The sequence below is a fragment of the Hevea brasiliensis genome, chromosome 17, assembly GCF_030052815.1.
Source record: "Hevea brasiliensis isolate MT/VB/25A 57/8 chromosome 17, ASM3005281v1, whole genome shotgun sequence".
NCBI lineage: Eukaryota > Viridiplantae > Streptophyta > Magnoliopsida > Malpighiales > Euphorbiaceae > Hevea > Hevea brasiliensis.
The window spans coordinates 4839264-4974276 of record NC_079509.1 but is presented as its reverse complement, the minus strand read 5'-3'; the positions used below and the strand labels follow the sequence as shown (position 1 = coordinate 4974276).

At 34.4% G+C, this 135013-nt stretch overlaps 15 protein-coding genes, 3 long non-coding RNA genes and 1 other non-coding gene across 33 annotated transcripts; 8 read left to right on the top strand and 11 right to left on the bottom strand.

Annotated features, from left to right (window-relative positions):
• The first annotated feature begins 3983 nt into the window (after window positions 1–3983).
• LOC110641576 (uncharacterized) lies at window positions 3984–7049 on the top strand. 4 transcript variants are annotated; one of them, XM_021793355.2, is made up of 5 exons: window positions 3984–4150; window positions 4259–4532; window positions 4621–4706; window positions 4848–5984; window positions 6150–7049. In XM_021793355.2, the coding sequence occupies exons 2-5, from the start codon at window positions 4292–4294 to the stop codon at window positions 6876–6878; spliced, it is 2193 nt and encodes a 730-aa protein (XP_021649047.2). In that variant the 5' UTR covers window positions 3984–4150; window positions 4259–4291; the 3' UTR covers window positions 6879–7049. The 4 variants fall into 4 exon arrangements, with proteins under 4 accessions (XP_021649047.2, XP_021649048.2, XP_057995932.1 ...); XM_021793356.2 differs by having other exon boundaries at window positions 3984–4532; window positions 6150–6385; window positions 6479–7049; XM_058139949.1 differs by having other exon boundaries at window positions 3984–4532.
• Window positions 7050–10140: 3091 nt separating this feature from the next.
• LOC110641605 (MADS-box protein AGL42) lies at window positions 10141–25086 on the bottom strand. 2 transcript variants are annotated; one of them, XM_058139454.1, is made up of 8 exons: window positions 24505–25086; window positions 24229–24413; window positions 20209–20293; window positions 11123–11184; window positions 10905–11004; window positions 10772–10813; window positions 10630–10671; window positions 10141–10452 (listed from the first exon to the last, which is right to left on the bottom strand). In XM_058139454.1, exons 2-8 carry the CDS (start codon window positions 24408–24410, stop codon window positions 10318–10320), a joined length of 648 nt encoding a protein of 215 aa, XP_057995437.1. In that variant the 5' UTR covers window positions 24411–24413; window positions 24505–25086; the 3' UTR covers window positions 10141–10317. The 2 variants fall into 2 exon arrangements, with proteins under 2 accessions (XP_057995437.1, XP_057995436.1); XM_058139453.1 differs by lacking the exon at window positions 24505–25086 and having other exon boundaries at window positions 24229–24425.
• On the bottom strand, window positions 13951–14057 carry LOC131175667 (small nucleolar RNA R71). Its single transcript, XR_009145859.1, has one exon. It is a non-coding gene; the product is annotated as a small nucleolar RNA R71 (small nucleolar RNA).
• Window positions 25087–27598: 2512 nt separating the features above from the next.
• On the top strand, window positions 27599–31353 carry LOC110641574 (uncharacterized). The gene is made up of 5 exons (XM_021793354.2): window positions 27599–27763; window positions 28196–28443; window positions 28800–29013; window positions 29154–29310; window positions 31090–31353. The coding sequence occupies exons 1-4, from the start codon at window positions 27620–27622 to the stop codon at window positions 29274–29276; spliced, it is 729 nt and encodes a 242-aa protein (XP_021649046.1). The 5' UTR covers window positions 27599–27619; the 3' UTR covers window positions 29277–29310; window positions 31090–31353.
• A 15805-nt stretch (window positions 31354–47158) lies between these two features.
• Window positions 47159–48188, bottom strand: LOC131175414 (uncharacterized). The gene is made up of 2 exons (XR_009145605.1): window positions 48075–48188; window positions 47159–47341 (listed from the first exon to the last, which is right to left on the bottom strand). It is a non-coding gene; the product is annotated as an uncharacterized LOC131175414 (long non-coding RNA).
• Window positions 48189–50217: 2029 nt separating this feature from the next.
• On the bottom strand, window positions 50218–52162 carry LOC110641580 (transcription factor TCP19). Of its 2 annotated transcripts, none has more exons than XM_021793362.2 (2): window positions 52112–52162; window positions 50218–51840 (listed from the first exon to the last, which is right to left on the bottom strand). In XM_021793362.2, exon 2 carries the CDS (start codon window positions 51822–51824, stop codon window positions 50706–50708), a length of 1119 nt encoding a protein of 372 aa, XP_021649054.2. In that variant the 5' UTR covers window positions 51825–51840; window positions 52112–52162; the 3' UTR covers window positions 50218–50705. The 2 variants fall into 2 exon arrangements, with proteins under 2 accessions (XP_021649054.2, XP_021649053.2); XM_021793361.2 differs by having other exon boundaries at window positions 52081–52143.
• A 2334-nt stretch (window positions 52163–54496) lies between these two features.
• Window positions 54497–75602, top strand: LOC110641579 (pentatricopeptide repeat-containing protein At4g38010-like). 6 transcript variants are annotated; one of them, XM_021793359.2, is made up of 5 exons: window positions 54497–56714; window positions 72052–72175; window positions 73646–74429; window positions 74540–74733; window positions 74847–75602. In XM_021793359.2, the coding sequence occupies exons 1-2, from the start codon at window positions 54811–54813 to the stop codon at window positions 72086–72088; spliced, it is 1941 nt and encodes a 646-aa protein (XP_021649051.2). In that variant the 5' UTR covers window positions 54497–54810; the 3' UTR covers window positions 72089–72175; window positions 73646–74429; window positions 74540–74733; window positions 74847–75602. The 6 variants fall into 6 exon arrangements, with proteins under 6 accessions (XP_021649051.2, XP_057996258.1, XP_057996257.1 ...); XM_058140275.1 differs by having other exon boundaries at window positions 74540–75037; window positions 75160–75602; XM_058140274.1 differs by having other exon boundaries at window positions 74540–75037; window positions 75156–75602.
• Window positions 66671–72811, bottom strand: LOC131175605 (uncharacterized). Its single transcript, XM_058140278.1, has 2 exons — window positions 72726–72811; window positions 66671–67754 (listed from the first exon to the last, which is right to left on the bottom strand). The coding sequence occupies exons 1-2, from the start codon at window positions 72787–72789 to the stop codon at window positions 67108–67110; spliced, it is 711 nt and encodes a 236-aa protein (XP_057996261.1). The 5' UTR covers window positions 72790–72811; the 3' UTR covers window positions 66671–67107.
• LOC110641578 (uncharacterized) lies at window positions 72605–75047 on the bottom strand. Its single transcript, XM_021793358.2, has 2 exons — window positions 72908–75047; window positions 72605–72818 (listed from the first exon to the last, which is right to left on the bottom strand). The coding sequence occupies exon 1, from the start codon at window positions 75045–75047 to the stop codon at window positions 72987–72989; it is 2061 nt and encodes a 686-aa protein (XP_021649050.2). The 3' UTR covers window positions 72605–72818; window positions 72908–72986.
• A 5666-nt stretch (window positions 75603–81268) lies between the features above and the next one.
• Window positions 81269–83783, bottom strand: LOC110641607 (protein HOTHEAD). The gene is made up of 5 exons (XM_058140226.1): window positions 83653–83783; window positions 82875–83522; window positions 82202–82605; window positions 81495–82045; window positions 81269–81413 (listed from the first exon to the last, which is right to left on the bottom strand). The coding sequence occupies exons 1-5, from the start codon at window positions 83738–83740 to the stop codon at window positions 81350–81352; spliced, it is 1755 nt and encodes a 584-aa protein (XP_057996209.1). The 5' UTR covers window positions 83741–83783; the 3' UTR covers window positions 81269–81349.
• Window positions 83784–87355: 3572 nt separating this feature from the next.
• Window positions 87356–88057, bottom strand: LOC110641587 (uncharacterized). Its single transcript, XM_021793371.2, has one exon. It carries the CDS (start codon window positions 87930–87932, stop codon window positions 87594–87596), a length of 339 nt encoding a protein of 112 aa, XP_021649063.1. The 5' UTR covers window positions 87933–88057; the 3' UTR covers window positions 87356–87593.
• A 5710-nt stretch (window positions 88058–93767) lies between these two features.
• LOC110641585 (zinc finger CCCH domain-containing protein 48) lies at window positions 93768–97919 on the bottom strand. 2 transcript variants are annotated; one of them, XM_021793368.2, is made up of 9 exons: window positions 97176–97919; window positions 96963–97061; window positions 96462–96551; window positions 96177–96278; window positions 95748–95894; window positions 95460–95579; window positions 95303–95362; window positions 94320–94417; window positions 93768–94185 (listed from the first exon to the last, which is right to left on the bottom strand). In XM_021793368.2, the coding sequence occupies exons 1-9, from the start codon at window positions 97605–97607 to the stop codon at window positions 94044–94046; spliced, it is 1290 nt and encodes a 429-aa protein (XP_021649060.2). In that variant the 5' UTR covers window positions 97608–97919; the 3' UTR covers window positions 93768–94043. The 2 variants fall into 2 exon arrangements, with proteins under 2 accessions (XP_021649060.2, XP_021649061.2); XM_021793369.2 differs by having other exon boundaries at window positions 96966–97061; window positions 97176–97918.
• Window positions 97920–98050: 131 nt separating this feature from the next.
• Window positions 98051–99513, top strand: LOC110641586 (uncharacterized). The gene is made up of 2 exons (XM_021793370.2): window positions 98051–98279; window positions 98765–99513. The coding sequence occupies exon 2, from the start codon at window positions 98807–98809 to the stop codon at window positions 99272–99274; it is 468 nt and encodes a 155-aa protein (XP_021649062.1). The 5' UTR covers window positions 98051–98279; window positions 98765–98806; the 3' UTR covers window positions 99275–99513.
• A 915-nt stretch (window positions 99514–100428) lies between these two features.
• Window positions 100429–103841, top strand: LOC110641596 (calcium-dependent protein kinase 26). Of its 2 annotated transcripts, none has more exons than XM_021793375.2 (5): window positions 100429–100589; window positions 101100–101962; window positions 102082–102378; window positions 102751–103158; window positions 103239–103841. In XM_021793375.2, the coding sequence occupies exons 2-5, from the start codon at window positions 101374–101376 to the stop codon at window positions 103511–103513; spliced, it is 1569 nt and encodes a 522-aa protein (XP_021649067.2). In that variant the 5' UTR covers window positions 100429–100589; window positions 101100–101373; the 3' UTR covers window positions 103514–103841. The 2 variants fall into 2 exon arrangements, with proteins under 2 accessions (XP_021649067.2, XP_021649068.2); XM_021793376.2 differs by lacking the exon at window positions 100429–100589 and adding an exon at window positions 100704–100757.
• A 5173-nt stretch (window positions 103842–109014) lies between these two features.
• On the top strand, window positions 109015–109793 carry LOC110641575 (uncharacterized). Its single transcript, XR_002492318.2, has 2 exons — window positions 109015–109318; window positions 109415–109793. It is a non-coding gene; the product is annotated as an uncharacterized LOC110641575 (long non-coding RNA).
• A 2523-nt stretch (window positions 109794–112316) lies between these two features.
• Window positions 112317–113623, top strand: LOC110641609 (uncharacterized). The gene is made up of 2 exons (XM_021793397.2): window positions 112317–112984; window positions 113223–113623. Exons 1-2 carry the CDS (start codon window positions 112550–112552, stop codon window positions 113493–113495), a joined length of 708 nt encoding a protein of 235 aa, XP_021649089.2. The 5' UTR covers window positions 112317–112549; the 3' UTR covers window positions 113496–113623.
• LOC110641610 (uncharacterized) lies at window positions 112737–116747 on the bottom strand. Its single transcript, XR_002492321.2, has 3 exons — window positions 116587–116747; window positions 114209–114383; window positions 112737–113521 (listed from the first exon to the last, which is right to left on the bottom strand). It is a non-coding gene; the product is annotated as an uncharacterized LOC110641610 (long non-coding RNA).
• A 4202-nt stretch (window positions 116748–120949) lies between these two features.
• Window positions 120950–125901, top strand: LOC110641582 (uncharacterized). 3 transcript variants are annotated; one of them, XM_021793365.2, is made up of 6 exons: window positions 120950–121484; window positions 122816–123077; window positions 123185–123381; window positions 124087–124274; window positions 124883–124948; window positions 125542–125901. In XM_021793365.2, exons 1-6 carry the CDS (start codon window positions 121381–121383, stop codon window positions 125625–125627), a joined length of 903 nt encoding a protein of 300 aa, XP_021649057.1. In that variant the 5' UTR covers window positions 120950–121380; the 3' UTR covers window positions 125628–125901. The 3 variants fall into 3 exon arrangements, with proteins under 3 accessions (XP_021649057.1, XP_021649056.1, XP_021649058.1); XM_021793364.2 differs by lacking the exon at window positions 125542–125901 and having other exon boundaries at window positions 120951–121484; window positions 124883–125451; XM_021793366.2 differs by lacking the exons at window positions 120950–121484; window positions 125542–125901 and adding an exon at window positions 121521–122737 and having other exon boundaries at window positions 124883–125451.
• Window positions 125902–126041: 140 nt separating this feature from the next.
• On the bottom strand, window positions 126042–127208 carry LOC110641584 (dehydration-responsive element-binding protein 1A). Its single transcript, XM_021793367.2, has one exon. The coding sequence runs from the start codon at window positions 127111–127113 to the stop codon at window positions 126418–126420; it is 696 nt and encodes a 231-aa protein (XP_021649059.2). The 5' UTR covers window positions 127114–127208; the 3' UTR covers window positions 126042–126417.
• Window positions 127209–135013: the final 7805 nt, after the last annotated feature.

Genomic DNA, 135013 nt, shown 5'->3' with positions numbered 1-135013 from the left:
CATTTTTAATCATGTGTCTGCATAGTGCTTTATTGATGTCTCGGATGCTCAAGTCTTTTAAAATATCATTGCATTTACTTCCGTACTTGCCCTCAGACCATCCAAAGGCAGTTGCAAATTGAAAATTTTGAGGAATTTTCCGGAGATATGGATGCAAATGTTTCACCAATGCACCGTATTGCCGTGTCCTTATTTGCTTTAGATAGGTACAGCCTTGCATATTTTGTACTCATTCATTTTCATTTGTTTGTCACGATCCGTGACCCCCCTGTTCTGCCTTTCTTGTTCCCCATTTTAGCATCTCTGCACTGATTCGATTGAAAGACTGAAGAAACTTTTTTTAACTGCTTCAAATTCAAATTTTCGAATGTTGCCCCTTTTTTCCTCTCGAGATTATGTAACGAAGAAAATTTAGGGGTAGTTTAAAAAATATTATCTACTAATTGTCTGCTATATCAGTCTCTCTATTTGGAAATTAAAATTTTATAAAAATTCATTTTAAATTCATTTTCAGTCAATTTTTGTATTTGAAATAAAAATTTAATTTTTAATTTAAAAAAATTTATTTTTAAAAAAATAAAAATTGAATATAATTATATAAAAATTTAATTAAATTCTTTTAATTACAAAAAATTTATTTCAAACGAAATCTATATGTTTCATCATTATTACTTGTGGATCTTCCAATTGCAAATAATTTATTTCAAGTGAAATCTATGTGTTTCATCATTATCACTTGTGAATCTTCTGTAGTTATTACACATACCAAATGTTAAGGTAAAAATTAGAAGGGGTATGGCTTGTTTCTAAATCCTTTATTAAGAGTATTTATTTAAACTGTGAAATGTCTATTTGACTATTATAACAAAGTATTACTTTAAATATATTGATTAAATGTTATTAAATATAATTTTTATATTAAATTTGATATATTTTAATTATAAAAATTTTAAAATAATTAAATGAATTTTTAAATAATTATTTTTTTTGCCTAACTTTACCAGATTTTGGGAGCTTAATGTATTTATTTTTTCAATTAAACTTACACCTTGTGCCTATAATGGCACCAAATAAGTTCTGGCTTGGCATCTGAGCAGTATTAATAGAGTTTTCGAATTTCTTGATCCATTGATCCAAATCCCAAAGCTATTCTTTATGTTTCGCAGCAACGCTTGTACAAGGCCGAAAGGAGGACCCCTTTCCTGACTCCTTGATCTTAGCCTGCAGGTAGTATTCCCCCGTTCAAATGCTAGACCAATATAGAATAGAATAGAAGTTGTTGGGTCACCGGACACTTGCCATTACATGTTTTTGGACTTGGAAGGAAGAGCGGGACAAAGATGTGTACAGAATTGTATTGGGATTATGTAGAAAAGTGGTGGGTCAATAAGAACTCAGGGCCATCATATTTTTTTTGTCTGTTTTCTATTATAAACCTGTCGGCAGCTAACTCCCGTTAAACATGTGTCAGCAATTAGGAAGGAAATTAGTCACTACGACCAACATGGGTGCCCTACCTATTAATCACTTTCTTGTCACAAAGGAAGGTCACAATCTATTACACAGATAGAGCACTAATTTAGTTAATAGTTTCATCTTGATCGAGAATTGGTATCTCACCAATGTGGCAAGTTATTACAAAAATTGTTAATTAATTATTATACTAATTACAGGCTCAATAGTTTAGAATATAGCTTGGACCATTAGTTATTAGTTTGCAACTTGCATGTTTGCTAGGAAGGAGTTCTTGGAGGGAATTAAGAGAAGAATTAAAATGCAAGGCCCTCAAAATGTATTAAAACCTATACATCAAGTAAAATGATAAGTAATAGTAAATTTCTTCTAGATGAATGCCATATGGTGAAAATGGTATACCCTTTTACTAGCAAATATTAAAAATAAATATAATTGTATTCACAGTTTTAATATGATAATAAATGTATTTTTTTTAAATTAAAATTACGGCTTAATTAAAATTATTCCCCTCTCTCATCTGTAAAATGGAAAAAAACAACAAACACTTATTTTTGGATGTAAATTCTGTATGTCAATATATTACTACCAAAAACATGCTTATTTCCTACTATTTATTTTTATAGCTAATAATCGAGCGTTGTTGCTAAATATTTTAGCAATGGATATTTAGTCATCTCACAATTAGTAGCAAAAAAAGGTAGAGAAAATAAATACGGTGGCATTAATTGTACTATGCCATTTAAGAAGACATGAGATGTCATAAAGTTTGTGCTAATGTGTTACATTTACCTCATCTAGCTCAGCCTCGATACGCAAGTTCCCTAGCTTTGCTCATCTACAGTAGTAGAAGTCTGGCTTTATAAATCTACATATTATCTATAGCTGCCTCCCCATCTTCACTTTTATGTATATATGGCAAGGTGTCACCCTTTTGAGCAATTGGAATCCCTTTTTTTACTCTCTTTTTTATTATGTATATCATGGACCGGACTTGATAAATATATATACACACACTTTAATTTAAAAAAAATATATTTGACAATAATATGCTTTGATATGCAAGTTTTCAATCATTTGATAAGAATATTTTTCATTAAGAATATTCTCTTTAAATGGTAAAAAAATATATATATATAAAGATTTATCTTAAAAAACACTCCTATAGTATGTTTCATTCTTGGCAGCTGTGTTTTATTTCTTCAGCATTTTTCTCTCTTTTATTGAAATTTTCCTTTTGATAATGGGTTAGTTCAGACTCATTCTCTCGGCCAACTAGTTATCCTCTATATTTTAGTAAAATGTGTTGTTTATATATATATATATATATAAAGAAAAAAATCTTACATAGAGGATTAATAAAAAGAAAAAGTGGGGATTTAGATTAATCCCTGATATATTAATAGGGCCACATATAACGTTTCAGTTTTCTTTAATGATCTAGCTGTAATCTGCCCCTTGATCCCATGGAAAGGGCACACTTGAAGCGAAGGAAACGCATCGCAATCAAGGGAGAAATCTAAGAAAGAAAAAATTTAATTAATTAAATCCAATTAAGGAATAGTTAATGGTCCTCCCTGTCAAGTGTCAACACTCAACAGTGGGATTGGTTGGAGCCTGAGGCCGTGTAAGCTGCAACAGTGAAGTGGGATTTTATAATAATAATAGAACACTACAATTTTTTTTTTTTTATTTCCATGACATTGTTTTCTTTGTCTTAACTTGTACACTGTCAGCCTTCCGGCGCATGATGCTCCAATATTTTTTTTCTAACAGTAATGGACAACTCCAATATGTTAATTAGATTGCGCGCCCTAACATTAATAATAATAATAATAATAATAATATATTTCACTCGTAAATTCTGTGTTGATCATTAGATTAGGTTCAAAATTAATTGTTATCATTTTAAATGTTGGTTTTATAATTAACTCTTCTCATAAAAAAGAGCTTACTTCGTTTAAAAAATGGGATCACATTATTAATTGGATATTGATATATTAAATAAAAAAAAATTAAATTTATAATCCACTTATCCTATTTTATTTATTATTTTAATTTTTAATTTATATCATATGATGTTTATATCAAGCTAATTCGAAAAAATTCATGTCACTTGAAGATTTTTTTTCTATAATTATGTAATTGCTTAATATATAGTCTGTTTAACATTGAATTTAAAAAATTGAAAGTGTTTTTTTAATTAAAAATATTATTTTAAAGACTATGAAAAAAATAATTTAAAAAAAATTATTTTATTATTTAATATTTTTATAATTAAAATTTATTAAATTTAATTTTTAATTATTTTTTAATACCCTCCATCTTAAAAAAGTGATTTTCTTTCTAAGTAATACCAAATGGCCTATAGTTTTGTTGGACTACTCGTTCTTCGCAGCGGTTCGTACTTGATGTATGACATGTAAGAGAAATTTTTATTTAGCTTGATTTATTATATAATTATAAATTATAAATATAAGATATTCATAAACAGACAATCAAACGAGAGAGAGAGAGAGAGAGAGAATAACATAATCTATATGTCAACCCACGAACACCCTTTTGTTGCACTTAATTCCTCAAATCAAATGTGGCTGATTTCTGCTTCATGGATCCTTTTTTCGGCTTCTTTTTTCAGCTTTCTTCCTCAAAAACACAATCCCTATCTCTTTAATATGTAAGACTAACTCCTGCTGCAACTGTTTTTACTTCCTCTTGTTATCACTCCGATTTTTTCTCATTTCTATAACCTTTCTTTTTCTTGACTCTCTTCTCCATTGAAAAGCTAAAGAAAAAGAGAAGATTTTTACTACTAGAGATGGGAAAGGAATGGTATTGGGTTGCTGGAAAATCCTCCAAGATAGGAGGAGTTGGAGGAGGAGGAAGACTAGATAAAGACAGGGCAACCAATTTTTCTGGTTGCATGTGTTCTGTCTTTCAGTTATTTGATTTCCATCAATTCCAGTTTCCTTCGCACCAGCAGCAGCCTTCATTAAAGCCCGAATCTTTCCTTTCTCAGCCAGAGCCTGAGCCTGAGCCTGAGCTCCCAATCTCCAAAGGTTTAATTTCTATCTACTCTCCCTCGTTTAGTTTTCTTTTTGAGAAATTATGAGCATCGGTTCTTTTTTTGTTTCCCTTTTAAGTCAGGTGCCGAAGCACCAAGGAATAGCTTGGAATCAGACGAACCTTCATCGCCAACGATTGAAGCAGAAGATAAAAGTTTAAATATCCCAGTAAGCATAATTGCTGTGCCATTTACCTTTTCTCAGTATTTTAGAATTGTGTTCTTTCTAAAGATTCTTGTTTTTGAAAAGTGAGCAATCATGATGATAATGATAATCTTGTTTTTTATTATCCTTTTTGAAAATATCCAGATGGGTATTCAAATTAAAACAAATGTAGATGGAAATTCAAGTGTACAAGGAGCTCCAAAAGATTCTTCTTCTTCAGAAATCAGCTCTTCCCCAAGTACCAAGACCCCAAATTTGGTTGCTAGACTCATGGGTCTTGATCTTCTTCCTGATCAAAGCTACTCTCCAACATTTTCTTCATCAACTCTTGGGACACCAAATCCTCGAGGGAAGTATCATTTACACCACCATTTTCGACATCGACAGTTTCTACAAAGCAAACCAAGTAGCCACAGAAGTGGTTTGGACAGTGATTTTTCCGGTGCTCTTTCTTTGCCGGAGACTCCGAGAATATCATCAGCTAGAAGATCAGATGTGGAACACCGTTTATCGCTTCAAATCAACAAAGAAAACCTGAGCCCTAACGAAGAACTGGTTCTCTCTCGTATCTCATCGTTGAAACGAAAAGAACTTAAAACTGAAGACGAGAATAGAAGTCCAGGCCACTATGCCAGACAAATTGTGAAGCAGGTCAAAGAAAGCGTTAGCAGGAAAGTTGGGTTGGAAATTACAAACACTGTAAAAAACAGAGAGCGAGCAAGCGGAGATGAGCTTGTTATCCAATTGAAGTCCAAGAAAATGAGCAAGGTTCTAACCAAAGTCAATGATGGTTCAAGTCCAGGCCAGCACTCAACAGCTTCTTGCTCACCAAGACTCAAATTCTTGGAACCGAGGAACAGGCCAATCTTTGGTGTACCGTCCGCCAAGGAATACAGTATTTCTCAATCTCTAAAACCATCAATTTCAGCACATTCACTGGTCAATACCAAAGCTCCAACAAAGCCTAAGTTGCGGCCGATGCAACAGCAAAAGTACCATCACCACCATCGACGGAGACCTATCAAGAAGTGTAAGAAAGTTGCTGAGGAGAGGTTTGGTCCACCACTTAGTCTCACGAAACCTCCGCAAAGTTCGGATGCTATACGAAAAAAGCGGGAAGAATCATTTGTGCGTCCAGCAGTAGCAACCGTAGAAAACATTCCTGACGAGAATTGCAAGAAAACCCCGTTATCAAATGACCTGCTCAACGCTACCTTCCCTACCCTCCTTCCAGTCAGGAATGATCCTACTCTTCCAGCCACAAAGATTCCTCAAAAACCGGTATATAACTGTATATGCACCCATTTCCTCGATTTTACTTATTTTCTGTAGAAGTTAATTAAGTTGAATATCTATTTCTAGTCCATTAACTTCACCATTCTCAGGTAATATTCCTTGCTTATTTTTGAAGTATACTGAAGTTTGTGACATGCCCTTGTGTTATAGGCACCAAATGCTCAAGAATCGAAACGTATCTCCCCCTTATCTAGTTGTTCGAGCCATTCGTACAAACAACAAGAAGCGCCCAATGCCCGAGGAAGCAACGAAAAGTGCAACAACGGGGACAGGTCTAACGGCGCAGCTGCCACCACCAAAGATAGAGCAGCAGCAGAATACGAGTACATCACTAGAATACTAAGACGTACTGGCATAGATAAGGATACCCCAGTGTCGTTTACTAGGTGGTTCTCTCCATCCCATCCTTTAGAACCTTCAATTTTTTACTATCTTGATCTTGATTACTTCACCGCTACTTCCCCTGCCTCCACCAGCAGTGAAAGGTACGCATATGGTCAACTCAGCCATAGGTGTAATAGAAAGTTACTGTTTGACCTTGTGGATGAAATATTGGCGGAGATTTTAAAGCCTTACAAGAACTTGAAGCCTTGGGCTACCTCATCATCAGGCAGTAGAGGTGGTAGAGAAGACGCGCAGGGCTCACATTTAATTGATATGTTATATTCTAAAGTTAGAAGCTTCCCCTGCGCTGATTGTCGCGTTCTTGAAGACATTGATGCATTAGTAGACAAAGACATGCCACTGTTGAAGCTGCAGACCGAGGTGGCCTTTGGTGACGAAGGAGAAGGGATTGTCACGGAGATAGAGAAGTATATATTGGACTCGATAATACATGAAACGGCTGCGTTTTTTTGTGATGATGAGCTGAGGGAGTAGTAGTATTAAAACGACATGGCGTTTTCTAGACTGAGACAGTTTAAAAGACACGGGAAACTCGCGTGAAGAGATGCTATTCGTTGGAGTAGCTAATAATATCTCCTTTGTAAAGAGGGTTTGAGTCCCACTTCTGAATATTATACAGTAATTTAATTCTTTTTAATCTTTAAAGTGGTTTAATTAGGATAATAACTGAATAGAATAAATTTGTAAAAATAAAAATTTTATGTAATGGGGATAATTTAAATAATTCAATTATAGAGAAAAATAATTGATTAGAGATTTTATAAAAACAAATTCTACATAAAATTTTTTAAAAATCAATGAATGAGTTATTCCATTGCTCTCATACTAAAAAAAGGTGAAATTTTCCATTAATTAATTGTTCAACAATGATGTATTACCAGCAGAATCGATATTTAATGGCACTTTCAGTTGTACTACAAATTCCTAACCCAATTGATTAATGGGTAAAACTTAGGAAAAGAAGGCATTTCTTCCCATAAAAAAAGCAACCCATGCACATGATAAAAAAATGTAGAAGGAAATTAACTGGAGCATTATTTTTTGAATACGAAAGGGTAATTTTTTTGGTAAGATATGGTTGATGATTCGTGGAAGTTTGAGCTGGTAATAAAAGTACCGAAACGTGACAAGCCGATACTTACAAAGATTGTTTTTGGCTTTTGCTTTGATTCGAGACTACACACATCTATACATATAAAGCCATCCTAAAGTTGCAATATTAAGAATATAAGTTTCTTTGATTTTCTTTAATGCAAGGAAGAAAGCGTTCATTCAGAGCTTCTGCAACCTTTCTAACTCAATTCCAAACAAATTCAACAAGATGTAAATGTAAAAACTTTGTGGGTATTCAGAAACAAAAGCAAAGTCTGAATCAGAAGCAGTGTTATAATCATATTGCTTTTTGGGATCACTCATTCTTTAGGGGAGCATCCATATCTTCTGGTCCCTTTGTCCATATAATTAAAGGACTTAAATAAGGTAGAAAGTGGACATAGAGTAGCTTAGAGGGCCTTCAGTGCGAAGATTCCTGTAAATGTGTGTTATGCATCTGAGGCCCATTCATATGGTGTCGGTATAGGAGAAGAAGAGAAGGGAATAACTTAAAGATAAGAGAGAGAGAGGCTTCCACCATTTCTCAGTATATAGGTTACTCTTCCATTGCACAATCATGAGATTCTTAAACCATTTTGAATTGGCTGAAAGGGTCAATTATGTTCTCAAATATTTTCATTTCACTTTCTTTCTTTGAATTATCTTTCTGGTAAGAGCTCATAAGTGATGTGTGAATCTTATATTAACTGAGTATATAATCAATTTAAACACCTGAATGTAGGTAAAAAATTTCTCTACTAAATAAGGGAAATGGTATACATGGAGACTGAAGCCGGGAAACTTCAAATGCCAATGGAGAGAAAAAAAAAATCAAATGAAATTGGAGTTGTGAGTTGGCTGCTGGCCCACATGTGATGCGAGGCTTAATTGTGGTTTTTAATAGTGATGATGGAGAATAATTTTTACGTACATCTGGTACATACACTCAATTAATTATTAATTATTATTTTAATTAAAATTATAGTAAGTCCTATATAATAATATATATGTAATTTTTTATTAGTAAGATATTTATACACCTCAATGTAAAAAAGAAATTTCCGATGATAGAACACAAGGATGAATATTAAATGGTTAGAACTATCTCCCATTAAATGATGTTGGAACTCTTCGGGGTAAACACTTGCAACTTTTGGATCTGTTGTTTACTTCGCATAGATCTTTTCAGTTTTTCCTTTTTTTCACTCTCCTTATACTGCTGATTGATGCTCACTGCTCACAAATGATTCATTTGCTATATATAGAGAGAGAAATTAACCTATTACTCAAGATTTAAATTTTGTAGCTAGCACTTATAAGGTAATTTTTAAATAATTGATAAAGATAAGAGTTATATAATAAATAAATTTATTGCAAGAAAAATCTATTGAAAAACTGCTCAATTTCATAATAATTTTTATTTTATTCTCTCTTTTTCTTAAAAGGTTGAAATTTTAGTATATTTCTCACTCATTTAATTCTATGTGGCTAATGGACTTTTAAAAGTATAGATTGTAAACTGGCTTACCCATCAATGGCTGTAAAAAGAACATGTGGTCGACACCTCCAAGGATGAAGCTTAATGTTATTGATCATTAATTAATATGTTGAGATCCAGTTTCGCGCAAAACTTGGCAGGTTCTCTCCTGCACCCTATTCCTGACTATTACACTAACTCCAAAATCTAAATTGAATCTATTAGAAAAAGAGAGAGTGAGAGAGTGTGTTTCAAATTCAAAGTGGTCCATCCGCTAGCAAGGGACCTAATAATATGCCAATTAAAAGACTGTGTATTATATGAGGGCATGGCATATGTACATTACGTACACATTGTATTATTAATTTAATAGAGAGGAGCGTTTTGTTGAATAACAATGGAGAGAGAGAGAGAGAGAGAGAGAGTAACGTCTGGTGCGTGGGAAGCAAGGTAGATAGAGAAGGGTTGGGGGTAGGGTAAGCAATGTTTCGTCTTCACATCAGAACATGGGCATTGTTATTATTGAAGATGGAAAAAATGGAAGGTGTAGGGCAGAGAGGACCCATTGCCCATGTCCCTAAATCATGGAAAGAACCATTATTCACACAGCTCCATTTCAAAAAACCCTAGTGCCTTTGACCATCTTGTCCTTGGATTCTAAGGAAAAGGACACAAGAAAACGAATAAAAAGATGGTATTTTATTCTTTCTCATTGCATTTCATTCTGCTAATATGTCAGCTTCTATGCGTGATTGAGAAGATTTGGAATTCCTTCTTGGAAAACAATGATTGCTGCTTTCACTTGCGTCTCTTTGAAATTCGAAATTGCACTTCAAATTCGACATCCTTAATTAGGGTTTGCATGAGCAGAAAATATCCTGTAATTTTCTGTCAACAAAACCATCTATGAAACCTAGGAAGTTGGGAACATTTGAGACACATCCAAGCCCGAACGCAGCCCACTTCAGATTCAAGCTATATTCTCGCTAGGCTTAAAGTTTCTGACTCGGTCTTTAATTGATTTTTTCAACCAAGCCCGAACGTAGCCCACTTCAGATTCAAGCTATATCCTCTCTAGGCCCAAAGTTTCTGACTCGGTCTTTAATTGATTTTTTCAACATTGTCACTGAAACAACAAATAAAGAATAATAGCAATAGAGGTACGTATAACTACTCTAAGTTCATCTTTATATAAGAACAAGTTTAGCAAATCTTATATAAAATTTTTATTGTTCATACAGATCAACATATTTATTATTTCAATTATATATACACTTTAATTGATCATGTTGATCTAAAGGATTATCAAATTTTTCTTATATAAGAACAAGCTTTTAATGACCACTACAAACAGTGCATTTTTGGTTCTGGAAGACCAATGGACAATTCAGTCTCCACCTCTGAATTCTTCCCATTTAAGCTTAAGTATGTCACAGCTTCTTTCTGTTGAGTTGGATGCGGCCATGGCTTCTCACCACACTATACACATCATGATGCCAAATTAATATCAACAAACTGTATCCAATTGGACACTTCGATGGAGGATAAATAAAAGATTCTTTTCCGAATAATAAGGCCTAAATCAATGCTCATAGGGTTAGGGTTTTCCACAACTATAAATTAAGCTAAATTTTAAAAACAAGCATAAATGTGCACCTTTACACGCAAACTTGCATTCTCTTCCAGCAAGAGCCTTTCCTGAAATAGGAATGAGAAGCAAATATTAGGAACTAATAAAACCTTTACTAAACTTGATCACTGAATGCATCTTTAATTTAGTCTCCATTGTACTAATTACCTGCGCTTTTAGTTGCTCTATCTTCTCCTTGAACAACTCAGCCTGTATCATAAGCCATTTTAAGTATTATATTGGCTTTGAATCAGTTAATTTAACATGCATCAGCCAAGCCAGAAGAAGAAGATTCAGATACCTTCCTTTCTTTGATATTGCTTAAGCCTTTCTCTAGCTGGTTGTGTATCTCTTGGAGCTCTTCCACAGAACAAGAAGTCAAACCTTGTCCCAAAAACTTCCTAATTAATACACGCCATTTTCAAATTTTAGTTCCTAAGGTCTATCATTCAGGCCAGGTCAAGTGTTATTCTACAAGCTCAAGACTGAGAGGATTAAGTCTCAAACCAAAATACACACCCCTGCGAAATTTTGAGTTGCTCGATCTTCTTCACCATCTCTGTGGATTCGCTAATTTGTTGCTGCATGTAGAAATAGGAAGTGTAAGAAAATCAGAATGGTGGTGGCGTCATAGCAATATCAGACATGATCCTTTAGACAAGTAGATTAGCCTCAAGTTTCTGCACATGTGACCATGTTTCATATAGAATTAGAAACAACGATCAACAATAGCAGCTACTGTTTTCTTTCCGTCTGATAAGTGCATAATTTATTAATTTTACTCCCATCACATTTAGTATTTTTAGTGTGTTTTTTTATGTTTAATTCAATTGATTAAAATATATTTATCATTTAGAAATATTTTTTGATAGTTGTGGAATAATTGTGTTAAATGGATAAATTTTCAGTGTTTGATCTTTGCTGTATTTTTTAGGTGTTTCTAAAGTTGTGAGTCTCCAAATTAATTGTTGTTTAATCCATTGAAAAGCTAAGATAGAGCACTTCAAATGATAAAGAGGGACCAAAGCCTAAATCAGTCTCCAAGGTTGACAAAATGAGCTATGGATCTATTGCAAAAGCCCAGACTCGATGGGTCATAACCAGTTTCAGTATTTATTTTGTATCTGGAGTTTCAGACGTCCAAATGAAGCAAGGCCAAGCCCAATTGAACCTTGAGAGCCACCTCTACAACTTCTATGAAGAGCTGGACGAAAGATGAGGCCATTTTAATTGTCAAAAATGGCAATGAAGTCGTCACAATGGATTGGACCATTTGACTGAACCAGTCCTGGTTTTTGAGCCATAAATTGGGCTGTAGACCTCGAATTTGGGTCCATGAGTACTCATTGGAAAGCTAAGAAATAGAGCTACAACTTTCCTGAAGAAGGCAGACGCAGATTCGGAAAGAAAGTTGTTGAAAATCTGCCTTGATTCCAGAAACGTGAATGCAAACTGAAAATCTGCATCTTGAATTTCAAAATCTTTCCTAGTTTGGTTTGGTTCCTATCTTTGGGATTAGGTTTTTTTTAGTATAAATACGTCTTTGGGCAGTAGCTAAGAGCATCCCATTCAGACCTTCATTCTCCATAGAAGACATTCATTCTCCATTTTCTTTTTAAATTTTTTCTTTATCTTTCTTTATTTTTTCTGTAAGCTCCATGAACATGAGTGGCTAAGTTTTTAATTCAGTTGAAGGGATTCAAGTTCTTATGTGTGATTTGTGAGATCAGATTCTTAATTTAATTTATGTCTTTTTGAATATCTATTGTTTTCTGATTTAATTGTTTTCGATCTGTTGAATGATTTGCTAAAAAGGCCTATTAGTTGATTGTTTAATTTGATCAATTGCTAGTTCATCTTCATAATCCGTAATTGTTGTGTAAGATTGAACATGAGTAGCAATTAAGTTTTATTGATTATGATCCAAGTTTTAATAATAACCTAAGGAAACAATAGGATGAATTAAATGATTTATGCTTCATAAATTGTTGTTCAGCTTAACTACTACCTTTTCTTAAAGCAATTATTAATTTGATGAGAATTGCTTAATACCAACTCAATTAATAATTAGAGTCAATAAGAGCGCTGAGCTCGAATTGATGAGTATAGGGAAGTCAGGGGTTTATCTCGCTGTTTGGTAAATTTACGTTAAGTATTCAATAAGAGATAATTGTATTTCTTTTGTTTATGATCAAATCAATGCATTGGAATGCGAATTACCTTGGACTAAAGTTTGTTTAAATTGAGATTTTCATATTTAGTTCTTGAATTTCTGATTTCTTCTGTGTGTTACAAACCCCCCCTCCCCCCAATCTTTGTTTTTTTCGTTTTCCATTACACACAAGTGCACAAAAATTAATAATTCAGTCTCTAGGGTTCGACTTGGATTTACCACTTGCTGCAGAAAATATTTCATTATTGGTAATTTTAGTTAATTTAATTTCTGGTGGATTCGACACCCATCAAGAATTTTGGCGCCATTGTCAGGGACCGAAGTTTATTTGATTTCATGTTTTTGGTGTTAGATATTTTGTTATTAATTTTGTTTGTGAGTTGTTGCTATTTTCAGGTTTTTTGAAAAGAAAAAAAAAATTACGGTGTTACTGTTCATTGTTACTGTTCATTAAGGATTTTGGTTGAATTTGGAGGGCGGCCCATACCTATTTTGAAGGAAACGACGCTCTGATCAAGACCAATCAATCCATAAAATTCCTTGGCCCCACCCTCTTGAGGCCAAATTCCATTGTTTTCTAGGGTTTTGAGGCATTTTTTTTTGTTTTTACTTTGATTTCTCTTTGTTTATGACAAGAATTTCTCAATCTGGTGAGTTGATCTTTAATCCAGAAGTAGAAAAAACAGCTAAACGGTTGAGAAAATTGGCTAAGCAAGCTAGGCAGATTCCAAGTACATCTGAAGGAGTCCAATCTTCAAAGGAGCTGAGTTCGGATTCGTATTCAGAGTCAAGTTTCGAAAACGAGACCATGGCTGCTGCTAGGACTTTGAAAGAGTTGGCTGCTCCTGATTTAATCCAACAGCCTTTGTGTATCCAATACCCTGCTTTAAATGTTGCTTTTGAATTGAAATCTGGACTAATCCATTTGTTGCCTAAGTTTTATAGTGTTGTAGGTGAGGATCCACATAAGCATCTAAAGGAATTTCATGTTGTGTGTTTCAGCATGAAACCTCAAGGAGTTTCAGAGGATCAAATCAAGCTTCTAGCTTTCCCTTTCTCACTGGAAGGCATAGCTAAGGATTGGTTGTATTACCTTCCTTCTGGATCTGTCAACTCATGGAATAGAATGAAGCAAATATTTCTAGAGAAGTATTTTTCTGCTTCCCGAGCTGCCAACATGAGAAAAGAAATTTATGACATTCGGCAATACAATGGAGAGAGCTTGTATGAGTATTGGAAACGATTTAAGAAACTGTGTGCAAGCTGTCCCCATCATCAAATAAGTGAGCAGCTTTTGATTCAGTATTTCTATGAGGGACTTCTACCAATGGACCGCAGTATGACAGATGCTGCTAGTGAAGGAGCTTTGGTTGACAAGACACCAGAAGAGACAAGGAGGCTGATTGCTAACATAGCAGCAAATTCTCAACAGTTTGGAATGAGAATGGATCACACACCTATGAAAGTTAATGAGGTAAGTACATCTAACCTTGAGAAACAAATTTCTGATTTAACTTCTTTGGTGAGGCAGTTGGTTGTAGGGAATATGCAACCTGTTAAGGCATGTGAAATTTGTTCGGGTTCGGGTCATGCTACTGATATGTGTCATGCGTTACAAGAGGATGAATCAATGCAACATGCTAATGCAGTAGGACATTATGGACAGCCACAACGCAGGTATGATCCCTATTCGATTACTTATAATCCAGGATGGCGAAATCCTCCTAATCTGAGTTATGGGAATCAATCGGTGTAAAACCGATACCATCAGTAGAGATCACAAGTGAATCAACCACCTCCACCTCCGCCTCCCTCAAATCAAGGTATGTCACTTAATGAAATTGTTAAGGCTTTGGCTGACAATACCCAACAGTTTCAACAGAAGACCAGAAATAGCATTCAAAACATAGAGAGATAGATTGGTCAGTTAGCTTCCTCTGTAAGCAAGCTTGAAGCTCAAGGTTCTGGAAAACTTCCATCACAAACAGTCATGAACCCAGAGAAAATGCGAGTGCGATACTGTTGCGGAGTGGAAAAGAAGTTGATAATCAAACTCCACATGAGTCAACAAAAAAGAAGCAAAGAGTAAAAGAGTCTGAAATTGAGGTAAATACTGAACCTAAACTGAATAAGGTTAATAATTCTGTTCTTCCTCCATTCCCATGCAGGTTGGCTAAAAATAAGAAAGAAGAACAAGAGAAAGAAATTTTGGAGACTTTCAAAAAGGTGGAGGTGAATATACCTTGATGCGATCAAACAAGTTCCCAAGTACGCTAAATTCCTTAAGGAATTATGCACTACAAAGCGCATGTTGAGGAATAATGAGAAGATCAGTGTGGAGAAAAATGTGTTGGCATTAATTCAATAAAAATTACCCCTAAGTGTAAGGATCCAGATTTATTTTCTATCCCCTGCAAAATAGGTAATTCTAAATTTGAACGTGCAATGGCAGATTTAGGAGCATTTATTAATGTTATGTCAAATTCAGTTTTTCAAACTTTAAATTTGAGTCCTTTGAAAAAAACCAGTGTCATTATTCAGTTAGCTGATCGTTCGAATGCTTACCCATTAGGAGTAGTTGAGGATGTGTTGGTGCAGGTTAGAGAATTGATTTTTCTTGCAGACTTTTACATTCTAGATATGGAGGATAGTGTTCCCACATCAAAGTCAGCTTTGATTTTGTTTGGAAGACTTTTCCTCAAAACTGCCAAGACAAAAATTGATGTGGATGATGATACCTTAATTATGGAATTTGATGGAGAGACTGTCAAATTTAATATCTTTGATGCCATGAAGTATCCTACTGATGATCATTCCGTCTTTTCTATTGATGTTGTTGATACAATTGTGCAAGATGTGTTTGAGTTAAGCATGGAGAATGAATTAGAAGTGGTGATTAGTCAAGGAATTCAAGAAATCAGTACCAATCCACCATTAAGTGTAGAGGTTCAAGAGGCAGTAATGGCAATGCAGTCATTACCTCCTGCTCAAAAAAGGTATAGAGTACCAAAGATCAACTTACCTGTATCTTACACAAAATTATTACCTTCTGTTGTGTAGGCACCAGTCCTTGAACTCAAGCCTTTACCTGAGCATTTGAAGTATGTTTACTTGGGAGATAATGAGACACTTCCATTTATCATCTCAAGTAATTTAACAAAAATTGAAGAAGACAGATTGACCAGGGTTCTGAGACTACACAAGGAAGCAATTGGATGGACAGTAGCTGACATCAAAGGTATAAGTCCATCAGTGTGCATGCACAGGATTTTACTGGAGGATGAGGCTAAACCAAGTAGAGAAGCTCAAAGGAGATTGAACCCACAGATGATGGAGGTTGTGAAGAAGGAGATTTTAAAGCTACTGGATGCAGGAGTTATTTACCTAACTTCAGACAGCAAATGGGTAAGTCCAGTCTAAGTAGTGCCAAAAAAATCAGGAGTCATTGTGGTAGCAAATCAAGATAATGAACTTGTTCCAATAAGAATTCAAAGTGGATAGCGAATGTGCATAGACTACCGCAAGCTGAATTCAACAACAAGGAAGGACCACTTCCCACTGCCATTCATTGATTAGATGCTTGAGCGGTTAGCAGGTAAGTCTTATTTCTGCTTTCTTGATAGCTTTTCTGGATATAATCAAATTGTTATTGCACCAGAGGATCAAGAGAAGACTATCTTCACTTGCCCTTTTGGAACTTTTGCTTTTAGAAGGATGCCCTTCAGGCTTTGTAATGCACCTGCCACATTTCAGAGATGCATGATGAGCATATTTTCATATTACATTGATACTTGCATTGAGGTATTCATGGATGATTTTACTGTATATGGTGATTCATTTGATGCATGTTTACATCATTTAAATTCTGTTCTTGAGAGATGCATTGAGAAAAATCTGGTTTTAAATTTTGAGAAGTGTCATTTATGGTGGAACAGGGAATTGTTTTGGGTCATGTTGTCTCTAATAGGGGTATTGAGGTGGATAAGTCTAAAATTAATTTAATTGTAAACTTACCCTACCCCACAATTGTGAGGGAAGTACGCTCTTTTCTTGGTCATGCAAGTCTCTATCGCAAGTTCATTAAGGATTTCTCAAAGATAGCATTGCCTTTGTCTAGACTCTTGCAAAAAGATGTTTCTTTTGAGTTCAGTGAAGAGTGCAAGGAAGCTTTTGACAAATTAAAATCTGCATTGACATCTCCCCCTATTATCCAGGCTCCTGATTGGACAATACCGTTTGAAATTACGTGTGATGCGAGTAATTATGCAGTGGGAGCAGTTTTAGGGCAATGTGTTGAAAAGCTCTTTCATGTGATTTATTATGCATCCAGAACACTCAATTCAGTGCAGCGCATTTATTCTACGACCGAAAAAAAGTTTTTTGCTATAGTTTTTACTTTAGATAAATTTCGATCATATTTGCTTGGTTCTAAAATAATTATCTTCTCTGATCATGCAGCGTTGAAGTATCTCTTGACGAAGAATAAAGCAAAACCAAGGTTGATTAGATGGATCCTTTTGCTGCAAGAATTTGATCTTCAAATCAAGGATAAGAAAGGAGCTGAGAACCTGGTTGCAGATCATTTGAGCAGGTTAGTGACACAAGAATATCCACTTCCTTTGCAGGAACTTTTTCCTGATGAGCAGTTATTTAAATTGCAAGGTATGATCACTTGGTATGCTGATTTGGTGAATTATTTGGTTACCAAGGTTGTGCCTTTTGATTTGAGTAGAGCTATGAAAAAGAAACTGAAAAAGCTAAGTATTATGTATGGGATAACCCATATTTGTGAAAATTTTATTCAGATCAAATTATTAAGAGATGTGTTCCTGATAATGAGATTAAATCTATTCTTACTTTTTGTCATGCCTATACATGTGGAGGTCATTTTGGACCCAAGAGAACAAGTCGAAAAATATTAGATTGTAGTTTTACTGGCCCACTATATTTCGTGATTCATATTTGATTTGCAAAAATTGTGAACAACGTTAATGAACAGGAAGTTTAACCCGTAAGAATGAGATGATTCAGAATCCAATACTTGTTTATGAGATTTTTTACGTATGGGGTATTGATTTTATGGGTCCATTTTCTTCTTCTTTTGGCTTTGTTTATATATTACTTGTTATTGATTATGTCTCGAAATTGGTGGAAGCCAAAGCCACCAGGACTGATGATTCTAAAGCTGTTGTACGTTTTATCAAGTCACACATTTTTAGCAGGTTTGGAGTTCCTAGAGTTTTAATCAGTGACCGGGGCACACATTTTTGTAATAGAACTATTGAGGCATTGTTGAGGAGATATGGTATTTACCATAGAATATCTACAGCTTATCACCCTCAAACAAGTGAACAAGCAGAGGTGTCTAACAGAGAAATCAAATCTATTTTGGAAAAAACAGTGAAGCCAAATAAAAAATATTGGAGCCTTAGACTTGATGATGCTTTGTGGGCTTACAAAACTGCTTATAAGACACCCATAGATATGTCCCCCCTACAAATTAGTATTTGGTAAGTTGTGTCACCTTCCTGTTGAGTTAGAACATAAGGCTTATTGGGCTGTTAGACAATATAATTTGGATTTGAATACTGCTAGTGGGAAGAAAATTATAATTGCAGGAATTAGAGGAAATTCAACTTAAGGCTTATGAAAACTCTAAGATCTATAAAGAAAAGACCAAGGCATTCCATGACAAACCAATTCTAAGGAAGCAGTTTGTGGTTAGACAAAAAGTTTTATTGTATAATTCCATATTGAAGCTGATGCCTGGTAAGTTGCGTTCTCGTTGGATTAGAGCCTTTGTTGTTACTAATGTGTTTCCTTATGGTGCAGTTAAAATTCAAAGTTTAGGAACTAATAAGGTGTTCAAGGTTAACAGTCATAGACTCAAGCCATTTTATGAAGGGTTTCAGAAGCATACAGTGGAGGAGCTCAAATTGAGTAACCCAATTTATGTGGATTAAGGAGCGAGCTAACGACGATAAACAAAAGCGCTTCTTGGGAGGCAACCCATGGGTGGCTTATTAGCCACAATCAAATTTGTTTTCTTTTCTTTACCTTATTTTATTTTTTAGCATTTTTTTTTTCTTTTGCATTTGAGCTTTACATTTGGGACAATGTAAGTTTTAAGTGTAGGGGAGGAGAAATTTGTTGCTGCAATCTTTTTGAATAAAAAAAAATTAAAAAATAATAATAAAATAAATAAATAAATTTGTTCCTATAAGCTTGATTCATGATTCTATATTAACTCTCGGAAAGAAGTGCTTTATCCTTGAAATGAATTTTCTATTTTAGATTGAATTTTTGAATTTTAGGCAAGGTAATAGTAACTTTAATGATGGATTTTCCCTCTTCTCCATACCATAGAGCAATTTTTTTTTTGCATAAATTATTTAGGCTTGATTTAATGGTGAAATGATTAGTTATGTGTGCTTTAGACTAGTATAATGCATATTTCAGAACTTTGTGTAATCTATCATGACACTTTATAATATGTAGATGCATATATTGGAGGAAATAAAAGGTTGAACTTAAAAATTGTTCTGCTATTTTAGTTAAGCAAACTAACCAAGAGTCTTCATAAACCCCATGTCGATTCTCAGGCCAAAAGCTAGCTAGGATATGAGCAAGGTACTTTTCTGAAGGTGATGGTTGAATTAAAAAAAAAAAAAAGAGTAACTGTGACAAGAGAAAAATACTAATTTTATATATATATATATATATATATATATATATATATGGCATTTTTATCTCCCCTAAGATTTGCAAAGAGCTATAATGGTTGTACCTTGATAAATTAGCCTTGTGTTTTGGTGTGTATTGACTTAAAATTTTATGGAACTTTAATTGTGTGAGCTTAATTGATTTCAAGTCTTTTATTTTGTGTTGAAAAATTGTTGATATATTGGTATAGTGTTGATGAAATTTGTTTTGATGGTTATTACCTTACTTGCCTCTTCTTTCAAACTTTTAATCTTTTGTTAGAGAATGTTGTAATAGGGTAAAGTTAAGGAACTTCTAACAAGCATGGAATAAGTGTGGGAGAATTTGATAAGTGCATAATTTATTAATTTTACTCCCATCACATTTAGTATTTTTAGTGTGTTTTTTATGTTTAATTCAGTTGGTTAAAATACATTTATCACCGTCTCACCAGCAATCTTTGTACGAGAATTACATAGAGAGGTTCAAAAATCTTGTATTGCATGTTGATAATCAGCCAGATAATCCTTTACACAATGGATAGCATAAACAAATAAATAACAAACTGTCAAATGATCATTTACTTTAGGCCTTGGCTGCAAAAAGAATAAAATAGACTATGGCGGATTAAATTTGACCCAACAAGGAGGTTTTAGCAATTCCATTAAATTTATATTTTTAAAACTAACCATTAACAAAGGATAAAAGCACACAAAATGAAAGATCATACCTGAATGCGTTGTTCTGTATCAACGCTGTCAGCTTGCACCTTATCTTTTGCATTTCTACGGTACCGTTCTATGGTCTTTTCCATGCTGAAGCATCGAACCACAAGATGTAATCGTTACGTAGTAAAAGAACAAGAAAAAGACAACAGAAGATAACCACAGCGCAAAATAGCTTTTGTATCATTATAAACATTAAGGCTTAGGTTTCATTTCTCAAATACGAGCGAGAGCCAGTGAAAGTGTTTCTGCGATATTCATAATTAGCATTTCAATCTTTGCATAAAAGAACTATCTAGACTTGTCAGTATAGATATCTAACATGAAAACAAATTATGTACAAACCCAATTATTCTAACTCAACTCAACTCAACTCAACTCAATTTTTATCCCAAAAATTTGAGGTCGGCTATATAGATTCGTGAACGATTTTGGATTAAATCCTCAGAAATGTGTAATGCTTCTAGGTCATGTTGTACTACTCTCCTCCAAGTCAATTTAGGTCTACCCCTTTTTTTCTTTTTATCCTCTAACCTAATGTGCTCTGAGCCTCCGTATGTCTACGCTTCACGTGACCAAACTCAATTATTCTAACAATAAACTGAATTTATAAAGATAAGAACTTTATAGTAATCAAAACCCGATAGTTGAATATAAAATAAAATAAAATAAAAAGGCTAAGAAAAGTTAATATTCCTTTCATGTTAAAAGTAAAAGAGAAATTCAATAATATATACAAAAGAAATAAAATTTGAGTAAATTTAAAAATTTAGTTAATTAAAAGGAAAATGTTGCAGTATATAAAAAAATCAAAATTAAATCTTGAAGAAAGAAGAATATTCAAATTGGGAGCTATGCACATAAAACAAAAACATTATGGGGGAAGGGGAAAAAAATTATGGAGTGTGGTGTGGAATGTAAAAAGGGGAAGGAAGAGAGCTAAATTTAATAATTAGCCTAACATATATGCCTCCCTAGCTATAATGTGATTCTGTCACTGATTGGATTCAACAACTTTTATCTATGACTTACAATTGGAAAAAAAAAAAAAAAAATATATATATATATATATATATATATATATATATATATAATTTAAATAAAAAGATTTTAAAGAAATGGATATGAAATTAGTTGTTCCCAAAATGACAAAGATATGAAAAACGGTTATTTAAAAGTTGAGAAAAATGCAAGTGATTAGGGTGAGAGGATATCGAGCAACCAGCAAACTTCTTAATTTAACAGATATACCACAATCAATGAAAAAAAATTATCCTACGAATGCAAATGAAAGATGATAAGCATACAACTTCAAAAAAACTTGGACACCATAAACAAAATAAGCTTAAAGCATCAAGTTTTGAAGTCTTGATCATGAATATGAAAAATATGTATCTCTTCTAAATTTCCTACTCATGATTGGTATCTGCATCTTCTGAGGAAGCGAAAATGTAGAAATCAGATTTGTGGGTTCTCAAAGCAATGTGCATCACCAACCTAGCGGCAAAAATTTCTTCATTTCTATACTTATTTCAATATATTCATGTGATTTAGTGATTCCATTGTTTGTGCCTGGTGGATATGATTTCACACATAGCATGTTTTTTCCGCAACAACAGAAATATGAAGCATTAAAAGAAGGAAATTATACGAAGTTAATTGCTTATAATTTAATTTAGTTCTTAATTTTTTTTATTCTAATATAAATTATAAAAAAGAACCCTACTATACGCTATTGAAAATCAAGGATGGGATAAAAAAAGTGTTCAACTAATTCTCTCTCTCTCTCTCTCTCTCTCTCTCTCTCTCTCTCTCTCTCTCTCTCTCTCTCTCTATATATATATATATATATATATATATATATATATATATATATATATATATATATATCTTTCTAGTTCCTTCTTTCTCTCTCTAGTCTATGTCTTTCTATTTTTCTACACTTTTTTTTAAAATTATTATATTAATATTGAATTTAGGAAAAACTTAACATAAGCGTATCCATTCTAACCATATTCAATAGAATGCTTAGTAAATTTGATTCATTTTGAGTTTCTAATATAAATTTTCTTGTGCGTCATAATAGATTTACAAATTTATATTATTATTATTATTATTATTATTTTGAAACGAATTTGACAAAAATCTTCTATTCTGAAATTACTAGTTCTAATGGAAAAAGAACAAGATGTTCTACTTCTCACGTCTAAAATGTAGAGGTGTCAATTTTAGATATGACTTATGAACACGACACGAAAATATAGAATTTGATTAGACTTATTAGCGTTTGTGTTGAATTCTTGTCGACCCATTTATGATACGATTATAATCTTATCGTGTCGCGGATTAACCCACTAATCCGACTTGACACGTTTATGACACGATTTAATATTCGTGTCACGTGTTGACCCATTTTAAATGGGTTAAGTCGTGTCAAACCGTGTTAAATAGATTATTTCGTGTTAAATGGATCATATCGTGTTGAATACACCTAATACAATTTAATATTAATCTTATCGTGTCATGTAACTCGTATAATAGAATGATTGTATTCGTGTTTAAATTTTTGACACGATTTGTTAATCGTGTCGTGTTCGTATCGACCTTAATCGTATTCATATCACGTGTTGACATAACACGAACACGACCCATCAACTCGAATTGACACCCCTACTGCTTAAATTTTACTAATTAATATTCTCTGAAGAAGCATATATATATATATAAAGTACATTGAACTCTTAAACCCATCACTTCGTTAAACTAAAAAAGCCCCCAATTTTCACTTACTTTTCCTGCCCTTTTCTGTTAACGAAACCTCTCAATCAGACTTGAGAGCAGTTTCTGAAGTATCTGCCCTTGAAACTAAACTGAACTTGTTTCTCCAATCACCAAATAACCTATTTAACCTCAACTTTTACCAACACTAGATCAAAGGTTTGCGCATCATAAAAGAGTTGGTTGGCAGATTTCGCAACTAGTCAGAGATAACAAACATATTTTAGTATCTCTCAGACACAAATCAGTCATGTATACCTATTCACAATTGTTTTTTAATATTCGCATACAAATATTCCCAAATTATCCATTTAAACGGCATAAAATCCACAAGATGTGAAGCCTATTCCCGAAGGAAGCAAGAAAATTTTATCAAAGAAATGGAGAAATAGAGGACAATCCAAAACACCAGACAAAAACCATAAGCAAAGAAATAAGAAGCCTTACTACAAAAGACAATTCACTATCTTATGCAATGAAGTGACTGCTATCATAAATTGCTCCAGTTCAATAAGCACCACATACATTTCCGTTTAAAAATGAGTCAATAATGGGAAAGAGGGGAAAAAAAATAAAGGAGATAAATTAATAAAGAAAAGAAAACAATAAAAAATAATGGGCAAGAACCAGAAGAAGAATCGAAGAAGGTATAATTTTTGCTGGATATTCTGCTTTAAGTAAATACAACGGTTTTAACGTAAAATCCAGTGACTAAGGCCCTAGTGGTTGCTGGTTCCTAGTGTGACAAAATCAACCAAATGGCAGGGGCCATGATCCAAGTAGCTATTGCAACCCTAGATGGCATGGTTCTATCAATAGAATTTGAGCAGAGCTGAAGGGATTAATTCAAGCTGGATAAGACTCGAAGGAGAAAGAACAGACAATTAGAGAGAGAGCGAAGGAAAAAACAGATTTCAAAAAGGGAGACACTCCAAAATATCAAAAAATTCCCCTCTAATTTTCGTGAAGAGAAGTAAATCAAATGCAAAGTAGTACACCAACAATTAATAAGCAAATCAAAGTACTGTTTGTGAAATCTAAAAGGTACAAATGAAATGGATTGTAGTCACCACTTCTAGACGCTAACACTGACCAGAAGAGACCTAGAGAGGAAGTGCATCAAACAATTGCAAGCCAACAAAACCGTCGCCTGCAGCTAATCCATTGCAGGTGGCAATATTGTGATGACGTACATAAACTAAATATTTAAAACAACTAAGGATTGATTTCATTCTTTAAAAACGTACTCATTGCTTGAGAACTCAAAGAGCCTTCCTCTCTGTGAAAAGATTAGCACTGCAACTTCTGCATCGCATAGAACGGATAGCTCATAAGCTTTCTTCAAAAGTCCATTTCTCCGCTTCGAGAAGGTCACTTGTCGGCTTGCGGCATTTTCGATCCTCTTCATCTGAATCTTTCCTCTCACCATTTCCTAGTTGATCATGGAAACAGACCAGTTACACAAATTTGGATTTTCAGTAAAACCCCGTAAGTGAAAGTAATTGTCAGATACAAAATCTCACCAAAGATTAAGGCAGAAACCCCAGAAATCCTGCGATTGCTCTAAAGAAATCTAGCTCTACCCTTCTTTTACAAGACCAGCAGAACGGCTAAAAATGCTTTAGCGAGCTCAAAATATCAAAATTTGACAAGAATAGTACACACCCAGAAATGATCTACAGAACTAACTACAATACAAAAATCACCCACCCGGATATGGAAAATTCCGTTACAGTAAAAAAAAGATGACGAAGCAAAGAAAATATATCAAGTATTTAAACAGCAAATGGCAACCAGTGATTAGGAAAGGAACTAAATACAAAGGAGGTACAGTAGAAAAGAAAAGAAGTTGCAAACAGAAAACCCTAGAAAGATTCACTCAACAAAACCACCCCAGAGTTGTTTACACAGAGATTGACATATCAGGGTGTTTATTTTCATAGCATAAAACCCTAGATAATCAAGATCTCTTCGCGGAAAAGAGCATATATTATTTGCAAAATTTAGAAAAAGCAAAAGGGGAAGAGACCATATTAATAAGAATGACATCAAGAAACTGGAAAGCTCATTGTTTAGTCTGTTTTGGTAAATTTAAGAAAAAAAATTGAAAATAAAAAGATAAAAAGGAAAAGCGATCATATAAAAAATTGGAAAGTCATAATAAGATGTCAATATCATCGTACAATAACGTGAACAATAACCAATGGTTTTCTGACACCGTATCGCCGACAGTCGCATTCCACCAAAGTGAGTAGACTGTCGCACGTGCCTCACATTGTATGGTGAGTTAGCTCATATAATTTTTAGCCTCAGTTAATTACAAAAAGAGCCCCAGATCTTTTTCATATTATACTTCAATCTCAAAATAATGGGAATTTTACTACACTTGATAAATGATTAAGAATTGTAAATGGGATAATGATTAAGAATTGTAAACGGGTCCGGGGCGTTTGGCTGGAGACACTAAAGGGGTGAATAGTTCACTCATATCGGATACAGTTAATAATTAATAAATATTTAAATAAATTAATTAAAATATTTAATAAATTTAAAAAAATTAAAATAATAAAATATTTATTAATAATAATTTATATCAACTTTATTTTTAGAGTTATTTTTTATTAATTGATAATTAATTTAATTTGATTTTATTTTTTATTTTGATCATATTACCCTTTTTTATTTAACTCGAAATTTAATATTATTAATATTTTTATATTTTTTATTTATAATTTTAATACATTTTAATTTTATTGAAATATTTTTTATTAATAATATAAATATAAAATATTTATTTATATTTAAAATTTAAAATTAATTATAAATTTTTTATTTATTGATAATAATAATTACTTTATTATTTTATTTATAATTTTAAAATTATTTAATTATTTTTTAAAGAAAATAATTATTTTCTCATTTCAATAATAAAATGAGTGGTATAATATAATAGATTAATAATTATATATTTATTTTATTATTATAATAAATGATATAACATATTAATTTAATAATTATATATTTAATTTAATAATAAAAGAAATAATATAATATAATAAATTTATAATTTTATATTTATTTTAATAATAAAATAAATTATATAATATATACCTTATTAGTAATTTCGCATATCAATAATAATAGTTAAATATAGTTTTATCAAACATTTAACATAAAATCAGCTATCATCAGCTATCAGCCATCAGCTAATAATAATAGCCGTCAATTAACAGTTATCAGTTGTATTCAACAGTTAAACCAAACAGATCTTTAACAATTTACAATATGCATATAAAGGGAAAGAAACAAAAATAAAAAATAAAAGCGTAAATTATCATTTTGTCTTGGTTTATGATAAAATATATAGTTTAATTTTTATATTTTTAGAATTAAGTAATTTAATTATTAAAATTAGGTAAATTTGATAACTTAATCTATTTGTCTAATCTATCTAAATAATCAATAATTATATAAAAAAATAATTAAAGTGCTCTTAACTTTATATTTTTTAATTGAAACAATTTAACTTTTAAAATTTTACACCGTAAACAAAATAATATCTTGATTTAAATTTTACAAACAAAATAGTCACTTGACTTAAATTATTATATTTATAATATAAAACACCAGAGATTAAATTGTTTAATTTATATAGAAAGAGTTAAGGGTATTTTGACTATTTTTGTTATAATTAATGATAAATTAGAAAAAAAATTAAAAGTAGAGATTAAATTTTAAATTTTATTATATTTTAAGAATTAAATTATTTAATTTTAAAATTATAAAGACTAAAGTATGATTTATCAAAAATAAAAATAATTTTTTTCTATTTATTTGAATATCAGAGAGAAAATTAAGAGAGAAAGTACCTTTTTAATAATAAAATATCTCAATCCCCATAAAAAATTAATAATTACATAATTACAAATATAATTTCATTCATTTTCCACCTACTTTCTCTTATGGAGAGAAAATTACTTGTGATTCCTACATTCTATTTCTCAATCTTATTTTTCCTTTCTTTTTATTTTTTCTCTTTTTAAATAAATTTATGATCAAATTTTCTTTTATTTTCTCTGATTATTTCAGATATAGTGATAGGATTAAAAATAAAAATTTTAAATCAAATATAGGCCCCTCGTTGATCAGGTCCAGTGATCAATGATTGGGTGAGGCGAGTAGGGCCTAAGCAGTTGCGATTTAGAGCCTGATTGGGCAAAACTTCTCAGTTGCTTAATAATTGGATTATATATATAATTATTAAACGTTTTCATCATTTTTTTTTAAGGACAAAATCCAATTTTAGAACATGAGAGAGTAATTTAAGCAAAATAATTTTTATATATGTCATTGGAAAGAATGAAATCGAAAATTGCAATACAAATAAAAAGAAATTACTTTAGGCCATTTTATCAAACACAATTTTAAAAATTAAATAATTTCTCTAATTTGTATTTGACTTGTACATTGCAATAATTATTCAACCACAGGTTCAATGTTTGGGAATTCGGAGAGGCCCAAAGTAAGCCCATAAAATAGACAATATTCTGTAACAACTGGGCCTCATTTGTAGCCCAAAACATGGAAGGAGGAGGAGAAGAAAAACATCTAAAAAAGAAAGGGAAGGTAAGCGAGGCTATGGCGGAGGAAGGAACAAATACCAAGAAGAGAAAGATGGGAGAGAGAAGAGAGGCAGATAGTGGCAAATCTAAGAAGTGGCCTCTTATCAAACCCAAGAAAAATCTCCAGATTAATCATCTCAAAGATACCGATCTTTTCACTGTACGTTTCCCATTTTTAATTTATGTTCTTCCGCATTGCTTTTTTATGTAATTCTATTGATTTCTTTAGCTGTGATTGCTTATCGGTACTTGCATTGCATGCACACTAGAATGGATTGGGGATTCTGTATAGATATGATAATGGATGCTGTTGAGCTTGAGCAGTCTTGAGGCATTTAAACCTGATTCTAAAATTTAACCTTTCTTAGTTCTTTTTATTCTTTTCATTTGTGAATTGAGTTGAGGGCCGTTTGAGAATTTAAGCTTATTGAATGATTGCCTAGTTAATATAATCCCGGTTTGAACTTAATGTTGTGCTTGCCTTCATTTGAGCTTGCCAATAATCAGACTGTTTACTTTTCGTCTATTATCGCTCTTAAGATTAACAAATTTGTTCTGGCTGTAATAGTTTTGCTTTTTCTAAAATATTCAGGTGCAGCGTTTTTTCACAGCTGGTGAATCGAAGGCTTTTATCAAAGCTGCAGAATCTATTGGATTTGTTCACCAGGGGAGTCTTGGTCCAACTAAAGGAGAAGCTTATAGAGATAATGATAGAACATCTGCAAATGATCCTGTTCTTGCAAATACAGTATGGGAGTCTGGACTTAACAAATTGTTTTCTGATATTAAAATCAGGGGAAAGGTTGCTGTTGGTTTAAATCCAAATATCAGATTCTATAGGTTTGTCCCATTTTATTGTCTCTGATTTCAGATATGCAGTATTCTTACAATCATTCTCAGTTCTTATGCAGATATTCAGTAATGAATAGCTAGCTATTTTGTTAAAGTTTTGGTAGCAATAATATGGGGTGTGGAATAACGCTTGGCGTGTGACTGGGAATATATGGAAATGGATAAAACTTACTACTAAGGCTTAGTTGAGTAGAGTTAAATACACAGAGATCTCTCTATCATCTACATTAGTTGGTTGCACTGTAATTTGCTTGTGTAATGTAGTAGTTACCTAATTCTTTTTGCCCTGTGTATACCTTGAAACTACATACTATTTGGGATTCAATGAGTTTTCTGCTTTTCAGATACAAGGCAGGCCAGCGTTTTGGACGGCATATTGATGAAAGTGTTGATCTTGGGGATGGGAAGCGTACCCATTATACACTGCTAATATATTTAAGTGGCGATTCTAAAGCCAAAACTAAAAATGATCCAAATGGCTCAAAGGATTCTTCCTCAGAGCCTCTAGTTGGAGGAGAAACCGTCTTCTATGGTTCAAGGAATGGTGTTGTCGCTGAAGTAAATTCCTTTTTTTTTATATATATATTTTTCTCTTTTTGTTTTCTTTTTGCTCCACAAATTTCTTGTCCTTCTGCTTATGGATTAGCTTTAGGTTTCATTAGGTCAATTGTGTTTATTGTGCAATTTGAAATCTGTAGGTGGCTCCAACTGAAGGGATGGCTCTATTACACATTCATGGGGACAAGTGTATGCTGCATGAAGCCCGGAATGTTACCAAAGGTGTCAAATATGTGTTCCGTTCAGATGTAGTTTTTGCTTAAAGAGTGGCTGCCTCTTTTAAATGAAGCAAAATCTGTAAGTTTTTTTTTTTACTTTAGCTCTGTTTCTTTGCTTTCTTTCTGAATCTCTTGTTCTGCAATGCATCTTCTTCGCTGGCTTTGTTAAACTGGATTGGGCACTTGAGACACAAGGTGGATAGCTTCACACATCCTCACACTGCAACATTCTTAGTTCAAAAGCATGCTCAAAAAAATTCTGCTGCCTGTGTGATTTCTTCCACATGCGCCATATTGTGTTATTTTGTCCTGCTCTTTTATGCATCAACAGTGAATACTGATTACCTCACACTGACAATTAACTTCATCATCATCGTGGCCAAATTTTCTTAATTTACACATAGTCGAATAAAGGTGTTTTTCAACTAGAAATTGTTTGTACTTTTGTTGTGCCAATAGTGATTACAGCTTTTGAGTTTTGATCATAGCAAAATGCTTATATTTCCTTCTTTGGAATAATTTTAGTTTGGAAGGACCTTTTAAGAATTAATAATGCCTTTCCCGTTACCGAAAAACCCAATCATATAGAGAAGCTTTCCACCTTCAACTGCCCTGTTAAACACAGGAAGCAATGAAATATTCATGACAGGCATTAATTTATCAATGATTGTCGATATTCCTCTTCTAATATTGCATAAAAACACAATAAAGCAGTTCAACTTCCATAAAGAGAATAATATATCTACCAGCCTATATTTGACCAACTGACCTGAAAAGAAAAGGGGAGAGAATTTTAGCAAGCAAGGGAAATGATAGCAATTTATTGAGACATGGAGAACTCTTAACATGATCAGCCTCACATCATTTCTAATCAGAGAAGGGGGGGAAGAACTTAACAAAAGAAGAAAAAAAAAATTGCCTTCGGACTGCACTCACTGAGTCACTTTGTCTCAATTAGCCACTTTATGTCTGGCTTCTCCATTTTCAATTACCCCAAAATTTCCAAGTTTCAATTTCAACATTGAAGCCACAAATTCTCCAAGGAACAACAAACTTTGATCCTTTGCAAACGAATTCAACAATCCATTTTGTCCTACAATCTGTAATCAGCAAACAGTGCTTGATCTGATCCAAAAACATTTTCCCTTCCATGAGTTGCATGTAATAGTGCAGAGGTCGAGTCTAGGAACTTTCCTGCATTATGATCCTTGTTTGGCTTGGGAATTTCTTTCTTAGCTTCTCTGTGAACTCAATGTTCATGCTTTGGATCAACTTCATGGACTGAACTGAAGTTGCGAAGCCCAGCTTCAAATGAGGAACAATGTGAAAAACCAAGAGAATGGCCTCCTGATAAAGCAACCATGTCTGACTCCTAAGCTTCTCTTGGCAAAGCTTTGAATGAGTTGTGTCACATTGAAAGTTGGAGCTGGTAGGTTTAATGTTATAGTTAGCTTTGGACTGGATTAAATGGTCCCTTTTGAATTCAATTTAATTTGATTCAATTTGATTTATTCAGTTCAATTTATTTTGATCAAAGTCGACGGTTAAATTTTTATTTTTCTCTTGAAAAAGTGAAAATTTTAATTTTGATTCAGAACTGATTAAAATAAGTTAAAATCAGTATAATCAATTGAAGATAATTTTGATCAAATTAAACTTTGATCATTTTTCAATTTGATTTTAATTTAATATTGATCCGACTAATTTTAATTTAATTCTAATTCAAATTCGGATCAGGCTCATGTCAAGAGGAGTGGTCCTGCGCTTACATTTGGGAATTGACTAAACAGGGTTTTGCTGAAGCTTTTATTTCTAATGAATTGTTGGTAGTTCTTATTTTTCCCCCTCTTTGTTCCAGGCTTTGGACAAAATCAGATTGGAGAGCTTGACAGGCGAGCAAGCTTGATGTTCAACTTGAGCTCTTCCTCCGCATTGTTCCTGACAAAACTTACAACACATTGTCCATCATTGATAGTGGTATTGGCATGACCAAGGTTGGTAGTGTGTCACTTATGGCACTGTGTTTTTAATTCGTGTTGATTTTTTTTTTTTTAATTTTTATAAACCCACGACCATTAGAAACTGTAGCAGCATCTGCTAATATCAAAATTAACTTTCTTCAGAGATGTTTGTTATTTGTGCATTATTGGCTGTTAAGTAATATCATCATTAGTACCCTTTTTGATGACCTCATTACAATAATAAATTAATATTTAACAATTATGTTTTAAGATTTTAAAAATTTATATTTATGTGAATAATTATAATTTTTAAATAGCCTTTATAGTGTTTAATTCTTTATAGTTTATACACACTTATAATATTTAATTTACGTTATTTTTTTTTAATAATAATTTAGTCTTTAAAATTTAATTAAGTTAATAAATTATTCTTTATTGTTTAAATTGATTATTAACTGTTTTGCAATTTAAAATAATTTAATCTCTAAAATTATATTTTATGAAAAAGTAGTACTTACATCTAAATTTTATATTTAATAATTATATGAAATATTTAATCAATAATTTTATGTAGTTATTTAAATATAAAATAATTAATTACTTAAATATAAAATTTAAATATATGAACTGTTTTGCTAATAAAGCAATTTTAGAGACTAGATTGATTCAAATTTAAAAGCGGTTGACAAGAAGTAATTTGTTAACAAAATCTAAATTTAATGAACAAATTGTAATTTAAAAATAAACCAAGTACTAATATGTGGATTTTATTATAACTAAAGGATTTAGTTGCAAATTACTTTTTAATTAATAGAAATTAATAGTAAATTATATAGTACACTCAGTGTACTAAAAAATAATATATCTTAAATTCACATAAAAGTAGTTATATTCTGAAAGTAGAAAGATTGGATCCACTATATGCATCAGGTGCACCTAATAATTTACTGTGATTTAATCTTTAAAATATATAAATAATAGTAATTAATAATGACAAATTACTCCTATTAATCGTCGATAGTCAAATAAAAAAGTAATAATTTAATCTTTAAAATATATAAATAATAGCAAATTACTCCTATTAATTGCTGATAGTCAAATAAAAAAAATATGATCAAACTTTAAATTAACCAAAAAAAGTGTTGAAATCCAATGGATCATCATATAATGAAATTCCGATGCCTCTGCAAAAGCCTGACTTCCTTTCTGACGCAATAAACAAACAATTCAGAAGAAATTGATCAGTTGCTGCCTGATGGCTCTACCAGATGGTGCACCACTAGGCTGCACATTGGTTGGGGAGGAAATTCACCAGGAATTATCATCTGCTGCAAAAAAGGATGCATAACAGGATTGTTGAACCTTTTTAACCCATCATATGGGTCCTTGAAAGGATCTGCAAGCACATTTATAGGAAAACCAAAGTGACGAAGAGAATATGTCTTTGAATCCGAGGACCTGATTTCTGAATGATGGAGCAATTCCTTTCCGGGATTTGTATGGGAATGATGGAAGCATAGCTTAGATTGCGTAGCGCACATATTATCATAAGAAGTCATCAGATACCAAACTGTCATTTTCCAAACTGCTTAAAGATCTTTTATCCCCTAAGCTAACACTGAAAGCAGCTAGCTTTTGAACATTATCAGCTGGTGTTCTTGAGAAAAACAAATCGGCTTCATTTGAATTCTGTAACAACCCTAAATTTTTTTTTTACTATAAAAATAAAAATATTTTAGCTAAATTATTGTTTAATTAATATTATGATTATTAGAAACTTAGAGATTTCAATACTATCAAATTAATATTTTACATAATGGTGAATTTAAGGGAATTATTTACATATATTATTTTATTATAAACTTAAAGGATGGTAAAATGTGATACATTTATAACATTATTTCATTCATAGTTTATATTTTATTAAAGGTAATTTAAGAATTTATTTTAAATGATTATTATTATTATTATTCTTCACAAACCATTCAGGTAAGGATTTTAATATATTAGTATTTGATTACAGAGGAGGGGCATCATAATGTTTATTATTATTTTGTACAAAAAAAATAATAAATAAAACAATCAAATACTCAAATGGCCAATCACATTTCATGTTCACCTACCCCTCCCATTCCTCACGTCTTTTCTTCCCCGAGCCTTTCTTCCTCCCATTTCTCCATGAACACCGGCCAACCTTCAAGGCCTATCAATGGTGGAGCACTCTAGCAAGATCAGGGAACATCGGCAGCCCCAAAACAAAGCCTGCAGCTTGATGATGACAGAAGCAAGAGAGGATGGGTAGCTCTTGGTTTCGGGTTGACACGCGCAAGGAAGGATGAACCTTCTCCGACTACCACTAGCCACGTCCGGTAGCCTTTAGCCATGAGACCTTAGGAGTTGAGTTCCCCACAATACCCGCTCCACCTCTCGACCAGTAGCAACTCCGGTGGTGGCTAGAATCACGCAAATCAAGGTAGAGAGAGAAAATGGACATGACAACAATTCGAACTACCAATGGACTCGGGATGATGAGATCTTCGAGATAGGATCAGTCCCGCTCTGATCAGACACCGTTTGAAAATGCTATAATCGGACGATCTAGATGGCTTGATGAGATTTTCTAACTTTTTCGATTTCTAAAATTTAAAAAAATATATTTTTATGATAATTATTAACGAAATTTAGACTTAATTTAGGTGCAATGAGATCGATGATAGCTCATCGGAGCCGGGATCGCATTTTCAGTCAGATCCGACTGCCCAGTAGCCCGTCTCATAATGTGATCGATATTAGAGTCAATCCTAGCATTTTCAGACGTTCTGGACGCGTTTCAGATGTCAAATTTGGCATAGGTAAACCCGAACTCTACATTACTCAATTTTTGTTTTGTACTGGGTTAGAATAAAATTCATAAAATATTCATGGATGATCAGAAAATTTTGATTCCTTTTGCAATAGCCTTATAATATTGCTAAGGATCGCAGAGCAAAATTTTAGAATTTTTAGAACTTATTTGAATGGAATTTTTATAAAATGTCAATTATAGGAATAAAAACGTAATTTTTAAGATTGTGAGTATTGCCTGGTTTGAAGGGCACAGGAGGGGTCATTTATAATGATGATGAGATATAGGTTGAGTTTAGAAGTGTTATTTGAACCATTTTTTGCAGGTTGGGTAGGTCCTAGGTATAAAGTATAAGGGAGATTCTGCTGGATTTTCGGCATGACTTAGGACATCTTTGGTATTTTCTTAGTTTGTATTGAGTAAAATATATTAAATAATTATAATAAAATTGTCAGGTGAGCCGAGACAGCCTTCCTTCTCCGCCCAGCCACCACAGTGACTTTGATATTATTATATGTTCACGCATACTTATGCATCACTTATAAATATGTATCTATGTAGTTAAATACTAGACACATTTTATATTGCATTCATAATTGTTGAAGTGCCATGGATGTTATTTGTGGTAATTTGGAGCAGTGTGTGTGCGTGGCATGTGTGTGGTATGGTATTTGATATAGACAGAATGGGTAGATACAGCTTGAGAGACACTCGCTGGGACCTGGTCCTTCGGGATAGACACAGCTTGAGAGATACTCGCTGGTACCCCGCATTTGATTTATTAAGCGAAAGTCCGGCTTGAGAGACACTCGTTGACAGATATTGGATTAAGAGGGCTGTATAAGGGATCAGCTCCTATATATGTATTGTTTGATAGTGTTGGGTGTGTGAGTGCTTCAAATTGCCTTTTTGCTGTTATGATATGAATTGTATGAAAATTATGAGAATGTTGCATATCACTCCATAGGGTGCATTGGCTTTAGATAGCTATAGAGATTATGATTAAAATTGGTATTTTACTCTATGAGTCAAACGCTCACTCCTGTTCATCTATTTTTTTCTAGGCTACAGGAGGATTATTTGTTGTGGCTAACCTGCTCTTTTTCTTCGCAGGTTCATTAATAGTATTTAATGTAATTTATACAATTAAGTTAATTTTTAGACTCCGCATGTGTTAGAAGCACTTATTTTTATTTTGGACTTGTATTATAAAAGTTATGTTGGACCTGTAAAACTATTAACTGTATGCATGATGGGATTGGATGAGGGAGCTGAGCTCCCATTTGAGTTATGATATTTTGATTATGTGGAGGGTGAGTTGAGCTCCCCAATTTATTATATATTGTATTTACAGGTCAGGCGAGTCAAAAACTCTACGTTGAATGGTCCATTTCATGGTCGGGCTCTGTTCGGTTGAATTCTTGAAATTGGGTTCAAATGGGCCTTAGAGTTGGATTGAGGAATAGTTAGGTTTACTACGGGCCTCGGGGGCTTTATGTCATGACCCAACCTATGGGCAGGACCGGCACTAGGACCTGGGCCAACTTAAAGCCCCCGAGGCCCGTAGTAAGCCTAACCATTCCTCAAATCCATAACCAAGCCCACAATTTAGGCCCAATATGCATATAAGATAATTTAAATCAAACTGTTATAATTTCATTTTAGGCCAACTTAGCCCAGAAATTTTCAGAAACTAAAATCAGGGGAACCCAGCTCAACCCTGTTACCTCATTTATAAACTGTTTAAATACCATACAAATCTTCATTTATTAATCTCAAAATTTTAAATTAATACAATTTCTAACAAGGTCTACACTATTACTAAAATAACTCCTCCTGTGGCCTGGAAAAATATTGAACAGGAGTGAGCGTTCGACTCAGAGAGTAAAATATCAATTTTAACCATAATCTCTATAACTATCTAAAGCTAATGCACCCTGTAGAGTGAAATGCAACATCAACAATATTTCACATCATAACAGCAAAAAGGTAATTTGGAGCACTCACACACCCAGTAATATCAATCAATATATATATGGGAGCTGATCCCCTATACAGCTCTCTTAATCCAACCTGTGCCAGCGAAGAACTCAGCTCGGACTTCCACTTAATAACCAAATCGGGGTCCCAGCGAAGAACTCAAGCCGTGTTTACCCCAAAGGACCGGGTCCCAGCGAAGATCTCAAGCAATGTCTACCCGTCCTATCCAAAGTCCACACCACATCACACGCACGCCAACGCACGCACACTGCTCCAAATTACCACAACAACATCCATGGCACTTTAACAGTTGTGAATGCAACATAAAACGTGCTTAGAGTTTAACTACATAAATATATACATATAAGTGATGCATGGGCATGCTTGAACATATAATAATATCGAAATTACAATTAAAATTAATATTTTACTCACAGTACACCGATGACTATTATGGTTGCTGAATGCAGAAAAATAGCTGATCTCGATCACCTAATAAATAAATTATAAATTTATTAGTACTAAGTTAGAATAAAATTCTAAAGAGGCAATGAACAGCCTAATTTATGCCGGAAATCCGGCAGAGTTTCCCCTATACCTGGGACCTACCCAACCTGCAAAAAGGCTCAAATAATACTTCTAAATTCAACTCATATCTCATCATCATTATATGGCCCCTCCTGGACCCTCCAAACCAAGCAATACTCAAAACCTTAAAAATTACGTTTTAGTCTCTATAATTAACATTTTGTAAAAATTTACTCAAACATGTTCTAAAAATTCTAAAATTTTGTCCTGCAGTCCTTAACATTATTATAAGGCTATTGCAAAATGAATTGTAATTTTCTAATCACCCATGAATATTTTATTCAAGAATTTTACTCGATTCCATAAGTTTCCAACATCTAATATATTCTTAATTCAACCCAATTCAATATTCACATATTTAAACCTCCATCCTCAAGCTTCAACCAATTATATAAAATTTAATTATCTTAATTTCAAATAATCTTATATGCCCATATGCTAAAAATCTAACTAAAATCCATCTATATTTTTCAAAAATATTCTACAATCACTCAAAAATTCAACAAACACCATAGAATATCTCCAAATAATTTTACTTTCATCATATATTTTTCTTGGAATTTTTCTCCAATTTTTCCTGTTTAAGAAACACTGTATTTATGCTCCACAGACAGAGAAATAATGAAAATAGTCTTATCCGAAGTATATCTGTGTCTCAAAAATTCCAAAAATTTATGAGAAAGCCTCTGGAAGTTGAATCATCTCCATAGCCCACCGAGCTACCGCCGGAACCACCGCGCACGGTGGCCGGCCGCTAGTGGCCGGCGACATTTTCCGGATCTGATCATACCACCATGTTCTTCTCCTCTTCCTCAGTCCATAGGTGGTCTCGGATCGTCGATCCAACGGTCGGATCGTCGTAGATCTGACGAAAAAGCTTGAAAAACCTGAAACTTCTCTCCTCCATATCTCACTCATCCGACCTCCATTTGCTGCAAAATTGGTATCAAAAGAAAGCTCTCGGAACAAGCTTTCGAACGCCACCTGAATCGCCTCGATTGGACGTCGGATGAAGCCGGAATCGCGTCGGAAATTTGCTGCCCACTGTGCGCGCGTTTTCTCTCTCTTCTCCCTTTCTTGCCACCGTTTCTGGTGGTTATGGCCATCGCCGGAGGGTCGCCAGCCGGTCATCGGAGAAAGAAAGAAGAAGAAGAGAGGGGAGGAGAGGAAAGAAGAGAAATTTTGGGGGGGGGGGGGGTTCCTCCTCCCGTTTCTGAAATTTTTTTTTTTTTTTATAAAAAGGCTGGCTGTGATAGTGGAAACCCACTGTCACACGCCAAAATCCCATCACCATTTTTTTTTTTTTGGATGTTACATTCTTCCCCCCTTAAAAAAAATTCGTCCTCGAATTTTCGAATAAACAAAGAAATAAGGAAAAGAAGATTATTAGAACAAGTGTAATAATTACTCCTTCAACTATGCAGAGATTGGTAAAACATTTATTCTTCAAACTCTTCGTATATTATATATGATATTCTACCGCTCTCTGATTCTACTATAGTGTCCTATTTGTCATCATCTCTTTCTAGAGGGCTTTTATCTTGTAGCTATTTATTAATCATTTTTCTGACATTTCAAGTATTTGCTATATCTCACTGTTCTTGACTTGATGTCTCATAACTTCAATCAACTTTGGTGCTTACCTCACTTTTATTACGCCCCAACATGTCTCTTGGTGACTTCAGTCATCATTCCTTTGTTTTAATAATCTCTGTTTCCTCAATGACATAACTTATGTTCCTTATTCCATGGTATCCTATGAGTAGCTTTCCTGTAGCACCTAATCTAGGCATCTTGTTCGAGATCTTCACTCTTCTTATGACCTCAGTGGTCAATACCTATAAATCTTCTCACTCCCATGATACTTCAAATTTTTAATATCTTTTGTGTCATTACTAAGGTACTTAGACCAACCTCTATCCATCTTATGTAACTAGTCAGGTAGAGTCTCCTCCAAGGGCCAAGTGTATCCTTTATCAATATTAGAAAGTAAACTGGGTCTCTCCTTTTAGGTAACAAAAGTGTTTATATTCCCTGACAACTCAATCTATGCGACTTTATCAATTCTCACTCCTTCTCTGGAATGGAAATATCTAGACTTCTTCTTTTAGCTTCTTAGTATGTGGCCTACTTCTGACACATTGGCACTCAGATCGAGGCTCTACTACTCCTTTAATCTATTATCTCATAATAACTTGTTTTAAACATCTCTTAGTGTGTTCCTAGCATACCTATTCCTCCTTATACTCATCATTATAACTGGTTTTACTGAGCTTTCTTCCTATTCTTTGGATCTTATCCACTTCCTTTTCCTATTTCTGCTATTAATGATATCTTTCCAACCTGCTGTACTTATTCTTTAACCTTTGTTTTCCCTCATTCTTATACTTTTTCCTTCAAGGATGTCCATTCCATATCATCTTTAACTTTCTTTTTATTTCTTAGTCCTATCTTAATTACTAGTTCCATTACTTTGAGAATTTTAATCTTACGAGTGACCCCTACTAGCAAATTCTTCACATTATGTAACACTTGTAATTAACCACAGAAAATTCTTTTTGTATCCCCCTTTTCCAACTTAACTATCAGAACATTATCATTCCCTACTAGCCTTAGTAGGAAATTGCTCATCCTGGATGGATAGGAGCCCCATAAACTATAAGTTCCATCTGAACTAACACAACTATGGGAAATATGTGTCATGCCTTATTTCTAAACAAGATACTTCACATGTTCATTCTCTTTAATATAATCACATATACTACCCATAGCTTTCCAAACTTCAGTCTCAACTTTTCCCATTAGCAATAATTCTATTCACTGTAACTCATTAGTAATTAGCACTCCCTCCAGCTTATAGTTCAAAAGGGTTGTAAGCCCTAGTAACTAGCTCGATTTAACTCCTGTTATTACTCTGTTCGTCCTTTCATACTTAATACTTGGTATGCACTTACTGTCATTCTCATATCAGGAAATTTGTGTATGAATTGGTGCCTACCAAACTCTTAAATAACTAGGTCTCCTTGACTCAGTCTCTGTTCCTTATATAACCCTCTAGAACCAATAGCACAAGCTAAACTTGAAAAGAAAGAAAAAATATCCTCTTATATTCAACTACGCCGATTATCCATATAATAATGTTTAACCCATGTTTGTTGGTCTTTCTCTTCAAATTTCATCATCTCTTAGCACAATTGTGCTCTACCTATAAGGTATCATCTGCATGAACACTTTACCATACCATTGTCCTTCTTGACATAATATTTTATAATTATTAACTTTACTTATACTCGACCTATGATTCATATCTATCATCATTTATATTGTGCCCTTAACTTTTGTTGATTCCTGAAAGATTTTTCTCACTAATAGATTCTTCCAACACTAATTCCACCCTTATCTATGGTCATTAATTTGATCCTTGAACTTTCTAGCGATTTATTACCATCCATACTTGTCACTTTTTGTTCTACCCCTACTGTTGTTCTGTCGTTATTGCTTCACTGCAAAGTGATTCTGTTGATCACACTAAAGACGTTTGCCTGACATTCATAACAAACCTCTAACTACCTTCTCACTATCTCAAAAGTCTAACCTAAAGCCTATGTGTCATTATCTATAATTCTTTCCTCTCATCATACCTATTTGATCCCTTAGATTGACTTTTATTTAACTTACTACTTACTAACTTCTTCTTCTCTGCCTAATTAGATAGTCCCCAATACCATCGCACACCTTCTAGCTTTTGCTCATTATTGTTGTATCCCTCGCCTAATCTTCTTGATACTGTTAACAAGTTAAAAGAATCTTGCCCCATTGTTATCCACTTCACTTTAGGAATAGGGAATAGATAAAGTATGATCCAATCATGTAACTCCAAGCTCTATATTTTAGCCCCTGGCACTACCTCAACTACATCATGCTATGAGTATCACATTACTAGATTATATACCTCCATTACTATTCTCACTAATTTGGTCCCATTTCGGGTTCTCTATCCTTGTCATTCGCCTTGCCAATAATAACACTTAGCCTACCCTATATCTTAACTTTATTCCTTTTATTATGTAAAACCCCCGTTTGCATAGCCTGGTAGATTTCACTGTTCCGGTGACTAGTGTCGGTCCGGACAATTAAGGAGATTAGAACCACACTTAAGACAATTTGAGAAGCCATAAACACAAATAATTAGTAATGTTTAATTAGTTAACTATAAATAAGAAAAACAGAACATAAGAAGTTAAACGAGCTTAGAGTCACAGTGATGAGTGACCTCCTCGGGAACGACTGCGAAGTCATTTTAAACTCAAATTTCGAACCGTAAAAAGTGACGCCGCGGTCCTTAGGACCCTTATGAACACAGTGAAAAAGAGAAAATCATGAAAAAGAACTGTTAAGTCAGTCAAATAATTAGGTCAGAGAGCCGGAAGAAATATGGAATTATTTGCAAACCGGGATGAACCGGCGAGGGGCAATTTGGTCAATTGACCCCGAGTGACTCGACCTAATCACAAATAAAATCAGAGAAAAGAAAATTTCAGAATCGAGAATTAAATTAAAGAACTAATAGAAAAAAAAAAGAAAAAAAAAAGAAAAAAAAAAGAAGAAGAAGATAGAAAAGTCAAAGTTGATGACATCATGAATGATGTCAATAAGAAATTAATTAAGTTATTTATTAAATGGGATTTTGTGGTCTTCCATCAACTAAAATAAATTAAGAAAAGAAAAAAATTAACAACAAAAAGTCATCTTCATCTTCTCAAAAACGTCACTCTCTTCTCTCCCTCACAAAACCACCATGAAAGCTCATTTTTGAGCTTGAAAAACTAAAATCCAACCATACAAAATTGTCCTACCATAACTAGACCTTGTTTGGGCAACTAAGAAAGAAGATTCAAGGAAAAGAAAGAAGAAAAATTTGAAGAAAAGGAGGAAGAAAATTCTGCTCAAGGTATAGTACTATAAACTTCAATTTTTTTTTGTTTAATTAGTGTTAGTGTGGCATCAAGAGCTTGTAAATAAACTTGAAATGAAACAAACATGGGAGAAGGACTAAACTAAAATTCCAGCCAGCCTAAAGAGAGTATGGATTGCATGAATTTAATGGGTTTGCATGAGTTTAGGAACCCTACTTAGTTGATTGATTATAGTTTAAAGTTTTGAATTTAGTTAATTGCACAATTTAAGTGAATTAGGGTTTGGAGGCTAGGGTTTGTGAACCAAATTTTGGAGAAATGCATAAATGATGACCTTGGTCTATTGTGAGATGAAAAATGGTCAATAATGACCAAAAGAGATGTGTGGGAATTGTTGGAATGAAAATCAAATTCGTAGGTCAAATGGTCATGCTGCTGGCAGCATGACCAAACCCACTTTGAAGGACCAAAACTCAAATTTTATAAGTCCAATTGATATGCCACCAATTGGGGATGAAAATAGACATATAAGGGCACAATTTTCATTAAGGAACCACGGCCAAAAACTGACCAAAACTTAGTGAAACAATTGACCAAAGTGAAATGAGAGCAGGCTGCCACTGCACCAAACTGACCAAATGAACAGTAACTGTTCATTTGGTCATAACTCGAGGTAGGAGGGTCAAATTGACCTGAAATTTTACCAGCAATTAGATAAGGTATAGATCTAAAACTGTTATGAAGAACACCACCCCAAATTATGCCATTAACCCATTTAAATTATTGAGCAAAGTTGAGTTACCAAACCTGCAACTCTGCAGAAATTATATTGAGCAGTAATGTTTGAAGGGTTATAACTCTCTCTACAAAACTCCGATTTAGGCGATTCTTGAACCGATGGAAACCTAAGACATAGTAGAACATTTCATATGAAGAAATTTAGACCAAATTATGAACTTAACTTAATCAAATTACTGACCAAATTTGGATCAAAATCTGCCAGAACCCAAAATCTCAGCATGAATAGTATACGTGAACAGTAATCTTATTTTGGCTATAACTTGAGCTACAAAACTCCAATTAGGGTGATCCAAAAATGAGAATACACTTAAGACAATAAGGAACATTTTCTATGAAGGAAGTTTTGCCAAATTCTAACAGTAGATTGACCAATGGAATAATGCAACTTAGAACTCCAAAACCGAAAATTGGCAATTTTGCCTAAACGACCTAAGCTTTGAGTAAACGACCAAAACCAACAAGTTTAGTGACCAAAATGTGGTATGTGGGTGAAGTTGGAGTTCTCATACCTATTAAGCCTTAGAAAGTCCACTATTTGACTTGAATAGTGCAGTGAATAGTAACTCGAAACACAAAATTTTAAGAACGTCGAAATTAGCACGTTAGAGCTAGGTATAAGTGAAGTTAAATTTATTTTTGGATTTATGTTAAATTATGGTACTGAAACACTATAAAATTGTGTGTTTCAGTGGAAAAGAATACCGGGATAGAACCCGAGGAGTCGAGTTAAGGCCAAAAGGCGACTCATTTGAGGTTTGTGCACAACATCTTCATGCTTTAAAATTCATTGATAAAGTGAACGAAATATGTATTTTACTTGTGATTTGGAACTGTTGAAAGTTTATTTGTGACATTATTTATGATATTTTGATTAAACTGTGAAAGTTATTGTGTATATTTGAAATAGCAATGTTTAACAAATTGTTAAGATAAGTTTTGAAACCACAGTGTCATGACCATATATTTGAACACCTCACTAGCACGACTAGTGGGGGTAATTAGTTTCGAATTTTGATTCCTTCTCTGGAGAAGTGTTGAGGTGTGCCAGTAGAAGAGGATGTGAATGGATATCCATATATTTGAGCTAGCTAGCCTTGTGATATGATTTCTCTTTAGCCTCTGGCTATTGAGATTCTATTTGTTTCGAATGGCATGATCTCACTGTGGGTTTTATGAAATATGTTTTGATACTTTGAAATGAACTTGGTTTGCATTAAAATTTCATAATTCATGTTTTTGTGTTTAATGCGTATGTTTAGTCAAATTTTTGAATAAATCTGATTTAAGTTTTGCATAAAGATTATTTTAGTATGTTGTGTACCACTGAGTCCTAATACTCAGCGATAGCTTCTATTGTTGTCGCAGATACAGAGACTAGAGGAGCAGCAGACTGAGCTGCTGAGGATTGAGGATCGTTCTGCTTTGAAGCTATCGGGTATAATTTATACCCTGATCATAAATATTTATTTTGATGTATGTAATGCACAGAAATGTATGGACATGTGAAGATGGGTTTTGAGCAGCTTGTACAAAATCTGTATAAAATTTGTAATAAATTTTAGTTTGGATTTTCTTAATGTAAATTTTTGTATGATGAATACATAAATTGTTTATCTTTAAAGAAATATGAATTTATGAAATTGATTGACTGTACCTTGAGGACTATTGAATTTTGAACTTGAGAAATTTATTGATATGATTGTGAAATTGATTGAGTTTGATTGTGAAACCGAAGTAGTGGTTGAGGAAAACTTTTAGAAGTGCTTTTTACAAGTATTTGAAGAACGATTTTCTCAAAATACAGAGGAAACTCTGTCAAAATTTTTATAGAATTTGCGGAAAACTAAAATGGACCAAAAATATTAACTAGTTTTAATTTTAACTAAATGTTTTAAATGCCTATTAGACAATGCTCACCACTTAACAAAAGTAAGAAAATTGATTTCAAATTCTTTGTAGGGTACTTAATGAGTTATCGGTAGGTGAAGTTCGGTAATTCATTAGGTATTCTACGGGATCATGTTATGCCTTACAGAGGGGTAAGGTGTGACATATTATGCGCCCTTCAGGTTGTCCTTTCATTTATTTCCTTTGTCTTACCCAAAATAGAACTTGACTATTCTATCCCTGGTTCCATTCTTCTTCCTAACATGACAGCTGTACTTGCTAACTATATCTTTCAGAGTCTCTACCACGTTATCACATATCTGTGCTACTCAGATTTGGTCCTTTGACCACTCTAGTTAGTACTTCCACTGGCATTCAGATTATATTGCATCTGCAATCAATTGTCCAAACCTTCATTCTGCACTTTCTCTATCCATTGGTCTTCTATAATTTATCTTCGCTAATTTATTTCTCTTAACATTATTATAATTAGATTATACTATTGTTTTGAACAATATAAAGTTAGAAAGGAACTCAGGAAATTGCAGTCATTCCTTTATTGTATGATCTCTATTCTTATCATTTAGCTTATATAATACCCTTACTACCTCGAGAACTGATTCTGTAGTAATTTTTATTTATTTGTTATTATTATTATTATCATTATTATTATTATTATTATTATTATTATTATTATTATTATTATTATTATTATTATTATTATTATTATTATTATTATCATCATCTTTCTATGTTTACTCAATTCGCCAAAACTTAAGATTCCAGGCACCCAAACCTGTCATCCAATTCAAAGGATTTACATCCATCATGATCTTGATTATATATGATTCCTATAATGGAACTTGTATCCTCTCCAGGATACCCGAGCCAACTACTTTCTTCCACACTCTACAGTCCCATCTAGGATACTATTCTACAAGTCATCATTATCAGTAATAACCTTCGATCCCTTCTGAAAAGATAGGACTATACCCTAACTTGTTGCAACAAAGGTACTACATTTACCACCTTGCCAAAACCATGTCAAATTAATAACTCTCCTATCATATCATAGCTCTGTGAATCATCAATTCATAGTTTTGACCTTCCCTAGGTAGTAGGGTTGTACTTTATTCCATACTGATACACACAAGGTATACTATTCTCACTAAGCTCTAAGCAAAATGTTTGTCATACTACAAAAACCATCCAAAATTCCATACCGAAGACTTAGATGGTCCCACTCTATAGGTGTCACATTTACTTTGCAACTAGTCCGAAACCTCTGGTCTGATGGCAACTCTTAATGCAGCTCTAACTCATGCTAGGGTAACTGAGTCACTGACTCTAGTTACCACCCAACTGTGACCTTTCGATATTCTAGCTCTAGATCCCTAACCAGGAGTTCCCAACTCCTCTGCAGATATAGAATTCTATTCTGGTATTACTGTACCAAAACAGAGGCCATCCGCAAACACCCTCATTATGAAGCACCACGGGGATGCATGTAGCTCTACACAATAATCTCATGTCGGTACTGTAATCTACAGCTTACAGAGCAGACATCGAGAATATTGTATAGTTACTACGATACGTCCTAACAGACTAGGTCTCCTAATCTCTTATCTCTTTTGAATCTACTATTATCATAAACTTATTCTGACTGGGTCATCCACTGATGACTGCCAGCAGTGGTATCCTCATCCTTATCTAGGGCAACTGTACTTTCAAGACTCACCTTTATGTACTTGTGCCTTGCACGAAATGGGCACACCATTTAAACCCATACAGACAGAAATATAGTATTTATTGGAGTACGTGTCCTCATGACAAACCTCAACATGTCTGCTAACTCTATTTCACGTTTCTATGTACTCCACGAAAACCAAGACACTAACTGAGGTACTCTTATATTTCCCGAGGTATAACGCAGAATCTAGAAACAAAGAATTATAGAAAAAGACGAAACAGAATCCTATACTCCGCATGTAACCTCCTAACAAGACTCTTTTTACACTCCCAATTATATTATTTCCCACGAATCTAGAACCTGGCTCTGGTCACGACCCAACCTATGGGCCGGACCTGCACTAGGACCTGGGCCAGCTTAAAGCCCCCGAGGCCCGTAGTAAGCCTAACCATTCCTCAAATCCATAACCAGGCCCACAATTTAGGCCCAATATGCATATAAGATAATTTAAATCAAACTGTTATAATTTCATTTTAGGCCAACTTAGCCCAGAAATTTTCAGAAACTAAAATCAGGGGAACCCAGCTCAACCCTGTTACCTCATTTACAAACTGTTTAAATACCATACAAATCTTCATTTATTAATCTCAAAATTTTAAATTAATACAATTTCTAACAAGGTCTACACTATTACTAACACATGCGGAGTTCTAGATTTTAAATTTAGAAAAAGATAGTAAAACAATTAAATAATCGACGTTAAACCTGCGAGGAATAAAACAGGTTGCTCTATAAAATAACTCCTCCTGTGGCCTGGAAAAATATTGAACAGGAGTGAGCGTTCGACTCAGAGAGTAAAATATCAATTTTAACCATAATCTCTATAACTATCTAAAGCTAATGCACCCTGTAGAGTGAAATGCAACATCAACAATATTTCACATCATAACAGCAAAAAGGTAATTTGGAGCACTCACACACCCAGTAATATCAATCAATATATATATGGGAGCTGATCCCCTATACAGCTCTCTTAATCCAACCTGTGCCAGCGAAGAACTCAGCTCGGACTTCCACTTAATAACCAAATCGGGGTCCCAGCGAAGAACTCAAGCCGTGTTTACCCCAAAGGATCGGGTCCCAGCGAAGATCTCAAGCCGTGTCTACCCGTCCTATCCAAAGTCCACAGCACATCACACGCACGCCAACGCACGCACACTGCTCCAAATTACCACAACAACATCCATGGCACTTTAACAGTTGTGAATGCAACATAAAACGTGCCTAGAGTTTAACTACATAAATATATACATATAAGTGATGCATGGGCATGCTTGAATATATAATAATATCGAAATTACAATTAAAATTAATATTTTACTCACAGTACACCGATGACTATTGTGGCTGCTGAATGCAGAAAAATAGCTGATCTCGATCACCTAATAATTAAATTATAAATTTATTAGTACTAAGTTAGAATAAAATTCTAAAGAGGCAATGGACAGCTTAATTTATGCCGAAAATCCGGCAGAGTTTCCCCTATATCTGGGACCTACCCAACCTGCAAAAAGGCTCAAATAATACTTCTAAATTCAACTCATATCTCATCATCATTATATGGCCCCTCCTGGACCCTCCAAACCAAGCAATACTCAAAACCTTAAAAATTACGTTTTAGTCTCTATAATTAACATTTTGTAAAAATTCACTCAAACATGTTCTAAAAATTCTAAAATTTTGTCCTGCAGTCCTTAACATTATTATAAGGCTATTGCAAAATGAATTGTAATTTTCTAATCATCCATGAATATTTTATTCAAGAATTTTACTCGATTCCATAAGTTTCCAACATCTAATATATTCTTAATTCAACCCAATTCAATATTCACATATTTAAACCTCCATCCTCAAGCTTCAACCAATTATATAAAATTTAATTATCTTAATTTCAAATAATCTTATATGCCCATATGCTAAAAATCTAACTAAAATCCATCTATATTTTTCAAAAATATTCTACAATCACTCAAAAATTCAACAAACACCATAGAATATCTCTAAATAATTTTACTTTCATCATATATTTTTCTTGGAATTTTTCTCCAAATTTTCCTATTTAAGAAACACTGTATTTATGCTCCACAGACAGAGAAATAATGAAAATAGTCTTACCCGAAGTTTATCTGTGTCTCAAAAATTCCAAAAATTTATGAGGAAGCCTCTGGAAGTTGAATCATCTCCATAGCCCACCGGAGCTACCGCCGGAACCACCGCGCACGGTGGCCGCCCGCCAGTGGCCGGCCACATTTGCCGGATCTGATCATACCACCATGTTCCTCTCCTCTTCCTCAGTCCATAGGTGGTCTTGGATCGTCGATCCAACGGTCGGATCGTCGTAAATCTGACGAAAAAGCTTGAAAAACCCGAAACTTCTCTCCTCCATATCTCACTCATCCGACCTCCATTTGCTGCAAAATTGGTATTAAAAGAAAGCTCTCGGAACAAGCTTTCCAATGCCACCTGAATCGCCTCGATCGGACATCGTATGAAGCCGGAATCGCGCTGGAAAGTCGCTGCCCACTGTGTGCTCGTTTTCTCTCTCTTCTCCTTCTCTTGCCGCCGTTTCTGGTGGTTATGGCCGTCGCCGGAGGGTCGCCGGCCTGGTGGGGAGCCGCTTGGGAAGTCGCCGGCCGGTCACCGGAGAAAGAAAGAAGAAGAAGAGAGGGGAGGAGAGGAAAGAAGAGAAAATTGGGGGGGGGGGTCCTCCTCTCGTTTTTGAAATTTATTTATTTATTTATTTATTTTTTTATAAAAGGCTGGCTGTGACAGTGGAAACCACTATCACACGCCAAAATCCCATCACCATTTTTTTTTTTCTGGATGTTACACTTTAGGCTAGCCCAAGTCCTAGTGCCGGTCCAGCCCATAAGTTGGGTCGTGACAAATTCCCATCTCATTAACACTAAGTGCCTGTTTAGCATTTTTTTTAAAATGCCAAAACTGCTTTTCTGAATAAAAGTATTATCCAAAACTGATTTTCTGAATAAAAATATCATTTTAAATACTATTAAAAAAAACTGTTTCAAAAAAGTTATTTTGTTATTTTAGTATTTTTATGATTAAATTTATCAAATTTAAATTATTTTTAATATTTTCTAATTAATATATTTAAAAAAAATATTTTTTTCAATAACAGTTTCAATATTAATACTAAACAGGTCCTAAGTCCACTGGATATACCAGGTCATCAAATGTGATCAAACTTTCTTCATCAGGCAAACAAAATTCATCAATTGCATTAGCTTCCTCATGAAATCCACCGACAGTTCACTGGATAAGTGATTGCCCTTGCTCCTATTTAAGCCAGTTTGTTTAGCACATCCTAAGGTAAGGGTGTAGCAATTTCATGATCAACTCCAATGAATTCATACACTTGGAAAGGAATTATGTCTCTCTCAAATGGAAATGATTAGTCATCAATCCCCACATGGTCATATTTAGCAAGTTAATTCAGTTGATTGCAACCCTACAAAACCAGCTCCATTTATTGGTTCACAAGCCAGATTCCCTTCCAAAGTTCAGTAATCGTTGCATCGGAAGCGCTTACTTCCGAAGGTGCTGCTGCCAGATCTATTGCATCTGTATCCTTCTTCATCACAGCAAGAAGATGCTAAGATGCACCAGGATGACTATTATTTGATTGCTTTGTCTCTATATCATAAGATTGCATGCATTGACGCTGAGGCAAGTGATTGTCACTGATCTCCGACCCAATTGACTGTTCAATCTCCTCGTGCATAAGTAACGGAGGCAAAATTGAAGTGCCGCAACTGCATAATTGCCCAGAGATTTTGCCTGTTGCAGAAGGTGTGATAAATGGCATCATCTTCATTTTTGAGAATAAAAAATGGTGGAATCATGCTCATTAGAATTTTCCATAGACGCTAAATATATTTCAGATTCGTTTCTTCCAGAAGCAAAAATTTTTGACTTGTGCTTGTTAGCACTTTTGTTGGAAGATATATACATTTGAGATTCGTCATTCACATCGGCAATTGCGAAGCAACCTGCTGGCTTTTCTCTATAGAAAATGGAAAGGTTTATAACAATTTTACCAACCAATTTGGAAATTTACAGGAAACTCACATGTATAGTACCTGATTCAATAAACTGATCAACAAAGTTGGAAAGGGATAACATGGAGCTCTCAGTCTGGTCTACTTTGACATCATAATGCTGCCCAGGCTAAAACTACAGAGCGTCGGACTAGTATAGGAATTATTTAAACAGAATTGGTCAAAACTATAAATGTCAGTTCCAAGAAGTCAAATTATGATTAAGCTGGAAACATGACTTTCATTCAAGAAATACATAACTGACAATGATTCTTCATACACAAACTAACTTCACAAGGAATCGTAATGGTTCAAGAACAGGTAGTTAAATGGAAGCTGCTCATTACTTTCTCATTTTTTCATCAACTGTTAACATCAAGGATAAAATTGGAGGGTCATCGTTGAGCTGAATTCCAGGAACTATTTATGGGCCATGGCTCACATCATAAGAAGAAAGATTACTCTGAGTTTACTTCTACTTGTGACGCTGATATGAGCATGAACTAGTTTCCAATAAAGACAACCCACATCACAAATACTAAAGATAAGCTCTTGGCTCTTCTTTTTCTTGTGGGCATTAAAAAACTTAAAAATTAAAAAATAAAAAAAAAAAGCCTTAAAACCCTACACTAATACTGTGTCATTAAGATAAAATAATAAAAGACGAAAGAACCTCCATTTTTGTTTTCTAAGGCTTTGAGCAGGTCGGATGCTGACTAGCAGGGTGACCCAAGAATTGAAGCTCTTTTTTATCATAAATCTCCAAAGAGAAATCCCTAAGCATATGCGCGCTACCAGTATTAGCACTAGCAGCACCATTACAAGTACAATTACCACCAGAACTATTGGTTGTGCTCGTTCCTGAATTCGAACTCATTGACCCCATTGGAGAAGAAGACCCACCCGATCCCACTGAATTCGAAACCCCATCACCCAATTGGATCCCAGGTTGCATGGCCGAAACAAAACTGGATATGGGCTTTGCCGCTACGTTAAAAAATGGGGTCGCAGCAGCAGGTATTGCCCACAATTGAGGCTGATTGTAATTGGACCCACCACCAGATAAACCAGCAGATTGTGGCAACATAAAAGTGCCCATAGGCCACCAAGGCACTAACCCTTGCACACAAGCTCCCCCTAAATTTGGTAATAATGCTGCTGCTGTTGTTATCGGCGTAATAGGAGCCAAACCTGAAGATACAGAACTCTGGTGCTCATTAACGTCGGTAAAATCGCTATTTGAAGGTCTGTTACGCCTCTTCCTCGAAAGCAAGTCATCGCCGTTGGGTCTTGCTGGGGAAGTAGTTGGGATTTTGAGAGTTCCATTAATGGAAACTGCAATAGCAGGGACGGTTCCGGTACCAGTAGCTTCAATAATAGCTGGTTCGGCGTGCTCCAAAAGCCACCGGATGGTTTCGCCGTCTGACTTGTGGCCCAACTCTCGGGTTAGTTGGAAAATCCTAGCCGCACATGTGGCAGGCATACGGATCCTACGGCCACGCCCCTCCACCTTCGTATGGCGATCCTTGGAAGGTCTTTTGGCCGGAGTTAGTGCCCGATTGTTTGACTGAGGTACCTGTAAGAGGCTAATTGGGACAGTGTTGTCGTTGTTGTTATCATCATCATCTAATTCTTGGCCATCTATGTCTGTGAGTTCTTCTTCTTTAAGCTGAATCGTGGATTCAGGTCCGGCTTGGCCTTCGGGCTCCGGAGGTTCCACCATAGAAGTCTCGGAAGAGGAGAAATTCGGGTTTATGCTTTGTTCTCGATCGATTTCTTCTATTGTGTGGTATTGATTTGAGTCCATGTTGGAGAGTAAGAAACTATAACACAGGGCAAATTCAGAGAATTTTGAGAAATATACACAAACAATTAATTAAAAAAAAAAAAGAAAAGAAGTTTGACAAAATCAGGTTGACTGGGCTGGGGTTTTGATTTTTTGCCTGGGAAAGATTACAGACACGAGTACGGAAAAACATATAATATAAAATTTAAAAGTAAAAGTAATTATGGAGGAGGAGGAGGAGGAGGAGGAGGAGGAGGCGGGAAGAGAGAGAACAAACCCTAGAAAGGGAAAAAGCAAGCCCCACCAACCTTTTACGAGCCCTACCAAAAAGGCCAGCCTCATAAATACTAGTATTTGGAACTAGCAGACTAATGAATTTTTATTTATATTTATTAAAAATTAGATTTTTTAAAAAATATTTAATACACATGTATAAATTATATCATTAAAATTAAATTTATTTTATATTTAGTGAAAATTAATCTAAAATTATTTTTTATATACTCTTATATTTCCACCTTTTAATTTTAATTAATTATAAAAAATATAAAAAATATTTTCTATGTTCTTAATTATAATTAATTATAAATTTGCAATTTATTTAATTGTAACAAAATATAAAAACAATGGTTTTTTTAATTAAAATAATTAAAATTAATTATAATCATAAATATTTTAATTCTAATTTTTAATTAATTATAAGAAAAGATAAAATTAATATTTTTAATTATTATAATTATAATATCATTTTTAATTTTAATTAATTATACAAAAATATAAAATATTATTTAAAAATTTTTTTAATTAATAATATAAAAAATATTAAAATTAAAATATCTAATAATTATATGAGAAAAATTGAGTATTTAATTTTAACAAGATAATTATTCTATTTTTATATTTTAATTCCTAAATTAAAATAAAATAATTATTTTTTAATTATATAACTGACATAGAAAATAAATGAAACTATTGATAATTTTAATTTATAAATTTTTTAAATTTTAATATATAAAATTTTAAATTTTTATTAATTATTGTATATTTATTTTTATTATATTTTATCTTCTAAATTTTTTTAATAAAAATAAATAAAATTATATATATATATATATATATATATATATATATAAGTACATGTAATAATGTATTCATTTAAGGGTATCCATTAGTATGATTTTGAATCGAAATTAATTGCTTAAATTTAAGATTCAAGGGAATCAAAATTAGATTATATAGTTCATTTCGATTCAAGTTTTAATTTAACTTTTTTTAATAAATTTAATGATTAGTTTTTTTATATATTTTCAAAAAAATTTACTTCTAATTTGAAATTAAACGAAATTAAATCTATTAATTCTGATATAATTTCGGTTTAAACCATAACTAATCTAATGAAGCATTGTTAGGACAATACTAGCACTAAATTTTCACCCAATGTGGTTGGACCTGCTTAAGATGTCTTCTGCCCCACACAGCACCTTGCCAAATGGATGATGCATCGACTCCGAGTCTTCCACTCATATTTTTGCTATTTACTAATTAGTTCACCCAATCACACAAGTAATGGCTTCATGATCATTGATCAATATGTAATCAATCAGTTCTGATAAAATTTTGATATAATATAAAGTAATCATTTAAAATATATAAACCTCTTTAATTAAAAATATATTCCATCAAAATATATTCTTTAAAATATGTTATTATTAATTTTCCTTTTAAGCATATCAAGTAAGAAAAAAATAAATTCTTTCTCATTTTCTCTCTCTCTCCCTCTTTCCTTTCTCAAGCCTTCTTCTCTCTCTATCTCTACTACAATATTAAAATATCTTTTTAAATATATAAATAATTTAAAGAGTATAATATAATTAAAATTATATAAATTATGTAAACATAAATATGAATATCAAAATTTTAAACTATATCCCATCACCAATTTAATAGTTTGAAAACATGTGATAAAATAATGATTATAAAAAATCCTCATTTTACAATTCAAAACTATTAATCATATGATGCATTATAAAATCACAGAAGGTTAACCATAATCAATTATAAATTTATCTTGAAACCTCTCGGGTGGCTAACAGTAAATTGGCCAACATGTATGAAGCTAGAAATAACAATTTTTTTTTTCAAGAATCGCAATTAACAATTTTATATCTCTTTACGGTGTAATTATTGAAAAATTTTCTCTCAATGTTATCGATATTTTTATTTGATCTCATATAGTTAATTTTCAAGATTTTTCTTGTAATTTCATGCGCATGTTACACGGCAATGCCCACTTTTGAAAATAAAGGGCTGTTATTTTTATTGTGACTTATGGATTCTTAATAATACTATTTATTCCAATTAATAAAAGTTTCTTTTTTTAATATATAAATTAATAAATAATAAAACTTAGAAAATAATTAATTTTGATATTTAAAATAATTAATTTAATAAAATTTAAATTAATAAAAATTAATTAAACTATAAAAAATGTGAAAGATAGAAGGGAGAAGGGAGCGAGAAAGAAAGAGAAGAAGGAAAGGGAAGGCAAAATTTTTTTTTTTTTAACAGGAAAACTTGTACGGTGGGTCATAGGATTTTTTTTTACAGCTATTTTTTTAAAATAAAATTAAAATTAAAAAAATATTTTAAATAAACTAAAATTAAGTGGTTAAAATGAAATTAGCACCTCGGGTTGAGACCGTGGTTGGTGTAATTATCACCTTATTATTATGGTTTAAGTTGTGTTTGTTTGCAAGAAAATGGTTACGTGGGCAAGTGGCCAGTTGGGGAAACTGGACCTTTCAGGGGGTGTGTCGCCGGTGTACTTATCTCCGTCCCTTCATATGAACTGGACCAGACGACCCTCCTCACTCTTCAGACCTCACATTTGGAAAATTTGCGTTGTTATGAAGCTTGAGAAAAAGCTACACTTCCTCACATTCTCTCATAATCTGCTAATTCTAATTCACTGTTTCTCTTCCCTTGATCGTTTAAATCCCTCTGTTTCATGAAATCATGGAGCTGTGCCTTTAGCAATTGCGACTTTGTAGAAGGACTTCTAAGGTGTATTTATGTCCATGTATATATCAAACAACCGGCAGAGCTCTTTTCTGAGAATGGGAATAGTGCAAGTGCAACTAATATGATCAAGATTAGGCCATATCATTTGAAATCGGTTCTTTTGGATTGCATTCCTACATGCAACAACTTGAAATCTTTCAAAACTATCCATGCACAGTTAGTTACTTCAGGCATTGTTCGCAATGACTTAGTTGTCAACAGGGTTGTTGACTTCTTCGGAAAATCTGGTGATTTTGTTCATTATGCTTGTGGTTTTCTGAAACAATGTGATTGGCGCATAAGCTCATTCCCTTTTAATAGTTTGATTTCTAGTTATGCTGGCAGTGATAGGCCACAAGTAGCGATCTTGGGTTATAGACAGATTGTGAGAAATGGGTTTTCGCCCGACGTGTACACTTTCCCTGCGGTTTTGAAATCGTGCTCTAAGTTTATGGGGATTGGAGAGGGAAGACAGATTCACGGGATTGTTGTTAAGATGGGTCTTGTAATTGATATCTATGTGCAAAACTCACTTATTCATTTGTATGGTATCTGTGGTCATTGTGGTGGTGCTGGCAGAGTGTTTGATGAGATGCTCGTGAGAGATGTGGTCTCTTGGACCAGTATCATTTCTGGGTATGTAAGGGCAGGGTTGTTTGATGAGGCTGTAACTATGTTTTTGAGGATGGACGTGGAGCCCAATATCGCAACATTTGTTAGTGTGTTAGTTGCGTGTGGGAAAAACAGAAATCTGAGTATTGGGAGGGGAATTCATGGGTTGATTTTTAAGCGTCCGTTAGAGGAAGGTTTGGAGGCCAGCAATGCTCTCATAGACATGTACGTTAAGTGTGAGTGTTTGAATGAAGCCAAGCAAATTTTTGACGAGCTTCCTCAGAAAGATATTATTTCTTGGACCAGTATTATAAGTGGATTGGTTCAATGTAATCGTCCCAAGGACTCGTTGGAGTTGTTTTATGATATGCAAAACTCAGGCGTTCAGCCTGATAGGATTACACTTACCAGTGTACTTTCAGCTTGTGCAGCCATTGGAGCTCTTGATTATGGCAAATGGGTACATGAATACATAGATCGAAAGGCAATCAAATGGGATATTCAAATTGGAACTGCTATGGTTGACATGTACGCAAAATGTGGCTGCATAGATTTAGCAGTGCAGACCTTCAATGGAATGGCTAGTAAGAATATATTTACATGGAATGCTTTGCTAAATGGGCTGGCAATGCATGGACGTGGCTGCGAGGCACAGGAACTTTTTGAAGAAATGGTAAGGGTGGGCATGATGCCAAACGAGGTGACATTTCTTGCCATTTTGACAGCTTGTTGCCACTCTGGCTTGGTAGATGAAGGGCGGAAGTACTTTCATCAGATGATAAGCTGGCAGTATAATCTTTCTCCAAGGTTAGAACACTATGGATGCATGATAGACTTGCTTTGCAGGGCTGGACTCTTGGATGAAGCTTTACTTCTGGTAAAAACTATGCCTATGTCACCTGATGTTCTTATAATGGGAGCTATTCTGAGTGCTTGCAAGGCTAAAGGAATTTCGCATCTCTCTCAACATGTACTAGACCACCTCATAGAACTTGAGTCTCAATATAGTGGGGTTTACGTGCTCCTCTCTAATATCTATGCTTCTAACCAAAGATGGACTGATGTGACAAAAGTAAGGAGGTTGATGAATGAGAAAGGAATTAAAAAGTTCCCTGGAATGAGTATTATAGAGTTGGATGGTAAGGCGCATGAGTTTCCTGTTGGGGATATTAGCCATCCTCGAAATAAGGATGCTTGGATATTGCTAAAGTTCCTCACCAACCAAATCTTCCGTGAAGGGTATGTGCAGGCCCATTCTTGACATCATAAACACATTTGCTGTAAGTATTGTCTTTATATATTTTTTGGTATCACGATCCCAAATTTTGCTGTGTGCTATATGTTTTGGGCCTTCTTAAATGCATACTTCTTAAATTCCATTAAGGGACAGTTCACAGTATGAAGAATATTATCGTAGTAGAATAGTTTTGCATAATCAAATAGCAAGAGGTGTTTGTTAGCATCACAACTTTGTAATGCTTATTTGATAGGTCAATCTTTGTTTCTATAAAATAGCAAGGAAGGAGAAAAGAGAGAGATTTGGGGGAGAAAATTCTGTTGTATTTCATTCAAGCTATGCACACACACACACACACACACATATATATATATGCAGGTTACAAGAAGAGAAAGGTTAGGAAAACTAATCCTAAACCAACTTAAACACTACTCTCCTATTAGACTTAGGAGAATAGAGTAGCACAAGATATCCTCAACACTCTCCCTCAAGCTGGAGAGTACATGTCATATGCTTCAAATTTGTTACAAATATATTCAGTCCGGGAACCTCTAAGAGACTTAGTGAAGATATCTGCTAGCTGATCATTCGAATTAACAAAACTGGTAGCGATACATCCTAATTTGATATTCTCTCTAATAAAATGACAATTCACCTATATATGTTTTATTCTTTCATGAAAGACTGGATTTGAGGCGATATGAAGAGCAGTTTGATTGTCACATATTAGCTTCATTTGTTTAACCTCCCCACACCTTAATTCTTGGAGAAGTTGTTTTAACCAGGTAAGCTCACAAGTTGCTAAGGCCATAGCTCTATATTCTGCTTCTGCACTTGGTCTAGCGACTACGTGCCACTTTTTACTCTTCGAGGTTATTAGATTCCCTCTAATCATAACACAATATCCTGAAGTAGATCACTTATCTGCAGGAAAACCTGCCCAATCCGCATCAGAGTATCCAACAACTTGTGAATGTCCCTTATCTTAATACAATAGACCTTATCCAGGAGATAATATACTTAAGAGTGTGAATTACTGCATTCTAGTGATCATTACTTAGGAGCTTGGAGGAACTGGTGTTAGGGTTTTGGGTCCCTAACAAAAGAAATTAGGAGAATAGAAGAAAGAAGAAGTAACTGAGAAAGAAGAAGTAAGAAAGAGGATCGGAAGAAAGAAGAATTAGGGAGAAAATTAGAGAGAGAGAAGAATATTATTTTTGAAATTTCAGTTATGCAATTACAAAGTAACTCCCCAGTTTTATACACTTTAGTAGTTGTAACTGCTTATCTAATCAATTCCAGCTGTTTACTAATCAATTCCAGCTGTTTATTGACTTCTATAACTGCCATCAGCTACTCTCCTTGATTCATAAACCTTCCCTCCTTTTTATTCCTAAACTTCTTCCTATAATATGTAACAATACCTCTCCCATTACCACATTCTTGTCCCCAAGAATGTGAAAATTCAGGGAATTGAGCTAAGAGAGAAGCTTGATCTTCCCAAGTAGCATCTTCAGCAGGTAGATTAGCCCATTTAATGAGGCCTTGAAGCACATGCTGCTTGTCTCTTGTAATAACTCTTGTCTGTAAAACCTTCTCAGGAGCAACAATAACCCTTTCCTCTATCATTGTTGGTAATTCCATCAAAGGGGTTACTTTATCTCCTAGTTTCCTCTTTAAAAGAGAAACATGGAAGACAGGGTGTATAGAGGAACTAGGTGGCAACTACAATCTGTAGGCCACTAAGCCAACCCTTTTCAACACTAGATATGGACCATAATACTTAGCAACAAGCTTCAATGAAGTCCTAAGGGCAATAAAAGATTGCCTGTAAGGCTGAAGTTTCAAATAGACCCAATCTCCCACAGCAAACTCCCTTTCACTTCTCTTTTTATCGGCTTGATGCTTTATTCTCTGTTGTGCAAATGACAAATTTTCCTTAAGAATAGAATTCATATTTGCCGCTATTCCAAATATTCAGCTACAGCTCCGACAGTAGGCAACTCTGATGGAATTACTGGCAGAAATGGAGAAGAATACCCATAAAGAGCTTCAAAAGGGGACATCTTAATTGCACTATGATGAGAAGAGTTGTACCACCATTCTGCTAACAAAAGCCATTTACTTCAAGAAGAAGGTTGCAAGTGACACATGCATCTCAAATAGGCTTCCAAGCACTGATTTAATCTTTCAGACTGGCCATCAGTTTGAGGGTGATATGCTGTGCTAAAAGCAAGTGTAACCCCCAAACATTTAAAGAGATCCTTCCAAAAGAGACTAGTGAAAATCTTGTCTCTATCTGAAATAATAGATTGAGGAATGCCGTAAAGTTTAAACACAGAATACATAAAAATTTTGGCTACTGAAGAAGCTGTAAATGGATGTGTTAAGGGAAGGAAATGGGCATATTTTGTCAATCTGCAAATAACTACTAGAATAGTATCTTTCCCATTTGATTTTGGCAAATGCTCTATGAAATCCATAGAAATTTGTTGCCAAGGTTGAGTAGGAATCTCCAATGGTTGCAATAAACCAGAGGAAGCACAATGCTCAGATTTGCACCTAGCACAAGTATCACAAGTTTTGATATACTGCATAACATCAGTCAACATACCAGGCCAAAAAAAATATTTTTTCAACCTCATGTGAGTAGCATGCACCCCTGAATGTCCCCCAACTGCAGTGCTGTGATAAAGTGCCAATAAATTCTGCCTCAAAACTGTAGCAGCCCCCACATACATTCTATCCTTGTAATGGATCAGTCCATTTTTCAACCTATAACCAGGATATGCATTAGGATCCAATGAAAGAGTTCTTTGCAACTCTAATGCTTTCTCATCACCCTCATAACTATGAACCAAATTGTACATCCAAGTTGGTGTAACAGAAGAATTGGACAGCTGCAATACATTGACTTGCTGAACTGTCCTATCAGGCCTTCTGATAAGGCATCGGCCACTTTATTTTCAACTCCTTTTCTATAGAGAATTTTATAATCAAGGCCCAATAATTTTGAAATTCCCCTCAGCTGTAATCCAGTATATAACCTTTGCTCTAAAAGATGCTTGATACTCTCATGGTCAGTTTTTATGAAGAATTGACCTTGCTCCAAGTAATGTCTCCATTTAGAGACAGCAAAGGTAATGGCCAAAAGCTCCTTTTCATACACAGATAGGGTATGTGATCTAGGTCCAAAAGCTTTAGAAATAAAAGCAATAGGATGATTCTCCTGTTGCAATACTGCACCCATTCCCCAGTTGCTAGCATCATTCTCAATAACAAAATTTTTTGCGAAATCTGGCAAAGCAAGAACAGGAGCTTCAGTTATAGCCTGCCTGAGCCTGTTAAAGGCTTCTTGAGCTGCTGGACCCCATTGGAAAGCATCCTTCTTCAATAAATCTATCAAGGGTTTACTGATGATACCATAGTTCCTTATAAACTTTCGATAGTAGCCAGTGAGCCCCAAAAAACTCCTCAATTCCTTAACAGAAATAGGGGTTGGCCAAGTAATCATGGCCTGTACTTTCTTTGGATCTGTTGCTACCCCTTCCCCTGAAATTATATGACCCAAATACTCCACTTCAATCTTCCCAAAAGAACATTTAGACATTTTTGCATATAATTGCTGCTCTTGAAGAACCTTAAACACCACTTCTAGGTGCTGCAAATGTGTCTCCATATTATGGCTGTAGACTAAAATATCATAAAAAAAAATCAGAACAAACTTTCTTAAATAAGGCTGAAATATGTGGTTCATCAATGCCTGAAAAGTTGCTGGGGCATTGGTAAGCCCAAAAGGCATCACAGTAAACTCATAATGGCCTTGGTGAGTTCTGAATGCAGTTTTGGGTATGTCTGGAATATGCATTCTTATTTGATGATACCCTGCTCTAAGGTCTATCTTGGAAAAAACACAAGCTCCATGCAATTCATCCAGTAGATCATCAATAATAGGAATAGGGAACTTATCCTTGATTGTTTAATCATTCAATTTCCTATAATCAACACAAAATCTCCATATCCCATCTTTTTTCTTCACTAAAAGGACTGGAGAAGAATATGGGCTAGTAATAGGCTGAATGATTTGAGATTGCAGCATATCAGAAACTAACTTTTCAATTTCAGCTTTCTGAAAATGGGGATACCTGTATGGCCTAACATTAATGGCCTGAGAAGTTGAATTCAATGGAATGGCATGATTGTGGCTTCTAAATGGTGGAAGGCCATGAGGTTCCTCAAAGATACTATGATACTTTTGCAATAGCTGCTCTAAACCCTCACTCACATGCACTGCTATTGCATTAACAACAGAATCATTTTGCTCACTTTCTGAAACTGAAACACAAAAAATAGGTGTTGCTAAATTAGCCCCTCCTTTCTGAAGTAATTCAGAAATAGTATCACAGGATTTCAGAATAGATCCTGAAGAGTAATCATTCAGCCCTTGTAAAACAATTGGTTTCCCATAACCACTCAATATAACCCTTGAAGCCTTAAAATCAAACAAAATTGGATTAAAACTTTTAAGCCAATCAACCCCTAAAATCATATCGAAACTTCCCAACTACAGAATCCTCAAGTCAAAATTGAAATGATGAGACTGCATCTGCCAAGAAAAGTGTTGACATTTGTGTTCACAAGTAATTTTCCTCCCATCAGCAATAGAAATATGGGCAGCTGGTATTTCCACAATTGGCAGCTTCAATTCCTCAGCAACTTTCCTATCCAAGAAGCTATTAGTACTCTCTGTGTCAATAAGAATCACCAGCTGTCTACTTCTATGCTTCCCCAAGACTTTAATAGTTTCATTCCCTTGCTTTCCTTCCACAGCATATATTGATAGCATAGGTTCTCCCATATTTTCCAACTCCTATGATTCCTCTAACATATTCAAACCTTCTTCCTCATTTTCCCCTTCTAATTTCTCAATCTGTACAGCCATTGCAGTCTTAGGTTTACATAGGTGCCCAGGTACAAACTTCTCTCCACACTTGTAACAAGGTCTTGGGTTGGTTTTAGTAGTTGAATTAGGTTGATTGGAAGGTTTGTTGACTGAAGAATTGGCTGTTACAACAGGGGTAGCACTGCCAGTAATTGTTTTGTTCAAAGGAAAATTTGGTTTAGGAATAGAATTAACAAGAGGTGGTCTTAGAGGGTAAGAGTATAGCTGACTAAGTCTAGAATTTTGGTTGGCTTGGCTAGCATTTGTAGAATTGAAGTTATTACCAGAATTGCTGTTGTTAGGATTGCTGTAAGAATTAGGTCTAAAACTTGCAGTGGTATAAGAATTCTTAGCAGGACCTTTGTACCTTCTGGTATTATCCAAAAGCTGCTCTTGCAGTCTAGCAACCTCAATTGCTTGAGAAAGAGTGGTTGGCTTCATCATTCTTACCATAAGTCTCACCTCATCTTTCAAACCCTCAATAAATCCTGAAAGAAAATAGGATTCACCCAAATCTGGCATAACCCTCTCCATTCTAATCCTTAGATCCTCAAAAGTATCTTGATATTCATCCACAGTCCCCTCCTGCCTTAACTTCATAAATTCCTCAACAATATCTTGTAACCCTTGATCCCCAAACCTCTCACAAATACTCTGCTCAAATTTCTTCCAAGAATGACTCTTTTCCCTATTCCAGTTATGAAACCATGCATCTGCCTTATCAGTTAAAAACAGACTAGCAATCCCAATCCTTTTATCCTTTGGCACTCCATACATATCAAAATATTTAACACATTTCCTAATCCAAACCCTAGGATCATTTCCATCAAAAGTCATCAATTCAATCTGAGGCAGATAAGGGTTTGATCCCTCACAACTAAAAGAATTATTAGAGTTTCCAGAATTACCTTGAGAAGGAATGGGTAACAGCCCCCTATTTTCATGCACTCCAGATTTGTCCTCATCACTGCTACAAATTTCCTTTCCTTTTTCTTTGTTTTTATCCTCTATCATAATGCTCATGAAAGCCCGAAATTCCTCCCTGAAAGAATTAAGTTCCAAAGAAGTTTTCTTTGCCTTCTCCTTCATTCCTTGAGTCTCCTCTTGGAGATCTCTCATTTTCTCCTCTAGTTCAGCAATCTTGACCATCTCAGAACTCACCACTACAGATCTAGTCATATTTCCAACTCACAAGAACCAACAATTGAATCAATCCCACCACGTACCAGCTCTGATACCAAATGTTAGGGTTTTGGATCCCTAACAAGAGAAATTAGGAGAATAGAAGAAAGAAGAAGTAACTGAGAAAGAAGAGGTAAGAAAGAGGATCGGAAGAAAGAAGAATTAGAGAGAAAGAGAAGAATATTATTTCTGAAATTTCAGTTATGCAATTACAAAGTAACTCCCTAGTTTTATACACTTTAGCAGTTGTAACTGCTTATCTAATCAGTTCCAACTGTTTACTAATCAATTCGAGCTGTTTATTGACTTCTATAACTGCCATCAGCTACTCTCCTTCAGTTACAACAGCCTTTCCCTCCTTTTTATTCCTAAACTTCTTCCTATAATATGTAACAACTGGCTTACCACACTAACAACAAACGAGATATCTAATCATGTAATAGTAAGATAATTCAATTTATCAGCCAACCATTGATATCTGCTAGGATCTTCTAATAGCTTCCCTTGTTCTGGAATAAGTTTGACATTTGGATCTCATAGGAGTGTCTACAGGTTTGTAATCTATCATTCCAGTCTCTTCGAGTATGTCTAAAGCTTATTTTCTTTGGGAAATGGTAATAGCTATTGAGGATTGTCCCACCTCAATTCCCAAAAAATATTGTAGTTTTCCCAAATCTTTAGTTTTAAATTGATTGAACAAATGTTGTTTGAGACGAACAATCTCATCATGGTCATTTCCTCTTATGACAATGTCATCAACATAGACTATCAGATAAATGCATTTACCATGATTATCATGGCAAAAAAACCACTGAATGATCAATCCACTCCGAGTCATTCCAAACTGTTAGGCTGCAGTACTGAATCAACCAAACCATGCCCTTGGAGATTGTTTTAGACCATTTAGTGCATGTCGAAGACGACATACTAGGCTAGGCTCCCCCTAAGCAACAAATCCTAGTAGTTGCTCCATATATACCTCCTTAACTAGTTCCTCATGAAAAAAAACATTCTTAATGTCCCAACTGATAAAGTGTCCAGTGATGCATTGCTGCTAAAGAGATAAGTAGATGGACTGATGCAATTTTAGCTACTGGAGATAAGGTGTCACCATAATCAATCCCATAAATCTGGGTGTAGCCTTTGGCAAGGAGACGAGTCTTTAACCTATCAATCTTCTCATCAGGACCTACCTACCTTCAGAGTATGAATCCAGTGACATCCAACTGCAGATTTACTCTGTTGCAATGGAACCAACTCCTAAGTACCATTATTGTGAAGAGCAGTCATTTCCTCTATCATTGCACCTCACTACCCTGGATGTTCTAATGCTTCTCTAACAGTCTTGGGTATGGAAATATTAGACAAGGTGGAAACAAAGGCATGATAGGATGGTGATAAACGATGATAACTCAAACAATTATAAATGGAATGTGGCTTTCGAGAAGAACAAATACCTTTGTGGAGGGCAATGGGAAGAGATGTTGTATCTGATGAAGGCATGAACGTAGTAGGTGTCGAAGGAATAAGTGATGAGTTATCAAGGGTAGCTAGTGTACCTGTATCATGAAGAGAAGGATTATTTGTGTTAACAGAAGGATGAGGATGACGGGAATAGACTTGTAGAAGAGGAGGACTAGGAACATTGACTTGTGATGGGGAAAGAAGAGGAACAGGTAAAACTTCAAAAATGCATCTTTTGGTTACGGCGTTTCGTGAAAAAAATGAGGATGTTTCAAAAAAGGTTATATCTGCTTAAATAAAATAATTTTTGGTTGTTGGATCATAACATTTGTAACCTTTTTGAAAGCTGCAGTATCCAAGAAAGATACGCTTAACAGATTTAGGCTGGAGTTTATCTTTTCCAGGAGTGTGATCATGGATAAAACAAGTACAACCAAATACACGCAAGGACAAATGATGGGAATCTTGATTTGGAAATAGAATTGAGTGAGGACTTTAATGCTGCAACACAGAGGAAGGCATTCTGCTAATTAAATAACAAGCAGTAAGAACAATATCTCCCAAAAAATGAAGGGAAACATAATGGTGTATAAGTAAGGTATGGAAAGTTTCAATAAGATGCTGATTTTTTTCATTCAGCAACTCCATTTTGTTGTGGAGTATATGCACAAGAGGTTTGATGAGTGATTCCTTGAGAAGACATGAAGTTGGTAAAGGGAGAGGATAAGTATCCTTTTGTATTATCACTGCGTAATATCTTAATTGTAGTACCAAATTTATTACAGATTTTAGCACAAAATTTTTGAAAAGTAAAGAACAATTCAGAATGATTTTTTATTAAAAATACTCAAGTGCAATGAAAATAATCATCAATAAAAGTAACAAAATAATGAAGTCCTAAAGTTGAACTTATACGACATGGTCCCTATATATCTGAGTGAACAATGTCAAACATAGAGGTAGCTCTATTATTGACTCGCTTAAGAAAGGAAGCTTGAGTTTGTTTCCCATACTAACATGACTCACACTCTAAAGAAGACAATGTGGACAGAGTAGGTACTAATTTTCTAAGTTTTGTAGACTTAGATGACCTAGATGGCTATGGAGAAGATTGGCAGATGCAACTGAAGTGAAAACAACCGGTGATCTTGAGGTAGATAGATAATACAGTCCTCGTGACTCATATCCTATGCCAATCGTCTTCCCCGTACCCCGATCTTGCACAATAACAGAGTCAGCCATAAAAGTGACAGAGCAATCAAGATTTTTGGTTAGTTTGCTTATGAAAATCAAATTGTATGGACATTTAGGTGCAAATAAAACTGAATTTAAAGAAACAGAAGAAAGAGGTCGAACTTCTCTTATTCCTTTAACCACAGTCTGTGTGCAATTAGCTGGTGTAACTCTAGAGGGAATTGAAGGGGAACTAAGGTTAGAGAAAATGTTCTTATTACTAGAGATATGATCAGATGCACTGGAGTCTAATATCCATGGACCAATGAGTGTAGACTTGATCATGTAAGCAAAAGAATTACCATAATGAAACGTGCCAGATGAGGATGATTGTTGTTTAGTAGTTTGATACTGTAAATATTCATTGTAGTCAACTCCAGTTAAGACAATAGAATTGGACTGCTAATCTTTTGCATCAGGTAATGGAAGCAGTCCATCACCATGGGTTTGAGCTACATGAGCTATGGGTCGGCTTGTGTTGAATTGATTGATGCATGGTGGTCGACCATGCAATGCCCAACAAGTATATCGAATGTGGCCTCTTTTGTCACAGTAGCTACAATGCGATTTGGAGCCTCTTCCTTTCTCTTCTTGGAAACTGCTCTATACCTGCTAATTTCCAGTTTGCATAGCTAACACAAATGTTTCAATTTCATTATTAGTATCAGATGCACTTGCGCAACAATTGAGCAGAGACATCTACCAAAGAAGGAATAACAAAACAAGTTAAGATTTGATCCCATACAGAACCAAGGTCAGATTGAAGTCCTATCAAAGTCAAGACAGTAAAAAAACTTGTCTCCTTGTTGTTCCTGTGCAGTAATGCTATCAGATCAGTATTTCTATTTGCCCTAAATGACTCGCCATATCTTGTTGGATATGGACAATATCTTAGACTACTTTATATACATGTTGTATGTCATTAGTGTATAAAGTCTTAGCCTTAATCCAAACCTTACAACATGTTTTACAGGATTGAAATAAGGTAAGAAATTTAGAGTCCAAAGAATGCCATAAAAGACTACATAACTGTGCATCAATTTTGTTTCAACTAGTTCTATCAATTGTAGCAATTTCACTAGCATTATTAACTAGATGATCATCATAACCTTGTCCCATAAACCACAATTCTACAGAGGCTTACTATGACATATAATTATTACTACCTTGCAGTTTAATAGTAGTAATTATCGGAGAATTAGAAAAAGAAGAGAAAATTGGCTTAGAGTCACCTGTATTGGAGGAACTAGTCTTTTTAGTCATGCTAAGAGTGCTATTGAAAATTACACTTGAAAAGAATTGTTTGAATGAAACAACTCTGAAACAATGTGGAAGTAGAAGCTTTTGTCTTTGGAGTTGAGAGACCAAGGAGACCGGAGCTGTTTTGTAGCTAAGAAGACTCGTCGGTCAAGGACGAGTTGATCGGTGTTGACTCTGGCAAGAAAGGTGGCGAGAATATCTCTCACACGCCAACGCATGTACAAAGTCTAGTGATATTGCGATGGCGCATGGAGGCTAACGACGAGGATTTCAATGACCAGATTTCAGGAGCAGACTCCCAAGCTGTTCTAGTTTCATCCTAGGTGGTTGGCACCAAGCTGTTCTAGTTGCAATCTCTCCCACCAAGCAGAAGCACCACCTTTCAACCGACAAGCTACTACTTTCACCCTCCTTTCTAGAGCTGTCTCCATGTAATCGAAGAATCTTTTCACATCAGCTATCCAATCTAGAAATTTCTCGATGTTGAGACTCCCATTGAAGTTGGGAATATCAACTTTGAGCTGAAAATCCTTGTTCTCCCTCCTATCATAACCATGAACAACTCTTCTCCCATAATCACCTTGCTGCCAATGCTTAGGATAATCATGGGAATAATAGACGTCCTCCTCTTTCGAGTCTTCATCATAGACATATTGCCTACGAGCGGGAATTGTTCGATAAATAGGGTCACCATGAGCTACATCATCTTTTGGCCTTCTATTTGCCACTCGATCCTTGTTTGTATTAGTTTCTAAAGCGCCAAGATGGTGCACAATTTCTTTGAGACTTCTTTCTATACGCTCGAATCTGTGGTCCACCCGTTGCTCTAGTAATTGCTCAAAATGCTGCCCTAAACGTTGCAATGCATCGTCCCTTGGTTCAAGGGCTCTAGCTCTCTGATCACCATCATAAGGGCCATTGTCATCATCACTGCCAGTTGCCATCCTTGCTCTGATACTACCTGACGCAGCGTGAAATTTAAATAAAAACACACTCCACACACAATAGTGAAAATAAGGAGAGAAACCTGTCTCTCAAATTACATATAAACAAGGGTATTTATAGATATAAATATCCTAAACCTAATAGGAATGTAAAACTACTAAATAGAAATTTTAGATAAACTAAAATACAATAAGAAGATGTAAATTAAATAGGAAACTAAATTTTAAATACTCAACTCAACTCAACTAAGCCTTTATCCCAAAAATTTGGGGTCGGCTATATGGATTCACTTTCTCCACTCTGAACGATTTTGGGTTAAATCCTCAGAAATGTGTAATGCTTCTAGGTCATGTTGTACTACTCTCCTCCAAGTCAATTTAGGTCTACTCCTTTTTTTCTTTCTATCCTCTAACCTAATGCGCTCTACTTGTCTAACTGGAGCCTCCGTATGTCTACGCTTCACATGACCAAACCACCTCAATCTCCCTTATCTCAACTTATCTTCAATTGGCACCACCTCTACCTTTTCTCTAATACTCTCATTATGGACTTTATCTAGTCTAGTATGGTCACTTATCCACCTTAACATTCTCATCTCTGCAACTCTTTTCTTAGATGCATATGACTCTTTCAGTGCCCAACACTTACTACCATATAACATAGCCGGTCGTATGGCTGTACGGTAAAATTTTCCTTTCAATTTATTGGGAATCTTACGATCACATAAAACTCCCGTAGCACGTCTCCACTTCAACCATCCGGCTTTAATCCTATGACTAACATCCTCCTCACATCCCCCATCTACGTGAAGGACTGAGCCTAGATATTTAAAGTGATTACTTTGGGGCAGTATCACTCCATTCAAACTAACTCCTTCCCTATCACCAGTTTGGCCTTCACTGAACTTGCAATGCATGTATTTTGTCTTCGTTCTACTTAACTTAAAACCCTTTGACTCTAGAGTACTTCTCCAAAGTTCTAGCTTTCTATTGACTCCTTCTCGTGTCTCATCTATCAGAACAATATCATCCGCAAACATCATGCACCAAGGAATACTCTCTTGTATATGTTTCGTCAGTTCATCTAAAACTAATGTAAAAAGGTAAGGGCTTATGGCTGATCCTCGGTGTAATCCAATTGAGATAGGAAAATCTCTTGTGTCCCCTCCCACTGTGTGCACAATAGTAATTGCTCCTTCATACATATCTTTCAATACTTGTATGTACCTAATAGATACCCTCTTTTGTTCTAACACATTCTATAAGACCTCTCTTGGAACACTATCATAAGCCTTCTCCAAATCAATAAAAACCATGTGTAGATCTTTCTTCACATCTCTATATTTCTCCATCAAGCTTTTAATGAGAAAGATCGCTTCCATAGTTGAGCAATGGGCATGAAGCCAAATTGATTGAGAGAGATAGAAGTATCATGACGTAGTCGATGCTCCACAACTCTCTCCCACAACTTCATAGTATGGCTCATGAGTTTAATTCCCCTATAGTTTGAGCAACTCTGTATGTCTTCTTTATTTTTAAAAATAGGTACTAAAATACTCTTCCTCCATTCATCAGGCATTTTCTTTGAGTTTAGAATCTTATTAAATAATTTAGTTAACCATGTCACTCCCATATCTTCCAAATACTTCCACACTTCAATTGGTATTTCATCGGGTCCACAGGCTTTACCCACTTTCATTCTCTTAAGTGCTTCCTTTACTTCTAAAGATCTAATCCTTCTAGTATAATTCACATTCTTTTCTATTGTTCTATAATCTATATTCACGCTATTACCATTTTGACTATTATTAAAGAGATCATTAAAATAATTTCTCCATCTTTCTTTAATGTCCTCATCTTTCACCAACACTTTTCCTTCTTTATCCTTAATGCACCTAACTTGATTGAGATCTTGACATTTCCTTTCTCTCCTCCTTGCTAATCTATAAATATCTTTTTCCCCTTCTTTAGTTTCAAGTTTCTCATATAACTTTTCAAAGGCCTGTGCTCTTGCTTGACTAACTGCCTTTTTTGCCTCTTTCTTTGCTATCTTGTACTGTTCATATGCCTCATTATTATCACATTTAGGTAATTTCTTATACCATTCCCTTTTTCTCTTCACTGCCTTTTGTACCTCCTCATTCCACCACCATCTCTCTTTTGAGGGTGGTCCATGTCCTTTAGACTCTCCAAATACTTTTCTAGCTACTTCTCTAATCTTTGATGCCATCTGTATCCACATATCATTGGCCTCCATATCTAGCTTCCATACTTCGGACTCGAGAAGCTCATTTTTGAAATTCACTTGCTTTACTCCTTTGAACTCCCACCACTTTGTTCGAGCTACACTATTTCTTTTGACCTTACTTGAATTGTTCCTAAACTTGACATCCAAGACCACCAACCGATGTTGATTTGTTAAAGCCTCTCCTGGAATGACCTTGCAATCCTTGCATAGAGCTCTATTTGTCTTCCTAGTTAAGAGGAAGTCGATTTGGCTTCTATGTTGCTCACTTTTGAAAGTCACTAAATGTGACTCTCTTTTTATAAAGTAGGTATTTGCTAGTATTAGGTCGTATGCCATAGCAAAATCCAGGATGCTTTTTCCCTCCTCATTTCGACTGCCAAAACCAAAACCTCCATGAACATTCTCATAACCTTGTCTATCACTTCCTATATGCCCATTCAAATCTCCATCAATGAAAACATTCTCTTCATTCGGTATGCTTTGCATTAAATCATCCATATCTTCCCAAAACCTTTGTTTACTCTCACTGTCTAGTCCTATTTGTGGGCATAAGCATTAACTATATTTATTGTTTCTCCTTTTAGTACTAGCTTTACTAGTATAATTCTATCTCCTACTCTTTTCACAGCTATTACTGCGTCTTTCAATGTCCTATCTATGATTATGCCCACTCTGTTCTTGTTTCTCTCCTTTCCAGTAAACCACAGTTTGTACCTTGAATTACCCACTTCCTTACTTTTCTCTCCTACCCATTTAGTCTCCTGAATGCAAGCAATATTCACCCTTCTCCTTTTCAAGGTATCCACAAGCTCCATTAATTTTCCTGTAAGTGATCCAACATTCCAAGTACCAACCCTGATCCTCCTCCTATCCTGCTCCTTCCTAATTGGTCTCCTTCTATGATATCTTCTATTGTTTTCTATGTCTATCTTGTGTTCTGTTCCACTATTTATTCTACTATCTGTCCTATGGACTAACTTCTTTACCCACATCCGTCCATGATGTGGGAACCCTTACTCACTTAACACCACACCCGGGCGCTGGCATGGCGCGTCGCTTTCGGTGAACGCCCTACACCCTTGCATATTTCTCACTACACCCGGGCTCCGATGTAGCGCGTCGTTAGTAGAGGACGACCCAACGTTTATATCATTTGAATCCATATCATAGGGTGTGACGAAATTTTTACACTGGTTGTCACCTACCGCAACCCTCCTCCTTTATCCGGGTTTGGGACCGGCTAAGCGCAAACTACTTAGGTGGAGTTAGGAAACTAAATTTTAAATAAAGTAGAAAAATATTAATAAGTCCTAAATAGAGCATGAGACTTCCTAATTATTTTTAATATAATCTCTATGGTTGCTAAAAGTTTTCACAAGCTATCCTAGATAAATTAGGATTGTTGGAAATTAAAATTAGTTAAAAAAAGTTTTTGACTTGTTGTCCAAGCCCTGCATCATCCACTAACATTAGTCAGTGAAAAAAGTTAAGAATACAACTCTCTTTCCTCCATTTCACTTGTTTTTGTTTTGTTACCAAATAAGTTGTAGAGGTGGTTCGATGATGCTGTGTCAAGTTATTGTACACCTCAGGCAACAAATTTACTGTGGAAAAAACAAATTCAGGATTAGCTTTAGATTTTAGGTTTCTGGGAAAGCTATACTTGTTGAATCACGGTCAAGTGTATCATGCATGATGAAATGTCTTAGCGTGAACGGAGCTTTGAAGCCTATGCTCGATAGACTAAATAAAAATGGGTGTTAATTTATTATATTCTTTGTAACTGTTATTTGAGTATTCAAAGGAGGTATTGCTGAAGCGTCTCAGTAAAAGAAACAGGAAACTATTCTATTGTCAATAGACGACATGATCTACAATAGGACATTTCTGAAAGACAGTCTTTATCCATGCTCTAAAGACAAATAAAAATGCTTGCTTATCCTGATTGCGTAAGGTAGCTTTATGAGCATTTCATATTACTATTGTCAATAAAGTTGTTTTCTTGTTATAAGAAGGGCTTACAAGCTTTTCTTGATAATTAACTTTTTAACATCTTTCCTGTGCAGAGGACTTGACATTTCTGTCCTCTCGATATTGCACTGAGAATAAAGTGGTTGTTGACTAAATCTAAAAGAAAGATATGGTGGTTTAGCAGGCTTGATTTCAAGTTCTTATCTGAGTGCATAAGTGGTAATACACTGGCTTTTACTCATTACGTGCAATCTGATTCCTTTATTTGTTGTCCTATAATTTCATTGAATCATCTCCTAGCATATTTGAAAGCTAATAACTAAAAGGTTTGGTCCTTCATTTCTACAGTATACATTTCTTGTTTGTAAGATTACATTTAAAAATAATTGGAACAGATTGCCGTGAATTAAGCTATCTTGCAAGTTATTTGGAAAGGGTAATATGATAATAAAACTGAAGTTTTCATCACATGCATTATCAATTTCATTGTGATAATGCAATCTGGAAGACTGGAACAGTACTAGAGGCATGCGGTTCTTTGTCCCTTAATTGATTAGGAAAAAAAAAAGCATCATCTTTTTTTTTTAATTTTTATTTTAAGTAAATAATATATTTTGTTGTACTCGATGACTAATTGGCAACTCAGGATAAATTGTTGGTAAAATGTGAACAAAGACAAACACACGATATTTATCAATTTTTGCTTGATGGATGTTTCAGTCAAATACAGGAAAATTAAACAAACAAGGGTTTGAGGTGAACAGCTGACCTGGAAGTATATTCATGTTTCTTGGTATAATGCGTAGGATTGACACTTTCCATCTATTTAGCATTGTTCTTCATACAAGTGCAAAGGATGCCACTGAGATTGAAGGGGAAAATGATATACAGAAGGTCATGCACTTAATGCAAGGTCTTGAATTTATCATCTGAAAGAACAATTAGGCCTACCTCTTTTTTCCTTTCATGATTGTTTTTGTATACAATGAACTCAATCCAAAAAAAAAATGGTGAGCAAATAATTTTCCATTTAAACTTCAACAGTTTTCTGATTCAGAGCTGTATATCTCCACTTTGCCTTCTCCACAAAGTCTGCATCTAAGAACTGAGCAATGAAAGCCCAAAGCCTGTAAGTGTCCTCAAAGTTAGCCAGGAACCCAAGTGCAACTGTAACTACTGTTATTCCCATGTTGGCTTTTTCTTTACCCTTGTTTTTTAATGTTCCTTTTACTTCACATGTTCTTCTCTCAAGAACTCTTGCCTTTTCTTCTTCGTACTTGTCTGAGAATGAGATATGATGCAAGAATCCATAGCTGAGAGATATGTTGCTTCGATCAGCAAGTTTCTGTATGAGAGGAGCCTCAACCTTTTCTCCTTTCCAATCAAAAACATTGAATGCCAATGCAGGTCCCCGATCAAACTTTATCTTTGGCCCATATATTCTAATGACAGGGATTTCTTCTGTGTTTGGATGCTTGAGCTTCATCAAAGCATTCACCAGCCAATTGATCAGGCACCTTGATCTATTACTGATCTGTGTCAGTCCGAATAAATCAACCTGATCCAATCCCCTGCATTCAACCTCCGTGGTCCCATTTTTGCTGGTTCTTGCAGTTTCTTGTTGGATTACTGTAGCAGGTTTTCCTAAATCGATAATTTCTGAAGTTTCTGGTTCTTTTTGTCTTGCAGCTGTTCCTATTGTTTTAGACTTGGAGTCTGGAGTTTCTGATACTTCCTGTTCTCCAGCTATTGCTGTAGTTTCAGTCTCAGAAGTTTCTGATGCTTTCTGTTTTCCAGTTGTTACTTCGGTTTGGGACCTAGAGGTTTCTCCTTGTTCCAATTTTCCTGAATACCTCTTTGGGGTGGGCATTGGACCTGAAAAAGAGTTTGATGTATCTAATTCATCTTCTTCTAACACACATTTAGACGTCCATTCAAGTTCTATATCAGTACCAGAAGATTCATCTAGGAACCAAAACAGCTTCTTTGCTGGGACAAGACTTACCATTCCAGTAGTGGTGGAATCTTCCAAGAGTGGTACAGTAGATTTTTTGACAAAGAGGCATCCAAAGCCAGATGGGTTTTCCCCAAAAATCTTGTAGAAGGAACAAATGACAAAGTCTGGGCGAATGAGAGAGAGGCCAAAGCTGTCCATGTCCTTTGGTCCCAATGCACAAGCATCAATCAAGATATGCCAGCCATTCTCCTGCGCGATGGTCATCCACATATAACGATATCTGGCTCCAGTCACTCTAGAATGAACCGGAAAGACAAATAGTCCTCTCTTCTTCTTCTTTTTGCTTTTCCTCGTAACCATCTTCCTTAATTTTGCTGAATGAATCCTGAGCCTAGGCCAAGAGAACTCTGCTGACATGACTTTGGCTCCTTTCTTCTCAGAACAGTGAATCATGGTTTCTACTGCTTCACTCTCATAGTCATAAACAGTCAGAAGCTTCTGACTAGATTGGAAAGGGTAAGATTCTGCTACAAGTTTGAAAGCTGATGTTCTATTTGCAGTGAAAACCATACAATAATCATTTTCAGATATATTCAGAAAACTCATGATCCGTTTCTTTATTGCAGATTCTAATTCTGATTCTTGGCCACCATGAAGTAGTTGTGTCTTCAGATTTCCCGTCTTGCAGGACACACTGAAAAAGGGAAAACGTGAATTTTGAGGAGGTGAATGTGGAGGGGAAGAGACAATTTGTTTTCTGGAGTCATGTTTTTGTAGCTGGGAATAGGAGAAGAGACCGATGCCAATGTAATCAAGGAAGGTACGGTGGGAGAGGGAGAGATGATAGTATTCCCGTTCTCGAATTTGGTCAATTTGACAGGTTTCATTATATTGTGGATAAGCTTTGGAGAATTCAACAAATGATTCTTGCAGAGATGGGAGAGACTCGGGGTCTGTGAATTGGGCGTTTGGGATAGAGGAAGTTGCTGTCACGGCAAAGTTCTGGCGACAAATTGCTACTAAGCTTCTGGTCTTGCCCCTTTTTTCCCGGGGCTTATGAAAGCCAAGGAGAGGGCTTGGGCAGCAGCCGTTAAGGCATAGTTGGGAGGCTTCTTTTAGGCTAGGTGAGTGCATTTTTTTTTTTTTTTTTTTGCTCTCTCCTCAACAATGTTGATATTTTATCATTGGTTTCTGCTCTTTATTTGCTTTCTTGGTGTGGTTTCTTTGTTTCTTTTCAATCAGCCAGGTTGTTAGCTTGTGAGAAGCATTTATTATTATTATTATCTCTCATCAGCAGTCACTTTTGTTTTAAAACGTGATGGGGACAGGGTGCCTCTCAGGCTCCACTAGGACAGGTTGAACAGGTCAGACTATAAAATTGATTTTACGTCTCGTATTTTTCACGAAGTTGACCTTGTTGTGATGTGTTACTGAACAATCAGCGCAAATTTAGTCGATGGAATTAAACTAATACACACATTTAAAACTAATTCAATTTGGAGAGAAACCATAATGCCTGCACCTTTCCCTTAAGGCTTTGTTTGGATGAGGGTGAACATGCAAAAAGTACAGAGCTAATTTGTCACTGGTGAACATGCTGCTAGAGGCATTTGAGCTATTATTTTTGCTTTCGGACAATTATTTAAACTCTTTGGTCTTCAGATGAAGGATGGTTAGATATAGGTGTAATACTCGAGCATTTCAAAATCTAAGAAATTTTGCATACCCATGTTGACGCTAATAACTGAATCTAAGTAGCATAGCTTATGGATATATACATCATTTTTTTTTAATGGAATTATTGCTTAGCATTTTATCCCACATACATTGTTAATGCGGAACTAATCTAATTTAGAATTATTGTGTACTTTATTCCACATTACATTATGCCTTTCGTTACATGGACAACGATGTAACATTAATTTTGGCGGTCATGCCTATTGTTTAGGCATAAATCTCTGTTTCAAAACAGTACCAAAAATAGTTGGCATTGGCATTTCTCGAATATCTCACCACTTTGAATGCACAGAGGCAGAGGCAGAGGCAGGATTAAAAAGCGACAACTGTCAGTGGACCGCAAAACCACCTTTATGTTTGTAATCGTAAAGCTTGTTTGAAATGTTTCCTCTAATTTGCTTCTGGTTTAAAGCTTTGATTTCTAAGGAATGAAAAGTCCCACTCCTGCGCATGGTGAGCAGTGCCCATTCATTGGGTGCCACGTGTGCACCTGCAATCATTGCTAGGGTTATTTGGTTGCATCGCCTGTTCTTAGTCTGGTTTTGTGCCTGTTTTGTACAAAACTTGAAATGGACAGTCCAGATTGTCAATACTAATCTCGTAACGGAACGATTCCATGCTAAGGTTATGTTCTGTATTTTATTTATTTATGGACTTAGCATCGTTGAGTGTGGCGAAAATATGATTTTAGAAACTAAAAAGCCCTAATTTTTCAGTACAAGCGCAGATGACCATCCATTGTTGGTCTTTTCTTTTTCAAAAGAAAAGAAAAAAAAAATTTTGAAAAGAAGAGTCAAAACATCAAGGACAAGGAGGCGTTTGAATTCTACTGTGAAAAGCTTCTTCCTTTGCATTGAGCTCCAAAAAATTTCCACTAAAATTTGTTATATTCAGATATTTTATTTCTTATTTAATACTAATTAGTTTTGATAGACACTCAAATTTGACATTTCATGACTCTTATATTTGAATTAATTTGTGAATCAGTTTTAATTTGTAGAATATGTCTCACAATGAAAATTGAAGTATAGGTTGACTTCGTGATTTGAAGTACAGAAATATAAAAAGCTTCCATCTGCAAGCAAACGAAACCCATCCATAGCCTCATCTGATGGAGCCGCCTGCTTTCTAGTTAATATAATTAAAAGAAAGACCCTTCTTTTCCGATTTAAATAAATAAATAAAAAGAAAGAGTCTTGCCACTAAAATATTATAAACTTAATAAAGAAAAAGAAGGAAACAACAGAAGCGAAAGAAAGAGTCTTGCACCCAAATAGTATAAAATTAATTGTATTTTTTTTCTCACTTTAATATAATTGAAACTCGAACTTAAGTTTTGTATAGTTTTTTTTTTTTTTTTTTAAGTTTTGCATAATTTTGAAAATAACTATAATATAATTAAAGTAAAATTTATTAATTAATTTATTAAATGTGATAATATGTTTTACATAACCAAGTAAGCAAACAGATGAATTGAGTAAAAGAAAATTATAATTTTGGTTCATAAATTTTATCATAATCACTGTTTATTCTCTGTATTTTAAAAATTAATTAATTTAATTTTTCAATTTTGTTTTTGTTAAAATTAGAAGTCTCTCCATCTAATATAGTTGTCAGTCTTATTGATTTCAGTGGTCTAAAAATAGAAAATTTTTAAATGACTAAATTACCCTCCTCTCTCTCATACTTTTCTATCTTCCTCTTATTTTTGGCTTTCCCATCTTAATCTCTCCTCTCTTTCATATATGCTCAAAGAATGCCAAACCAGAAAATAATAATAATAATAATAAAACAAAGCAAAAAAATACAATCCCATCAAAACTTCAATGTTAATCCTAAAAAAAAAATAACAATCCCAGCAAATTAATAAAAAAAAAGGGCAAAAATTACTACATATGAATCGCACTTGTGCCGCAAATTGGTGATTAAGACAGACCCATTTCCCTTTCCCCCTGCAACCCATATAGCCCTGCATGCCCGACGACTTTTTCGACGACGCCCCTCTACGCAAGCGTTTGTGCCACTCTCATTCCGGACACAAACAGATTCTTAACTCAATATTCTCGACAAATCTCGAAATTCAATATGGATTTTTGTCTCCTCAACATCAATCCAGATAATGCTGCCTTGGCTGTGTTAGCTTCAATCAACTATTAGCTTCAAATGATTTTGCAAATTGAACAATACTTAACAGTTCAATGTTTAGGAGATAAGACCTGAGGGCCTCTCGACATCCTTATCCATAGCTAGTGGCAGATTTATTATGATAAAAGGGAAGTCAATTGACTCATTTTTTATTAAATTTCTTTTATATATTTATTTAAATTATTTCCTTATAAATTTAAATATTAAATTCTTTTTTTTAATAAAAAAATATATATTTGTTTACTAATAAAAAAATCAACAGATCCCTAAGCAAATTATTTTAGGATTGAGAAACGATACAGGCAAAACTGAGCAAACAAAGATTTTTAAATGCACTGAAGGAGGATCAGCAACGACGTTGGCAACTTGAGCCTTAAATTCGAAGCATCACCTACCTTCTTTGAAAACGAGGGCCACAAGAAGTATGACTAACAATTAAAAGAGAGAAATATGGATTAAACAAGGAGAGGGGAAAGAGTTGAATAGGGATAAACGAGTACTCTGTATATTCTATGAGAGAGAAAGTTGGGAAGGGACAGAAAAAAGGGAAAGGGAAAAATAGGGATTACACAAAGAGGGGGGGGGGGGGGGGAGGGGGGAGGAGGGGGAACGAGAGTGGAGGGCAGGGTATTTTAGTCTTTTCAACTATGATTAACAGTTAATTGGACGGATGAACTTCCTATTTTAACAGTATTAAATATAAGGGACTGAATTGTTCAATTTGCAAAATATAGGGCTTAATAGTAATTAGTGACAAAACCTAGAGATCAAAATGAATTTCCAGGATAGATGCAATGATTAATGCATTTGCTTTAACCTCAGCAAACTTTAGTTATTCCTTTAGAGTATATATATATATATTTTAATGAAATTTAAGTTGATAGTAATTACTATAAATTAAATTAAATTTATTGCCGTTGAATTAAATCAGATTAAAAAGAAAAAAATAATTGACAACCTCAACTCAATTAAGTATTTATTCTAAAAGTTTGGGATCGGTTATATGGATTCTTTTTCTTCACTCTAAATGATTTTAAATTAAATTCTCAGAAATGTGTAATGCTTCTAGATCATGTTGTACTACTCTCCTCCAAGTCAATTTAGGTCTACTCCTTTTTTTCTTTTCCTCTTCTAACCTAATGTACTCTATTTATTTAACTGTAGCATTTGTATGTCTACGCTTCACATGACCAAACCACCTCAAATCTCCCTTTTCTCAACTTATTCTCAATTGGCACCACTCCTACCTTTTCTCTAATACTCTCGTTACGGACTTTATCTAGTAGTATGGTCACTCATCCACCTTAACATTCTCATTTCTGCAACTCTTATATTAAACGCATACGACTCCTTCAGTGCCCAACACTCACTACCATATAACATAGCCAGTCGTATGGCTGTACTGTAAAATTTTCCTTTCAACTTATTGAGAATCTTACGATCATATAAAACTCCTATGGCACGTCTCCACTTCAACCATCTGGCTTTAATCCTATAACTAACATTCTCCTCACATCCTCCATCTACTTAAAAGACTGAGCCGATATATTTAAAGTGATTACTTTGAAACAATACCACTCCATCCAAACTAACTCCTTCCCTATCACCCATTTGATCTTCACTGAACTTGCAATGCATGTATTTTGTCTTCGTTCTACTTAACTTAAAGCCCTTTGACTCAAGATTAATTCTCCAAAACTCTAGTTTTCTATTTACTCCTTCTCGCGTCTCATCTATCATAAAAATATCATCCGCAAACATCATGCACCAATGAATACTCTCTTGTATATGTTTTGTCAATTCATCTAAAACTAATGTAAAAAGGTAAGGGCTTATAGCTGATCCTTGGTGTAATCCAATTGAGATCGGAAAATCTCTTGTGTCACCTCCCACTGTACGCACAATAGTAATTGCTCCTTCATACATATCTTTCAATACTTGTATATACCTAATAGATACCCTCTTTTGTTCTAACACATTCCATAAGACATCTCTTGGAACACTATGTGTAGATCTTTATTCACATCTCTATATTTCTCCATCAAGCTTCTAATGAGAAAGATCGCTTCCATAGTTGAACGACCAGGCATGAAGCCAAATTGATTGAGAGAGATAGAAGTATCATGACTTAGTCGATGCTCCACAACTCTCCCCCACAACTTCATAGTATGTCTCATGAGTTTAATTCCCCTATAGTTTGAGCAACTCATGAGTTTAATTGACAACCAATGTAAATAATTATATTTAACAAAATGACAAATGGGCAGATTAACTGCTCCATGTTCACAGCTTTGGCAAGTGATGATTGAGATTTGACATCAGATTTTGGTATCCCTGTAATTGCCTGCCGAGTGAGAGATGGCCTACGACTGATTTGCTTATTGAAGTAGCTCATTTTTCTTCTCACCTCTTCTGGGTTTAAGAATTCAGAACTTTATACGCACTCTAATTGGTGCTGGAAAGATGGAATAAACTGTAGAATAAATGGCATATGCCATTATGCTGTGGATATCCCCGTGAAGGCCATTTTCCTTTTGTTTTTAGTAGAAATCCTTTATCTTTTTTCTTAGAGAAAATCTTTCTAAAGAGTATGAGATTCTTCCGCTTCTCAACTTTATTCGTTTAGAAGAGGAAAAAAGCAGCCGGAAGGAGATGCTCCTTCATAATGAAATCCTTCTCATAAGGACAAGCTTAAGAAGAAAGAAATACAGAAAAAGGATTAGGAATGCTAAAGAAACTAGAAAATTGGTTTTGCTCAAATATTATTCTTTGCATTATCTAAAAATTTAATTTCCATTTAAAAAAGTGTATCTATAACACCTTTCTCTTGCTGCCATTGCCTGCCAAGCGAGAGGTGCCCTACAACTGCTCTGCTTATTGAAGCAGGTTCCTCTAAGCTAGCTGCATCCTATCTCCAACAGATATTGTCCGCAAGCTTTTATAAGGGCGGACGATGGAACAAAACCTTCAAAACAATGGCATATGCCATGAATAAAGTCAAATTTTTTCTCCCCATTTCCATGATTTGAAAAAGTTGTGTCTACGCATGGGGAAGATTGTGATTCTTGCTCTCATTTTGTCCGTTCTTTGGAGGCCAAAAGACGTGAAAGAAGAGCTGAAAGGAGATGCTTCATCATGCATGTTTTATGGAGGTCACTGAGTATTTAATTTGGACCCTGGAAAAGCATATGCTTGTGGCTTAATATTCTTTTTCCTTTCTTTGGAGTTTACATGTTGGCTTTTTGGTATTTCTAAGTTCAAAACTCAGGGAGACTTTTAATTTGGTGCCATTTCGTTTTTGGTATCAGTTATATATATATATATATATATGCAAAATTATGTCACTCCCCGCTCCTGAATTTAATTAGAAGATGTTCTCCGCATTTCTTTCTCAATTGCTTGAATTCACTCTGTCATAACTTAATTTTGAAAGATTTCTCTGACAAAGAAGAGAAAAAAAAATTAATAATCAATAACCCAACAGTTGAAGCGATGAAATTCACTTGTATTTTGATACTATACAACGTAACATCCAGAGTACATCACTTTGACTGTCAATAATTTATCGTTGTCCTCCTGTTAGAAATTCTCTCGCGCGTCATCCTCCTCCCCATGTATCTGCATTACAAAATTTAAGTTAAAGATGTACTTTCAGTTGCCAATGGCTATACATATGAATATGCCAGAACACTGAATTACCTTCCAAGCATCATAACAGTAGCTTGAGGATTAGTCCCAGGTGAGCGAAGAAAAGTAGAGCCATCAATAACCCTTAGTCCATTAACACCCCGAACCCTATATTTACGATCAATAACCTTGCCAATTTGGCAACCTCCGTGATAATGCCATATGGTCATGACGGTGTCTATGCAAAATTGTTCCAAGGAAATTGCTGTAGTAACATGTCTTGGTCTCAAGTTCACTGGCAGATTTGCCATCAAGCTGATCAGAGTTTGCACCGGTATGTGTCTGTAACGAAATTTTGAAAATGCTTTTGAGTTTATTACGTCGATAATGGTTTTCATTCCTTTGACACACTTCTTCAAGTCCAATGGATCTTTGAAGTAGTTGAATTTCACTGTTGGGTTATCGTATGGATTTGTGGTCTTGAGCTTCAGATCGCCTGTGGAGCGTGGACCCATGACCTTCTCTAGAATAACTCCACCCTTTAGTGTTGCATTCACAAGGGAATTCACGGTTTCAACAGCCCTTGCCATGGCTTCTGGGGTCAATATGGACTGCTGGCCTGTCTAAACATGTGACAAGTCAATCCATTTGTTAGTTTAATAAAGTTATCAAACACATCCAACGCAATTAATTAAATTATTTAGTACCACATGAGTTTATGAGCCATATTTTCTCAAAGGAACAGACACCTGTGCAGCATTTGATGGGTGAATAAATACCTTGTTTAAGGACAGTTCATAGTCCCTAATAAATCCTTGAGCCCAAGAGTAACCGAAGGTCAAACCACTTGCTGTCTCGATGAAGCTACCAAATTGAGTGATCCCCACAACTTGAATCAGTGAGATCTCAACGGGAATAGGGGAAGGAACAAACAGAAGATTCATTGGGTTATCAGCCATCCCTTGACCCACCATGGGCTGGTCGAACACGACAGGAATTCCATGGGCTCGAAGATGATAAGCAGGTCCAATGCCGCTGAGCATTAGTAGTTGTGGGCTTCCTATTGCACCAGCTGACAAGATAATCTCACTCCACCAGTTCCTAGTCAAGAGCGCCGTGTGCCTTATGCCCAACTTATCTTCAAATGTCACCCCATAAGCTCTTGGTCTTGGCCATGGTCTCCCTGTATTCACAATGTTCTGGTATGGTGAAGAGGAATTATTGGAATATAGCATTGCTTATGAACAAGCACTCTAATTTCAATGCAAATTGATCAGTTAACTCATTCTAAGTATAATATATAATCCATGCCCTCTATGCTCCATTTCATTTTGATTGGCTCAAACAATTTACACTCTTTAGTTTAAAAAAACTATAATTTAAAAACTTATCATTCCAACACGAAGCCAAAAGATTTCCATTTCAAACAAAGATTATGAGCATGTGCTTTACCTCTTCCTGTAAACAAGATCTTGAGTGCAGTAGCATGTAAATAAACAAGAATATTTCTTGGCACAGCGTACTCCAGCAGATCGGCAGCAGTGTGCCTGTGACCATCCCTATCAAAGATTGTGCCTCCAATTTTAGTTCCAGAAAAATGATCATAGGTAAACCCATTGTAAGGAGACACCCCTGCTTGTATCAACCCATCCCTCACTGCTGATTGCCATTGCAACATTGTTGGCTCGAATGCAATCTTCTTCTCAACCCATTTATAAGACGCATTGGCCAACTTTTCACTCAATCTAGCTTCCTTCACAAAATCAGAACCAGCGTGAGTGTAAAATCCGGCGTTCAGTGAGCTTCCGCCCCCAAGAACACGTGCACGAGTGTTGTATACTCCATCCTCGGAGATGAAGACTTGGGAAGGGGAATTGGGAGACGTATCAGAAAGAGAGGCAACGAAGTTTCCAATGTTGCTTATGTTAGAATTGCCATAGGGGGAGCCTCCTCTTTCAAGTACTAGAACAGTTGCATTCTTAGATAGAGTTGCAGCTAACGGACACCCTGAAGTTCCTCCACCGATGATAATGTAGTCATAGTACAGGACTACTGGTGCTGAAGTTGCATCGCGAACAAATGTGTAATGTAATTGTGAAGCTGCAAAAGACATAAAATTAAATTAAAGAATAATAAATTTAGTTCTTCAACTCGAAATGATCGATAGGTCGGATGGACACTAAAACTAGTCTATGTTAATAGAGAGAAAAATCTCATGACAAATCCATACCTTTCTGTGGATGAGGGTAACAGAATCCATGAAACAAGAAAATCTCTGAAAGAAGGATACCAATAAATTTCCAAGAATGCAAACCCATGCCTCCAAGACCTTAATGCAAATCGTATATCTATTACAAACCGACCAACAAAGTTGCCTTAAATATACCTGAAAGAACCTCGTGATCTAAGTGGTTGTCAATTCTTTGGGTGCAAAGATGTCCACCACGTCATAACAAAGAAACATATCATACTTTTTAGTTCAACAACATAAATTTACATATAAAGATCCAGTTTCCTTCAACTTCACATTAACGCATGCATGATTTGTGAAATTAACATAAATTTGCCTGGAAAATAATAAAATAATTAATCAGACCCTTGTTTGCCAGAAAAAGAACTATCAAGGCATTGTTTATAGACTACCTGATATTTATATATGTACATGGTATATGGTGGGGCTGTAATATGTATCTCTATTGATTCAAAATCTTGCTGCAATAAATATTGCACCTGCCACCTTCTTCATTCTTAATTAAGTGCTAATGGCAAAGGGTAATGTATTCATTAGATATTAATTTGGTCCATGATATTAGAAATGTGATGCATTTATGCTATCTTGCTGGTTCAACTTAACTCTATATAGCTATTGAATCCAACAACTTTTTCATGCTTGAAAAGTCTACAAATAAAAGAAATAAAATAAGAATATAATAAGTAGAAATTAAAAGAATTCTTTTATTTTAAAATTTATTTTAAATATATAAATTTTATAATAAAAAAATTTTAAATAGAATTCAATTGAATTCTAATATAAGTATAACAATAGTTGCACTCAGAGTGACATCGCATAAATATAATTACAGACCACAATAGTGAACTAGTGTTGATGGTTGAAAAATGGAAAAAAAGGCACCAAACTGGGCTCCTATCCAGTCCATTTTGAAGAGAAGACCCATTTAATTTATATGAGGTTCAAGTTTGTTGATCCATATTCTATGGCCCAGATTTCGACGAGGAGTAAATCTCCAAAATATCAGTTCCGATGACTTGACTAAAACCCCAAGCCACACAAAATTTTTTGAGCAGCTTTGATTTTTCACATACAAAGAGAACCCATCCTATCACAATGTCCCAACCCCCAAATGCTGGCTGAAAACCGGGCCCGTGACATCTGATACATGTGGCCACCAACCCAACGTTGGCCATTGGAATTGCACAAGATGTCTCGCTATAGCCTAGAGGCTAGGCTAGACATCGGCGCTTACTGTTTACCAAATCAGCATGCGCGAAATTCATTACTGAAACTGGATGCTACAGAATTAGTTCACTGTTTACTCGAATTTTGCATGCCCTAACACCTCTACAAAGTGAAAATGATTGGCATTCCAGTATGGAAACAAAAGATGATATCAATGATGCCTCCAGAATTTTAATTTAGGGGCTTAATTAAAATATAAAATTTATTAATAAAAAAATTAAATAATCAATGGTAATAATTATTTTATAATTATAAATTAAAATTTATATAAAATTATTATTAAATTCACTAAAATTATTAAGATTTTATATTTATTAAATATAAAAATAAAAAAATTTAAAAAAATTATCACTAAATTCTTAAAAGTTTTTAAAATTTTAAGAGGCCCAATGCTCCCTTTAACCCACCCCCTAGCCCGTCCCTGAATGATACATCTACTTCTACCAACATTCTGCACTCTTTGATTGCAGTCTTTGATTTCCATAATATTCTATATATTTTATAAATTTCTGAAATATAAGCCGCCCACAACATACACCACCTTTTCGCGATTATCTTTTAGACTAACATTGTTTATTGATCATTTGAAAAGCATGATTAATTATAATCTCAGAAATAATATGGTCATATATTTTAAAGTTAAAATTGAATTTATTAATTGATAATAATTAATTCCATTTTTATTATATTATATAAAGATTTGTTAATATGATAAGAGAAACGTTGACCAATTGAAACGATGAGGTAGGATTGAGTAGGTGAGTTACAGGTGACACCATACCTAGTTATATCACGTAACTTCATAGAACACTTGGGTGAATGTGAGTGGTTGCCCCTTGATCATAATCGATTCTTAATTTCTTATGATGATACGGGTCAACAGCAACCAATCATTCATACATTTCTTATTTCAATGTTCGTGGCACTTGCGTCAAAACGATATATTGCGTTTAGGAAATGGCTTTTTAAGTTTCAACAGTTTCTGGATACTGCCTGAAATCTCCCATGACTAGTTGTAAGAGATCAAACACATACATATTTAGCAGTTACAGAAGGAAACGAAACTTCTTTAATATTCTGTTTTTGTTTGTCTGATTCTCACATTTTGTATGCAACTTACTTGGTTTATCACCATATTGAAATTTAAATTTAAAATCTCAAAATTTTAAAGATGATTATTATTTAATTAAAATACATTGGTATAAAATTCAATGTTTTTTTTATTATATTATGTTAAAGGAGGGGTAGCGTTAATCATTGGTGACTAGAATCCACATGAACAAACAAAGATTTTTTTGTTATGGGTAGTTTTGCAGCCATACTATATTTTCTTATTATGGGTTGTGATGTGTAATGATAAGCTTATATCCCAAAAGGGAAGGAAGACGGAAGACCCAGCATGCATGGGGTCTTTTTACCTGACGAGACCAGACACCGTTTGCTTAATTGGATAAGAGAAAAACAGATACACCGCCACACCACTCCCATCCCATGAGTTGGCTTGACCGGTTAGTATTTAGCCGCCGTAGGAATTCAACTCCTAACCATCTCCGCCCGGATTAAAATTTCTCTTAATAAACCATCAAATCCTGCTTACTTGAGGTACGATTACTTAATACCATTAATTAGCTTAATTTTCGAGAAATGTGTAGCCATTACAAAGAATTCTAAATTGGAATCTTTATTAACTTTTTGAACAATAATAACTAGGATTTAACGTCAACCATTGCTATAAAATAATTTATAAACTAAATTAAAAGCTGAAAATTTATCAGACTAGCTAGAAAGGATGAAGTATAAATTATCTTACCGTTAAAAAAGAACGATATAGCACATGTTACAAATATAGGCATTTATTATTGTGCAAAGAAGAAAGGAAACCAAATAACATTTAATTACAAGGTGCATTTAAAGACATGAAAGTCCAAATCATGTACAACATCACTAAAAAAGTTGAAGTAGAGATATGATCAGATATCCATATATATTCTCTCTACCGGGACAAGTCATACAGTTTCTGTTCTTTCTAACAGGCAACTGCCATGCTTTCTTGTTGTTTTTGTGATTATTATTAATGGTGTAAAACGTTTTGTTTAGTCTTTTCTTTCTTCTTGTTTCAGATTCCTAAAGATCAAATTAACAAACTACAAGAAGCAACTACAAGTTTAATTAACTTTCACTTGATGATTCCAAAAGCTTATAACCAAAACAGAATTAACGCTCAGGAACAAGACAAGCTTCATCAAACAGGAATTCTATCATCCTTTTAGACTTTGAGGCCTTTTTTTTTTCCGATAACAGACCCAAAATCATGTACAAACTATAGCATAAACACCACATAAATACATCCTTCAACACATGTAAAGGCAAAAGCCCAAAAGAAGGAAAAGAAAAGGAACTGAAAAAAGAGTCGAGATTCTCTCGGGGATATTTATTCTCCATCTTTACAAACCGGTAGATGAAAAGGTCTCAACTATTATGTATCCCAGAAGAACTTAAGAAATTACAAGCTAAAAGACCTCAACTTCTCTCAAAGAGCCTAAATACATCCCAGAAAGAAACAAAAAACGCCATATCCATGTTAAGGAAAAACATGTCGAATCAAACTATGGTAAAAGTTTTTATCTTTGGTATCCGATGTATATGTACATGAAAGAAGCAGGCAGTACTATTATTCAGTTCTGTTCTATAAACTACCTCAGCAACTTCCTTGGCTTGGAAGGAGTGATCTTGATGACAAGTCCGGGGAAAACATCATCCGGGTCATGGATATGTGGGTTCTGCTCAACGATAAACGGGTCACCGCACTTGTCGCTGATGGTGTGCAGGGTTTCCCCTTCTCCAACGACGTATATTTCATCACAAGGTCGGTCCAGAAGCTGGTTCCCTTTAACAGGCTCAGCCGTTGAAGAATTCTCCCTAATAGACGCCAACAATATAAGGCCCAATAGGATTATGGCACAGTACCACGAAACTGCATCGGCTATGGCTATTGAGACCCTGATGGTTTTCCTTCTGGAAGTCGAAGCCATATCTTTGTATGTGAGAAAGAAAAGAGAGGAGGGTTTTTGGTGGATGGAACAGAGAGGGAATTTAATATGGAAGCCTGAAAATAGCTAGAAATCGATCGAGCGCGTATATAGATAAAGGGCAATATACATGTGTTTATATATGGTGGGTATGTATAGACTCATAGTCCTGATAGAAATAGGTCTTTGGAAGTTTGCGTCGGGAGGAAGTTGGGTTCAACAACAATGCGACGTGTGATTTGGCTATAATGGTTCGTCAAATTACCAAAGAGGACTAGATTTTTTTTTTCTATATATAATATTTAAATTTTTTTAATTAAAGAATTATGTTTTATATTAATTTTTAATTAAAAAATTAATCCAAAAATATTCCTAACTATAAATATTAATTCTTACATATGTATCAGTATCACAGTTGGATTGTAATATATATGAACTGTTAGTAGATAAGGCTTAATTTGATGGAGTCCTGTAGGCTCTTGATTTTGTGACATATTTAGCAAGTGCAAGTGCTTTCCCCTAATGAGAAAATCTCCAAAATTAGATGGGGGATTTTCCAAACTTACATTTTCCCCTTCTCTGCTTCGAAGATAGTAAATCAAGATTATTCAACATTCATTTGATAAGTAAAAAAAGGGCATTTGGGTAAAAATGATTGAGGGGGCAAATAGGAGCTTAGGAAGGCCGCCTCAAATACATGGACAAGGATTAAGGTGGGGACGAGGTGAGGTGTGAATGGAAAGAGTGGCTTCCATATTGCGTGAAGAAGTTGCGCCCTCCCCACTCGCTACCTTTGAAAAACTGTAACCATCAAAACTACTTATAATTAACCACCCAACAAAACTATCCAACTAAACCACACCCCCACCCCCCCCTTCTTTTTCTTCTTCTTCTTCTTCTTTAATCAATGACATTATACATATATATTACTAAATTTTAAAAAATTTGACTAAATTTAAACACTCAATTTTCAATTAAATATTATTTTATTCTATCCAATTTTGACAAATTTTTAATATAATTTCAGTTCCAAATTATACTAATTTGATTTTGATTCTGAATAAAAGATGGGGAAAATGGACAGAAATGGTGTGGCAACTTTTCAAGGCTTTTTTAGCATGCTAAAACAATTGGGGACCTCTAGCTATAGGACTTGGGCCAGCTAACCAATCCACTCCTACAAGCTTGCAATAAGTTTCTGAACAATTCAACTTTCTGGAAGACCCAGATTACATCATTTTCCATCCACAAGGAATAAAAGAATGCTGCCAGTTTTGAATTCTCATCTATCATTCATGAATCATAAATCATAATCAATGTTTAAAACTTCAACTGGAATAAAAAAAAAATAATAATAAATTTATGTTGAAATTAACCTGGTCCAAGAAGTAAGCAATATTTTATGAGTATTAGTTAAGAAATAAGATGAAGCATTCTTCAGCTAACATGCTACGTACTGTGTCTTTAAAGGAATTATGTTGTAATTAACAAGCAAAAGCGATTTAAGGACCATTAAAACACCTCATGTCATATGGAAATTAATTTAATTCAAGTCAACTAATTAAATTAAGTATTTGTTTGCCAAACCTTTCGGACCCGCCTTTGTCTACCAAGGTTTGGCCAACGAACCCCTAGTTAACAACCCTTAATTATTTTTGAGTGATGAAGATGCAATAATATATTTTAAAATTTCATTTTGATTAAATATATATATATATATATTTGGCAGACATTTTTTTTAATAAAAAATTGTAATATATTATTATGTTAATTAAGGTTGGTAATTCAAATATCACCAAAGCTTAATACAATATGATTGAAAATTTGAATTTGTTGGATGATATAGCCAATAGTTTGGTTAACTTTTTTGTAAAGGAATTATCAAAATTGAATATTATTTTGTGTCATGTCAATTGGGTAAAGAAGATAAAATTACCCAAGAATTTGTGATGAATAATCATGCCCTGATTTTAAGTGGACATCCATCGTTATTAAATTGAATGATAATATCTTAAGCCACATTCTACATGGATGAATGGATGGCCAACATTGGATCACATCAAAGCATCACTAATTATTAATTAATCAGTTGGTGGGCATACTCCAAGTGTCATTTTATCATCTAAGTCATTTTGCACTACATTTTTAATATCTATAATTGTTTATTTATTTAACAAAAATTCACTAAATTAAATAATAATTAATTTTCAAATAAATAAATAAAAAAACCTCAAGCCTAATATATTTTCACCCTTAGCTATAAAAATATTAAAAAAAAAAAAAGGCTATTCTCTGATTTGCTAAATACCTGCAATTATTGGAAGTGACTGCAAAACACCATTCTCATTCCTGTAGCTGAAGTAGATAAAATCTCCCTGAATGAATGCTCTTTAGCAAGTCAAAAACAGTCAATGCTCTTTCTCTTAAAACAACGTATACAGTTAATAAAAAATAGAATAATTTAATATTCTCAAGATAAATTAATATTTTGTTAATAAATTTTAACATTGTAAATACTTTCGTTCTTGGGGTATTATTATTATTATTATCATTATTATTACTTTAATCCTTTATTATTATTTTTTTAATCCTTTTGAATATTGATTATATTGATAGAATAAGATGCATGAATGAAATATATATAAAGAATAAATTATTATTTTATTTTTAATTTTATCACGATGAACACTTTTGCCTATGAATTTTTATTTTTTCATTAACCACTTTTAAGTTTATTAACTTAATTAAATAAAAAATAAATAAATAGAGAGATGAAAATGAATTATGAAATTAAAACTTATTATATATATATTTAAATATTAATTATGAAATAATACATAAAAAAATAATAATTGATCTTAAAACAAAATTGACTTGGACTTGGAGTTTCCAAGCCGGTTCACTGATTGAATGGAGTTTCCAAGCCGGTTCACTGATTGAATACTTTCTCAAGTATTCTAAGTCCATCAGTTACAAATTTTGACAGATTCTACTCCATTTATTCCAACATTAGACCCTTAATCTGTCTTAACGCATTCTAGTTTAGCTTACCAACAATTATATTCATTCTTACATTATAATTTTGGGGAAATTTATAATTGGTTCTTGAAATTTGCAATATATTTTATGTTAGTCTCTTATTTTTAGAAATTAGTTATTTAGTCTTTGAATTATGCACTATGTCACACTTTGATTCTGTAATTTTAATATATAGAATAATTCATTCTTTTATCGATAAATAAAATTATTATAAATATTAAAATTATATGGATTAAATTATTTTATATATTAAAATTAAATAATTAAATAATTTATTTTTTAAAATTGAGAGACTAGAGTGTAATACATTATAAAACTTAAAGACTAAATAATTTATTTCTTAAAATTTAGAGATTAAAATATAATATATGGCAAAAACCAATAGGTCAAACTGTAAATTTTCCTATCATTTTCAAGCATCAAAATTAAATTTTGTTCTGTAGCAAAATATGCTCACATATTAATATGGTAGATTTAAAATTATTAGAATTATTATACGAATATTTGAGATTAGTGATTTTTTTTTATAGCAAATTGAAATGCATTCCGTTGATCAGCTCAAGGCGGCGACAGTTCAAGCTCGGGCCTTAGAAATGCCTGCAAAGGCACTGTTTGCAGCGATATTCATGTGAACAGCACTTGCACATGGATTAATCGATTCTAAGAAACGAGAAAAGCCCGTTCGACAACAAGGACGTATGTGAACTTTGAAGGGAAACGAGTTAGAATTCTCAAATCACGGGCTATCAGCTCTTGTTGGCCATGTCCTTGTCCTTTATATACACCTCCTGTCACTCCTACTGATTGAATTGGTTCAGTAAAGTGTTTGGATTGCAACGATGTGAGCGGTTCGCCACTGACGATATCGTGAGAAGTCACATTGGCAAGGTAAATGATGTGTAGCCACTAAATCAAATCTGGTTAGGTTTGATATTAGTGATTTAGTAGTTGGAATATGGGTACCTCATAGCCCAAGAGAGTGCATATGAATGGGCATCAATTTAATTCTAAATAATACGGGCCGCAGTATTTTATAGGCCCATTTTTAGAGTCTTGCCTGAGTTTCTTATATCACCCAGCCCATGACCTGTTGGGTATTAATTTGTCCCTCAAAGTTAAAATAATTAATAAAGGACAGATTTGGATTGATCACATGAATAATTAAAAAAAAAAAATGCAAAGGTGCCAACAGTTTTACATGCATAAACCAAAATATGCAAGTTTAATGTTAGAAATTTATCTTCCTTAAAAAAAAAAAAAAAAGCATCCAAATTTACAAAAAGAAAGGTTGGCATTCTTACTGAAGGATTCCTAAAATAGAAAGACTCTCAATCCAATATGTTCTGTGAAGCATTCATTTTTTATATTACAAGTTACATTTAGACTGGTTTGTAGGCTTAGTGCATGTATTAACATGTGATTAACTCTTGATTAGTGTTACAAACTTGGTTACTTGAAATTTATGCATAAATATGGGTTAGAACTTTGAACAAATGCTTATGTTTTTCTTAAAAAAAAAAAAAAATCTTCTTCCTCCAAGTCTCGCGCTCATGGACAACAAGAGAATATGGCTGCTTGGCTTCTTGGTGTCAACACCCTCAAGATTCAGCCTTTCAGGCTCCCTCCCTCTCTCTTTCTTCTTTCCATCTCCAGAATACTCTGGGAGTGTGTTCTTGATTTTGATCTTTGTTTTTGCTAATTGATTCTGTTTGTACTAATCTATGTCCGAATTTCTGAAACCCCTCTTGCTCAATTTATTTCAAACTCTTTTTCTGGTTGTTTAAGAACCCCATGATGTTAGAGCAAGGATGAAAGCTGTTGGTATCCGTAGAAGAGATGTCCACTACCTTTCTTTACGTAGATATTAGACACATAAACGGCTTAGTGATGGGAATGGACGTCCATGACAATTTCAACGGAAACCTCAAGGTGAACCGTCTTCAACATTTCATCAACCTTTTGTTCATTTCAATTGTCATTGTGATGTTTATATTTTGTACTTCGATAATTTCACTATACCACTGAGCTCTTTCTTTTTAATTCTTGAAACAAAATCTGTCGTTTCCGACCTTGATTTATGTAGTTCACCTGTAAATTTAAACGATAACACCACACACTGAATTGGACTCATCTTTTCTTTCTCCTTTTGCAATTTAGCTTCGTCCTATGCAGCCAGAATGGGAATGAATTTTGCGAGCAATGGACTAAAATAAGTAACTTTTGAAACGAGTGCTCACGGTAGCAGTGACATTAAGGTCACATTTAAAATCAGCTCTAGCCAGTGGGCTGTGAAGCTGCTTCCTGGAGAACTTAAATCAAGCCATACAGATAAACAGTTAAAAAGCCTCGCTTTATGAAAAATCATCTTACGCATTGGCTTACAAAAATTCCTTGATGGTTTAAATGATGGTTATTCATAGAGTACTTCTATCATCGAGTTTTATATTCAGTTGGAAAGACTGCATTTGCTTTAGGACCAGTCTTTACCATCACCTTCCTGATGCACTCTTCAAGAATCCCACAACCCCCCACCCCACCCCTACAAAACAAAAAAAAAAAAAAAAAATCATTGGTACAAATGAAATTCTGCTTTGCCTGAATTAAACTGCTACAATTATTTTTTTACGCACCACATATTCACGAATTCTTGTATATTTATTTATATCTCGTATGCTTCCAATCAGCTCTAGGCTCTAGCAAATCTTTAATGAGCTGCTCCACCGAAATCCAGGGTCTGAAGACTCGAATATACTCCAAGAACCAATAAAATATGCAAATCTGTATGTAGGAAGAGAAAGATGGCTAATAATTGAAAATTTTCATGCAAAAGTAATAGAGGTGTAGTCATGCGGAGACTGGAGTGCTGTATCAACTGTTACACACTTTGAAATGAGGCATGAAACGCTTCATCTATAATAATTACTATGGCACATGCTGACTCAAGGAAACCAAAACAGGCATTTTCTGCTTGTTACTCCTTCCTCAGAATTACAACACATGAAACCCCGAGAAAAGAATAAATTTGAATAACCAAAGAACAGAAAATCCACAGATTACACATGCATAAAATGGTCATCAGGCAGAGACAGTTGGTTCGGCTACAAACTTCCACACTCTCACTTGACCAGTTCCATCACCAGTGAAAAACAAACCCCCAGGACCAGTTTGAATGGAACGAATCTCCTGTTTAGCATAGATTTTACCCCTTTCTGAAAACCTAATTGATAAAATAGGAAAAACCAAATGAAGAAAGAATATAGAATGGTGAGAATTGTCAAAGCCCAAACACAAAGACAGTAAGAAATTCAGAACTACAATAATGGAATAGTGAAATAATTGCTTAAGCCTTACGATGGTAAATCGAATAGCCGGACTGAATTATCATTACAAGAGCACAGCAGGACTGGCTTGCCTTCTAAATCATGCATCCCGCAGAGGGTAAGCAGGCCCTGCAGCAGGTAATGTTTTAACAATCAACAGCCATCAACAAGAAACCAAATGCAATATGCCTTCAAAACGATACTGGCTAAATCCAGGATAACACATGAATAAGCCATGTTGGTTAGCGTGTCAGAAACCATCTTTATAGCAGCACACAACAAGAATCCATCAATCATCAATATATCTTTTGAGAATTAGTTTAACAAGATTGTTGGCAAAGCCAATGGCTCATCAAAGACTATAATTACCAAAGCATGAGTAGAATACCAAGCAGCAACTTAAAAATTTAAAACTAAATATGAATCCCTATACCACTAGTTACCTACAAACAAATATAAATTAATGGAAATCTAACAAGACAACATTTGAATCAATAAAGAACACACAAACTAAAAACTTCTAACACCTAGAAAGGGCATTTAACAACTTCTAGGTTTTAATGCCATCAAAAGTCAAAGTTCACTAATTATATATTTCATGTCCCCCAATTAACAAAGTAGGGGAGGAGAGACTCGAATTTGGAACCTAGCCCAAGCTGAAAGATGCAACTACAACCATGCTAGACCTCCTATTGGTGAATAACGAAAGAACTTTAATTTGCTCTTTATAACTCTTTCTTCTGGTCACATACCATTAACGACCAAATCAATTAATTATGAATTCACAATAACGCATAAAATGGAATATCCATTTATTTGACATTAACATATTCAAAAACTTGCACTTCAAAATGATGCATTTCGCAAAGGACCAAGTGATCATCATTTGACATAAAGAACACAATCAAATTCATAAACATGTTCATCAACTAATTTTTGATAAAAATGATTAACCTGACATTGCAAATCAAAATTCTATTTGCATGACAGATAATATGGAATTGAATAACCTACATGCTCTTCATTGTGAGTGTATGCTACTTCCAAGTTCCCACTTTCTGTAGCAGCCCACACCTGAACAAACATACAAATAGGAAAAACTAATTAATATCCTCTCAATGTCATAAAAAAAAAAGAGAATAGCATCACGTGAACTGAATATGCACAAAACCTTTATTGTTTGGTCCAATGAGCATGACAGAAGAAACTGGTCCCAACAAAGAACAGACATAACAACTGAAGAATGCTCAGTTAGTGTTTGTACGCACTGCAAAGTTTCAAGATTCCAGACCTGGAAGAAAGGACAAGTAGTAAATACTTAAAAAAAAAAAAAGAAGAAAGAAAAGAAAATGAAGGAAAATATTAGACCTAGTTCACAAAGTTTCTAATGAGCACAAAAGATTTAACATTAAACAATTAATTTGAGTGAGAAATTATAATGCTAAAACCAATAACTTACCCTCACAGAATGGTCCATAGAACCAGAATAGAGTCTATCAGCTCCAACAACTAGTGAAACAACTGCAACGGTGTGACCTGTAAGTGATGCAGCTGGTTCAAAGTTAAAGGTAACTGCATTAAATTTCCATGCTAATATCGCCCCATCCTGCACAATAAAAATGATAAAAGTAAAGATAATACGTTCATTTCATAAGCACTAGGGTAGGAAGCCATATATCAACTAATACATGGCCTTTCACAAGACAAGCAGCAAACACAATGCTGCTTGCAGTCAAACATTAAACATAGAGAATCACTCATACAAGGGAAATGTTCCATAAGCAAAGAAAGATACATTTCTCCCTCAATAATTCGATTGACTTCATACAGCAAGAATTTGAGAATAAATAAATTTTTAGAACAATCTACTTTTACATGAAGAAATTACCTGTGTACCAGCAAAGAGGAACTCATTACCAACAACCAGGGCATAAACTTGTCCAACAGGTCCAGTAAGACTTAGATCAGTGTTAGTTTGCGTATTCCATGCCTGCAAAATTATTATCTTAGATCCATCCAACTCCATGGCACAAAACCATTTCTATACACAACTAAGATAATGTATCTATTATGACATAAATTCTACAACCATAATCTATGAGAGCCAAGAATGATGAGAAAAAAAAATAGCATGACAATACAACAAACTGGAGGTATTTTGCCTCGGCCCAACCTTAACAACATTTGGTACACCAACAAAAATCCAAGGACCTTCACTGATCATGCAACCAACCTCCCCTCCAAGTTGAATCACACCCATACACTGCAAAAGGACACAGCCAAACCATCACAAATCACCCTACTTCCTATACATTAGGAATGCTATAATTAAACCAAAATTGCAAGGGGAAGACATACTTTTGCCATTTAGTTAACAACTATATACTTCTGCACAAGATTTATTGAAAATGTAAAACAAACTTCCTCAAGTGTCTCATTTTTAGACCAAATATATCTTTAATGGTAAGTATTAACTTCAATGCAATTCATCCACTAAAGGAACAACATTAATAATCACACACTTCATTTTGAGTCCATCAGAAAACACTCTCTCCTTCTCATGATATGACAAAAGAACTGATAACTTTGAAAAAGTAAAAAATTATTGTTATGGTCGGGATTTATCAAGCCAACATCGAATTATCTAAAATTTAAAGCAAGAACTAAATAAAACAACCTGGCCAGACTGGCAATCCCAAACCCTTACGGTTTCATCATTACTTCCCGTGTAAAGCTTATCGGACCCAGTTGGCAAAGCAATTCCAGTTACCACCTGCTCATGAAAATTTTCAATTTTGATCCATGAAACAAACACCAAGAGGCGCACAAACTAACAGTTGATGATTTTCTGATAATCAGCAATCAAATATGAAATAATCCAAAATACCTTCTGGTGACCGTCAAGCTGCGTCAAAAACGAAAAACTATCAGCCAAACTCCACGAATGCAAGTACCTGCACTTGTCACCATAACTACATTTACCTTGAACCCAATAATTACAAACTTTCTCAGTCTTCCTCAAAATCTTATTATTCCCTAATCGTCCCCAAGATGACGCGTTATTGAAATTGCCACTTCTCCGTGTCCCAGATGGCCCGGAAAATCCCGAATCATCAGAAAACCCACGCTTCGATGCATTGCCATTGGAACCAGCAGGCGGCGGTGGCGGCAATTCTCTGTGAAGATAGGGACACAGGTAGCGGCTGCACCTGCCCGCCCGCCAATGGTGGCAGACCTTTTGCTGCCTGTTGTCGTTCGACGGTTGAGCGCGGAGTCGCTGGAACACGCGACTGTTGCCTCCTTGAGCATCTAAATCCATGGATTGCAGTAATATAAAAAGAGATGCAATCTAAGACTCCGAAGAAGTTTGTTCTTGTGGAAATGTAAGGAACTGAGGGCGTAAGAATCGAATCTGATCATGAAAAAGCAGTTAAGACCTCTCTCTCTCTCTCTCTCTCTCTCTCTCTCTAGATTGGTTCTGATGTCGGCGTGCGAAGTTTCAACCTCTTATCTGGAAAGATGTGTGTTCGTTTGTGGATCGAGGTTTAGCGATTAGAAACCCTAACTACGAACACGGTGGATGTTCACGTTCAATTTGGTAGTTTCTTCTGTGTTAAGGAGAAGCAGTAGCCAGTAGGCCATGTTTGGTAAACCATAATCTATTTTATTGCTTATTTGATTACCGTGTTTGCTTAGGTTAAAAAATTTTTTACCATAGAGGAATGGTAATTACCCGATGTAATTTTCATTACACAATAACACAGACACTTTCCCATCGTTAGCCTCTCGCATACTTCTTCACTGCCGCTTTCCCACCGCCGATTTTCTCTCTTCTCCATATCTGCGAGCTTGCTTCCATGGTTTCTATTACTATTGCAATCAACTCCTAATCAACTTATCCTCTCCCAAATCAAACCCTAGCTCCTATTATCAATTTCAAATTAAAGGTTGAAGTAATCTCCCTTGACAACAAACTTGATTAAAGAATTAGGTAAGTTTTGTTTTTTTTTTTCAAATTTTTTCAGTATTCTTGTTATATTCTGAAAATTTTTGATATCTGGCTTAATGATTGTTGGTTTTGATTTATACCAATTTTCTTCTTCCTTTTTACTGTACTGGGAATGAGGAATCTGTTCTCTTCTTGTGGATTTACACTCTGATTGTGTGCATGCGCTTGAATTTGGTTCTGGGCGTATTTACATATTGAATAACGGAGAAGGAGAGAAAACAGAGAATGGGTGTATTTAAATATTCAATAGCTGTGTATGTGATAGAGTTTGTAGCTGGCATGAACCTGCCAAAGAACTGTATCTATTAGTGGACACGTGAAGAAGAATTTTTACCTGTTTACCATTGTCTTTGCTCTGTCATGAACAGACTTCCAAGATGTATATATTATTATTATTAAGGAACAACTCTGTAATGAAAATCTATTCTTTTTTGAAAGCTTATAGACGACTCTTTCTCCTTTTCCAGCATAGATAATTCTGATTGACCATTTGGATAATAGCATCTCTAATGGCACAATCTGTAAGTTTGATTCATACAAGCCCCCTCAAATTGGGCTTCATTCCTCAAAGAAGAGTTTCACATGGGAAATATGGAATGCTTGTTTCCAGAGCATCACCTAGGATTCTCAGTATCCAAGCTGTACAGGAGAATGGGGGGCCGCGAAGATTAGTTGACATTATTAGAATTGTGCCTGAGCTCTCCAGGAACTACTTTCGAAGTCCTTCAAGGAGGGCACTTTTTGGTGGAATATCCTTGTTGGGTGGATTTTATGTGGCCCAAACCATCTCTCTGTCATTTGGAGCTTTAGGAGTAAACGATGTCATTGCTGCAGTGATATGTGTTCTTCTGACAGAGTATGTGACAAGGTTTTATTACAGCCGGCCAAAGGTAACCTTCCCCATTGCCCTTCTCAACAATTTCAAGATGGGCTTCACTTATGGCCTCTTTATTGACGCATTCAAGCTGGCTAGTTAATTGTATCATTGGAAGCTCTGAGTTTTGGGTTTTCCCACATTCTGTTTGTTGGAGCCTGGAGGTGTTTTCGTTCTGTAAAGTTCTTTTATTTCATGCTTCTTTCAGTTATGAAAGATGTATTTTTATCTTTCTACTAGTTTTTCTCATGTTCTTTGACTTTCAGTTTTGAGGAACATATCCTTTGATTTCGCAAATATATAAAACTTTGATTTCGCAAATATATAAAACTTAATATCTAATCCTCTCTCTCAGTGTGATACTGCTGTTCTATATCTTTTCCAGGGTTATAATTTTGCAGTTTGATGGATGTATTGTTGTTTTCGATTTTCTTTCTCCTCCAAGCGGGACTGGACATGGTGTGGACTGGGTGCCTCACAAGAAAATTAAAAGCTAAATTGTGTATTTTGGATATGAGTCCTGCCATCAGGCATTGTTTGTTATGGAACTCTGTTCTCAAGCACCACATTATTCAAGGCAAATAATTCCTTATAATTTTATCCAATATGCGCCAGCTCGATACAGACATCACCCGAATTTGCAACTGACAGGATAATAGGCATGTTCGCAAACGGCGAACTGAAAACTAATTAAACAAATTTTAAGTGGGCCTTGACGTCCGAGGATAGTGCAAGCATTAAATGGAGCTAATTTCACATTTGCTGACTAAAATATTTACTAAATCCTGATATTTTTTAAGGAAAGAAACATCATGTCAATTAAAATGGTGATGAATTATTTTCAATATAAGAATTTGATAGAGATTTGCAATGGCCATAATTTGAAATGGTATTCTATTGAGGAGGATTGAAGCGTGTTTTCTAATTTGACCGAGTTGCTGAGAATCAACTTCATATTTAGGACTTTTTACATGTTTGTAAACCGAAAATACAACGAGAGGAAGCGACGGAGATGATGGTGATGGAGGAGAGAGAGGTGTGATAATAACAAAAGAGAGTTTGAACAAAGGAAGTGAGAGGAGTTCTGCAGAGCAAGGAAACTTGTTTGAATTTGGAATTCTTAATGGTAAATTAAAAAATATCAGTTGGGTGAGAAGAAAGAGGCGCATGAAAGGCGCGTGACAAACTGTGAGAATGCGGGAAAAAAAATATTACTTGACCATAGGACTTGCACTAAATTTAATTAATTAAAGATTAGCCCAAGGAAAGACCGACCAAACAAAAGCACAGCGGAAGTCTTTTTAGTTTGTCAAAGAGGCAAAGAGGAGACCTGTAGGCTATAGAGAGCCCACAGGGACAGGAGCCTGTCTTTGGGAGATCAATCCCTGCTCCAACGGACTCCTCCTCTGCTCTACAAGGTCCCATCTCTCTCTCTCTCTCTCTCTCTCTCTCTCTCTATGTATATGATTCTCTACTCTATTTACTAGATCATTTCACATTGGCTTTCGATTATGGGGATGTTTTATAATTGGCGATAGGTATTGTTTATTGAAAACTTTGGGATCAGTCGTTGCCTTTGATTTCAGGTAAATTTTCTTGGTTGTTGTTTTCATGTTTGGGGAGTTTAGCTGATGGGTATACGAAGGTGATTCACGTTCATTTTTAGCTTGCTTGAGATAACTGGAATTTTCAATGTCTTAGCTTGGAGAGTTTAGAGCCCCGAGTTTATACATAAATTATGATATCTGACAATTTGTTTTTTGCTTTTGTTTGGATCTCGCATAAAACGTTTGATTCGAGTTTTTTTTTTTTAATTATAATTCTATGGTTTCAGATCTAGTAGTAATTTAAAGAAATTCCCTGCTGAAATGTCAAGCTCCTGCAGTTACTAAGGTTTTCTTTTTCCTCTCTGTTACCAACCTTTCCAGGTACATGGTATCGTATCTTTCATGGTGTCACTGTCACCTTTCAACAATCAGGCATGAGAATCTTCTTTTAGGATTTGGTCTCAAGTATGGTTTTGGTGAATGGTTATGTGAGCCAAAAAATCAGCAATTTTGACTTGAAATCGTAGATTTATTATTAAATTGTTAGTAAAAAAAGAAACGAGGTCAACAGGGAGATACAACTCCAAATCCAGATAATTCTGTAGTGGGATTCTGATTGGTAACTTTGGGTTGATCTGGGGAGCTGGAATTTGGTATGGCTGTTGCCAAGAGCAACAGCAGCCGTGACTTGTTGAAGCAACCGTGCAATTGTTACACAGTTTCAAGCTTAACTCATACCATTTTGGATACAAATCAGACTTCAAATTTGAAGGATAGGTATGTTCTTGGAGAGCAGCTGGGTTGGGGACAATTTGGTGTTATTAGAATGTGCACTGATAGGTCGACTGGAGAGAAATTGGCATGCAAATCAATTGCTAAGGATAGATTAGTGACCTCAGATGATGCTAGAAGTGTCAGACTCGAGATTGAGATAATGACTAGGTTATCTGGGCACCCAAATGTTGTGGATCTCAAGGCAGTTTATGAGGATGAGGATTATGTTCATTTGGTAATGGAGCTTTGTGCTGGAGGAGAGCTTTTTCACCAGTTAGAAAAGCAGGGACGATTCTCTGAGGTGGAGGCTAGGGTTATCTTCAGGCATTTGATGCAAGTGGTGTTTTATTGTCATGAAATCGGGGTGGTTCACAGGGATCTGAAGCCAGAGAATATCCTTTTGGCTACAAAAGCCTCATCTTCACCTATTAAACTGGCAGATTTTGGTCTTGCAACCTATATCAACCCTGGTATTGTTTCATGTTTCATTCTTTCCATCTATTCATCATTTAATTGTTTTTGTTGACTACTGCTTGGTCCAAAGTTTGACTTGTTCAACAGTTTAAACATTTGGGTTCTGTTCAAATAGGTCAGAATTTGCATGGGACTGTTGGGAGTCCATTTTATATAGCCCCAGATGTATTGACAGGGGGCTATAATCAGGCTGCCGATGTTTGGAGTGCAGGGGTGATTCTTTATGTTCTTCTTAGTGGGACACCACCATTTTGGGGTAAGACTAAGTCACGAATATTTGATGCTGTAAGGGCTGCTGATCTGCGATTCCCATCTATTCCTTGGGATTGGATAACTGAATCTGCAAAGGAGTTAGTCAGGGGCATGCTTTGTACTGATCCTTCGCGAAGGCTTACTGCACAACAGGTTTTAGGTACACTATATGCTTGTCTTTTCATTTGCTGGCAAATTTTACCTATTTTCTGTAGTTGTATTCAGTCATTTTATTGTGTATTCTCGTCCGCACGCTATCTGAAGGGCTTATGCTGTGTGCAGAACTAGATTATGAACAGGTAATGAATGCTGCTAGTGATCAAAAAATTCAGGACATCACTTCATTCACTGAGTTTTTTGAATGGACAAGTTCCTTTATGTTTTGAATGGTTATTAGCAAAAGTTGGATTATCCTGAAGTCAAGAAATTTCATCATTATGTTTTACTAAAAGGCTAATCAGCATGACTGTATCCTTTCTTGCCTGCTACAAAACACATCTTAAGATCTGACTAAAATTCATTCTTTTTGTAGATCATTCCTGGATGAAGGATGATGCATTATGTCCTGAAGAACCTAGTCAATGTGAAAAGCAAAGTTGTGAAGAATGGGATTTAGGTGGTGGCTCTTTCTCTACATTGATGGCCAGGAATCAGGACGTAAGCTTTGGCACTGGATCACCTATTACTTGTGATACTGAATCACCTACTCTCGGATGCAGATCATCATTTTCTTCTTTCCTTGTGGAACCTTCAACACCTTCCTCTGTATCTGGTCTGTTCTCTTTCTGTAGCCGTGGCGATTCTGATGCCTTGGAATTTTCTTCCCCTGTATTATCAATGCCAAGCTTTGCTATCTTCAGCCATGGTCCTTTGATGGAGCAAGGGAGTTGTGCATTGGATCTCTCAAACAATATTTCCAATTTAAGTGAAAGTTATGGAGGTGACTATTTTCATTTATTTGACAGCTTATCTACAATGATGTCATAGAATTTATTTATCTTTTAACTTTCTATTATGCAGAGGTCAGCTTGGAGAATATGCTCATGTTCCCTCAATATCCTCTATTCTGTGGACATGAATCTAGGGAAATGGAACAGAAGTCAGCTGATGTTAAGAGGTCAGGAGGAGCCATCGGGTCTAGGATGGGCATGAACAGTAAGAGGAACCATACAATTGGTCTCGGTGAGTGTGAGCAACTCAATCTCATGGTGACCGAGTCAGTTATCCGATGGGCATCATGCACGCATCTTCCAACTGCTCCATCTCTTAGTCTTCTGTTGTCTGTTGAAACTTGAAAGAGAGGGCCAGTTGGCAGCCTGAAGCTACAGAATGAAACTGGAGGCTGTGATGGATGATTGAGATGGAGAAAGTAGCATGCCCACACCAGTTTCTGCTAGCCAATGTATTTGTAAATATGTTTGTTTTCCTGTTTTGCTGAATCATGGTGAGAAAGTCCTAGGCAAGCTTCAAAGGGTGGTGTGATTTGAGTGACGTCTTTTTGTTATCTTCAATTTGTGCACTACTAGGTAGCCAAAATAACAAGCTGCGAGTAATAGTCTTCTGCCTTGTGTATAAAACTAAATTTTCATTGTAGATAAATTACCTCTTTTGATCTCTGAGCAACGTTGTTGTCTATTGAGTCGATGAAGTTGGGTTCCTAAATTTTAAAATTATTTTTTTATCTTTCCATAATTGGATTTTGTTACATATTATAGGAAGAAGTTTAGGAATAAAAAGGAGAGAAAGGTTGTTGTAACTGAAGGAGAGTAGCTGATGGCAGTTATAGAAGTCAATAAACAGCTGGAATTGATTAGTAAACAGCTGGAACTGATTAGATAAGCAGTTACAACTGCTAAAGTGTATAAAACTGGGGAGTTACTTTGTAATTGCATAACTGAAATTTCAGAAATAATATTCTTCTTTTTCTCTCTAATTTTCTCCCTAATTCTTCTTTCTTCCGATCCTCTTTCTTACTTCTTCTTTCTCAGTTACTTCTTCTTCTACTATTCTCCTAATTTCTCTTGTTAGGGATCCAAAACCCTAACATTTGGTATCAGAGCTGGTACGTGGTGGGATTGACTCAATTGTTGATTCTTGTGAGTTGGAAATATGACTAGATTTGTAGTGGTGAGTTCTGAGATGGTCAAGATTGCTGAACTAGAGGAGAAAATGAGAGATCTCCAAGAGGAGACTCGAGGAATGAAGGAGGAGGCAAAGAAAACTTCTCTGGAACTTAATTCTTTCAGGGAGGAATTTCGGGCTTTCATGAGCATTATGATGGAGGATAAAAACAAAGAAAAAGGAAAGGAAATTTGTAGCAGTGATGAGGACAGACCTGGAGTGCATGAAAATAGGGGAAATTGGACGATCTGGAGTGCATGAAAATAGGGGGCTGTTACCCATTCCTTCTCAAGGTAATTCTAGAAACTCTAATAATTCTTTTAGTTGTGAGGGATCAAACCCTTATCTGCCTAAGATTGAATTGATGACTTTTGATGGAAATGATCCTAGGGTTTGGATTAGGAAATGTGTTAAATATTTTGATGTGTATGGAGTGCCAATGGATAAAAGGATTGGGATTGCTAGTCTGTTTTTAACTGATAAGGCAGATGCATGGTTTCATAACTGGAATAGGGAAAAGAGTCATTCTTGGAAGGAATTTGAGCAGAGTATTTGTGAGAGGTTTCGGGATTAAGGGTTACAAGATATTGTTGAAGAATTTATGAAGTTAAGGCAGGAGGGGACTGTGGATGAATATCAAGATACTTTTGAGGATCTAAGGATTAGAATGGAGAGGGTTATGCCAGATTTGGGTGAATCCTATTTTCTTTCGTGATTTATTGGGGTTTGAAGGATGAGGTGAGACTTATGGTAAGAATGATGAAACCAACCACTCTTTCTCAAGCAATTGAGGTTGCTAGACTGCAAGAGCGACTTTTGGATAATACCGGAAGGTACAAAGGTCCTGCTAAGAATTCTTATACCACTGCAAGTTTTAGACCTAATTCTTACAAAGAATCCTAACAATAGCAATTCGCAATAACTTGGCATTTACAAATGCTAGCCAACCCAACCAAAATTCTAGATCTAGTCAGCTATAATCTTAACCTCCAAGACCACCTCTTGTTAATTCTCTTCCTAAGCCAAATTTTTCTTTGAACAAAACAATTACTAGCAGTACTACCCCTGTTGTAACAGCCAATTCTTCAGTCAACAAACCTTCCAATCAACCTAATTCAACTACTAAAACCAACCCAAGACCTTGTTACAAGTGTGGGGAGAAGTTTGTACCTGGGCACCTATGTAAACCTAAGACTGCAATGGCTGTGCAGATTGAGGAATTAGAAGGGGAAAATGAGGAAGAAGGTTTGAATATGTTAGAGGAATCACAGGAGTTGGAAAATATGGAAGAACCTATGCTATCAATATATGCTGTGGAAGGGATGCAAGGGAATGAAACTATTAAAGTCTTGGGGAAGCATAGAAGTAGACAGCTGGTGATTCTTATTGATACAGGGAGTACTAATAGCTTCTTGGATAGGAAAGTTGCTGAGGAATTGAAGCTGCCAATGGTGGAAATACTAGCTGCCCATATTTTTGTTGCTGATTGGAGGAAAATTACTTGTGAACACAAATGTCAACACTTTTCTTGGCAAATGCAGTCTCATCATTTCAATTTTGACTTGAGGATTCTGCAGTTGGGAAGTTTCGATATGATTTTAGGGGTTGATTGGCTTAAAAGTTTTAATCCGATTTTGTTTGATTTTAAGGCTTCAAGGGTTATATTGAGTGGTTATGGGAAACCAATTGTTTTACAAGGGCTGAATGATTACTCTTCAGGATCTATTCTGAAATCCTGTGATACTATTTCTGAATTACTTCAAAAAGGAGGGGCTGATTTAGCAACATCTATTTTTGTGTTTCGATTTGTAAAGTGAGCAAAATGATTCATTGTTAATGCAGAGTGCATGTGGGTGAGGGTTTAGGCAACTATTGCAAAAGTATCATAGTATCTTTGAGGAACCCCATGGCCTTCCACCATTTAGAAGCCACAATCATGCCATTCCATTGAATTCAACTTCTCGTGCCATTAATGTTAGGCCATACAGTATCCCCATTTTGTAAAGTGAAATTGAAAAGTTAGTTTCTGATATGCTGCAATCTCATATCATTCAGCCTAATACTAGTCCATATTCTTCTCCGGTCCTTCTGGTGAAGAAAAAAGATGGGACATGGAGATTTTGTGTTGATTATAGGAAATTGAATGATCAAACAATCAAGGATAAGTTCCCTATTCCTATTATTGATGATCTACTGGATGAATTGCATGGAGCTTGTGTTTTTTCCAAGATAGACCTTAGAGCAGGGTATCATCAAATAAGAATGCATATTCCAGACATACCCAAAACTGCATTCAGAACTCACCAAGGCCATTATGAGTTTACGGTGATGCCTTTTGGGCTTACCAATGCCCCAGCAACCTTCCAGGCATTGATGAACCACATATTTCAGGCTTATTTGAGAAAGTTTGTTCTGGTTTTTTTTTATGATATTTTAGTCTACACCCATAATATGGAGACACATTTGCAGCACCTAAAAGTGGTGTTTAAGGTTCTTCAAGAGCAGCAATTATATGCAAAAATGTCTAAATGTTCTTTTGGGAAGATTGAAGTGGAGTATTTGGGTCATATAATTTCAGGGGAAGGGGTAGCAACAGATCCAAAGAAAGTACAGGCCATGATTACTTGGCCAACCCCTATTTCTGTTAAGGAATTGAAGAGTTTTTTGGGGCTCACTGGCTACTATCGAAAGTTTATAAGGAACTATGGTATCATCAGTAAACCCTTGATAGATTTATTGAAGAAGGATGCTTTCCAATGGGGTCCAGCAGCTCAAGAAGCCTTTAACAGATAGATTCTTCAAAATTATTAGGCCTTGATTATAAAATTCTCTATAGAAAAGGAGTTGAAAATAAAGTGGCTGATGCCTTATCTAGAAGGCCTGATAGGACAGTTCAGCAAGTCAATGTATTGCAGCTGTCCAATTCTTCTGTTACACCAACTTGGATGTCCAATTTGGTTCATAGTTATGAGGGTGATGAGAAAGCATTAGAGTTGCAAAGAACTCTTTCATTGGATCCTAATGCGTATCCTGGTTATAGGTTGAAAAATGGACTGATCCATTATAAGGATAGAATGTATGTGGGGGCTGCTACAGTTTTGAGGCAGAATTTATTGGCACTTTATCACAAAGATGCAGCTTGGGACATTCAGGTGCATGCTACTCACATGAGGTTGAAAAACATTTTTTTGGCACAGTATGTTGACTGATGTTATGCAGTATATCAAAACTTGTAATACTTGTGTTAAGTGCAAATCTGAGCATTGTGCTTCCCCTGGTTTATTGCAACCATTGGAGATTCCTACTCAACCTTGGAAACAAATTTCTATGGATTTCATAGAGTATTTGCCAAAATCAAATGGGAAAGATACTATTCTAGTAGTTATTTGCAGATTGACAAAATATGCCCATTTCCTTCCCTTAACACATCCATTTACTGACTTCTTGATGGCCAAAATTTTTATGGATTCTGTGTTTAAACTTCACGGCATTCCTCAATCTATTATTTCAGATAGAGACAAAATTTTCACTAGTCTCTTTTGGAAGGATCTCTTTAAATCTTTGGGGGTTACACTTGCTTTTAGCACAGCATATCACCCTCAAACTGATGGGCAGTCTGAAAGATTAAATCAGTGCTTGGAGGCCTATTTGAGATGCATGTGTCACTTGTAACCTTCTTCTTGGAGTAAATGGCTTTCGTTAGCAGAATGGTGGTACAACTCTTCTCATCATAGTGCAATTAAGATGTCCCTTTTTGAAGCTCTTTATGGGTATTCTTCTCCATTTCGCCGAGAATTCCATCGAGTTGCCTCTGTTGGTCTTTGAGTCGAATATTTGGAACAGCGGCGACATGTGAATTCTATTCTTAAGGAAAATTTGTCATTTGCACAACAGAGAATGAAGCATCAAGCCGATAAAAAGAGAAGTGAAAGGGAGTTTGCTGTGGGAGATTGGGTCTATTTGAAACTCCAGCCTTACAGGCAATCTTCTATTGCCCTTAGGACTTCATTGAAGCTTGCTGCTAAGTATTATGGTCCATATCTAGTGTTGGAAAGGGTTGGCTCAGTGGCTCTGATTGCGATTGCCACCTAGTTCCTCTATACACCCTGTCTTCCATGTTTCTCTTTTAAAGAGGAAACTAGGAGATAAAGTTACCCCTTTGACGGAATTACCAACAATGATAGAGGAAAGGGTTATTGTTGCTCCTGAGAAGGTTTTACAGACCAAAGTTATTACAAGAGACAAGTAGCATGTGCTTCAAGGCCTCATTAAATGGGCTAATCTACCTGCTGAAGATGCTACTTGGGAAGATCAAGCTTCTCTCTTAGCTCAATTCCCTGAATTTTCACATTCTTGGGGACAAGAATGTGGTAATGGGGGAGGTATTGCTACATATTATAGGAAAAAGTTTAGGAATAAAAAGGAGGGAAAGGTTGTTGTAACTGAAGGAGAGTAGCTGATGGCAGTTATAGAAGTCAATAAACAGCTGGAATTGATTAGTAAACAGCTGGAACTGATTAGATAAGCAGTTACAACTGCTAAAGTGTATAAAACTGGGGAGTTACTTTGTAATTGCATAACTGAAATTTCAGAAATAATATTCTCCTTTTTCTCTCTAATTTTCTCCCTAATTCTTCTTTCTTCCGATCCTCTTTCTTACTTCTTCTTTCTCAGTTACTTCTTCTTCTACTATTCTCCTAATTTCTCTTGTTAGGGATCCAAAACCCTAACAGATTTATTGATTTTAACGTTCTGAAAATTTTATTTTATTACTGATGTGTCATTTGATTGGCCAATCAAAATGAGATAAATTAGGAAAATATGTATTCCGTTTGTACAATGAGAATTATTTATTTTACATGTATCAGGTTTTAAGTCTAGAAGCATCATTTCCTCTCGTGGGCAGCGTTGATACTTTGGGTAGAGAGTCCAATTTTTGTGGCCATCCCATCAAGCACGAGGTACATCATGGGATAATGGTGAGGCTTCTGTTTTTGCCATAATCAGGTCAAGGAATGAGGGGAAGGCTTTTGCCATGAAAATCTCAAAGTCTAATCCTTTATATTTGGCCTCAGGCTGCTAAAGTGGGGAATATGGCACTATGACATGTTCGCGGGAATTCAGAGTCGGTTCACTAGAGCTGAAAAACACTCTTGCGGACATATTACCATTTCCTGTCGTAAGAGACAAAGACATTCCTTGAAGGTCAAGACCCACAAGAAACTAGTCTTCTTCTTTTTTTTTTTTTTTTTTTCAAAAAGAAACAAGTTGTCGTCAGGCCTGCTTGGGAAAAGGGTACGAGATTATTTCTAGGGTAAGAAAAGGAAATTGCCCTTTCAGGAGTTGAGAACCTATGGCATGCTTCCATGACTTGGCCATCCATTACTGAAAACACCTGTTGGTGAACCTGTCCGATTCCAAGGTCATATGAGTAAGAATGAATTGATGTGGTTACACTCTGAACAAGCACTAGGAATTCAAACGCAAGAGATGCTAATTATCCGTTTTAAGAAAATAGTAACAAGCTCCATAGCCAAATCTTTAACCTTGTTACTAACTCTCTTTATAATTAGTTTTAAGCAGAAAAGCAGGGAGAAAGTGAGGTTCGGAGATGGAAAAGCACAAAAATATATATATAATAATGAATTAGAGATTTGTTCATGCTAATTGCATGTGGATATATATATATATATATATATATATATTAATTTAATATATAAAAATAATGGAATGTTTTAAAATTTTTATTAATTGTTTTAAATTTTATTCTTATTATTTTTATCTCTCAAACGTTTTAATAAAGATTTCACAATATAAATAATTAAAATCTATCTATATTATAATATAGATATAAATATATATAATTGATATATATTAATAAATTATAAGTTATCTCGTAATAATGATTATTTATTATAATATTAATTAAACAACTATTAAATAATTTATACTTATATATAATAAAAAAATGTTATGTGGCAATACTATAAAAATAGAATGTTACATATTAGTCACGTGACAATAATGTAAAAGCGAATGTCACGTGTTATATAGGAATTATCGTGCTAACGCACATAACTATTAATAATTTTAATTTATATGTTTTTTTTTTAATTTTAATATATAAAAATAATATAATGATTTAAATTTTTTATTAATTATTTCAAATTTTATTTTTATTATTTTTATCTCTTAAATTTTTCAATAAAAATTTCATAATAAAAATAATCAAAATTTATTTATATAAAATATAATTATGAATATATATAATTAATATATATTAATATATTATAAATTACGTTATAATAATTGTTACTTATTGTAGCATTAGTATGGTAATTATTAAAAAATATATAGAGTTACATGTAATAGAGAATATCATTTGACAATACTAATAACTTCCTACTTTATATATATATTTTACCTGTACATTGCACAAGGCTAATAAAACTTTTAAGATATAAATATTTTTAATTTATATATTTTACTTTTAATACATGAAAATAAAATAATATTTTTAATTTATTGTTAATCACTCTTTATTTTATTTTTATTATTTTTTTAAAAAAAATTATAATTAAAAAAATATTAATATAGTAAAAATATTGATTAAAGATATAAAATAATATAACGTTAATTAAATCATATAATTGTATTCATCACTTTAAAATATCAAAATTATTTTATATTTTCTTAATATATTTAAAAAATATAATATATTTAAATATTATATTATATTTATTTAATAAAATTAATATTATTCTAAAAAATAATATTAATAATCTAAAATGTATAAAAGTAGCGAAGGAAAAAAAAATTATATGCATGTACTATACAAATTATATATATTTTAAGAATTTACCTAATAATAATGGTTACTTATTATAACATTAAAAAAATAATTTGTAACTTATACTCACATAATTAAGAAATTAATAATTTAATAATAGTTTAAATTAATTAATTAATTAAAAAATTAATGGTATTAATACAAATTTTTCGTTTATTATATATATATATATATATTAAAAACATATTAAAATAAAATAATATTAAAGTAAATTTAAATTTATTAATATATAAAATGAAAAGAGCAAAACTTTTAAGTTTTTGTAATATAATTTTAACTTATTATTTTAAGATATATAATTCTAAATTTTTTACAATAAAATGAAATATTAAAACATTAAATAAAAAATTTATAGAAATGTAATAATAAATAATTTTTTTAATATTTAAACATGAAATTTGAGATAACAATAGTAATAATAAAAATAATTAAAAAAATAAATAAAAAAAAGAATTAAATACTTAGCACAATAGGCAATAATTATTATAATTATAAATACTAATCTTTACACGTTAAGAGTCATGTGTAACACTAACAACTTGTTTGGAAGGAAATTTTTTGAGATAAGAAATGAGTTTTTAAAGTAATATGCAGAGGAGATGAACGTTTTTTAAAGAAAGTAAGATTTTAGAGGTTTCAAAACTTTCAAATCCTTCACTTTTTCAAATCACAAAATTGACAATTTAGGAAAATTTTGCTACCTTACCTTTCATCATTTTACCTTACCTTATTTTACAAAACCTTCCCTTGCTCCATCTAAATACATTGTAACAGTAAATCTATTCACACCACAACACTAAGAAAAATTATGTTTACTTTTTATATATATAGATAAATTTATGAAAAAGTAATAATAAATAAATTTTTTAATCATTTAATCATAAAAATTGAGATGACAATAGCAATAATAAAGACAATTAAAAAAAGAAAATTAAATAAACAAAAAAAATTAAATACTTAACATAATAAATAATAATTATTATAATTATAATTATAAATAACAATCTTTATATGTTAAGTTTCGCGTGCCGGAAACACCAAAGTAATAACAAATTTTACTATGGAAATAGCCTTACCCTAAAAATTGAAAACTTATAGAATCACTTATTATTTCTTCTAGCGCAGGTGCGTCCAGTCCACAACATATGCCACAGTAGTAAAATTTCCTAAAATATAAAGATAAGGTCCAAATTCAGAACACATAACAGCCTCTTATTTTCATGTGCCTGATTTCACGAAAACTGCAACTTGCGGTGAGCTTTTGGTTACTCCACTCATCTAATACCACAAGTCTAGTGCCAAAGCTCAATTCCTCTTCATCCACATCTGGATAGAACTTAAAATCATAACTTTTTAGAAAATGGGTTGCAGGATACACACTTCAAACCCCCTAATTCTGTGCAAATTTTCCACGAGAATACCAGCTCTTAGAATTAAAACCGTTGCATTATCTTCTAGTCCAAATCAACGAGACACCATTTCCACCACCACACTCCCAAAAACTGATACTTACACCGTTAATTTCAAAACTTTGGGAGCTTGCAAGCTTGGCATCTCAAGATATCCCGACTTTGAATATGATGCTCAAGGAGGAACAGGAACTGGGACCGCTACCAGGACCAAAAAGGGTGACTTGAATGATGAGATTTCAGTTTCCTTTGACCTGAAAACTCTGTATATTCCACCACTGACAAGTGCAACTACTAGGTTTTTAGGATTGCGATTGCCACCAGGTTTGAAGATTGATGTGGTCCCTGAACTCTTTCAAGGAAGCATCGAACGAGATTCTGGTAAGGTAGATTATGCTACTCTGCTTCATTCTTAAGGCATCATCTTTGAGGAAGTTATATAAAGATGAGCACCTTCCACGATACCACATGAATCATTCTAATCTGCTCAATTAAAAAATAAATCCTTCTGAAAAACAGCTTCAAACTGCAAGAATTTTCCGTTACTGCTACTCACTAGTCCACTAATTTTGATTCCAGAAATCCACCATTAAATGCCAATTTTTGCTGTCCATGCTTTTATAGGTTGATCTTGAGTTCATGGCCAAGTTCTGGTTTTCTGTTGGGAATATCTACAGAGCTCCTCCTCTTCTTGTGAAAACAGTATTGACATCAGAAGAATCAAATGGAGTGATACGCAGCGGACAAGGAGAAAGGTTGGATAGAGAAGGGAAATGCAGATTGGTTGGGGTAGCAACTATCCAACCAATTGATGATGTTTTCATGAACACCTTCCTTGGTCTTCCTACTGAATGCCTTGCGAACCTCAAAGCTGAAATTTCTTTTCCTAATTCCTGATGATGTAAGAAATCTGGTCCTCAATACTGCAAAAAGCATAAAGCCATTTATACAGAAAAGCATACAAGAATAATATGTTCTAGAGCATCTCAGCAGCATCAATAACATATGGTTACAATTTCGATTCACATGCTCATCTTAGATTAAAAATAAAATGGAAAAAATAAATATCTACTATAAATAAAAGGCATTTACAGAAATTCATCTCTTGTTATAAATCAACATTAAACAGAAAACATAGATAGATGTAACTAAACAATTCAGAAAAGAAAAACCAGTTGGCTAGAAACTGGTAATCTGTGCAGCTATTGCAATTATTACTATCAAAAAATTGGTTTTGTCCTACAAAATTTTGGTTTCATATATATATATATAGGTGTGAATGTTATGACCAGTAATTAAGCCAAAAAGAAAAGAAAAAAACAAAGAAAACCTTGCTTGGTTTCAGCTCAGCACATCTCCTTTTTGACTTAAAAAGACAATTTTCCACTTGTGAAATGCCACTCATTAGTGTCTCAGCACAGAGAAAGAAAAATTCAAATTTGCAAAACTATTCTTGCGGTGCTGTATGAACCAATAAGCAATATCAAGTTCAATTAGAAAAGCACCAACTTAGCATTTTTGTATTCAACTTGACATTATATAGCAATTTCAATGTCACTCAAATGCCAATCTCTGAGAGTCAACCAATGATGCATATTGACCCTTCTTACCCAACAACTCAAATCCCCAATTCTGTGATTCTCCCACCTGAACAAAGTATAATCTCATGGGCATTCTGAACTGTGCTTAATCTATGAGAGCAATAACCAATATAAATCTCTTCATCAAATGGTTAAGAGCATCCTGGACCAGGCATTCACTAACTGCATCCAAAGCACTAGCGACCTGCAGTAAAAAATAACTAAATAAATGTTATGCAGGCTTGAAACATGATAACAACTGAAATTCTAACAACTGATGCCTCAACATATACAGCTTTCTGTGAAGCACAAGGTAGTACAAATCACACATATGCACAGAGAAACAAACAAGGACCTACGTCATCAAGAATCAGGATTGAAGCATTTTTTAGCAGAGCTCTTGCAATAGCAATTCTCTGGAATGAAGGTCAGAAAATAAAATTCAATCAATTATCTTTCAAATCCCTGTCCCCTCCTCCTTCCCCTCCTCCTCTCTCTTTCTCTTTCTCTCTCTGTCTCACACACTTAAAGATACAGAAACACAAACCAATCACCCATGTCTCTCAATCTCTCTGAAAAGTTGTTGCATACCTGCCTCTGTCCTCCACTCAGTAAGCCTCCACACTCATCAACTAGGAGTGTCATAACCCTTTGAGCAAATGGCAATGAAAGAAGTTAGGAAATTCCGAGGACTTATATATCAGGCAATTGAAGTAATTCCCTCAGCACATGCACTATACATTTCAGATAGGTGTAGACATAGCATCCAAAGCCTTGTTACTAGACCCAACTCCATGTTTGCCTGAACCAAACTATTTCAAGCCACAAGCAAAGCAACCAGAACTAAACCTAATCATTTACAAAGTCAATCCAATACTCCACTGTCAATCAGATTCAGTTGTGCTTTTATTTTCAATGCTATGTTTCCAAAAATGTCCCAGCAGACTTATGATTAACATATACAACCAACATAAGTGTATTGAAGTTGGTTATTCAATTAGGACATCTAAGTTATCCACAATTGACAATCGCTTGTTGCCCATTGTCTCAACCAAGTGCCAGGTTAATATCAAACAGGCCATTCTAATGAAATTCCAACGTAAGTTCAGTTGCTAGGTATCCAAGCATTCAACCTCTTGGTTTAGAACTAAAGCTATCTGTGTCTCAGTAGCAATTGATGGTCAGCTTGCTAATCATATTAACTAGGAAGTTCTTTGCATAAATGTGTTTAAGTGGACATTCAAAAGTATGGAGATCTAGATACATACTTGATTCACTATGGAGACAACTTGAGCCTATTCAGTCTATTCAAATGCCCGGACATCCTCTCTTACAACAATCACCTTACCCCTAGTCAGCTGTAGTAAAAAGATTTGCTTGTGATTTCCAACTATTTCTTGATGGTAACAACAACAATAGCACTAACAATAACAACTTGAAATTCAAAATTGAAAATTAAGAATTTGAAACGAAAATAAATCTCATATAAGTGTGCTGAACTATAGTACTCTTGCCTGCACTACTTACTCAGGCAGTCACAGCACCATATTTTAGTTTCAAATTAAGACCATTTAAGATTTCCACATCAGGTCTCAAAGGATAAGAGATTGATCTATTGAAGGAAAAGATATTCAGGCATCAGTTCACATAAAAGATTGATCTATTGCTATTTTTGGATGCAATTATTTGAAATAAGAGATTTGGATTTGATTTCAATTTAAATTGTTTGAATGAAAGTAACTCATCATTTTACTTATATTTAAGAATGCAGTTGAGAAGAATGTGGTTGAGAACTCATTTGAAGTGGATTTTAATTGACACCTTTTCATGGGATATTTCAAATCCACAACTAAATTCCTGGCTCTAATCAATTAAACAACATCTATGTATTATCAAATTCAAATTTCAGATTTCAGATATCTCCATTCAAACAAATGGTACATGAATTTAGAGAAACTGTTAGAAATTTGGATTGATTCTTTGTTCTTCATGTCCCAAAACCACAATGCCAAGAAAACTTAAGTAGGGGAACACAATGTTCAGACACAGAGAGAGAATCTTATGAAGCACAAAGTTGTCTCAACTTATATTAAGATTTGCACAATTAATTTGGAATGAATATTATGTTTTGTTTGATTAAAGACAATTAACTCATACTGTAAGATAGGATTTATCAATATGATTTACTAACTAAAATCATATGATGGTAAAGTGTAGTAAAATTTGCATCGATGCATGTTTAGGTTAAATAAAACAAGATTAATAATACCTTCAAGACAAACATTACCGGACCAAGCATAGGTGCTAATCAAGAATATTACACGATTATCTGCTGATTAGCATGATAATTGACACTGAAGGGGAAAAAACAAGAGAGTAAAACACCAGTCTCAACTCTCAAATCGTACCTGAAAATGAGGCATTGAAAGGGTGTAAGTAATGCAACCAACGAGAGTTAGAACCAAAACCCTAGGCCTCTGTTAATACTTAAGCAAAAGCCTCTGTTAATACATAGATTTTCTCGCTGTAGAGCATAGGACAATGGACACCTGGGAAATACTAATGTATTTTTTTTTTTTAAGAGGCGATTGCCTTCTTCCATTTAATTTATTACGCAACTGTGTTTTAATTTAATTATGTTCTTTTTTTTCTCAAAGATAAATATGTACACAAAAAATTTAGAGATAAAATATATTCTTTAATAAAATTATGATAATTTTATCAAAATATTTTTTCTTAACGGTAGATATACATGTGATATAGGGACATGACACACTCTTGATAAAATTTTTATCAAAACATGCTAATATATATAAATTACACACACGGATGCACTACTACCGATGTGAGAACGTGAAGCTCCAATTACGTTCTTTCACATAGTGTATATCATTAAACTCAACTCAACTAAGTTTTTATCTCAATAATTTTGAGTCGGCTATATGGATTCTCTTTCTCCATTCTAAACGATCTTGGGTTAAATTCTCATAAATGTGTAATATTTATAGGTCATATTGTACTGCTCTCCTCCAAGTCAGTTTAGGTCTACCCTTTCTTTTCTTTCTGTCCTCTAACCTAATGTGCTCTATTTGTCTAACTGAAGTATCTGTATGTCTACGCTTCACATGACCAAACCACCTCAATCTCCTTCTCTCAACTTATCCTCAATTAGCACCACTCCTATCTTTTCTCTAATACTCTCATTACGGATTTTATCTAGTCTAGTATGATCACTCATCCACTTTAACATTCTCATATCTGCAACTCTTATCTTAGACACATAAGACTCTTTCAGTGCCCAATACTCACTACCATATAATATGGCCGGTCGTATAGCTGTACGGTAAAATTTTCCTTTCGACTTATTGGGAATCTTGCTATCACATAAAACTTCCATGGCACTTCTCCACTTTAACCATCCGGCTTTAATCCTATGACTAACATTCTCCTCACATCTCCCATCTACTTGAAGGATTGAGTCGAGATATTTAAAGTGATTACTTTAGGGCAGTATCACTCCATCCAAACTAACTCATTTCCTATCACCAATTCGGCTTTTACTGAACTTGCAATGTATATATTCTATCTTCGTTCTACTTAACTTCAAACCCTTTGACTCTAGAATACTTGTCCATAGCTCTAGCTTTCTATTGACTCATTCTCGCGTCTCATCTATTAGAACTATATCTTCTGCAAACATCATGCATCAAGGATACTTTCTTGTATATGTTTCGTCAATTCATCTAAAACTAATGTAAAAATGTAAGGCCTTACAGCTGAACCTTGGTATAATCCAATTGAGATAGGAAAATCTCTTGTGTCCCCTCCCACTGTACGCACAATAGTAGTTGCTCCTTCATACATATCTTTTAACATTTGTATGTACCTAATCGATGCCCTCTTTTGTTCTAACACTCTCCATAAGACATCTCTTGGAATACTATCATAAGTCTTCTCCAAATCGATAAAAACCATGTGTAGATCTTTCTTCATATCTCTATATTTCTCCATCAAGCTTCTAATGAGAAAGATCGCTTCCGTAGTTGAATGACCGGGCATGAAGCCAAATTGATTGGGAGAGATAGAAGTGTCATGACGTAGTCGATGTTCCACAACTCTCTCCCACAACTTCATAGTATAGCTCATAAGTTTAATTCCTCTATAGTTTGAGCAACTTTGTATGTCTCCCTTATTTTTAAAAATAGGTATTAAAATACTCATCCTCCATTCATCAGGCATTTTCTTTGAGTTTAGAATCTTATTAAATAATTTAATTGATCATGCCACTTCCATATCTCTCAAACACTTCCACACTTCAGTTGGTATTTTATTGGGTCTACAGGCTTTACCTACTTTCATTCTCTTAAGTGCTTCATTTACTTCTAAAGATCTAATCCTTCTAGTATAATTCACATTCTTTTTTATTGCTCTGTAGTCTATATTCACGCTATTGCCACTTTGACTATTGTTAAAGAGATCATCAAAATAATTTCTCCATGTTTCTTTAATATCCTCATATTTCATTAATACTTTTCCTTCTTTATCCTTAATGCACCTAACTTGATTGAGATCTTGACATCTTTTTTCTCTCCTCCTTGCTAATCTATAAATATCTTTTTTCCCTTCTTTAGTTATAAGTTTCTCATATAAATTTTCAAAGGCCTGCGCTCTTGCTTGACTAACTGCCTTTTTTGCCTCTTTCTTTGCTATCTTATATTGTTCATATGCCTAATTATTATTATTCTTAGGTAATTTCTTATACCATTCCCTCTTTCTCTTCACTGTCTTTTGTACTTCCTCATTCCACCACCATCTCTCTTTTGAGGGTGGTCCATGTCTTTTAGGCTCTCTAAGTACTTTTTTAGCTATTTCTTTAATCTTTGATGCCATCTCTATCAATATATCATTGGCCTCCACATCTAGCTTCCATGTTTCGGACTCAAGAAACTCATTTTTAAACTTCACTTGCTTTACTCCTTTGAACTCCCACCACTTTATTCGAGCTACACTATTTCTTCTAACCTTACTTGGATTATTCATAAACTTGACATCAAAGACCACTAACCGATATTGACTTGTTAAAGCTTTTCCTGGAATGACCTTGCAATCCTTGCATAGAGCTCTATTTGTCTTTTGGTTAAGAGGAAGTCAATTTGGCGTATATGTTGCCCACTTTTAAAAGTCACTAAATGTGACATTTTTTTTATAAAGTAGATATTTGCTAGTATTAAGTCGTATGTCATAGCAAAATCCAGGATACTGTTTCCCTCTTCATTTCGGCTGCGAAAAAAAAAAACCTTTATGAACATTCTCATAACCTTACCTATCACTTCTTACATGTCCATTCAAATCTCCACCTATGAAAACATTCTCTTCATTCGGTATGCTATGCATTAGATCATCCATATCTTTCCAAAACCTTTGTTTGCTCTCACTATTTAGTCCTATTTGTGGGGCATAAGCACTAACTACATTTATTGTTTCTCCTTCTAGTACTAGTTTTACTAGTATTATTCTATCTCCTACTCTTTTCACACCTATTACAGCATCTTTCAATGTCCTGTCTATGATTATGCCCACTCCGTTCTTGTTCCTTTCCTTTCGGGTAAACCACAGTTTATACCTTAAATTACCCACTTTCTTACTTTTCTCTCCTACCCATTTAGTCTCCTGAATGCAGGCAATATTTACCCTTCTCATTTCCAAGGTATCCACAAGCTCTATTAATTTTCCTGTAAGTAATCAAACATTTCAAATACCAACAATGATTCTCCTCCTATCCTGTTCCTTCCTAATTAATCTCCTCTATGATATCTTCCGCTATTTGTTCTACTATTTATCATATAGACTAACTTCTTTACCCATACCCATCCATGATGTGGGAACCCTTGTTCATTCAACACCATACCCCTGCGCCGACATAGTGCGCCGCTTTTGTTGAATGCCCTACACCTTTACATATTTCTCACTACACTCGAGCTCCGATGTAGCGCGTTATAAGTAAAAGACGCCCCAACGTTTATATCATTTGATGTGAGAACTTTTTTACCCACACTCGTCCATAATGTGGGAACCCTTGCTCATTTAACACAACACCCGGGTGTCGGCACAACGCATCGCTTTTGTTGAATTACACCTTACACTCTTGCATATTTCTCATTACACCTGGGCTCCAATGTAGCGCGTTGTAAGTAGAGAACGCCCCAACACTTATATCATTTGAATCCATATAATGAGGTGTGACGAAATTTTTACGCTGATTCTTTTATCCGGGCTTGGGACCGGCTAAATACAAACTACTTAGGTAGAGTTACATAGTGTATATCATTGTTCTAATATAATATGGTAGTGTTATTATACAATTTATAAATAATTGTTTAATTATTTTTATCATAATCTTTATAATGTAAAAATAAATTAATTTTTATAATTTTATTGTGTTATAAAATAATTTTTATAAAAAATTGTATATTAAAATTTATTTTAATGATATAGTTGTAAAATATATTAAATTATAAATTTTAATTTTATATAAGTCACTTTCATTTACTTACATAACATTTTTTTCTTGGTTGATATGCGCATTCAAAATATTAAATTTTAGCCTTTTTTTTCCGAAATAAAGTTTTAGTGATTTTATATTCACATAAATGTGAATTTTTTAAAAAATCATGAAAATAAATTTCAGATTTAACATTTATCCAACTGAAACAGTGTATGCTCTGAGTATACTACAAAATTTACTTGATTTTCCATATTTAAGTCGTAATATTCTAATGTACAAAAGTATTTTAGTAAAACAATCTTAGAAAACACAGCTACGTGTCTCCTCGTGAATCACCACAAAAATCAACTGTCACGCTATTCTGGAGGTCTGTGCCCCATCAGTCTTCGATATCCCTAGCTCGTTTCTTCACTGAGTCACGCGCTCATCTCTTTTGTCCCCTGTTCTCTCTTGCTCCATGTGCCGAGTCCAAGTATAGGTCGACTCGGTACCAACTCATCTTCTCCTCGTATTCGATTCGAACTCGAATTCAAACTCGCACTCGCACGCGCAGATACGCTCTTCCTAGTGCTCTGTTATTGTTTTTAAGATTCCATTGAACCCTATCAATCACATCCTGGCTCGAAGCTCCGTCGCTAGCCGTTGATTTCATAGAAATCTTAAGAACCCTTTTGTATTGGCTTTTTGCTATTTTTCAATGAATCGGATGGCTTGGTATCATTGGATTGTGCTTTCTTTTTCGCTCGTCTGTTTAGTGCGTGCGCTTGACGCAAGTGCTGGTGATGCTGATCCGATTTATAAGTAAGCTAACGCTTTTTTTCTTACTTCATCTGTGGTTTCCCTTTTTCATGTTTTTGTTTTTCCCTCTTTTTTCGTGATTTTTTTTTTTGGTTCTATATTTGATGTATTTGAATCTGTAATTTGAGCTTAATATGATGTTTGGAATGTAAATTAAGTTTTAGAAGGTCACTACTGTTTTGATTGACGAGTTGAACGTTGTGTTCCTGCATTTTCCGGTGTAATTGAAATGGAATTATAAGTTCTTAAATTACCTAAAAAAATAGATGTGGAAGAAAATGCCTGCTAAATTAGCTGTATTTTTTAAGTTTGTGTATAGATTGGTGGATTAGAAAGAATCACTAGTTTGATATGTGCTTAAAGTTATTCAACAGTGAGAATTGATTGCGAATTGGAATTATTTAATATGAATATAGTTTGGGTGGGAACATGGAGTTTGAATAAACAGTCTATGAATTGGCAAATTTTTAGTTCCATATTTAGTCATTTTCAGTTGACTTGGTTGTGGCTTCTTTAGTCATGTAGTTTCCATTAATATTTGTGGTTTTTGTCTTGTTTTTACTTTTTTTACGGATTCGGCATGAGTGGAAGGTCGTCTAAATGTGAGGCAAGCCGAAGGATATGAGTGATAGAAATCATGATGATATATGTATTGTCAGCTGATGAAAGCATTTTCAATTTCAAGCAAGTTCATCAAATTTCTAGCAGCAACAACCCCTTTTTACTCTCATTTTCACTTCAAGTGTAGTCATTTAATTTTGGGAAGACTAAATCTTTTATCCTTTGAAGTAATTTTCAAAGCAGACAACATGTTTACAAATATAAATATCTCACATTTACTACAATTCAAAAGATTTCATTGCAATGATCTTCTGTAGACGAGGGTTAAATTTTGGTTTTTGTGGTAACAGCAACACAGACATATGCTTATTGTTCAGCTATGTGGAAATATCATTTCTTTGCTTATCTTTCCATGATCCATGGCTTAAGTACTGTGGGGAAGAAATCGTGTTTTTCACTTAGCAGACTTTTCTGGGTAGTTTCACTTTATAGAAACCCTTACTTCTGGTGCATTGACTTTGAATGGCCGTACAACCACGAGATTAGTTTAATGTGGTTGGAATTCAAGGCTTGAAGCTTTGCTTGTGGATTGACGAATCAACTGTTTGTAGGGCCCCTTTTGGAAGTAATGATGAAATAACCACTTAGCAAGTGTGTGTTAGACAATTGACTAATTAAGGAGATGTTTGTTATTGGTATATTGTTCTGATCCTAGCTGTTTGACTTTGTCACCTGTTACTATTTCTATCATTTTAATGTTACTCATTTATCAGGGCATGTGTGGAGCAATGTGAGAAAACTGGATGTGTGGGCAGGAAATGCTTCCAACATTGTAAATTCTCATCCGATGGAAAACCTATTGATGGACCATGGTATCTTCAAGAGCCACTATATCTGCAATGGAAACAGTGGGACTGTCGCAGTGATTGTCGATATCATTGCATGATTTCCAGGGAGGAAGAAAGACAGAAACTTGGTGATAAGCCTGTCAAGTATCATGGGAAATGGGCATTTCAACGTGTTAATGGAATCCAGGTTTTTTTTTTATATAATATTTGAAGTCATTACTTTATCAATGTACCACAGAACTTAATTGAATGCATTACCCAGCTATTTCAAGTAAATGTGTTTGTGCTTCTCAGGAACCTATTTCTGTTGCTCTCTCTGCTCTAAATCTCGCCATTCAGTTTCATGGTTGGGTATCCTTTTTCATCCTTATTTACTACACGCTGCCGTTGAGGCCAAATAAGAAGACTTATTATGAATTTACTGGCTTGTGGCATATCTATGGGGTCTTATCAATGAACTCCTGGTTCTGGAGTGCTGTTTTCCACAGTCGGTAAGCAGTAGTGGTAGTAGATAATAGTATTGAAATGGCTAAATTTTCTTACCAACATCATGACAAAATAATGGCTTTTCAGTATTTATTATATTCCTGAATTTTCAAGAATTTGGTTTAAGTGGTATAATCCTTACACGCCTTACAACCCATTTTGGTGTTTTCTATTTGGATAGAAAACATTACAGTGGAGAGAGGCGGGAGAAATGAATGTTGGCTCTCTTATTCATGATATTCAACATTATGATGGACAGTAAGTTAGGAGAAATGAATGTTGACCCTGCTTGGCTGTTCATGATAGTTGACATTGATTCTGACTTTAATATGAAGTGTCATTCTTTTGGAGAGGAACAAATCTTTATTTAAACTTGCAAAACTAGTATATAAATGCACATAATATATACTTGCATGATATGTGCACTTATAGTTGCACATACATTTACCGTATATCTATAGACATAGTTGCCATTATCCAATTATGGTCTTAAAACAGGGTTCTGAGGGGGAAAATATGGGGACTTTCATACACTTTTTATCATTTTTACGTTAAGTTACTGCTCTGAGGACTTCAACTGGCAGTTCTACGATTGGAAGTCCAAAACTTGTACCACTGCAGTAAGCAATGGCCTCTGCATATATGCTTTCATATATTTTTCATCTTTTGCTCATGTCTGCTATTTCATTTTCTAAGTTAATTAATTGCAGAGATGTTGAGTTGACAGAGAAGCTATATTATTCCTCTGCTGTGGCTTTACTTGGGTTTACCCTAATTTTAGCAATATTGCGAGCTTTCAACGTGAGAGATGAGGCTGCAAGGGTCATGGTTGCGGCTCCTTTGATTGCATTTCTTACAACACATATCATGTATCTGAACTTCTATAATCTTGATTATGGTAATTCTTTCTCTAGTAATTTTCATGTTGCGTGATGCATCAGAATTAATCACCACCGAAAACTAATAATATCACAACTTCCATTGGTTACAGGTTGCATCATTAGAATGCTACTTCATAAAAATGTGTGTGCAATTAAAATCCGTCTTTTATTTCAGCTATTTTGAACTGCCCTGCTAATTTTCTTGCTATTCTGTCTTTGTACATGTTTGATTGTGGACTCAGTTTGTCTTTTATGCACATCATAACCAATTATAATTTCTGTCCCTCGCTTAACCAAATATAATCTATAACTTGAAAATGCCCATTTTCTGAAATTGCTCTAATTGAGATATCTAATCTAGGGGACCTATAATCCATTCAATATTGTGGTTGGTGATTGGCTTGAGTTTGCTCATGGACAAGTTGAAATTTCTGCAAAATGGTCAAATACTATAAAGCATGTGCTAGTCTACTCTATCCTCCACTCTCTTTCCCCCTCGAGAACTAAAAATTTAATTAGAATATAAAGTAAAATATTGAGAGAAGATGTTGGAAATTTATAGTTGTGACTGGATATTGTGTACCCCTCTTGTGAAATAGTTGTACATTGGTCGATTCTTTTGCAGGCCTGAACATGAAAGTATGTGGAGCCATGGGTGTAGCTCAGCTGCTCATTTGGACAATTTGGGCAGGTATGACTCGTCATCCATCCCGGTGGAAGCTGTGGGTGGTGGTTGTGGGTGGAGGTCTCGCTGTGCTCTTGGAAATATTTGACTTCCCACCATATCAGGGATTTGTTGATGCACATGCTCTTTGGCATGCTAGTACCATCCCACTTGCCTACCTTTGGTGGTGCTTTGTCAGGGATGATGCGGAGTTTAGAACATCAAGTCTCCTAAAGAAAACCAAGTAGCATTTCCTCTACCTAGTTCTTGAAGTAGACTATCGATTGTGTCAAGCACATTGCAGGCTCAACTATGAGTCGAACAACTGAAAAAGCGTTCTTTTTCCTGTGCATGCTTTTTCCCAGATGATTACCATGGATTGGCTGGTCCTTTCACTTTGTGTTTCATTTGGTGGTGCTCTATTATTTCCACTGAAAATGTGGTGTACATTCTGTAATGAAACTCAAATTTTGAGATCGCTGTTTTTGTATTCCGTATAAAGTTACTAGGGCTGAAGAATTTGATTTGTATGGTGTGTCTGTTGTATGGTTATTAATCATATGGATTGAACACAGCTGCATCCGTTAATCATATGATAATATGACTGCTTGTGGTTGTAGGCCACCATCATATATCCAATTGTCTGGCAAGCGGGGAGGGTGCAAAATTCGGATGCTCCAAACTGAAGGCCTTGGCTTTAAAATGAGCTTTAAGGAAATTGGGCCAAGCTTCCAAAGCAGTCAGAAATAAGGGTTCGATCCAACTGTCTTGTTTGGATGGGCGATCCAATGTCACAAAATGATTTAGCTTAGCAGCCGGAGAAACCGCATCGCACCTGGCGTACCCTTTAAGTGCATTTGGTATAGGATTAATAAAAACGCAACTATGACTATTATAACTTTCAACTATTTATTAATATTGTTTTGATGTGTAAAGACATTAGATTTATTTTTAATTTAATTAATATTTATTTTTTTTAAGAGTTAAATATTAATATATACTCAGCAAATTTAAAATTTAAAATTTCAGCAATAATACTTCACCCTCAATCTTTTAACTAACGCATTCTCCCATGTATATTTGATGAAATTCGAAGTTAATCCGAACCAAGACGAGAATATGCATAAATATTTGTAAGTATATACTCAGATTTATCCAAACTTGCATACTATAAACATCCACATCAATACAGGGATCATATGATGCCCTCAGCCCTCATGACTAGACGCTAAAAACTGACTTCCCATACAACATCTCTTTCAATCCCACGCGCACAAGCTCGCCCTTTTGTGTTCGTTCCAATTCAACCTCTCCATCTTCTAACCGTACTTGTAAAAAATATAAGTACGGATATTATTATTGTTATTTTGGGGGGTTTATGAAGAAGCTAGCATTGGAGATACTCAAACTTAGAATTCCATTCTAAGTTGGAGATGCACTTAATACCAAGCTATGCCTGCTATCTTATATATACCACCTAATATTTTCTTAATAAATTATATAGAAAAACTCCATAGTGACACATCAGCTGCATCCATTTCTCCGTCTTCTCCTCCGCTCCCTGCAACGCACTGAGGTGGAGGAAGTAGCATCCCTTCTGCCATAGATGCCAGTAGTCCCGGCATTGCAAAAACCGCCTCTTCGTCCATATAAAACACATCCTCCGGCGCTGACTCTGTCGTCCACTTATTTTCCTGTTTTAATTCTCCAGAAAACCCTTCTGTCCCCTCCGGCTGGAAAGCCATCGCCGCCTCTGCTGCTGCCTTCCTAATGTCCTTTGCTTCTCTGGACGCAGGTACAGGAAGCCGCCATGACGAGTCCGCAAAATTCAAGCAGGCAGACCGTCCTCTGAGAGCCAGCGCCGCCACGTCGTGGGCCCTAGCAGCCATTTCCTCCGTGGGGAAAGTCCCCAACCATATTCTTGATTTCTTGTTGGGTTCTCTAATTTCACAAACCCACTTCCCGGAGTTCCTCCGACGGACCCCACGATAAATAGGATGGCGTGTCTCCCGGAACTTCTTTCTGCCTGCCCGCTTCTTGGGATAGCTGGAAGCTAACAAGACTTCCTCATCGGAAAGGTTCGCACGAAGAGCACTGCAGGTATCAGACAATGTAGAAGATTCTGGGTAGTGAAGTGAGCAGGAATGAGTGGCAAAAGGAAGTGAGTCAGAATATTGAGGGAAAACATCCATAGTAGAGAGGGAAACGGTTGGTTTAAGCTAGAAGCGTGAGTACTGAGTGTGAATTGCAAAAGTAAGGATGAGCTGATTTTATACGATAGAATGATATAATTTATTACTTATAAAAGGGAGATCATAGTTCGTATTTTCTGAAGAAACGTGAACACGGAGTATGATAAGGAGCCAGCCTGGTTATTTTCAGGATTGGAGAAGGACTACTGCCAGCTGTAGCTTGTTTTCCAGAATCTCTCTTGTAAGAGTGGCACGTGTTGCTTTGACCTTTTCATTTTTTATTACTTCCTTGCCGCTTGAATCTCTAGGCTTTAGCTGTCCCGTGTCTGTCAAGTCCCATTCCACATTTTCAGTTTTTTTTTTTCTTTTCCGTTTCTATCACTGATGGGTTTTATTGACAAAAAAAAAAAAAAAATCACGGATGGGTTTGAATTACTCGCCGATTTCTATTTCGCCATTTTTTGTTCTGTTTTACGAAAAACTTACAAGGATAAAAAGGAACGGAAAATTTTATTTATTTGTTTATTTAAATTTTAAAATTTAAATTTTGACTTTTTATATAATAAAACGAGCATTTTAATATTAAATTATTAGCTCAATAACTTATTTTTATTCATTTTAATAATAAAAAATATACTTGATATATAATTTTTAAATTTAAATTTTCCTTTGCATGCACATTTGTAAAAGTTATATCTAATTTCCATATGTTGAGCGATTGTATTAAGATGATAATTCTAATTAACATTTATTTTAATGTTACAATGAATCAACATCTAATTTGTATAATGAATCAATACGTTATTTATTTCTAATTTTTTAAGCATGGATTTATTTCCCATTATTTTTATATTTTCTTTTTATAATTATACTAAAATCTTAAAATTGAGGATAAATTATTTTATTTTAGTTATTATACTTTAATTTATTTTAATAAAATCACTTACTTTTTTTCACTAACAGTCACTCATATTAGAATTTAATAAAACTTATGGTAAAATTTCTATATGGTAAATCTTACATTACTATAAATCATAAAAAAATTATATTGTCAGTTTCGATTAAGATTTTTTTTATTTTTTGAGAAATTTAAAAATATAAATTAATAAATATAATAAACAGTATCGGAATAAAATTTATTTCTTTTATTTTTTATTCTGATTTAGTAAATAGATAAATTTTTTATAATTTAATTAAAGTCATATGTTTAACATATTTTATAGGACTTTCATGAGAAATTTTATTAGATTTTGATCTGAGTGATTGTTTTTAGGGAAAAAAAATAAGTGATTTTATTAAAATAAATTAAAATATAATAATTAAAAAAAATAATTAAAAAAAATCGGATGATTGCTGAAAAAAAATTATTCTAAAATTCATCCTATCTTTCATTAAGAAAACAATATTGTTTAATTTTTAGGTAAAATGACAATGAATTTATGAATTACAACTAAAAAATATTTAGTGATGAATCCAAAAATTTCTCCCATAAAATACCTGACAAAAAAATTAATATAAATTAAATGCCAAAATAAAATCATAAATTTATAGGTAATTGAAATGTTAGATAAATAGTAAAATCATCGGCGAGTTAACATATGCAACGAAAGAAGAGAGCTTCCTTCGAGGAACGAAGCGAGAAGCTTAGGCGGCGCATAGAATCAGGCACCTTTTGGGGGTGACGTCACACGCCTCCCAAAACACGGTTGACAGTTAATCCAACTGCCTTGAGTGGCTCGCAGGGGCGGTGTCCGTGTCCTCCTCACACAGTCCTCACCAGGTTTAGCCGCGGAAACGCGTGGACCACGTGCGTTTTATGACCAAAGCCCAATCCCCTCTAGGACCCCACAATATCTTATTTTACTATATTATTAGATGGCCCAGGCTTCGCTTTCCGTGTCCCGCGTCAAAATCTAAATTCCAAATTCTAGTTGGAAGTAACTGAAGGAAGTTAGAAAGGAAACTGAGACTGTTAACATCATCCACAGCTTGAGTACCCTACGGATCGCTTAGAGAAAGAGACCTAATTCCGTGTTTGGGAGACCTTTTCTTCCGTGGTTAATTTTCCTTCATTTTCTTGTCATCCAAACTGTAGTGGGTGGGTATTAGTAAGTGTCAAAGTGGGCCACAAAGATGACCACCTGATTATGAGATTATGATTTTCCTTGTCAAAACTGTGTATAATTGGTCCTTGTAGCTAGGCTGGACAAGCCATGTTTGGTGTCCGAATAGGGACAGTTATTGGGTCATGGGTCCATAACCCAACTACTAGTTCTCGTACGTGGGGCAGGACTATCTTCATTCTTCAAGATTCAAATTCAATCTTGAACTTTCAAACACTAAATAATTACAAATTAAATACAGTTTCAGTTTTGGGAAAATATAAATAACAGGGATATCATGAAGGTTTCTTTTTTGTAATTGTGTCGAAATACTCGAGGTATATATAAGATTTTTTTTTTTGTTCCGCATGAATTAATGCTTGATATGACTTTTTTTTTTTTATTTTACCTGTGCGAGACAATTAATTCAATTAAAAAAAATCCAAATGAATGAGGCCCAAACATATATTTGCAGATGATGATATATATAGTTATGGAGTAGAGCTAGCATCGGGTAATTAGTAAATTGGGTAAAATTTGTCATTTCCGAATAAGAAATCAATGAAAGAGTCTAAAAAGAAGCCTTATCCTACCTAAATGAAAGAATCTGCAAAAGAAAAATAAAGATTGGTTGTAATTAGGGTTACACAAACAGCTAATTCTTTTATATGATAGTTGTATTTTTATAAATGGCAAGTCAATTAATACTTTTTTTTTATTAAAAAAACTTTTTTACCACAATTTTTTTTTTTTTATATATGACCCCGAAAAAATATTTTTCTTGATCTGCCACTATCTCGATTATGATATTTTTACCTACTACCTACTGCAGTTATGCAATTGCAAACTCACCCCTAATAGTAACAAAGTAGCAATATGCTCCCCTAAACAATCATAATACCAATACTTCAGTCACAAAAGGGTGCAAATTATTAAATTAATATATATATATATATATATATATAAAATAAGGAATTTAAACTAAATAGTAAGAAATTTTCATTAACAGATTTTAGCACATTTTAAGTTGTCATAGAAAAGATGAGAATAAGAGAAACTAAACGATTATAAAATTACCAACAAGTGCACCCTATTGGGTGCATTGGTAAAATTCGCTACACTCTTATAGGAGAATTTAAGTTAATTGTTAGAGAAAATGTTATTAAGAAGGACAATCACAAATTTAAAGAAATTAGCTTTTTATAAAACGAATACAGGGAATACATAGCCACAAAATGATGAAAAAAAAAATCAATAAAGAAAACAGGCATGATAGTCTTTTATGTGATTTCGAAGGTTGTAAGAAATGGAAGCTCAACTCAGGATTCAGTGGATGACTGTATAGAGGAGAGAGATAAAAGAGAGAGGTGACCACTCAGATTTTTGTATATGGTAAATTTATATCGTATTTGGATTGAAGGGAGAAAAACAATGAGTGGAAAATAAAAAAGATAATAATGATGGAGAAAAATATATTTTTATTCTTATGTTTGAATAGAAAAAAAAAATATAAAAGGAAAAGTTATTTTATAAATAGTAAAATTATAGTTTTACCCATAAATTAAGAAATATAAATTTATAAAATGTATGAATATATTTATAATTTTTTATATTTTCCTCTCCCTTTTTCTTTATTTTGAAAATAAAAGAAGAAATAAATTTAAAAAAAAAATTTCTCTCAAAAATTTTTTTTCCTCTTTATATTCTATCAATTCAAGCATAAAATAATAAAAAATAAAATTATTTTTCTCTTAAATTTTTTTCTTCTTTCTTTTTTTTTTTTTTTCTCTATTCAAACACAGTGTTAGGGGGATAGAAGATTGAGAGAATGAAAACGATGAGATGAGTGGGTCTGCCATCTGTCGGTGTGGGTAAGAGAGTAGAAAAGGGAGAACACCGCAAGAGGAGCATACTCAATTTAAAAAAAAAAAATTTAATTAAATTTGAAGTTAAATAAAAAAATTAATAAATTCTTTTTAAATTAAATTAAAATATTATTTTTTATTAAAATATTAAAATATAATAATTTTTATTTATCATGCCTTTCGTTTACTTTTTTAATTTTATTTTAATTGAAAATAATAAATAATTTTTAATTAAAAAATATTTTATTAAGTAATGACTTACTTAATTTTAATCAAAAAGTACATTAATTTATTTCTTTCAAATTTAATTTTAAACTCATTTACCACTCGATTGAAAATATATAGATTTATTTAATTTTTTTAATAAAAAAAGGATAGGGTAATCTAAACAACATAGAATTTTATTTATGTAAATTTAAATAAATAGATCAAATAATAAAATAAAAATATCATTATCCTCTGTTATACTTGTGTCTCTGGTTTAGAAGTTAAAATTTATAAAAATTAAATTCAATTAATACAAAATTTTAATTTTTTAATTAATAAAATATTTTAAAAATATAAGTAAATATAATTATATAATAATTTAATTAATTTTTTTATAAATAATTTATTCTGATGTAAACAGTAATATATTTTATCAAGAAACTTTTGTCGTATAGTAGCCGCATTCTGAGTAGTACTTAAAACCGAGTGGAAAGAATCTTTAAAAAAATCTGAGCCACTGTGGAGTTGGTGGCTGTGATCCTTCTTATGATCCGAAGGTCATCAATTGACCATATCGCATTTCATAATCTTGTTGGATCTTCTTTTTGGACAATCATTTAGCTTTATAAAAAATTGACCATTCTCCCTTCGCCAATTGTTTTTCCCCTTACAGCATAATTTGCAGTTAAACAACTTGTGAATCGGTTTCCTTTTTTTGTTCTTTTTAAGCGACTCCCCACTTGTCCACTTCATTTTTCTACTTCTACCAGCTCCTGCTGTTGCCTCCATATTTCAATGTATATCATTGAATCTGTAGTTTATGATTTAGATAATAAATTTTAAACAATCTTATAAATGTCATCTGCAAATTCATACTGCCATATTTCCTTCTCTCTCTCTCTCTCTCTCTATATATATATATATAACTTTAAATGAAATGAAATATTTTAATTACAAAAAGTTAAATATTTTCTTTTAAATTATTTTCTTAACATAATCTATATAAGAAAAATACATTTATTTTACCTTACTTTTCATTCTATTCTTAATTATTCAATTTCCATTCTATGTTTGGATATCTTGAAGGAGAAGAAGGAAAATAAGAGAGAGAAAATAATTTTTATTTCCTCTTTTTTATTTTTCTTTCTTATGTTTGGATAAGTAAAAAATAAAAGAGAAATGAAAGGAAAATAAACTTATTTTTTCTTGTTTGAGAAGAGAATGAGTGAAAAGAAAATTATTTAAATTATTATTTTACCTTTTTTTTTTTTATAAATTCTATGCAAAAAAGGGCAAATAAATCAAAAGGATAATTATATAATTTAATTAGTTAAAATGTCACTTTTTTATTTGATTCATTATTTTCTCTCCAAATTAAAGAGAAAATTTTTAGGAGAAAATATAGTTTATTTTCTTTCTCATTTTTATTTTCTTCTTTCTATCCAAACAAGAAAAAGTATCTAATCAATCTTATTTTTCTTTGATTATTTTCTTTCCTCTCCCATTTTTACCTATACAAACATGCTGTAAGAGTTTTTCGAAATCAATCCGCTTAATATTCGTCCATAACCAGCAGAGACCTCAAATAGCATCACCTATATTTTTGCGTGGAAATCCTAATTCTTCAGTTTATAGAAAATAATGCTGATTTGCTTAATCAACTCCTACAGACTGACAGCAAAATCTTGGGAGATTTATGAGAGTAGCAAAGTCAGATTTATCTTTGACCTGCAATTCCATACATGCATGAGACCCAAGAATGGTGACTTCAATCTGACCATTGTTCACATTGCAAATTGGCTGTAGCAACCACAGAAAACCAGTGTGGAATGAAGTTCTGGTACATTGAAATAAGGCAGAACCGCAGAGTGTATTGGCCGTATAGGTGAATTCTTTCAAAATCTGAACCTGGAAATTATGATAGGATGCTACCTCACTTAGAGATGCGTCTTGCATCTGCAGATGATGTACGATAAATATGTCGACCATTGAAGATGTTAACATCGACTAGACTAGACAAGGCTTGTGAACAAGTCATTTCTTTATCAACTCGGCCCAGTTGGACAATCTGATATAACTAATGTTACTTGAGAAATTTTACCAATGAAATGATGATAGGTGTCGTAATTAGTATGGATGCAATCCGCATTCTGATGTATTCTGAGATATCATTAATTGACTAATTAAAAAAAAAAGTCGGTAATCCCTCTTTAGCTAGTTTAATATTTCAATAGTTCCAGCCATATAACTTGAATTTTCACAAGACTAGGCCCACTTTGTTTACCTTTCAACAAAAGTAGCAAATTAGTAATCAACCATTAATTTGCGGCTCAATTTCATTGCCGACTACCAGCAGATTTATCCTCTTTTTCTTTTTTTTTTTTTTTCAAATTTGCATAATACTGTTCTTCCCCTCTTTGGATTTCTTGGAGAGGAACCTGACGTAAAACACAAGTCTTTCTTACAAAATGTTCTCCAAGAGAACTTCTTTAAACTCAGAAAACTGCATTCATCAGTTCAGAAAATTGATTCTATCAGTAAGCATAATACTCAAAACCACGCAATCAAAAAAGCATTATTACCATCATTATTCTACTTAATTACATATAAAAAATAATGGATCATTATTCTACTTAATTACATATAAAAAATAATGGCTTTGCATACCTATACAGTGCATCAACTAAAGGTTTGCCAATCCAAAGTAGCTACCAAAAGGCAGTACATTGTAATTACAATAATCTTTCGCAATATAAGACTCGCACTTATTTCTCAAACTGTGAGTCTGTGACTGCAGAATTTCATGATCAAGATGAACATTAGACAGTCATTTCTTTAATCTTTTCTAAACTATAATCGATTACCGCGTTTTCCATAATTTTGCTTCAAGTTCTCTGAAACTTTCTGAGATACATGGTATAACCAAATCCCCCAATGTAAAAAAGCAACACATTAGTCAACAACACGATTGCTCCCCATAGTTTTTAGTTTATTATATATCATTGACCTGTAAAATACTCGATTAGCAAGCTTTTCATTTCTGAGAAATATAAATATAACCCAATCTGGTAATTTAAAATAGCAAAACATTAGTTAACAACACGAACAATATCTAATCTATCTAATCTGGCATTTTTGAGCTAAGTCAGCTAGAGCAAGTTGCGAGTTAGTGAGATTGAAAACATAGCTATAAAATGAAGTAAGGTAAAGCACACGCTCAAACTTTGTTGGGTCATTGACTTCCAATTCAAATTGTTAGGGTAAAGTGTCATATGCCTGCCTGGAGTGGTGAAGCAGTACAGATTTTTTCATTTGATATGTTATGCGCTAGAGTTTGCAGGAATTGGATCCATTAGACTCATCTTTACAAGGCCAGAACACAGCAAGAAAACCAATCACTGATTAAAAAAAGAAAAAAAAATCTTGGCTTACCTTTACTATTATCTTCTTGAGAGGATGGCATTCATTTTGGATGAACAAGGCATAAACTTCAACCATAAACATCTTTTGCCACAAACATGACCCTTTGGACTTAAGGGAAGATGTGAGTATGGGGCAATAAAAGGGCAAAGATTTGTTGAGGAAGCAAATTCTTTCCCTCTATTGTATGCGCACCGTTGCACCATTGCATACTTACATTTGAGGTGGAGTAGCAGCAAGCATCAAAACCCAGTTTCCGCTCACAAAGCTTGTTTATATATATAACAAGTATTAATCTGCCTCAAC

What these genes read in the sequence shown, in the direction of transcription:
- LOC110641574 (XM_021793354.2), top strand. Translation starts at nt 27,620, where the DNA reads ATGGCGGAGGAAGGAACAAATACCAAGAAGAGAAAGATGGGAGAGAGA. An exon ending in AAGATACCGATCTTTTCACT is followed by an intron (nt 27,764 to 28,195) that starts GTACGTTTCCCA and finishes TAAAATATTCAG; the next exon opens with GTGCAGCGTTTTTTCACAGC. An exon ending in GGAATGGTGTTGTCGCTGAA is followed by an intron (nt 29,014 to 29,153) that starts GTAAATTCCTTT and finishes TGAAATCTGTAG; the next exon opens with GTGGCTCCAACTGAAGGGAT.
- LOC110641582 (XM_021793364.2), top strand. Translation starts at nt 121,381, where the DNA reads ATGAATCGGATGGCTTGGTATCATTGGATTGTGCTTTCTTTTTCGCTC. An exon ending in AGTGCTGTTTTCCACAGTCG is followed by an intron (nt 123,382 to 124,086) that starts GTAAGCAGTAGT and finishes AATTAATTGCAG; the next exon opens with AGATGTTGAGTTGACAGAGA. An exon ending in CTTCTATAATCTTGATTATG is followed by an intron (nt 124,275 to 124,882) that starts GTAATTCTTTCT and finishes ATTCTTTTGCAG; the next exon opens with GCCTGAACATGAAAGTATGT.
- LOC110641605 (XM_058139454.1), bottom strand. Translation starts at nt 24,410, where the DNA reads ATGGTGAGAGGAAAGATTCAGATGAAGAGGATCGAAAATGCCGCAAGC. An exon ending in GCAATATCAAAGAAAGGAAG is followed by an intron (nt 10,814 to 10,904) that starts GTATCTGAATCT and finishes CTTATGATACAG; the next exon opens with GCTGAGTTGTTCAAGGAGAA. An exon ending in TAGAGCAACTAAAAGCGCAG is followed by an intron (nt 10,672 to 10,771) that starts GTAATTAGTACA and finishes TTCCTATTTCAG; the next exon opens with GAAAGGCTCTTGCTGGAAGA.
- LOC110641579 (XM_021793359.2), top strand. Translation starts at nt 54,811, where the DNA reads ATGAAATCATGGAGCTGTGCCTTTAGCAATTGCGACTTTGTAGAAGGA. An exon ending in AACCAAATCTTCCGTGAAGG is followed by an intron (nt 56,715 to 72,051) that starts GTATGTGCAGGC and finishes TTTCCTGTGCAG; the next exon opens with AGGACTTGACATTTCTGTCC.
- LOC110641596 (XM_021793375.2), top strand. Translation starts at nt 101,374, where the DNA reads ATGGCTGTTGCCAAGAGCAACAGCAGCCGTGACTTGTTGAAGCAACCG. An exon ending in TACTGCACAACAGGTTTTAG is followed by an intron (nt 102,379 to 102,750) that starts GTACACTATATG and finishes TTCTTTTTGTAG; the next exon opens with ATCATTCCTGGATGAAGGAT. An exon ending in TTTAAGTGAAAGTTATGGAG is followed by an intron (nt 103,159 to 103,238) that starts GTGACTATTTTC and finishes TCTATTATGCAG; the next exon opens with AGGTCAGCTTGGAGAATATG.
- LOC110641576 (XM_021793355.2), top strand. Translation starts at nt 4,292, where the DNA reads ATGGGAAAGGAATGGTATTGGGTTGCTGGAAAATCCTCCAAGATAGGA. An exon ending in TGAGCTCCCAATCTCCAAAG is followed by an intron (nt 4,533 to 4,620) that starts GTTTAATTTCTA and finishes CTTTTAAGTCAG; the next exon opens with GTGCCGAAGCACCAAGGAAT. An exon ending in ATAAAAGTTTAAATATCCCA is followed by an intron (nt 4,707 to 4,847) that starts GTAAGCATAATT and finishes GAAAATATCCAG; the next exon opens with ATGGGTATTCAAATTAAAAC.
- LOC110641580 (XM_021793362.2), bottom strand. Translation starts at nt 51,824, where the DNA reads ATGGACTCAAATCAATACCACACAATAGAAGAAATCGATCGAGAACAA.
- LOC131175605 (XM_058140278.1), bottom strand. Translation starts at nt 72,789, where the DNA reads ATGCTAAATAGATGGAAAGTGTCAATCCTACGCATTATACCAAGAAAC. An exon ending in AAACATGAATATACTTCCAG is followed by an intron (nt 67,755 to 72,725) that starts GTCAGCTGTTCA and finishes ACGCTGCGTCAG; the next exon opens with GTAGTATCAGAGCAAGGATG.
- LOC110641586 (XM_021793370.2), top strand. Translation starts at nt 98,807, where the DNA reads ATGGCACAATCTGTAAGTTTGATTCATACAAGCCCCCTCAAATTGGGC.
- LOC110641584 (XM_021793367.2), bottom strand. Translation starts at nt 127,113, where the DNA reads ATGGATGTTTTCCCTCAATATTCTGACTCACTTCCTTTTGCCACTCAT.
- LOC110641587 (XM_021793371.2), bottom strand. Translation starts at nt 87,932, where the DNA reads ATGGCTTCGACTTCCAGAAGGAAAACCATCAGGGTCTCAATAGCCATA.
- LOC110641578 (XM_021793358.2), bottom strand. Translation starts at nt 75,047, where the DNA reads ATGCACTCACCTAGCCTAAAAGAAGCCTCCCAACTATGCCTTAACGGC.
- LOC110641607 (XM_058140226.1), bottom strand. Translation starts at nt 83,740, where the DNA reads ATGGGTTTGCATTCTTGGAAATTTATTGGTATCCTTCTTTCAGAGATT. An exon ending in TTACCCTCATCCACAGAAAG is followed by an intron (nt 83,523 to 83,652) that starts GTATGGATTTGT and finishes TGTCTTTTGCAG; the next exon opens with CTTCACAATTACATTACACA. An exon ending in GATCTTGTTTACAGGAAGAG is followed by an intron (nt 82,606 to 82,874) that starts GTAAAGCACATG and finishes TTGTGAATACAG; the next exon opens with GGAGACCATGGCCAAGACCA.
- LOC110641585 (XM_021793368.2), bottom strand. Translation starts at nt 97,607, where the DNA reads ATGGATTTAGATGCTCAAGGAGGCAACAGTCGCGTGTTCCAGCGACTC. An exon ending in TCCTCTTTGCTGGTACACAG is followed by an intron (nt 95,895 to 96,176) that starts GTAATTTCTTCA and finishes TTTATTGTGCAG; the next exon opens with GATGGGGCGATATTAGCATG. An exon ending in CTATGGACCATTCTGTGAGG is followed by an intron (nt 95,580 to 95,747) that starts GTAAGTTATTGG and finishes CCTTTCTTCCAG; the next exon opens with GTCTGGAATCTTGAAACTTT.
- LOC110641609 (XM_021793397.2), top strand. Translation starts at nt 112,550, where the DNA reads ATGGGTTGCAGGATACACACTTCAAACCCCCTAATTCTGTGCAAATTT. An exon ending in TCGAACGAGATTCTGGTAAG is followed by an intron (nt 112,985 to 113,222) that starts GTAGATTATGCT and finishes ATGCTTTTATAG; the next exon opens with GTTGATCTTGAGTTCATGGC.